This window comes from Schistocerca americana, chromosome 1 (assembly GCF_021461395.2).
Source record: "Schistocerca americana isolate TAMUIC-IGC-003095 chromosome 1, iqSchAmer2.1, whole genome shotgun sequence".
Lineage (NCBI taxonomy): Eukaryota > Metazoa > Arthropoda > Insecta > Orthoptera > Acrididae > Schistocerca > Schistocerca americana.
This window is the reverse complement of record NC_060119.1, coordinates 811,423,378-811,567,556: the sequence shown is the minus strand read 5'-3', so window position 1 is coordinate 811,567,556 and position 144,179 is coordinate 811,423,378. Positions and strand designations below refer to the sequence as shown.

Genomic DNA, 144,179 nt, shown 5'->3' with positions numbered 1-144,179 from the left:
CATGTCTGGAGAACATGCTGGCCACTCTAGTCGAGCGATGTCGTTATCCTAAAGGACGGCATTCACAAGACGTGCACGATGTGGGCGCGCTAACTGTCGTCCATGAAGACGAATGCCTCGCCGATATGCTGCGGATATGATTGCACTATCGGTCGGAGGATGGCATTCACGTATCATACAGCCGTTACGGCGCCTTCCACGACCACCAGCCGCGTACGTCGTTTCCACATAATGCCACCCCAAAACAGCAGAGAACCTCCACCTTGCTGCACTCGCTGGACAGTGTGTGTCTAAGGCAATCAGCCTGACTGGGTTGCCGCCAAACACGTCTTCGACGATTGCCTGGTTGAAGGCTTATGCGACACTCATCGGTGAAAAGAATGTGATGCGAATTCTGAGCGGTCCATTCGGCATGTTGGTGGGCCCATCTACATCGCGCTGCATGGTGTCGTGGTTTCAAAGATGGACCTCGCCATGGACGTCGGGAGTGAAGTTGCGCATCATGCAGTCTATTGCGCACAGTTCGAGTCGTAGCATGACTCCTGTGGTGCACGAAAAGCATTATTCAACACGGTGACGTTGTTGTCAGGGTTCCTCCGAGCCGTAGGTAGCGGTCATCCACTGCAGTAGTAGTTTGGGCGACCTGGGCGAGGCATGTTATCGGCGGTTCCTGTCTCTCTGTATCCTTTCCATGTCCGAACAACATCGCTTTGGTTCACTCCCAGACACCTGGACACTTCCCTTGTTGGGAGCCCGTCCTGCCACAAAGTAACAATGCGGACACGATCGAACGGCGGTATTGACTGTCTATGCGTGGTTGAACTACAGACAACACGAGCCGTGTACCCCCTTCCTGGTGGAATGACTGGAACTGATAAGCTGTCGGACCCCCTCCGTCTAATAGGCGCTGCTCATGCATGGTCGTTTACATCTTTGGACGGGTTTTGTGACATCTCTGAACAGTCAATGGGACTGTCTCTGTGATACAAAATGCACAGTCAACGTCTATCTTCAGGAGTTGTGGGAACCGGGTGCTGCAAAACTTTTTTTGATGTGTACATAAGAAGATATTTAATGAGCTAGAAAAACTGCACGTCCAACACATAAATTTGCTGCTCTCGAGGCGTTAAGTTCCATTTTCATCCTATTTCCCCCTACTGATATTTGTAGTGTCATTCCTACACTATGAGTTTACCGGTACACAATCTTGTCGATAGCCGTTTGAAACAGCCTTGCAACATCCTCCCAGCCTCCTTCCTGCACGCTGATTGACAGGGTATTTCAAATATATTATTACAAAGCTTGGGTTCAAATGGCTCTGAGCACTATGGGACTTAACTTCTGGGGTCATCAGTCCCCTAGAACTTAGAACTACGTAAACCTAACTAATCTAAGGACGTCACACACATCCATGCCGAAGCAGGATTCGAACCTGCGACCGTAGGAGTCTCGCGGTTCAGGACTGAAGAGCCTAGAACCGCTCGGTCAGAGAGGCCGACAAAGCTTTGGGACAGGCTCCTTACACCAAATCAAGAAAAATAGTTAATATAAACATATGTCCGAAAATCGTTCGTTTTCGAATTACTAATGGAAGGTGACGTTTAGCGGTTTTCCAGGTACGATGCAACAACTCCATTTATATCTGCACCCGTCTGACTCATTGTATCCTAGATGGCGTTTCGTTGTCAGGGAGACTTGTTTCCATGCGTCAGTCGTCTGTCTTCAACTTATTCATTGTGTACATTTAGTATGGGTAGCGAGTTAATTTACGTACTTCATTCGAACATGGCAGGATATTCACCTTGCGAGCAGCCTAGTCATCCAAATGGTTCAAATGGCTCTGAGCACTATGGGACTTAACTTCTGGGGTCATCAGTCCCCTAGAACTTAGAACTACGTACACCTAACTAACCTAAGGACATCACAAACACCCATGCCCGAGGCACGATTCGAACCTGCGACCGTAGCGGTCGCGCGGTTCCAGACTGTAGCGCCTAGAACCGCTCGGCCACCCCGGCCAGCTCTAGTCATCCAATCTTTGATGCTGTGTACAACCGCGTTGCCGAGACAGGATCTATAGAACCACAGACTGCTGACGTAGGAATACCACGTGTTGCTCGTACGCCTGACAAGGAAGAGCACTTTCTACGGGTTGTCGAATAAGAACCAGGTATCAGCGGAAACAAGTGGCCCTTGTCGAATAAGAACCAGGTACCAGCGGAAACAAGTGGCCCCGGCATGCGGCACATCTTCAAGTTCAGTATGGAGGGTACTTGACGAGCAATTGATGTCTCCGTGACATCTTCAGTGTGTGTAGGGCCTTACGCCTGCCGATCACCCACCGCAGGAGAACGCCGATGATTTGATGCCCAAATAATGTAACATGAAGTTCCACAACCAACACACATGGGCCGACCGCAGTCCTCGTGCCACAGTACAGGTTAGACAAAAGCATCAGTTTAAGATTAATGTGTGGGCTGGAATTGTAGGTGACTGGTGATAGGGTCCTACGTTCTCCCAGAACGTCTTACAGGATCTGTCTACAGGGACGTTGTTCACAACACCCTCCAAGATCTACAGATGTACTCTGCAAAGTAGAAAAATATGTGAGATTTAAAACTTTCCGGCGTACAGAATGTTGCCGGCCGGTGTGGCCGAGCGGTTCTAGGCGCTTCAGTCTGGAACCGCACGACCTCTACGGTCGCAGGTTCGAATACTGCCTCGGCCATGCATGTGTGTGATGTCCTTAGGTTAGTTAGGTTTAGGTAGTTCTAAGTTCTAGGGGACTCATGACCTCAGATGTTAAGTCCCATAGTGCTCAGAGCCATTTGAACCAAGCAGTACAGAATGTTCTATAAAATTTCGGGAGAACTGCCAGATGTCTGCAACTTCCTACCATCATATCTCGCAGCAGAGTATTCAGGTCATCTTCAGGTGAACACTGTCGAATATGGTCTGAGCTCATATATTATTTTAAGATCCCTACGACGCATTCAATTTGGCGTTGCGCTCTATTGCAGTTCTGTGTGCTGCACCGCGCACCCTTTGTGGTGAAAAGTAGTCTCATCGATATCTATTCGATCGTCTTCGCACGATAAAATCGCAGAATGATGCCGGCTCTGCATAGCACGAAGTTTTTCTATGAGAAGATTCCTTACAGAATTTAACTGGAAGCCGGCGTCTCGATTAGTAAGGTTTTCTGACGGTCGCATTTTCACTAATTCATTGATGATGGAGCTCCAAAATTTGATAGATGGGCCACAGTTTATGTTTCATTGTATTTCATCAAATGACTAGTGGAAATACAATGTTCGGCGATAGCGGGCTTTTTGGCTTGAAGGAGGTGAGTCTGCCGTTGATGTTCTACAGTGTGATCCTACAGAGTGCGCGTTGTTTTTGCCCTATACAAAATTTGTCGCACTTGCACGGAATCCTGTAAACAACTGCCTTACGCAACTCTAAACCTTCTTTGACAGATCCCAAAAGCGCCGAGATTTTGGAAGGAGGACGAAAGATTATTTTAACTTTGTATCTTCTTAATATTCTGCCTATTTTCACAATATATGGTAGATAAGCAGTCGTTCTGGAAGATCCCGTCATCTTTTTTATTCTTTCGTTTGTACGTTTGTAGCGCTTTCTGTACCTGCTGAGACGATTATCCGTAATTCAGGAACGCTGTCTGCAGCTGGGCACTTACGTTTGCAGACTATCGGCAGTGAGATGGGATGGGATCGGTAGACTAAGATCTTCAGAACGCCCATCGTTTGTGCCGGACGGTAGCAACTAATAGATAGCTACTAAACACAGGGCCCATGTAAGTGGGCTTTCGAAACAGCGACTGCCACATAGTCCATCACTCTTGCGTCGCACTAAGATGTCTAAGAACGGCAAGCAATCACCTTTCTCCATCTCCATAGTAAATTTCATATTTTCATGTGCGGAGCTGAGATGTTGAAGGAACTCTAGGAGCCTGAGGCCAAACTTTAAAAGTATCGTCGACATATGGCCAAAATATTGTTGGTTTTCAAAGAGCTAAGGCGAATGCTCGCTCCTCAAAGTCTTCCATAAAAAGATTGCCCACCGGGGAGACAAAGAACTCCCCATGGTGACACAGTCAATTTGCTAAAAAAGACTCATTGTTAAATAAAGAGAGTGTGCTGAAACAGCGCTGTAATATCGGCCCTAAACCTGTTGCCGGTGAGATGTAGTGAGCCCACCAGAGGCACATTTGTAAAAAGTGAAACCAATCGAAGCTGACCGACAAGTCGTTGCTTACTAGCTTAGATGACTGAAATCTGCTGATAAAAATCACTGCACTGGAATTTCTTATACGACGCGGATACTTGCCTACAATGGATTTGAGAAAAGACGCCAATTATTTTGCCAAATCATAGGTGGCTGCTCCAATACTACTCGCAGTCGGCCGTAAAGGTTCACTTTCTTTGTGTGCCTTGGGCAGTCCATACAGCCTAGGTGGAACTGAACTCTTGTAGCATGGGCACAGTAGCGTTATCTTTATCCGATCAGACTACTATCGCACTCTACAGGCCCTCAGAGCATTTTCAGCAGTATTCGCCTGAAGATGGCGAGAAGACTCTGCGCTGAAATATCGTGGCAGACATCCGGCAGTACTCCCGAAATTTTATGGGACAAGAAATACGTGGTATATGCTTGGTGTACCACCAGCACGTTTGACTCTTCTAGATGCACTCACTGGTATCTACCATGACAGACGGAAAGCTGAGGAAGACCAATTCCGTGGCCTGCACGTTCCCCCCCGACCGCAGTTCTTTTATTTAGTATCGCTGTGCGTACCTTCAACCACAGGTCTGTGGAGCAGACAACATGGATGCAAAAACTCTTCGTCGGCATGCCATGGAAGCGAATGAAACCATCCGGAACCGTCAGGAATGTGTGAGAGGGTGCAACAGTCCAAGATTCGACGAGTGCATGCGTTTTCAGAAGCAATGGAAGGACATTTCGAACATTTATTATGAGTTTATGTGTTGATGAGCTCCAATCACCTAAACTGTAAACTTTCATTAATATCTCGAAAACGAAGGATTTTAGACACATTTTTATAGGGACTTTTTTCTTGTTTTGGTGTAAAGAACCTGTCCCCAGCTGGATGTCATGGATACATCATATATGCTTATAAATTGGTGTTCATAAACGTAGAAATGTGTTCCTGACACCAAAACATTATCGTACAGTAAGTCAACGTGAACATGAGTCCGAAATCCTTCGTCAGGGAGCTACATGGGCTTACCGCTAATGTCACGTGTGACACACTCAATAAAGTACATTTAAAGATTTGCTAGAAGCGACCTCCTACTTCGATGCATGCCCTGATCCCGTTTCGAATTTGTCATGCAAAACGTAGAATCCATCCGTTACTGTGTATTAATTATTTTACAATAAGAGGTTTACTTTACGAAATCAAAAAACTACGCCATTGTAACTGCGAAAGGTTTCCGTTACCATAATCGTTTGACGGGAGGTGGGGCTCAGTCTTGATGGTATGGTGTGTTTTCGAAGAGTTTATATGGCAGACGCATATGTAACATTTTCAGGGTCGTTTGATGAGCAGGTAAGATACTAATTTCACCTCTGTATTGGGGTATGACTATGCGAGAATATACAACTGCGATTCCGCCGATTAAATTGCAATTAAGATGTATGTGGACGTTTATTTCACAAAACATTAATGCTAGACTTTACAGAACCTACAGTTGAGACAGGTAGCGGAACGATTCACGCCTTATGTAAGGACGTCGCTGAGTATCGTTACTCCATAGTTACGTGCCGCATGGGGTAGCCGTGCGGTCTACGGCGCCTTGCCACAGTTCACAAGGCTTCTTCCGTCGGAGGTTCGAGTCCTCCCTCGGACAAGGGTGCGTGTGTGTGTGTGTGTGTGTGTGTTGTCCTTAGCGTAAGTTAGTTTAAGTTAGATTAAGTAGTCTGTAAGCCTAGGCACCGATGACCTCAGCAGTTTGGTCCCATAGCAACTTCACACAAATTTCGATAGTTTTGTTTGTTTTACGCAAAGTACAGTGGCATCAGACACTGGATTTCTAAGTCAGACATTAAAGTGGCACAGTTTCTACAGTCCGTTTCCGGACCATAATCAGACGTGAATTTCGTAAAAAGTTCATGTTGTACATCTCCAGAAACCTGTAAATGACTTGTGACACACTTAATCAATGTATTTGGCGTCAATTAGTGTGTGGAACTTGCTAGCTGAATATATGTTGGATGGCGTTTAATCACCATCCGCATGTTCGCATTGTGTATGTTCTGCACTCTCAGCTTGTGTACGTACGTCAGATTCTCAAGAAGGACGGATAATCGTCTTCTGCTTCAAAATATGTGCTACTCGTCAGAAATGTATATGAAATGTTCAGCTTCCAAGTTGTGGTTTCAGGTCTGTGGTAGAAATGCGAACATCTTAATGTGATAATTCAATGGGTAGTACTACGATATTTTAGAACAACAACATGTGTACCATCGCTTTCAACCTATCAAGAGTTTGCCCACTCCATGGCTTGTTCACATCATTCCCATAAAATGACTGTCAGGGATGGTAAATGCTTGTGACAAAACAGTGACATCTTACGTGAGTAATAGTCTATTGCCTTCATGTCCACAATATTTCGACACGAAAAACAGCCATAGTGTCAAACACTGAACCACAGTGCTCCCTGTATTTAACATCCACCAGAATTCAGGAACTTTATGTTCCAGCACATAACTGACACTATAATCGAAGAGTAGTTAAGATATGTCCACCATAGATCGAGTCTCTCTCCATAGCGATGCATATCACAGAGCACAAGAAGTAAAAGTTCACCACACTCAAATGTTTTAAGTCACTTTACAGATACGCGTATTCATTGCTCCATATGCAGCTGGAACAGAGAAAGGTGCCAAATCACTCCTCCCTCTCTCCCTCTCCCTCTCCCAATGTGCGTATCGAGAAGATCAAGAAATGCAAATTCATTCTCCTGATGGTGGACCGTCCCCTTCTTATACACGACACTGCAACGCGAAAAACAGTCACCAGTGACAGATGCTAGACCACAGCACTCCTTGACTTTAACAGCGATCAGACGTTAAGAATGCTAAATTTGTGTTCCAACAAATACAGTACTTGACAAATTAATCGATGAACAGTTGAGATATGTTTTCCGTAGGTAGTCTCTCCATAGCGATCCACATTGCGGAGTACAGTTCGCACAGATTCACCACACTTCAACGCTTAAAGATATTTGATAGAGACACATATTGGTTCTCCCATTGATCCATATACAAGTGGAACAGCAAAAGCATTGAGTAGCAGTTATATAAGATAATATACACAAGTGTTGCCTGCAGGTTGTAAAGTACACATAGTTGTCTTTGTAAACTTCGAGGTTCGGCATTTCTGATGAGCTGTAAGGGTGTTTGTAAAGAAAAATGTACCATAAGAGTTGATATGGATGTGTGTTTCACTTTGGCTCAGTGGGTGTAGTACCATACTAACATTAGGCACCATGACGAATTCAGATTGGAATAGGTTCCCACTTATGTGTGGGGTCTCAACCAGTTGTACCGCAGTGACCTAACACTCTTTTGATGGATGGCAGAATAAATTTTAACTAACACCGACTTTCGCTGTAGACATGCATTGGTATGATGGAAATTTGATATTGATTTAAACAAAACCTTAAACTCCAACCCTCCTTCCTATAAACAGAATGTAATCTCATTTCTGAGCTGGCACTGCATTTTTGAGTGATTCCTCACAAAAACTATAAGTGAAGCCAGGATAAATTCTAATTCCTGTGGCACTGCAGTTGTCTACGCCCACCACTCATCCTCAGTGCAGGCTAACTAGCCATCAAATGAATCCACCACTTAAGGCTGATCATCATCACGAAGCGTCAGGTGGGATCTACCACCTCCAGACAGAAGAAACTCATATACCTTGATTGTAAGTATTAAACCAATCCTCTTTCTCCATGTTTGTTATGCATGTGTGTGTGTGTGTGTGTGTGTGTGTGTGTGTGTGTGTGTACGTGTGTTTTTCATGGTCTTCTTGATGTAGATGATGCAGTGCCTGATATATTTGAGGAGCTGCAGCAGAAGGAGATATCAAACCAGCATGCAGACATACTCCCTGGTGCAGTTCTTGGCATGTTAAAGTGGACATCAAATACTTTTGAGCAGCAGCAAAGCAGAAGTCAAGTCAGCATGCAGATAACCTCCATGATGCAGATCCCACAACACTGAAGTGGAAATGAAGCCAGCACAGAGAGCTGTTTCCGACTTTAAGTTTCCACTGTGTCCATCACCAGCACCACGAAGTCAGCTTTCTGATAAGCTCTCTGATATACCAGAGCAGGACATAGAATTGTTTCCAGATTCTGACTTGCCACTCTACTCAAAACCTGTACCACTCATATAACCTTGTCATTACAGAGTGCTGTTGTTCAACATTACTAATCAATTGACCACCAACGGATTGAAGGGTGACAATGTTGGTTTAGCGCCTGAGATAGGCTTCAAAGTTAGAATGGAAATAGAAAATAACACACATCTATACACACACTTAGCTCTTCATCCTTATTATACACTTCATTTTCTAATAGATGGTTCAAATGGCTCTGAGCACTATGGGACTCAACTGCTGAGGTCATTAGTCCCCTAGAACTTAGAACTAGTTAAACCTAACTAACCTATGGACATCACAAACATCCATGCCCGAGGCAGGATTCGAACCTGCGACCGTAGCGGTCTTGCGGTTCCAGACTGCAGCGCCTTTAACCGCACGGCCACTTCGGCCGGCTTCTAATAGATACTTGACAGCATCATTGAAGAGCAGTTTAACATACCTTCACCATAGACCTGTGATCCATATTCCATTGTACAGGCGACGCAAGTTCGTGACATTTGAACACTTTAAACATGCACAGTGTGCGGAATCTTGAGATGTTAACTTCATCATATCATCCCCAAACATATTGATGAAGAATGCATCGTTGCTGCTGAAGATATTGATGGGTCGAGTGGATGGTTTGTATTCTGCTGTCATGCTGTTCTTGATGTATTTCAGCTTGCTGCATAGTTCATCCCATTCCATATCACTGAACTGCAGTTTTGTACCCTGCCACACACTTTCTATTTCCACTATAACGCTGAAGTCTGTCTCAGGTGCTAAACCAACATTTGAACCCTTCAGTCCATTGCGAGTTAACTGATAAATAGCGTTGAACAACAGTACTCTATAGTGATTTAGCTGAAGTTGGATGAGTGCCACAGGTGTTGGATAGAGTGGAAGGTCAGAGTCTGAAAACAATACCATGTCCTGCTCCAACAGATCAGATGCTACATCAGAGAGCTTGTGTGCAAGGTGACTTCATGGTGCCGATAATGGATGTAGTGGAAACTTAAAGTTGGGAAATAGTTCTCCGTGCTTCTTGATTTCCAGTACAATCTGTTGGGATATGTATCATAGAGGTTGTCAGCAAACTTACTTGATTTATCCTTCTGCTGCTGCTCAAATATACTTGATTTCCACTCCAATGCGTCAGGAGCTGCATCAGGGAGCGTGTCTACATGCTGGATTGGTATCTTCTGTTGCTGTTCCTGCTCCTGAAATGTATCGGGCACTGTACCATCTACATCAGGAAGCTGTTGGACTGAGGGAGAAATAAAAGAAGACCATAAAAACACATACAGACATACACACACACACACACACGCACACACACACACACACACACACACACACACACACAGTGAATAATAACCATTGAAAGAGTAAATTGATTTAATTCTTATAATCAGGTGTGTGAGTCAGCTTTTTCCATCTGGAGGTGGTAGACCTATGATGATGCTTAATGATGACAATGATGATGACTGGCCTTTCACTATGCAGTGCAGATTACAATTCGTGGGTTCGCTTGATGGAAAGTAAGATTGTGCTGAGAATGAATGGTGGGGCTAGATGACCAGAACGCCTTGGGAACTGGAACGACTATTTTGTACTAGGTTCACATCCCTAAGTCAGCCATCTTGTATTCTGACGTCATTGAAGACGCCATAGATTCTAAACTTAGAACCATGGAGGTCAGTACTTGCAGGGTGATGACATAGGTAAAGCGTTATCCTTCTCAGTGGTTTACTGTGTTGGAATGTCAGATGTGCATAACATGCTAGAAATTCATAGCAGAGACTTCACTCTGGATGGGTAGTATGGCTGGACGGTACCCCAGGTGAGAATTGGACAGAAATTTTTTAAATTTATTTACATGTCAAGTTCTGTAGGACCAAATTGAGGAGCAAATCTCCAAGGTCATGGAACGTGTGAGTACATGAAATTACAACATAAAAGTAATAACAGATAAAAACAAATGTTTATGAACGCAAAAAAAGTCAGTCCATAAGTTTAATTAAACGCAAAAATACAACAAGAATCAGCTTAAGTTTTCAAGGAACTCCTTGACAGCATAGAAGGAGTGACCCATGAGGAAACTCTTCAGTTTAGATTTGAAAGCGCTTGGATTACAGCTAAGATTTTTGAATTCGAGTGGTAGCTTATTGAAAACGGATGTAGCAGTATAATACACACATTTCTGCACAAGAGCTAAGGAAGTCCGATCCAAATGCTGGTTTGATTTCTGCCGAGTATTAACTGAGTGAAAGCTGCTTATTCTTGGGAATAAGCTAATATTGTTAACAAGAAATGACAGTAATGAATATATATATTCAGAGGCCAATGTCAAAATACCCAGACTCGTGAAGAGGGGTCGACAAGAGGTTCGTGAACTTACACCACATACTGCCCGAACCAACCATTTCTGAGTCAAAAGTATCCTTTTAGAATGGAAAGAGTTACCCCAAAATATAACACAATACGACATAAGCGAATGAAAATAAGCAAAATAGACTAATTTTCGATACCGTTCGAATAGTAAAAATGACAGTATTAAGTCTTTAACAAGATCTTGAATGTGGGCTTTCCACAACAGCTTACTATCTATCTGAACACCTAGAAATTTGAATTGTCCAGTTTCACTAAACATAAGCCCATTCTGTGAAATTAAAACATCAGGTTTTGTTGAATTGTCTGTTAGAAACTGTAAAAACTGAGTCTGACTGTGATTTAGCGCTAATTTATTTTCTACAAGCCATGAACTTAGATCATGTACTGCACTATTTGAAACCGATCCAATCTTGCACACAACATCCTTTACTACCAAGCAACCAGCAATATTTTAGTTACCCGTAATACTAGATGGCCTATCATTTATATAAATAAGGAACAGGAGTGGCCCCAACACTGATCCCTGGGGCATCCCCCACTAGCCCATAACCCATATCACACCAATTGTGAATAATGACCTTTTGCTGTCTGTTGCTAAAGTAAGAGGAGAGGCGAACCATTTGTAGCTACTCCCCATATTCCATAATGGTCCAACTTCTGGAGCAATATTTTGTGATCAACGCAATCAAATACCTTAGTTAAATCAAAAAATATGCCAAGCGTTCGAAACCTTTTGTTTAACCTATCCAGTACCTCACAGAGAAAAGAGAATATAGCATTTTCAGTTGTTAAATGACTTCTAAAGCCGAACTGTACATTTGATAGCAAATTGTGTGATATAAAATGATGAATTATCCTTACATACACAGCCATTTCAATTACTTTTGCAAACACTGATGGCATAGAAATAAGTCTAAAATTATCTACATTATCCCTTTCTCCCATTTTATAAAGGGCTCTACTACTGAGTACTTTCATCGTTCAGGAAACTGACCATTCCCAAAGGAAAAATTACAAATATGGCTAAATACAGGGCTAACATGTGCAGCACAGTACTTCAATATTCTGATAGACACTAAATCATAGCCGTGAGAGTCCTTAGTCTTCAGTGATTTAATTATTGACTCAATCTCCTTGTTATCTGTATCACAGAGGAGTATTTCAGACATCAATCTCAGAAGGGCATTTGCCAAGAAAGTTATATGAGTCCCTGTTCAAACTAAACTTTTTTTAATTCACCAGCAATGCTCAGAAAATGATTGTTAGATATTGTACATATATCTGATTTATCAGTAACAGAAATATTTTCACTGCAAACTGACTTTATATAATCGACCATGTGCTATTGACCAGACACTTCCTTCACAACTGACCATACAGTTTTAATTTTATCCTGTGTATTAGCTATTCTATTTGCATATCACATACTCTTTGCCTTTCTAATAATATTTTTAAGCACCTTACAGTACTGTGTGTAACGGGGTACTGTAGCTTGATTGTGACTACTTCTAACATTTTGATATAATTCCCACTTTGTTCTACAAGATATCCTTATCCCACTAGTCAGCCACCCGGCCTGCCTATTACTGCTAGTACCCCATTTAGAACGTTCTAATGGAAAGGAACTCTCAAAGAGCATGAGAAATGTGTTAAGGAAAGCATTATATTTATCATCTATGTTATCGGCACTATAAACATCCTCCACTGTTGTTCCTTGACAAGGTTTAAAAACCTCTCTATTGCTGTTGGATTAACTTTTGTACACAGTTTGTTATTAAATATGATGTTTGAGTACTAAAGCGTTTTAGTGTTAAAATTTGTGCATCATGGTCTGAAAGAATGCCCAACTTGTAATGAAGAATGAAAAAAATATTGTCTATGGCCGTGCTATTGTTTCCCTGTACCCTAGTTGGAAAATACACAGCCTGCATCACATCATATCAATTTATGAGATCTACCAACATCCTTTTTCTTGCACCATGATATACAAAATTAATATTGAAGTCACCACATATAACTAATTTCTGGTACTTCCTACAAAGTGAATCAAGAAATGCTGTGAAGTCAGAGATACGGCATCTATAAGAAACAACAGTTATAAGTTTAGTTTTACTAAATTGAACTGCCCCGTCACAACATTCAAATATCTGTTCAGTACAGTGTCGTGATATGTCTATAGACTCAAATGGAATACTGTTTTTTATGTACATAGCCACTCCCCCACCCTGCAAGGAACTCCTTGAGAAACAGCCCGCTAATCTGTATCCTGGTAAAGGAAGCCTCTGAATTGTCAAATTATTTAAGTGGTGCTCTGATAAACCAATAACTTCAGAGTCAACATCTATAAGCAGTCCACTAACTTTATCTCTAATACCTCTTGTATTTTGATGAATTATGCTAATTCCTTCTCTACTTGGAAACATTAGTTCCTCTGAAGATAAGCTCTTAGTTAGAGGGGACCGAGTGAGGTGGCGCAGTGGTTAGACACTGGACTCGCATTTGGGAGCATGACGGTTCAATCCCGCGTCCGGCCATTCTGATTCAGGTTTTCCGTGATTTCCCTAAATCACTCCAGGCAAATGCCGGGGTGGTTCCTCTGACAGAGCACGGCCGACTTCCTTCCCCATCCTTCCCTAATCCGATGAGACCGATGACTGCGCTGTCTGGTCTCCTTCCCCAAACAACCCAGCCCCCTCTTAGTTAGAGGGACTTTCTTTAATCAGGTGGGGAGGCTTGCATACCTCAATGATACAGATAGCCATACCGTAGGTGCAACCACAACGCAGGGGTATCTGTTGAGAGGCCAGACAAATGTGTGGTTCCTGAAGAGGGGCAGCAGCTTTTTCAGTAGTTGCAGGGGCAACAGTCTGGATGATTGACTGATCTGGCCTTGTAACACTAACCAAAATGGCCTTGCTGTTCTGGTACTGTGAACGACTGGAAATAAGGGGAAACTAAAGCCGTTATTTTTCCCGAGGGCATGCAGCTTTACTGTATGATTAAATGATGATGACGTCCTCTTGGGTAAAATATTCCGGAGGTAAAATAGTCCCCCATTCGGATCTCCATGCGGGGACTGCTCAGGAGGACGTCGTTATCAGGAGAAAGAAAAGTGGCGTTCTACGGATTGGAGCGTGGAATGTCAGAGCCCTTAATCGGGCAGGTAGGTTAGAAAATTTAAAAAGGGAAATGGATAGGTTAAAGTTAGATATAGTGGGAATTAGTGAAGTTCGGTGGCAGGAGGAACAAGACTTTTGGTCAGGTGAATACAGGGTTATAAATACAAAATCAAATAGAGGTAATGCAGGAGAAGGTTTAATAATGAATAGGAAAATAGGAATGCGGGTAAGCTACTACAAACAGCATAGTGAACGCATTATTGTGGCCAAGATAGACACGAAGCCCACGCCTACTACAGTAGTACAAGTTTATATGCCAACTAGCTCTGCAGATGATGAAGAAATTGATGAAATGTATGATGAGGTAAAAGAAATTATTCAGGTAGTGAAGGGAGACGAAAATTTAATAGACATGGGTGACTGGAATTCGAGAGTAGGAAAAGGGAGAGAAGGAAACATAGTAGGTGAATATAGATTGGGGCTAAGAAATGAAAGAGGAAGCCGCCTGGCAGAATTTTGCACAGAGCATAACTTAATCATAGCTAACACTTGGTTCAAGAATCATGAAAGAAGGTTGTATACATGGAAGAACCCTGGAGATACTAAAAGGTATCAGATTGATTATATAATGGTAAGACAGAGATTTAGGAACCAGGTTTTAAATTATAAGACATTTCCAGGGGCAGATGTGGACTCTGACCACAATCTATTGGTTATGAACTGTAGATTAAAACTGAAGAAACTGCAAAAAGGTGAGAATTTAAGGAGATGGGACCAGGACAAACTGAAAGAACCAGAGGTTGTACAGAGTTTCAGGGAGAGCATAAGGGAACAATTGACAGGCACGGGGGAAAGAAATACAGTAGAAGAACAATGGGTAGCTTTGAGGGATGAAATAGTGAAAGCAGCAGAGGATCAAGTAGGTAAAAAGACGAGGGCTAGTAGAAACCCATGGGTAACAGAAGAAATATTGAATTTAATTGATGAAAGAAGAAACTATAAAAATGCAGTAAATGAAGCAGGCAAAAAGGAATACAATTGTCTCAAAAAAGATGTTGACAGGAAGTGCAAAATGGCTAAGCAGGGATGGCTAGAGGACAAATGTAAGGATGTAGAGGCTTATCTCTCTAGGGGTAAGATAGATACTGCCTACAGGAAAATTAAAGAGACCTTTGGAGAAAGGAGAACAACTTGCATGAATATCAAGAGCTCTCATGGAAACCCAGTTCTAAGCAAAGAAGGGAAAGCAGAAAGGTGGAAGGAATATACAGAGGGTCTATACAAGGGCGATGTACTTGAGGACAATATTATAGAAATGGAAGAGGATGTAGATGAAGTTGAAATGGGAGATATGATACTGCGTGAAGAGTTTGACACAGCACTGAAAGACCTGAGTTGAAACAAGGCCTCCGGAGTAGACGACATTCCATTAGAACTACTGCCAGCCTTGGGAGAGCCAGTCCTGACAAAACTCTACCATCCAGTGAGCAAGATGTATGAGACAGGCGAAATACCCTCAGACTTCAAGAAGAATATAATAATTCCAATCCCAAAGAAAGCAGGTGTTAACAGATGTGAAAATTACCGAACTATCAGTTTAATAAGTCACAGGTGCAAAATACTAAGGCGAATTCTTTACAGTCAAATGGAAAAACTGATAGAAGCCGACCTCGGGGAAGATCAGTTTGGATTCTGTAGACATGTCGGAACACGTGCGGCAATACTGACCCTACAGCTTATCTTAGAAGAAAGATTAAGGAAAGGCAAACCTACGTTTCTAGCATTTGTAAACTTAGAGAAAGCTTTTGACAATGTTGATTGGAATACTCTCTTTCAAATTCGGAAGGTGGCAGGGGTCAAATACAGGGAGCGAAAGGCTATTTACAATTTGTACAGAAACCAGATGGCAGCTATAGGAGTCGAGGGGTATGGAAGGGAAGCAGTGGTTGGGAAGGGAGTGAGACAGGGTTGTAGCCTCTCCCCGATGTTATTCAATCTGTATATTGAGCAAGCAATGAGGGAAACAAAAGAAAAGTTCAGAGCAGGTATTAAAATCCATGGAGAAGAAATAAGAACTTTGAGGTTCGCCGATGACATTGTAATTCTGTCAGAGACAGCAGAGGACTTGGAAGAGCAGTTGAACGGAATGGACAGTGTCTTGAAAGGAGGGTATAAGATGAACATCAACAAAAGCAAAACGAGGATAATGGAATGTAGTCGAAGTAAGTCAGGTGATGCTAAGGGAATTAGATTAGCAAATGAGACACTTAAAGTAGTAAAGGAGTTTTGCTATTTGGGGAGCAAAATAACTGATGATGGTCGAAGTAGAGAGGATATAAAATGTAGACTGGCAATGGCAAGGAAAGCGTTTCTGAAGAAGGAAAATTTGTTAACATCGCGTATAGATTTTAAATGTCAGGAAGTCGTTTCTGAAAGTATTTGTATGGAGTGTAGCCATGTATGGAAGTGAAACATGGATGATAAATAGTTTAGACAAGAAGAGAATAGAAGCTTTCGAAATGTGGTGCTACAGAAGAATGCTGAAGATTAGATGAGTAGATCATATAACTAATGAGGAGGTATTGAATAGAATTGGGGGGAAGAGGAGCTTGTGGCACAACTTGACTAGAAGAAGGGATCGGTTGGCAGGACATGTTCTGAGACATCGAGGGATCACCAATTTAGTATTGGAGGGCAGCGTGGAGGGTAAAAATCGTAGAGGGAGACCAAGAGATGAATACACTAAGCGGATTCAGAAGGATGTAGGCTGCAGTAGGTACTGATAGATGAAGAAGCTTGCACGGGATAGAGTAGCATGGAGAGCTGCATCAAACCAGTCTCAGGACTGAAGACCACAACACAACAACAACCTATCAGCTGACTTCAATCTAAAAAATCTGCTGCAAATCTTAGATGTCCTTTGTACGGGGTAAAGTATTCATAATTTATGTGAGGAATCAATTCTCATATTCTCTTTAAAGGAAGAAGGGTTAAAGTTCAATGTTTAGTTTACAGTGATAACAAAATTCCATTACACCAATGCATGTCTACAGCGAAAATAATGCGGGCGCACAACAGAGATTTTTCGCCGTACTGCGCATGACGTCAGCGTCGAGAAACTCCGCTCAGTTCGCGCGCGCATTCTTACGTGTTGAAGCAAGTAAGTTTTGTGTTGTTGCTGTTTGTTATCGTGTTGAATCGGGTTTATTCTTTCTGCGACACTTTAACAATGCCGAATTGTGCCGTGGCTGTGTGTGAAAACTATAATCAGAAGACTAAAGGGAGTAGTATTTCCTATCATAAGTTTCCGAAAGATCCTGAAACATGTGCTCGGTGGGTTCAGCTCTGTACAAGAAGTAATAGTATTATCATTAAAAATGCTACTATCTGTAGCGTACATTTTAAAGAAGACGATTATTTACGGGATCTCCAAACTGAATTAATGAAACTTCCGCCAAAGAAGATCTTAAAGCCGACTGCAGTTCCTTTATTGCACCTCATTAAAGCCACATCTGCAGCAGCTGCTGCTGCTTCGTCTTCTGTCCAAGAAAGAAATGACAGAAGGAAAGATCGTGAAGCACGTAAACGTGCACTTAACAGACTACCTTCACTGTCACCGAAGGAAAAAAAAGTGGATCAAAGCACAGAAACTGAAAACGCCGCATCGAGGATGAAATGAAGAGGCTTCATAAGGAATTATCGCTACAGACCGAAAAAAATAAGCGTTTGATAGCTGAAAACAACACGCTGAGAACGAGAAACAAATTACTGGCTCATGCATTAAGCAGACAGAGAAAGCTATGCCAAAGCCTTCAGTATCAACGAAGTACTAAAGTGACAACTAAAGTACACCAAGTTTAAAAAAAAAGTGTTTACGAACGCACAAATTGAATGTCTTCTGAAATCAAAGAAGAGCACCCATTGGACCCAGGAAGATATAAGCCAAGCCTTGCTTCTGCACTCTCTGTCCAGAAAAACTTATCTTAAGTCAAGCAGAGAAGCTGTGTGTGCTAAGCTTTGACGAAATGAATGTGGACAGTCACATATGCTACGACCAAGAAACTGACACCATATACGGATCACATAGCCAGGTACAGGTTGTTATGGCACGTGGTTTGTGTGGAACCTGGAAGCAGCCCGTATTTTATAACTTTGATACTACGATGAATCGGGATTTACTGATCAGTATCGTCAGAGAGACGCAGAAAGTGGGATTTGTCGTAGTTGGTATAGTGTCTGATTTGGGGGGTAAAAATGGGAAAGTGTGGAAGGAATTCCACATCAACTACACAAACACGCGCTTCACCAACCCAGATGATGAAATGAAACGTGTTTGGGTATTTGCTGGTGTACCACATATGGTGAAACTTCTCAGAAACCACCTTTTAGATGATGGTTTCTCATTAAGTCACGGAAGAACGATAACAAAGCGCGTAATCGAGCAGCTATTGTCGAAAGATAATGGAAAACTGAAACTGTGCCCTAAGCTTACTGCTCATCATCTGACCGCCGGCCGCGGTGATCTAGCGGTTCTGGCGCTGCAGTCCGGAACCGCGGGACAGCTACGGTCGCAGGTTCGAATCCTGCCTCGGGCATGGGTGTGTGTGATGTCCTTAGGTTAGTTAGGTTTAAGTAGTTCTAAGTTCTAGGGGACTTATGACCTAAGATGTTGAGTCTCATAGTGCTCAGAGCCATTTGAACCATCATCATCTGACAGTTTGTGGAAGAGATCGACAGCGCGTTCATCTTGCTTGCCAACTCTTTTCCAACACTGTATCAGAAGCAATTTCTTTTGTAATGCCTGAAGAAAAAGACATGGCAGAATTCTTCAAACTGGTGAACGACACTTTTGATGTTATGAATTCGAGGGTACCTGTCGACAAACGACCAATTTCAAGTGCTTTTGGATTGTGTAAGGAGATGCAGGAGGAAGTTCTTCGCAGATTCTACTCCGTCTGTGAAAAAATGAGAGTGGGAAATCATAAAACTTTACTTCCTTTCCAAAAGGGATTACTCACCTCGATTCGGTCACTGCTGGGTTGTTTTTCGGATTTAAAACATGGCTACGGTTTGAAGTATATATTGACCTCAAGGTTCAACCAAGACTGCCTTGAAAACTTATTTTCCCAGATAAGAGCAATTGGCAGATCCTATGATCATCCCTTACCAGTGGAATTTAAAAGCCGTTTGCGTATTTTAGTTATGAACAAAGGTATTGCTGACATTCAGTTACGCAGTTCTTGTCCAGTCTCAGCGGAAACTGATACAAATTATTTGACTTCCAACCTGTTCACAGGACTTGTGCCGGGCATTGAGGAAGTGTTGTCAATGATAGAAGGTGATCAACAAATGAGGGACATTACGCTACATGACTTAATTGTTCCACCTTTGATAGAAGATTCAGAGTGTTCTCTAGAAGGTCTCCGCTACATCGCTGGATATACAGGGTTATTACAAATGATTGAAGCGATTTGACAGCTCTACAATAACTTTATTATTTGAGATATTTTCACAATGCTTTGCACACACATACAAAAACTGAAAAAGTTTTTTAGGCATTCACAAATGTTCGATATGTGCCCCTTTAGTGATTCGGCAGACATCAAGCCGATAATCAAGTTCCTCCCACACTCGGCGCAGCATGTCCCCATCAATGAGTTCGAAAGCATCGTTGATGCAAGCTCGCAGTTCTGGCATGTTTCTTGGTAGAGGAGGTTTAAACACTGAATCTTTCAGATAACCCCACAGAAAGAAATCGCAAGGGGTTAAGTCGGGAGAGCATGGAGGCCATGACATGAATTGTTGATCATGATCTCCACCATGACCGATCCATCGGTTTTCCAATCTCCTGTTTAAGAAATGCTTCTGCTTTAGCCTTTTCCGTAAGATTTTCCAAACCGTCGGCTGTGGTACGTTTAGCTCCCTGCTTGCTTTATTCATCGACTTCTGCGGCTACGCGTGAAACTTGCCCGCACGCGTTCAACCGTTTCTTCGCTCACTGCAGGCCGACCCGTTGATTTCCCCTTACAGAGGCATCCAGAAGCTTTAAACTGCGCATGCCATCGCCGAATGGAGTTAGCAGTTGGTGGATCTTTGTTGAACTTCGTCCTGAAGTGTAGTTGCACTGTTATGACTGACTGATGAGAGTGCATTTCAAGCACGACATACGCTTTCTCGGCTCCTGTCGCCACTTTGTCTCACTGCGCTCTCGAGCGCTCTGGCGGCAGAAACCTGAATTGCGGCTTCAGCCGAACAAAACTTTATGAATTTTTCTACGTATCTGTAGTGTGTCGTGACCATATGTCAATGAATGGAGCTACAGTGAATTTATGAAATCGCTTCAATCATTTGTAATAGCCCTGTATTGCCTCCAGGTGCGTCTCCATTGACAAATCACTTGGTCATCCTAGTGGTGAGACACTCGAAGTGTCGAAAGACCATGCAAGTTCTGGGTGGATTGAGAAACTGTCTCGTGGTGGCTTAATCATCCTTTCAGATGAGTGGTTTGATGTTGTTAAGCAGTTAGAGGTCATTTTTTTTTTTTTTTTTTTTTTTTTTTTTTTTTTTTTTTTTTTTTTTTTTTTTTTTCCGTGGCAGCAGTCTGTGTAAAGACGGCAATGTGATCAGAAACCTGACGAGACTTTTAATTGGGAAGTTTCCAACTATTCCTCAAGAGGTCATCACAGTGTACGCTAAAACCAGAACCTTCATCCGGATAAGGCACTTCAACACATCTGCAAAGGCACAGAGGGCCAACAGCAGCAGCAGAAAGCAGCACACAGGTTGAGAGCTTCTGCAGTCCCATCCAGATGTGATTAAGGTATTTAAATTCTTCTTAAAATTTTTGAATGTGAGTTCATTTAACCGGGCTTCTGTACGATTATGTGTAGTAATGTCTCAACTAACTAGACGTACTGTTGCTGCTTAATACCTGAATGAAAAAGATGGAACACACTATTGTCGACTGTGATGCACAAAATGTGTTTAGTAAACTGAAAACTCTTGTAATTGTTGCGTTTCCAGTACTATTAAAAATTGTAAAATATATAAAAAGGGACTGAAGCATACCAGATTGTTGTTATCTAGCAAAAAATATTGAGTAATAGAATATAAATTGAGGGGGAGCCACAAATCTGTAGTTTTACTTTTGTCATTACCAGAGAGACAATATAAGAGTTTCACAGTCGAAGCAGGTATTAATATTCAGTCCCTGTATTGGTAAGCTTCGATCGAATCCATAATTCATTATATTGCCCTTCACTTTTCGTAAATTTAGTTTAAGCGCAATAGTGCCGTATGAGAACGTCTCGCGCTGCTGACGCTTCTCGACAGTGACGTCACACGGAAGCGCCCGATCGCTGCCGAACACATTGGCCCAACCTTCTATGTAGCAACATTGACCGCCTCCAAGGCAGGATCGTTACACGGCGCTACGCCTCAACGTCGCGTTTAATCTGCACTCTCACATTGTTTGTATACGTCTGATTCCCTAGAAGGATGAAAATAACGGTCTACTGGTTCGAAATGTGTGCCAATCGTCAGAAATGTGTATGGAAAGTTCAGCTTCCAAGCTATGATGGTTTCAGGTCTATGGCTGAAATGCGAATACCTCAATGTGATAACTCAATGGCCAGTACTACCATGTGTCAGAAATACATCTCGTCTGCAAGTTCGAAGTTGCAGTACAAATATAAAACGTATTGTGTGAAGTAACAACCAGTTGGTGTACAAAACCGAAGGTCTATGTTACTATTCGGGTACTCAGTTTTGGAAAACGTCTTGTGCTCTTTCCGGAGTCAGAATAACAACAGCGTGTATTCCATCCTTTTCAACCTTTCAAGAGCTTCTCCAATCCATCTTACACAGAATCGTGGCACGGTTTTGGATGTGAAAAGAGGTGGAAAGGTGAACCAACACCGCAAAATTCAGTGCTGTCGGTACAACATTCGTTTTAAAATCATAAGAATACACATGTAAAGGGGATTAATAGTTAATTAGCTGGAAACTTCATCGATTTCTATACGTTATTCATTGATTTCACTATTGTGTAACCCACAATCGAAGCTGTAATGTATATAGATCTGCTATTCAACATCCAATCCCATTTTTCAAGAACTGACAATAAAAATGCTAGAGCTTTCACTCGCCATCCCCTTTAGCCTCTGTCCTCACTCCCGAGGCATGACGATATTCCTTCCACCAGATGGATGTAGCGATTTGTGCTGCGTCGCTGGGCGATGCTGCAGTCATCTGTCGTCTGTTGGCGCTGCACTCTGTTGCGAAGGTTGTTCAGTTTTTTGTCTTGATATGTCATGTACAAGTGAGGCATTGACCAATATTCTCGTAGAACAGATCATACTAATCTTTCATACGTATTTCTCATATTTTGATGGGTACAATTCGACTTGTCAATAAGTATATGCGTGTTTCATTCAGAAATGCTGCTACACCCTAGTGTGCATAAATTTACGCGTTTCACAGCTGTACGATGTTTATGTTATTGCGAGTAAATAGCCACAATCCATTCCACACATAATTTGTTTTTGTGGTGGATTTTACAAGCTGTGCACAAGAACTTTTTTTGTGGGTTTCAGAGCCATCACACAAGTAACTACTGGAGGTAACCCTCTCTACCCATAGCTGTTACTGATGGACTCTTATGTCTTAGGCCTTAGGCGACACAACGACCTCGGTGGTTGACAGCTCTGCCCTGTCTCCTTGGTGTAAAGTGGTGGAACTCTCGATCGTGGAAAGAGAGCTCTCCATGAAAAGGTATTTGTTTAAATAAAGATGCAAGTGGTTCTACTATACTATAGCTTGGACTAACTGGAATAAGTTAGGACAGCGTGTCTGGAAGGTCTGTCCCTTCCAGTGCTTGTTTAAATAAATACAGCAGTGGAGAGATTTAGAGTTATGAGAAGCAGTGACCATACACCTCTGAGTGAATAGTAGCTTGAGAGGGAAAAACATGTCAAATATGTCAGTAGACAGGCCCTTACCCACACAAACATCCTTTGTCACAGACATCATATTGACAATATTCCAGAATTTGGATTTTGACATCTTATAACCTGTCCTGGTGTATCAAGTCTGGGCTAGTTTGTCGAAATTCCACGCCGTTATAGATAGCCCAACAGGTCTGAGCTAGATTCTGATGTCATACTAAGACTGCACCAGTATTCCAAGTTTTGGTTCATTATCTGGGTATTATTTTCACAACACAGGCCTGAATGTTAAAACATCCAGGTGGAAAATCTTTACTGCATAGATTTGCATTTTGATTTGGTTGATTACCACACTCTAATGAATGTTCAGACAGACATGGGCTATTTGTTTTTAAATATATATAATATATGACGGTTTGGATGTACCGTGCACTATTCAGTGTCCCCTCGACGATCACCAGTGGTGTACGGCCAGTGTAGGAGATCGCTCCCCACACCATGATGCCGGGTGTTGGCCCTGTGTGCCTCAGTCGTATGCAGTCCTGATTGTGGCGCTCACCTGCACGGCGCCAAACACGCATACGACCATCATTGGCACCAAGGCAGAAGCGACTCTCATCGCTGAAGACGACACGTCTCCATTCGTTCCTCCATTCACGCCTGTCGCGACACCACTGGAGGCGGGCTGCACGATGTTGGGGCGTGAGCGGAAGACGGCCTAACGGTGTGCGGGACCGTAGCCCAGCTTCATGGAGACGGTTGCGAATGGTCCTCGCCGATACCCCAGGAGCAACAGTGTCCCTAATTTGCTGGGAAGTGGCGGTGCGGTCCCCTACGGCACTGCGTAGGATCCTACGGTCTTGGCGTGCATCCGTGCGTCGCTGCGGTCCGGTCCCAGGTCGACGGGCACGTGCACCTTCCGCCGACCACTGGCGACAACATCGATGTACTGTGGAGACCTCACGCCCCACGAGTTGAGCAATTCGGCGGTACGTCCACCCGGCCTCCCGCATGCCCACTATACGCCCTCGCTCAAAGTCCGTCAACTGCACATACGGTTCACGTCCACGCTGTCGTGGCATGCTACCAGTGTTAGAGACTGCGATGGAGCTCCGCATGCCACGGCAAACTGGCTGACACTGACAGCGGCGGTGCACAAATGCTGCGCAGCTAGCGCCATTCGACGGCCAACACCGCGGTTCCTGGTGTGTCCGCTGTGCCGTGCGTGTGATCATTGCTTGTACAGCCCTCTCGCAGTGTCCGGAGCAAGTATGGTGGGTCTGACACACCAGTGTCAATGTGTTCTTTTTTCCATTTCCAGGAGTGTATAACAGAGAAAGAGTGTTAGCAAAAATTTCGAAAAATTTAAATTCTTATATGGTACTCTAATAAATGTTCTGACAGACGTAGAATATATACAATATAACTGTGAAACTATGTTATCAAAAATCTCGAAAACTTCTGACTGCTTTCAATTCTGACATTATGATCTAATAAACATTCAGACAGACATGGACTGTACTTTTTAAAGGACAATGTACAACTTTTCTTTTAAAACTGATTGCACGGAAGAAAATGCTCTGCTGTGAAAGTGAGTGGCATTCTTTTCTTTCTTGCAGGCAGTTTTCAGCATTTAAACCATTAGACAAATTGTTTCTCCCACATATGTATATGGTCTCTGATTACATATATATATATAACAAAAATTATATACACAACAATGTGCTGTTTTGTTTTCTTTCTTACAGTCTGTTTTTACAGAAAACACAAAAGTTGTATTTATGGCCTATCAGCTTCAGGTTAGAATACTACTACATAATCTGAATTTGAAACAAGAATAAACAAGACTCCGGATCAGAGGAGGATGGGGGAAAGAGGAGATAGACAGAGAAAGGTGGGAGGGACTGGACCTAGAGAGTAAAAATAATCGCATAAGGAAACGAAAATGTATAAGAGTAAAACATGAATGTGAGGTAACTTTGGATGCAAACTCGAAGAAGTACAGAATATACAATGTTCAAGTGCAAACAAAGTAGAAGGAGATAAACTTATAAATGTGGTTTCACTGGATTTTAGTTGTTGCTGTAAGTCTGTCTATGGTGGAAACATAAATAAGGACTCCTATTATAGTCATTCAGTACTATGTAGAAGAATGTCAATAAATAGCTATTTTCCTAATAGTTGACTGTTTTCACCGTAAATGAAAAATGTGACAGGATATAACAGGAAGAGGTTCAATTACTATCTGAAAACAGATGCTCTTAATAAGAACTTGAGAATTACTTCACGTTCGATGATGTGTAAGAACATTATGAGTTATTATACCATTTCAGTTGTGACTAAGAGAAAAATTTTATTTTAAATAATTTTAGACAAAAATTTGTTGAACAGAGAAGAAAATAAGAGTCACCGCGAGTTTTCCAACTGCACTGATGGGCTTCTTGAACCATTTGCACGTTTTTCTCTGCCTATTACTTTCTGTAAATTGCCAAATACGCTGTAACTGATTGACATTTAATTTAAAATAGAGTCTGAATTTTGTGTCATTTAGAAGATTGTATAAAATCTTCACCATCATAAGCTGCAAAAGTACTATTAATCTTCTTGTTCTTCCTGTTGAGGGATCACAATAACAATACCTTCTCATCTTCTTTTTCATATAGTAAAATATCTAAGTAGCGTCATTCCAATTGGACTGTTCTTCTCTCCATCCCATTGGCGACTGGTCGCTGTGACTGGGACAACATCTTGGGAAACAGAGGCGGCTGACCCTCTAACATAACAGTAGCGACGCTCCCTCTCGTTTTTGTTACCCACTGCGATAGCAACACGCCAAGAGGCCAGCAAGTGACATTTCTGAGTACGAAATCCTTTATATTGATTTGTGTCATAGTTTTTGCAACAGGGAGCGTATGTAGTGCCATAAAAATCGACAATAACTGAAAAAATAAAACTACATTCCTCATTCTTTAATTTATTACAGACCATAGCAGGTATGAAACGATAGATTGCAGGACAGTTCATTTACGATTTTCTTGTAGCGCACAGAAACTTATTGAAGAATGTCGTTTTCGTTTAATAACAAAAAATTCCCAACAAATACTAGAAGACCTGGCCTATAGCAGAAACACATCGTATATCTATCCAACAACATATATGAAATGTAATACCTACATTATTTAACGTACCAAATAAGCCACCACACCTGTAGCTGAAGGGAAACCGTACAGACGTCATAATAAAACGTCAAAAAGCAGTAAAATTGTTTCCCAGCAGAGAATAAACCAAATCCACAATTGTTAGTACAACTGAGCCACAAACGGCAACAATTTTCAATATATTTGCTTTGGAAACAAAATTAATTACATGTACAAAAATATTCGTGTATTTCAAAGACGAGTAAAGTGTAAAACTGAGCAAATCAACAGACTCCATATGCTACTTGCGCTATAAAAATATCTTATCACACTTTGTACTGTACCTACGTAAGAAATTGTGTTAGGTATTATTCTCTTTGTGTATGTCTGTTTATGATAAGAAGCATAAATACATCAGAAATATTCCTCTGCACTTTTCCAATTGCGAAAATATCACAGGAACCGAAAAATTTTGAGACGAACTGTTTCAGCACAGTTTTCGACTGGGAAGTAACGCAACTGCATACAACTGGTCTCTTGTTTATAATTACTTTTATTAATGTATATTTACAGTACACAACTGAGCTCTTCATGATTCACAATTGTCTCCTGGCAGTATGTGGCCCATCTTTTTCTTCATTCAGGGTCACTAGGAAATCTAACACAAGAAAACAATTTTTTCAATAGCTAGTTCAGTTCACAGTAGAGCAGCCACCCATACTTACGACGAATTCTTCAATACATGTAATTAGAAATCTCCACTCGCCTCATGACTCGTATGTAAACAAGTGTCAGTATCATATAGTTTGGGGAAAACATGGCGGACAGTTCAGCTCATATAATAGGAGCCTTATATTAGACAGTACAGCCAAGTTTTGGCCATGTCGCCACACAGTATACCTGAGCGACAAAAGACGGGCAGGCCAGCCACAGTTGCAGGTAGTAGCCGCACTGGCGTATCCAGCCGTGGCTGGCGTGGCAGCTCAACCCACACCACGCCAAGCAATATCCCAGAAACGAAGAATGAGAATGTGTCAGTGACTGAAAACTTAGAAATGCACAAGACATGAACACAACGCTTAAAAATAAATTTATAAACTTATCACAGAAAGCTTGCTAGTACCAAAATATTCCTCTTGATGGCAGATATCCGCTCTGCATACGTATCTTCTTAGGATGGGAAATGAAAATGTGAACTTTTCTGTCGTCATTGAGGACTTTAATTCAGGTATTGACTACTAGATGGTACGGGCATGCTGAAGAAAGTAAAGGCTGAACAAGAGAAGTACTGTACCTTCAACATAGCGGCGACCACCATTTTGGACCCAGGCTATAACAGGGCTATGGACAGAACAGTTAAATTCTCCTTCGTGAGGAAGTGAGTGTGACTATATGTGCATGTGGTATCGTAGTGTGACAGTGTGACAGTTGGAAAACCGCCATTTGGTCGAAAATTCCTTTGTTTTTTCTCAAAAGTTTTTCTTTTCAATGAACTGGGAAATAAATAGGAGATAGTTTGTGGACAAATGCGGACAGTACTTCTTTCACAATTCTGCTGACATTCTGTAGATATTTGGAAGGAAAAGACCAGAAATGAGTAAGATCCACCTGTTGGTAAAGACCTGAAAAAAGTTAATTAAACTAGTAAGTTTTTATTTTTAACAAACTTATATTTCATGGCATTTTAAGTGATATTTACAAGAACATGTGGAGAATCATTAAGGACTCATGTCGAAGAAATTGAAGAAAAACAATGCTTGGAACAGGATCAAATGTCTCAGTGAAACCAAAGAAATGAATTACGTCATTAGGTTTTCCTGGAACAGTCCAACATGAAAGACAATAAGTGAATTTGTTGGTTTTAAGCATCCTCTTTTCATCTGCTAATAGTTTTCGCTTCTTTGCCTCCAGGAACAATAAATTTGGCCTGTTCCAGGGCTTGCAGAAAATTTATGGACAGATCTAAATTTCCTTGAATCCTCATGTGTCCTTAAAGTATCAGCGTTTCAGTCAGTATTTTACATGATGTTATTAGATTTGCGTTTTCATTTAAAGTTTCACTGCTGTACCTCTGACACCTTGGACGATAGAATGCTTTTTTCGCTTTGTAAACAGAACTAAAACATCCTGTTTTCTGACTGAAACGTTTCTTTTCTCGAAAACTGCTACTCCTACAGCTGTGAAATTGTTACTGCCATTTGATTGTGGCATAGCAATCATACAAATACTATTGCAACATATGAAAAAAGTTCCTACTCATTTTGTGACCTCTCAAGCAAAATTTTCCCTGATTAATTCGGTGGTAGGATTGGTCAGATTCGTTTCCTGATTGGCAATATTTAGGAGAAAACAATCGTGGGGTCAGTATTAGCGCCATGGAGGTAAAAAAAGAAGGGAGTTGTCATTACATCACAAACTTGAAGCTAACGTCCGCCATCTTAAATAGTCCGAAATATTAGATTCACCAGATCTGTACCCCCGTGGTTCACAGTGGTGATACTTCAGCATGATGTCACTCTGATGTGCCCATGCCCAGTTTCGATCGTTTGGGATGTCTGTCAGTCATATCCCAAAATACCATATGGTGCTTTGATTGTGTCGAGACGCAGCTGTTTCATCAAAATGGAGTCGTTTACAGGTGTTGTAAATGAATTGATCATAATCTTTAGTTTAAAGGAATCACATTTCATTCATAAGGGGAGCTGTTGAAAGGAATATTTTCTTCTTTATATATCAATTATAGTTGTGCTATCTACTTTTATTCTTTCCTGTGTTTTTCATTGCCTTCCAAACTGCAAACATTCCCCCTCTTTAAAAAAATTCTGAGTAGAACAGCTGGAAACAGCGATGATCATGTTTGTGTGTGTGTGTGTGTGTGTGTGTGTGTGTGTGTGTGTGTGTGTGTGTGTGTGTGTTTGTGCGTGTATGAATGTGTGTATGTGCTTTGCTTCCTTTCTGAAAAAGTCTTTGGCTGAAAACAGATTAGAACACTCTCTCTGTCGTTCATGCCTGCTGCTCGCCATGTGAGTAGCAATCTGTTTGCCTTGCAGTACATTTATTCCCTCATGATGTTTGTTGTAAACAATCCACTGCACTTCAGCAAGAACAATGATATACATAATTACAATAACAAAAGAAAAAATGACATTCACTTTGCCACTTAAGGTCGTCTATAGCACAAAAGGGGATTCACAATTCTGAAACCAAAACTTATGATCACTTACCAGTGATATAAAATGCCTGACAAACAACAAAGTAAAATTTGAAACTAAGCTGAAAACGTTTCTCTCTGACAACTCCTCCTACTCCAAGAAGACTACCTATTATTGTAATGTTTAAATGGTGATAGGTAGGAATTATTAACATCTGTCTGTCTTTAATTACAAAGAAGATGGTAATATAAAATGACTCATTCTGCATCATTACGATTTATCATGCAAATAATACATCGAACATGAAACTAACTGCGTAACTAACTATTGGTACATCACAAAGTGTGGTATAGGTGTATATACTTTGAAAATATCAAAATAAAACTCAAAAGGTAAAATGAAGCAGATGATCAAAATAGACATGTATTTCAAGTGTGCTATTTGTGGTTATTCCTGAAAAAACTGATAGAGTTACTGACTAGAAATATTCTGTGAAAAGAAGCAAATAGGCTGTTGTCGGAAAGGTAGGGCTATATGTTACACAAGTAAGGCTATCATACTAAAAAATGACTTACATACATGTTCAAGCAAAATATCCTGTCTATGGGACCTATATATTTGAGACCATTCCCTTAATCACGTTTATAGTATTCCATATTTTAAAATAGGGGCCCCCATTTTTAATTACATATTCGTGTAGCACGTAAAGAAATATGAATATTTTAGTTGGACCACTTTTTTCGCTTTGTGATAGATGGCGCTGTAATAGTCGCAAATGCATAAGTATGTGGTATCATGCAACATTCCACCAGTGCGGACGGTATTTGCTTCGTGATACATTACCCGTGTTAAAATGGATCGTTTACCAATTGCGCAAAATGTCGATATCGTGTTGATGTATGGCTATTGTGAGCAAAATGCCCAATGGGCGTGTGCTACGTATCCTGCTCGGTATCTTGGACGACATCATCCAAGTGTTCGGACCGTTCGCCGGATAGTTACGTTATTTATGGAAACAGGAAGTGTTCAGGCATGTGTGAAACGTCAACCACAACCTGCAACAAATGATGGATGTCCGGCACATAGCTCGCTTGCGGTTGAAGCGGTATTGAATAGCATATTTCATGACAGGTGGATTGGTCGTCGTAGCACCATACCATGGCCCATACGCTCACCGGATCTGACGTCCCCGGACTTCTTTCTGTGGGGAAAGTTAAAGGATATTTGCTATCGTGATCCACCGACAACGCCTGACAACATGCGCCAGTGCGTTGTCAATGCATGTGCGAACATTACGGAAGGCAAACTACTCGCTGTTGAGAGGAATGTCGTTATACATATTGCCAAATGCATTGAGTTGACAGACATCATTTTGAGCATTTATTAATGTGGTATTTACAGGTAATCACCCTGTAACTGCATGCGTTCTCAGAAATGAAAAGTTCACAAAGATACATGTATCACATTGGAACAACCGAAATAAAATGTTCAAACGTACCTGTATCTTAATTTAAAAAACCTACCTGTTACCAACTGTTCATCTAAAATTGTGAGCCATATGTTTGTGACTATTACCGCGCCATCTATCACAAAGCGAAAAAGTGGTCTAACTAAAACATTCATATTTCTTTATGTACTACACGAATATGTAATAAAAATGGGGGTTCCTATTTTAGAAAAACGCAGTTGATATCCGTTCGACCTATGGCAGTGCCATCTAGTGGGCCAACCATAGCGCAATCTGGTTTCCCCTTTCAAGCTAGACAAGTTTCGTTGTTTGTAGTTCTTTCGTTTGACGCTTATTTCGTGAGATGTTTGGCCCAATCACGATCAATGGAGCACCCTGTATATATATATATATATATATATATATATATATATATATATATATATATATATATATGTAATCATGTAAACTGCTATTATTGGTGACATACTGAATGACGAATTATGGGTAAGATTCAAAGTGTGGAGATGTGTACACTACAGTGAGACTAACGTACTGATATCTAATAAAACAAGAACTCTATTCTGCATGGAGGTATTAGCTCTATGCAGTCTTGTTTCTTTGACTTTTCAACAACCATTCATTTTGTTGACAAGCACAAGATAACTTGCTTCTTTCCTCACTGCACACGTTTGTGGGCTAACGAAGAACACATCAGTAAGTTTTCTCCAAACATTAACGTTAAAAATGCTGTGCATATCAGGAGAAAGCTGAAAATGTAACGAACAAGAAGCGGTATCAGCAAACAAACATTGTTTTCGGAGTTCCTGTTCCACTTGCTGTCGATAAAAATACACTAAAAGTGGAATTAAATGGATTACGAATGCATCCGTTCCACATCACATCCTCCACTTCTTGGTTATTCAGAATATATCAACAAGAAACAAATTATATTAACAAGGCCAAATGTGTCGTATTACTAGAGCAAATACGCATTCAAGAACAGAATAACGTTCGAAATTGCCTTCCTGGCATTGTGTTATTCATGTAAACACTGTAATTTGCATTATTTAAAATAACTGTTGCATACACATGAGAGAAATAATGAACAAGAAGCAATCGTAAACAGTAGTCTGCAAATGTTTTGGGTTATTTAAGATGGCGACAGGCCCCACCCACTATGGCTTCAAATTAACATACAGTGGAACTCAATAGCACCATCTCCTTTCTTCTTTTACTTCCACGATTACGTGTGTGGTATTATCATAGTCTAATAAATACAGTCAAGATCATGGAGGTAAGAAAAGAAGTGATGTGGCATTACGTCGCAAACTTGAAGGAGGCGTCCGCCACCTATATTAGCACAAAAAATTAGGTTCACCACTTTCATACCCACATAATTCACCGTGGTGACAATTTCCTATGACCTCACTCTGAACGTGTCGTATTGCCAGGGCAAATACTCATTCAAGCACAGAAAAACGTTCGAACATACCTTCCTGACACTAAGTTATTTGTGTAGGCTCTATAATTTTAGTATTTAAAACATATGTTGCGAGCACACGACGGAAATAATAGACAAGAAGCACTCGTAGACAATAGTCTGCTAATGCTTTGTGCTATTTAAAATGGCAGTAGGCCAAGCCCACTCAGGCTTCAGAACAATATACAGCATAGGTCTGTAATGCGACCCCCTTCTTTTTTTTTAACTACGTGGTCACGACACGCCCTAGAGCAAAAGTTGTTACCGTTTGATAGCTGGAGCAACACTAGCGCTCCAAACGGTGAGAAAGCAGTCGGTCACTTCCATTGTAAGGATAATGTTTCTTTTTAATTAGCAGAATAGTGGTTATATTTTGCGTTCCATGCATTACTAAGTTGCCAAGGAACATGAATAATGGTGAAATACATCTAAAAATAGCCAAATCACACTGATTCAGTGATGTAAGCTACAAATAATTCATGAAGCAATACTTTCGAATATATCGATATCTGCAGCTTATTCTGCTGAAAGCAAGAGAATATAAACACCTTTCATGTATGAGAAGCACATCTTTCTGTTTATGTCTATTGTTATTATCATGGGCACTTTCCTTCACACTTAAAAATTATTAATGGAGTCCAATGATTAGCTCTTTCTTACACTTCACTCGACTTTCAAATACAAGAATATTTGTGTAAATGTAATTACTTTTGCTTCAAACGCGAATGTGTTGAAGACTCTTGCCATTTGTGTCTCACATTTAGCAAAACCGTGGGTTTCTCCTGTGTTTGGAAATTGGCGATTTATTATCATGTCTTTGTGGTTTTCCCTTAAGCTGTAGTTATGATGTCTTATTTTATATGTTTAATAATATAGCTATTACATTCCATAAAGATTTCCCGTGATCAACATTAACTGATTTGGCTGAAAGTGTAGCGAACAAAACTTTGCTTTGTTGGATAGATATACAGTATCTTTCTGTGAAAAGTCAGGTCTTCTGGAGTTTATTAGCAATTTTTTGTTATTAAAGGAAAGTGACATCATTAGGTAAACGTCTGTACATTAGAATATAGTAAAAAATAAACCGTCCTGCAATGCACCATTTCATATTTGTCAGGGTCTTTGGGAAACTAAACAATCAGAATTGTTGTGTAATTTTTTAGTTATTGTCGATTTTTATGGCACAACAAACACAAACTATTGTAAAAAGCTATGTTACAAATCAATATAAAAGTTTGTAATTGGACTCATCTGTTACCGTGTTCAATGTGTTGCTTGCTGGCTGCTTGAGGTGCTGTTGACGCTGGGAGTAACAAAAACGAGTTCCATTGTTGCATCTGTTATGTTTGGCTGTGGTGTCTAGTCAAAGTGCTGCAAATCGATGGTTACCATGGAATTGGGACAATTTTGCCCCCGAATTTACTGGGGAAAAGTAAGTTTGTTGGAGAGATAATCAAATTAGTAGGATTTTTTCCCATATTGTTCTATTATTGTTGTTTGATTGCTATGATGCAATGAGATCGCATTGAAAATTTAATAGCATTAGAACAAGCAATTTTAGAGGAAGAAAACAGTTATTCAGAAAAACAGAATTTTTTTAGCTCTGTTTACAAAAAGGAAAATAATTAAATCTCCAAAAGTATTCGAGACAGAGCAGTGAAATTTTAACTATAGACTCGTAATTCAGATCTATAATAACATCATGTAAAACACTGACTGAAATGCTGTTACTGAAGGACACGGGTGGATTCAACGAAATTTAGATGTCTTCCTAAACTTTCTGCAAGCATTGTATCGATACATTTGATGAACCACAACAGTAAATATTTTTTTTGCAGATCTATCCCAATATTTGATTCTTTAGTTAGAAGAAAAGAACGACTGTATTGTTTCAGACATTGTGACTGATTCTGGAGACGATACAGAAATTGAATCCATGTCACTTAACCTGAAAGAGCCTGAGGCAAGATTGAGATACAAGCTCCATTAAATGTTTCAGATGAATACACAGCTTCTGTGCAGATAAACAAGGGTACATTGCTCAAAAAAAGACAGACTGAAGCGGTGAAAACTTCCACAGGATTGGAAATAAAATACCTGGGGGCACCTACGAAGAAAGATAATGTAAATTTATTTATACTGAGCATAGGTATGACTACAAGAACACTCCACCACACTTTTAGTCGAGTTAAAAATGCATATGGAATTTAGGAATTAAGTGATGACAAAAAACTCAAAAATGAGAAGTTTAAGAGTGTGTCGGGACAGACTGATGTATTTCCTTTTAATATAAAATTAATGTGTTGTTTAATTTTTTACTACTTTTTGTAAGTTTCTTAAAAGCAGCTAGCCATTTTAATGAATACTACTTGTATTGAGTTTTCTCTCTCTCATTCTTCCTTGCCATAAACCTGACGATGGAGGAAGAGCAAATGGGGACTTACCACAATGAATCAGCAACATGCAGAAGTATTACCTGCGTAATATGCAAGGGTATTAATAAACAGCTAACATCCAAACAGTTTGCTGTCTTCACCTTAAAGCAGAAGTATGACAGTATGTAACTGGAAAAGGTTCAATTACTATCTGAGAACATTCGCTCTTAATAAGAAATATGGAGCTACATAACATTCCATGATATGTAAAAGACGTTATGAGTTGTTACATCATTACAACTGTTATAACGAGAAACAAATTTATTTTAATAATTTTAGCCAAGAATTTGTGGATTAGAGAAGGAAACTAGTGTCACTGCGAGTTTTTCGGCTCTCATAATAGGTTTCTTGAAAATGTTAAAAACTTTTTTTCTGTAAGTTGCAAAATATGCACAAACTATACTAAAGTAAAATCTGAATTTAGCTTCGTTATTTAAAAGATGCCTGTTAACCAAAATGTTATAACAGTCTTCACTTTCACATGGCGCAAAAATACTATTAATCTTCTTTTTCTGCCTCCTGTTGGGGAGTCACAATAACATTTCCTCTCATACTCTTCTTCTTGTAGTAACATATCTAAGTAGTTCAAAGTCAAATCTAATTCATCCATTATTTTCTCCATCCCACTTCAAACTGCCTGCAGGTGCTGTGGCTGAATCTGTTGCTGCGTCATGGGAAACAATGGCATCTGCAGTCGAAATTCGGCCACTTCGCCATTTACACGAACAAGCAGGCAACCCGTTTCGCTGTGGGAGCTCTGTTTCTGCTGCAAGTCACTGTGGAGCCATGGACAACACACCTTAAGACGGTGAGAACGGACAGTAAGAATAAGAAAAGAAGAATAGCTCATGCAGCAGCTGAAACTGAGACATCCACAACAAGAGACAAATTACACCAAATAAAGTTGACGGACAAAGAACAAATTCATGACCTATCAGAAGGGGGAAAAAGATATCGCTGACAATTCCAACGCTAGTTTAAACAAAGCCTAGTATTGCCCTCATGATATAAAAATATTAAAATTGATTTGTGCCTCATTTGACTGAAAGAAAAACACGGATCTCTTAATCATCTTGCTGTGTATTGTATTGCAGCACTTTCAGGCTTAAGAGGATTTGTGAAGTACTGAGAAGTCTGAATAGCATACTGGGACCCCTTTTTATAGAAAACGTTTTGTGTTTCCTTTGCATGTTATTAGACATCTCGCTCAGCTTGCTTCTGTTCTTGCACTCACTCTCTCTGTATCTTATACACAGTTTCATAAATTTTTAGTAACACAAGTCGATCTCCTAACTCCTCAGCAATTTGTCGAGCATAGGGATCACGCTCTTTGTAAGACCAACACATTTATTGAAAACAGACTTTTTATTGATATGTTTGCGCAGCAGTTGCATTTATAGAACTGAATGGCTTTATAAGAAGAAGAACTAATTTCTTGGATACAACTATCGTGATTCAGGGTTGCGTATTCAATACCGAGAAAGCTGTTCTCCAGTTCTCATGAAATAAGAAATAGTGCCTTCCTTCTCCAAGAAGATTTGTTCCTTTTATGCATATATTCTCACATTATTGACAAGTGGCAGCACTTCGTATTTCTAATGATCTGACTGTTACAGCTGTGTATCCTTTATAAGAGTTTTGCACCATATAAGTAATGGGGCAAACTGAATTTGAACCCTGAGTCAATTCTGTCTGGCTGTCGTCTAGAGACAGGCTACTGCTCCTAAACTGATTCAAAAAGGTACATGCTCCTACAAAGGTTCGATCGATGAAACAGAACAGAAAAGTGGTACTGTAGCTCCTTGAATCCAAAATCCGTCTCCAGTGATATCAGAGAGCTGAACGAAGATTCTAGGGCAGTCTGCTGCAACAACGTCACACGCAGCACGCTGAATTAGACTCTACAGCATAGAGCATTACAGTAACAAACTCTTCCAAATAGCAGAATAATACACAACAGGATATGCATTTCTATACCTGACTGTCATCAGCAGATTTTCCCAGCAGCTTTTGCCAGCCATGAAAAGAATGACATAAGTCAATCACACTGCCTTCATCTAGAAGGTAGTAGTGGAGCAAAGTCGCCTCTGATGCAATTTTGATATCAGATTAATAGTCTAATTATTTAAATTGATCATTTAAGCTCCCTTCCTTCCCCCCTTCCTCCTGGGGACTCATGCCAGCTATCTGCTGAGACGAGCAGTCTTTTATTCATGTGAACTGCCACACCTGCCCACTGTGAGTCTAGTAGCCACAGGAGATGTGTGTTAGTGACAACTTGCTCTATATTCATTGGCAATCTCCAGAACTGGTCGTAAACACCAAAATGCTTCCTGTGAAGTCGTTAAGCATTCTGTGTGTGTGTCATCCTAAGTATATGAACAATAGCAAAATACCTAACTGCAGACCTGCCCATCCCAAACATGTCAAAGCCTGCAGGCCTGTATTTTAACTGGGCCTGGCTATGTTGGCAGTTTGCTTTGTTGACGGGCAGCTCATAAAACCCTCTTAAGTTCCACCTGAGACACCGGCAAAGAGTGAAAGGTTTCCTGGAACACCAGCTCGTTTGAAATACGCTGACAAAGATGGAAGGGATTCCTGGAACACCTGCACACTCTGGAACTCGTGGGATTTAATTTATCCTATTGGAAAATGCTTCCTAAAATTTTCTTGTGAGTTCAGCTTGATGTGTGGAGACTGGCTGCTTTTTGTTTCACAATACTGCCACAGAGAGGCAGAAATGCGATCTGGAAACACCACACCAGGTCATGTGATCATGACATCTGGGATATAAGCCGAATCTGATAGCTCACTGGTCTCAGTTACAGTCAGTCAGTGAAGGACCTTGAAGCATCAACAGCAGCAGCCGAGATCGTCCAGCGCCTCCCAGCAGAATAGGAAGAAGTGGAAGGCTACCTCTGTTTAATAATATTACATGTCTGTCTGTAGTTGCTATTATTATTATCGCATGTAACAGTTCTTCTTCTTTATTCAGCAGCATAACCAGGACCTGCACCAGCAATGGCTCACAGCTTCCTGAGACCTGCAGCAGCATAACAGCCCAGACTGTTGGAACTTGCAGGAGCAACTGAGGACTCCAACACATGGGATTCTGCAGCAGAACTGGTCAACATGTCGGAGAAGGGCAAGGATCCGCTATTGTTTGTTCCATTCATCGATTTGTGTTATAAAGACACTCAACAGCAGAGCGTGGATATACCTGCCCATGACTCACAAGAAGTGCACTGGGGCCCCAGCCACAGGGCAGATGTCAGTACCAGACTCCCAACATACACACCATCCACTGAACTGCGGAACATTCCAGTGATACTGCAAGAACAAATTGTGGATGCAGTGGATGAGAAGATACCAGTTACTCCCATTGCACTATTGCTGTTCACTTCTACATATAATTTAACTGCTAGTAGGTCAAAGCATCTGAATATGGGCCAGAAGCAGACAGTGACTGCCAAGTGGTGATGGAGATTGAGAATATGTGGTTTACTCAGTCACAATGGCATGACATATGTCATGCAATGCCGTACATCAATGTCCAGGTGATTACAGAGTGTAACCCATCTCTTTCCCCTCCTCCCCAGCCTCCAAGCATTTACTGTGATGGTCTGATGCTATTCATCATACCCATGTACGATGATGTAGCACTCAGGGTAAAACCTGGAGACATATCCATTTATTTACAGCACTCTACTGTTACAAACTTATTTGAACTAGGGATGGTGCTATCTCTTGTGTCAGCAAGACTAGACCACTGGCTGCCTTGCACTCAAGCTATGTACAATGACTTAGTGAACTATCTTTGCATGTATAATATACATGTGAATGATTTAGAACTGTGCTTCAATTCACATCAGCTCCAACTGATATAGAGTCCACCAGCACTAAATTTACAGATGGAATACCCGAGTTCCGTGATGCTTCTATCAGTCTGAGGTAAATACAAGCAGAATTTAGTGCATATAGGAAACAGTTATTTGGGAAATACTGCACTGCTGCGAAAAAATTAACCAGTAGATTTTGCTGATGTACTGCATCCTATGTACCATTGATGAAGTGCAAATAAAAAAACAATATATTATCACAAATCTAGTATATTTCTTACTTCAAAAATCTCTCATTATAATGTACAGGTATGTAGCCATCGTGGTCAGTTGTCAATGTGACTGTGCTATAGTGGATACACATTTTATTACAAGTGTTTTTTTCCTATAAAAGTACATTATATGCCCATACCTGATGCAGTCGGTATTGCGGCAGGGTGGGTGAGGTATACTCATCACAAGGACTTTGTTGTAAGCGACTGTTCCTGTGATGGCATAGATTGGAAGAAGGAGAAGAATGGAATACCCTTTCCTGATAATATAGGATCAATAACTGTGGTGCCATACAACTGTGATAAGACAAATGTCCTCATGTCACTGCTAATAAACCCAGATGCACTCCTCTATGAGCATGTCTGTGTATTTAAAAAAATGCTGTTTTAGCCCAAACGCCAACTATTACAGGAGGTACTGCAAAGTGTTGCTGGTGTGACATACTGACATTCATATCGGTATGAAACGAGGGTTGGCTTGCCTTCAACTACCTAGTTTCAACTGCTTTTCAAGAGGAATCCCACCTCCAATATTCAAAGATCATCGTAATCAGGATGTTTTCAATTTTTTGTAGGATAGAGAAAGTCTGAAAATAAATATTCTTATATAAAATCTTGATTACTTTCTACACGTACACTTACAGACAGAAAACAAGCCTTTCTTTATTTTTGGTTGGTGTGGTGTTTAACCTCAACCTTAATTTTTATCTTATAATTTAAATCTACATTGTACTGGACAGATACAAAGAAGGTATGTTCTCGAATTCCAGTACATATCTAAGTTTTCCCCTGTTAACTACCTCTTATATGGCTTTAACAATAAGCTCTGTTCCTTCCAGTAATTCTTCTAGATGAGTGCACTCAGCGATTTTAATCTTGCCCCTCATTTCTTGCATAATACTATTGCCAGGTAGACCATCAGTGAGAGTGCACCGCTAGTTCCTGTTACTAATAAGGCGACTACACTGTCCGCTTGTTACATATTTTTACGAGCTTCAAACAGGAGCGACTTATTTTCAGTTATCTGTGTAGTTACTAGATTATTTTTGTAATTTCTTGCATGTTCGGGTGCTTACTAGGCACAACCATTTATTTCAATAACAGTGTAGTGTACAGTACTGCTGTTGCTATCGACCATTGTATCGACCCTCATATTGTACAGTCTTTTGTTTGTTTGGTTAGAACAACTCAGTTGTCAGTTAGACTGCCAGTGAAAGAGCACTTCACTTTCTCGTTGCTAATAAGGCGAGTACACTGTTCGTTTGTTGCATATTTTTACGAGCATAAAACAGGAGCGATTGCAGTAATGGGTAGGAACTGTGACTGTTGTGTACAGATGCAAGCTGAGTCGGCGACCCTTCTCTCACAGCTCCAGGCTGTGTTGGCTTCTGTCACACAGGTTGAAGCTGCTACCAAGGGGAGTCACTGTGGGGGATCGGACGCAGGGATTTTAGGGATGTCGAGCACATCCCACGTTTCCTCCAATCGGTCCACTGCTGTGATCGCCCCAGGTACTGCCTGCACTGAGGCTGACCCCTCACCTGTGGTTGAGTGGGAGATTATTCCAAAGTCTGGCAAGCAGCGAAAAACTTTCCGAGGGGATGATCGTAGGGCCTTCCTGGTTCGTTTGACAAACAGTTTTGAGGCTTTATCTGTGGCAGATGATGTCTCTGAGTCAGATACAATCGTCCACCCTGTTCCAGAGGAAGCTTCTCGGCCCCCTAGGTCTGGTCATTCACAGAGGGTGGGTTTGCTGGTCGTTGGAAGCTCAAAGGTTATGCGTGTAATGGGGCCCCTTAGAAACATGGCTGCCAAAGAGGGGAAGGAAGCCAGTGTGCCCTCCATATGCATTCCGGGGGGAGTCATTCCAGATGTGAAAAGGGTGCTTCCGGATGCCATGAAGAGTACAGGGTGCAGCAACTGCAGGTGGTGGCTCATGTCGGTACCAATGATGTGTGTCGCTTTGGATTGGGGCAGATTCTGTCTGGTTTTGGGCGGCTAGCGGAAATGGTAAAGACTGCCAGTCTTGCTTCTGAGATTAAGGTGGAGCTCACAATTGGCAGCATTGTTGATAGAACGACTGTGGTCCTTTGGTGCAGAGCCGAGTGGAGGGTCTGAATCAGAGGCTCTGGCAGTTCTGTGACCATGTAGGCTGCAGAATCCTTGACTTGCGCCATTGGGTGGTGGGTTTCCGGGTTCCACTTAATAGGTCAGGAGTCCACTATACAAAGGAGGCAGCTACATGGGTAGTGGGGGCTGTGTTGAACGGACTCGGCGGTTTTTTAGGTTAGAGGATCTCAGGGAACCACAGCAGGGGTGTCCATCTAAAAGTGGGCAGGTAAAACAAAAAATGTTCAAAATGTGTGTGAAATTTTACGGGACCTAACTGCTATGGTCATCAGTCCCTAAGCTTACACACTACATAACCTAAATTATCCTAAGGACAAACGCACACACCCATGCCTGAGGGAGGACTCGAACCTCTGCCGGGACCAGCTGCACAGTCCCTGACTGCAGCGCCTCAGACCACTCAACTAATCCCGCGTGGCTCAGGTAAAACACAGTAAGGTAGTTGTAGAAACGATTGGTATTGTAGTTGTAAATTGTCGTAGCTGTGTTGGGAAAGAACCAGAGCTCCAAGCCCTAATAGAAAGCACTGAAGCTCAAATAGTAGTAGGTACAGAGAGCTGGCTAAAGCCGGAAATAAGTTCAGGCGAAATTTTTTCAAACGATCTAAAAGTGTTCAGAAAGAATAGATTAAATACAGTTGGTGGTGGAGTATTTATTGCTGTCAGAAGTAGTTTGCCTTGTAGCGAAATTGAAGTAGAGAGTTCATGTGAAATAGTATGGGTAGAGGTCATACCTGATAATCGGACTAAGCTATTAATTGGATCGTTTTATCGACCCCCCCCCCCCCCCCGACTCAGAAGATATAGGTTGCTGAACAGTTCAAAGAAAACTTGAATCTCATTTCAAATAAGCACCCCGCTCATACAATTATAGTCGGTGGTGACTTCAATCTACCCTCGATATGCTGGAAAAATTATACGTTTAAAGCCGGTGGCAGGCATAAAACGTCATCCGAAACTGTTCTGAATGCATTCTCACAAAATAATTTTGAACAATTAGTTCATAAGCCCACTCGAAGCGTTAATGATTGCGAAAGCATACTTGACCTTTTAGCAACAAATAATCATGGACAAACTGTGAGTGTTGTGACGAATGCAAGGATTAGCGACCACAAGGCAGTTGCTGCTAGGATGAATACCATAACACCTACAACCATCAAAAAGAAACACAAAGTATATCTATTTTAAAAAAGCTGATAAAAATGCTCTTAACGCCTTTTTAAGAGACAGTCTTCACTCCTTCCGATCTGATCATGTAAGGGTAGAAAAGTTGTGGAATGTTTTCAAGGAGGTAGTATCGACAGCAATTGAGAGATAAATACCACATAAATTAATAAGTGATGTTACTGATCCCCCATGGTACACTTAACGGGTTAGATCGTTGTTGGAGAAGCAACGAAAAAAGCATGCCAAATTTAAAAGAGCGCTAAATCCCCAAGATTGGTAAAGTTTTACAGAAGATCGAAATATAGCGCACATTCAATGTGAGGTGCTTTTAATAATTTCCACAGCGAAATTCTGTCTCGACATCTGGCAGAAAACCCAAAGAGATTCTGGTCATACATAAAGCACGCCATTGGAAAGACGCAATCGAAACCTTCACTGCGCGATAACAACGGTGAAGTCACTGATGACAGTGCCACTAAAGAAAAGTTATTAAACACGGTTTTCCGGAACTCCTTCACCAAAGAAGATGAAGTAAATATTCCTGAATTTCAATCAAGAACAACTGCCAAGGTGAGAAACGTAGAAGTAGATATCCTCGGTGTAAGAAAGCAGCTTAAATCACTTAATAAAGGCAAGGCCTCCGGTCCAGATTGTATACCAGTCAGATTCCTCTCAGAGTGTGCTGATAAAATAGCTCCATATTTAGCAATTATATACAACCACTCGCTCACAGAAAAATCCGTACCTAAAGACTGGAAAATTGCTCAAGTTACACCAATACACAAAAAGGGAAGTAGGAGTAATCCGCTGAATTACAGGCCTATATCACTAATGTCGATTTGGAGCAGGGTTTTGGAACATATACTTTATTCGTACATTACGAAGTACTTCGAAGGAAACGATTTATTGACACACAGTCAGCACGGTTTCAGAAAATATCGTTCTTGTGAAACACAACTAGCTCTTTATGCTCATGAAGTAATGAGTGCTATCGACAGGGGATGTCAAATTGATTGCATATTTTTAGATTTCCAGAAGGCTTTCGACACAGTTCCTCACAAGCGTCTTCTAACCAAACTGTGTGCTTATGGAGTATCGCCTCAGTTGGGTGACTGGATTCGTGATTTCCTGTCAGAAAGGTCACACTTCGTACTAATGGACGGAAAGTCATCAAGTAAAACAGAAGTAATATCTGGCGTTCCCCAAGGAAGTGTTATAGGCCCTGTATTGTTCCTGATCTATATTAACGACATAGGAGACAATCTGAGTAGCCGTCTTAGATTGTTTGCAGATGATGTTGTCATTTACCGTCTTGTAAAGTCATCAGATGATCAAAACGAATTACAAAATGATTTAGATAAGATATCTGTATGGTGTGAAAAGTGGCAATTGACCCAGAATAAGGAAAAGCGTGAAGTTATTCACATGAATACTAAAAGAAATCAGTTAAATTTCGATTACACGATAAGGCACACAAATCTGAAGGCTGTAAATTCAGCTAAATACTTAGGGATTACAATTACAAATTACCTAAATTGTAACGATCACATAGATAATATTGTGGGTAGAGCAAACCAAAGACTGCGATTCATTGGCAGAACACTTAGAAGGTGCAACAGGTCTACTAAAGAGATTGCTTACACCACGATTGTTCACCCTATTCTCGAGTATTGCTGTGGGGTGTGGGGTCCACATCAGGTGGGACTGATGGATGACATCGAAAAAGTGCAAAGAAGGGCAGCTCGTTTTGTATTATCGCTAAATAGGGGAGATAGTGTCACAGACATGATATGTGGAATGGAGTGGCAACCATTAAAATAAAGGCGTTTTTCGTTGCTACGGGATCTTCTCATGAAATTTCAATCAACAGTTTTCTCCTCCGATTGCAAAAACATTCTGTTGCTACCCACCTACATAGGGAGAAATCGTCATCACCATAAAATAAGAGAAATCAAGGCTCACACAGAAAAATTTAAGTGCTCGTTTTCCCCCGTGCTGTTCGAGAGTAGAACGGTAGAGAGACAGCTTGAAGTTGGTTCATTGAACCCTCTGCCAGGCACTTTAATGTGAATAGCAGAGTAATCACGTGGATGTACATGTTACAACACTCCATATCTTCCAGGGTATATGCTACCAACTCTTCTGCCACACTTTCTTGTGGAAGGGGGTGGATGGGGGTTTAATTTAATTAATTTGATATGAATTTTATATCAAAATTGTGCCATAACTCTCTCTGTCCCACTACTGAAGTGCTTCAATTAACATATCAAGTCATTGTAACAAACCGGATAAAAAAAGAAACTGCTGTAACTACAAGAGGGAGATGACATCCTATTCTTCTGACTCCTCATCAAACTTGAAGAGATATTGAAGTCCAAGTATCCTACAGCACCTCTGTAATGGTGTGTCCAGGAAGTTAATCATGATCATAATCAACCAGTGAGTCTTCTCCAGAAACTCAGTAAATCATTTCTCACAAGTCGTCCTCACCAATGTCTGCTTCCTTTGAGGAAGTCAAAATGAGTCTCAATCTGTATCCAACCTGCCATTACAACCCTGATTTATTTTCTTTTGTGACACTTTTAAAGCCAACCGATTTTCGTTTGCAAAAACCTGTAATTTGTCAAAATTGTAAAGCTAATCAAATTAATGAAAAATCTGACATAAGATACATAATGTTTACAGAAATTCATAATTATGCTTTGTGCAAATTATAATTAAAAATTCTAAAAACGTTATAAAACTTTCTGTACAGATGTTTGATAAAATTTATAATGATTTGACTGTTGCAGAGGCAATGACATGTGAGCAACTATAAATGATATTAGTTTCTATTCTGTCATGGCACATTTTACAGCTGAGAAGACTAAATTAGAGTCATATCTTGTCGAGTGCTTCTAATTAGAAGAAAGAGACATTGCAGAAAATATTTCAAACTGGGTAAAGGCTGTTATCAAATCGTTCAAATGGCTCTGAGCACTATGGGACTTAACATCTGAGGTCATCAGCCCCTAGAACTTACAACTACTTAAACCTAACTAACCTAAGGACATCACACACATCCATGCCCGAGGCACGATTCGAACCTGCGACCGACCATAGCAGTCGTGCGGTTCCAGGCTGAAGCACCTAGAACCGCTTGGCCACCGCAGCCAGCAAAGGCTGTTATCACCAAGTATAATATCAAGTTTAAAAGCTCTTCCGCAATAAATGGACAACGAATGTAATGTGAATTCAGCTGGTGTGATTTTGAACCCTCCATGTCTCTCATGATTTGCACGTTCTTTAAATCTCATTGAGCAACAACCAGTACAAAAGTCAATAAAGAAATATGTTGATGAGGTCAAAAGAGCAGTTGTGATTTTCAAGATGAAGTCGATTTACCTTAATTTACTGAAATGCAAGAAAAATTAAAACAACACTGGCCAGGTGCGAGTAGGGCTCGCACTCTACGAGTTCCATACAAACTTAACTATGTATATAGACAGTTTACCCATCCTTGGAATCGAGAACCTCGACGATTTATGCCTGTTCTCAGAATTGATGCTGGCAAGATATTGGTCCTGGGAAACCCAAAATTTTCTGGAATGTTTTAACTTTCAGTTTGAAATTGGATAACAAATAATAAAATAAATATTTTTCGTGTGATATAAATACCAATTAGCAATTTTCTGATTTTTTGCTTTATTTCTATGTGAAACATTGCTTCTTGCCTAATTTCGTGCTGCTAGGTTAGTGGGAGGTACCCTACAGGTTTTAATGAGTGAGTTTGCAAATATAAAAACATGTGACATAAATCCCTATATCTTTTGATCACAATGACTTAGAAGCTATACTTTTTTACACTACAAAGGGATCATATACCTTAGAGTGTGATATAAATTTCAACTTGATATGTATAGAAGTTCTTGAGAAAAAGGGGTGTTAGCAGATGAACAGCAGAAAATCAGACAACAGATGACAAAAAGTATTTTTTTCGTTTGCTATGATTATAAATTAAGAATTTTCAATTTTTTCCTTTACTTGTACTTTGAAACGTAACTTCTCGCCAAATTTCGTGACTCTAGGCCAACAGGCAGTACCCTATAGGTTTTGATGAATGAGATTGCAGGTATAGAAATATGTGACATAAATTTTCCTTTCTTTCGACTGTGTTGACTTAGAAGCTTACATTTATTACATTGTCAAGGGACTGTGCACTTTAGTGTGTGACATGAATTTCAATTTGCTGTGTCTACACGTTAGTCAGAAAAAGAAGTCTTAACAGACTGACGAAAAGATAACAAATCACAAAAAATATATATTTTAGTGTGATACGGTTACAAAGTAACAGTATTATGAAAAGGATAGCTGCTACTCACAATATACCAGAGATGCTGAGTCGCAGCGGTACCCTGTAGGTTTTGATGAGTGAGATTGCAGGTATAAAAATATATGACAAAACGGTCTTTCTTTTCACTGTGTTGGCTTAGAAGATTACATTTATTACATTGCCAAGGGACTGTGCACTTTAGTATGTGACATGAATTTCAATTTGCTCTGTCTACAAGTTACTGAGAAACACGAATCTTAACAGACTAACAAAAAGATAATAAATCGCAAAAAATATCTTTTTAGTGTGATATAGTTACAAAGTAACAGTATTATGAAAAAGATAGCTGCTACTCACCATATACCAGAGATGCTAAGTCGCAGGTAAGCATAACAACAAGCCTGTCAGAAAGTGAGCTTTTGGCTAACAAGGCCTTCGTTGGAAGTAGACAACATACACAGACACACACTCACAGAAACACAACTCACACATTCATGATCACAGTCTCTGGGTGCCTAGACCAGACTAACTAATCCTTACACCTCTCAATGTCCAATGCCACTCTGAGAAATCATCCACTGTGTGATCGTATCTTCTACATGTAGTATGTGTTGCAGACAGAAATTTATCATACGGTGCACTGTGAGCCTTTAAATTATAAATTTTACAACATGTTGGAACCAGGTACTCTTGCTGACTATTATCCTTAAATTGAGATGAATTAGTTGGCTATCTAGGCCTGTAGTAAGTAGGATCGATGGAGTAAATGTCATTTGCACTTGATTCCCTGATTATTGTATTTTAACATCTATGTATGAGATTGTTCCTGTACTGGTCACACTCCTGTTGCCTTACGAGACGGCCACCGATCCATAGGCAAACATAACTGAAGCCAGCCAGCCAGCCACCAGTACCAGCCGCCACTGATGGGTAGTTAGAAGCCTAGAAACACCGTTCTGGCCAGGGCATAAACTGCTGTGAACACCTGCATCACTTGGGTCAGACAGACTACCAAACTGGTGGACCACTATCAGCATTCAATAGGACATCACGACATACAAGACCGCGCCTTCCACTATAGGCAGTCTTCAAGTCCTATTCTGGTCATGGCAACAAATACAATTCCTCTGAAAACAAGTAACAATGTTTCTTTTCACTAAGTACCCTGTGTTACTGTTGAGGACATTCGTGTGCCAGACCAGAAGTGGTTACGAAATTGTCATCCTCCAATTCTTATTGGTGCTGGGTGGAAATCTCTTCTGTTTGTCTGGATGAAAGCCAAGAAAGCTGTCTGGCGTAGACAGACACAATAAAACAGGATTAAATATTACTTAATTTATTTCTCTGAATACATCTTGTCACCGGATATTTGATGGTGGCTGGTAGCTCAGCAATCCAGCGAGGAATCTTCTGAACTCAGTGGCTGGCTCAGGCTGCCGTATATCGCAACATCCACCCTGTGCTCAGGCCATTTATTTCCAGAAGGCAGGTTGCCACCCATGCTGTGGAAGGAGCGCCTTGGCGGAGGCTCTGCTCAGAGATGGCGATGACTATGGCACTTGTGTATTATGTCCCACACGCTGTTCTGGGGGAACTCTGTCCCTCTCAGGTCACTGTCCATGTTGTCCCATTAGATGAACCATGATGTTGAATGCCATGAGGTCGTGATGAATGCTGATCGCAATCCACCAGTTTGGTAGTCTGTCTGACCCAAGCAATTCTGGAGGTTAGAGCAGTTTATGCTCTGGCCAGAACAGTGTTGCTAGGCCTGTGGACTACCTGTCAGAGGTGGCTGGAAGTGGAGGCTGGCTTCTGTCATCTGTGGCTACGGACTGGTGGCCATCATGTAAGGCGGTAGGTGTGTTACTGGTACAGGAACAATCTCATACACCAGATGTTATAACACAATCAGGGAATCAAGTACGGACTACATGAACGCCATCGATCCTATAGAAACTTTCCAGTGATTGAAGAAATGTTAAATTGATAACACAACAGTGTCAGGACTGGAATAAAGATTGTTTCTGATGCAAATCCTAACAGGCAGATGAAATGAGGTTGCTGTGTAAGTACAGAAATAGCGGTAACTCTCCGAAAATACAAATGTTAGGACTCAAATCCGGAACTTCCTAAGATCTTTTCTTCGAGTGAACCGTCTGTCCACCACTTTTACATAGGGTAATCGGTCTGTTACCCAAATTGTTTGAATAACACAGTCCAGATCCCTATGTATTTATTTAGACGATTGTTTTCTATCAGTATATGCCACCTCCAGAACTAAAAACTCGTAGCAGCAACTATTGCTCGCCATCAACGAATTTGATTCAACTTCAGGATTCGAACTAGAAACTCCCAAATTCAAATACATGTATTTGGAGGGTGGAGGAGGGGGGATGATGGAGCCAATTGTACACCATTTTGAAATAAAACAAGTGAGCTGCTCAGGGCCAGTGGAATGGAAACGACCATTAGCGAAAGTGAGTGAAGTAACCTATAACGTTCTGTCACAAGTGAAAACAGGTTTATATACCTTTAAGCAGCTTGTATTAAAACCAGCCAAAACTTACTACTCATTATCAGCCAGTGCCGTTATTTAACACTGTTGGCATTGGATATAATCTAAAAAACTATTTTTTAGAAACATTACAACACTATGAACAATCCAAAAGTATCGAAATTTAGGCTACAAAAAATCTGCGACGTTAGAAAGAATAACAACAAAACAGTGTATCATACAATCTGACTTCACTTAAGCTACTATGTGATGAAGACAGACGTCTACATGTCAATGAATAGAACTAAATGAGCTTCTAATTCAGATTTCTTCTGCTGAGTGCACACTTTCGAAACAGTGATTTCTTCGACTCTCAGTGAATGGGCGGCGTAATTGGTTAAGGATGCATGTGGTGCAAAGAAAAATGATTGTACATTACTTACAGCCTGTGTCTAAAATTCGTCTTTTGGAGAGTATAGCTAGAAATTGTTTTGAAATATTGAAGGTAGGGTGCATTTCGATGTTCAGACTATTGATATTTCACTGCAGCCAGAATCGCGAACAGAAGCTCACTATGAGCACCATTCTTGGTGTCTGTCTTGTACATAAGTGAACAATACAGTCTGGAGATGAGGATCACTTTCATAGCATCTTACAAGTGGGCCGCTGCTACTCGTCATAAACCAATTGTGTCCAAATTTATGGTACTGTATGCAGGACTTCGCAGGAAATGAAAGTGACAGAAGTGGGAGCTCCAGATGGCCATGCATTTAGAAAAAATCTGGGATTTGGCGTGGGCCAGGCAGGGTGTGAGCCATTTATCATACTTTGTGTTAACATTGTTTTTACACAATAGTTGGTGCTGTGGTAAAAGTACAGGATGATAAACCTAGGGTCGTGGGGTCGAATCCCTAGTTGGAAACTTTTTTTTATTTTCAATTTTTATGGTAATTACACCGCAAAAAAATGATGAACAATATACTGCATTTATTAATACTTTCATAAAAGGCACAAAAAGGAAACAAAAAGAAAAATTTGGAACTGCAAATAATTTTCCAGGATGGGATTGTAAGGCTTGCACAAGAACTCCATTTATACTAATTACAAAACTATAAAATTATTGTGTCTGCCTGTTTGAAAACTCTAATCTGGAAATCTACTAGACGAATTTTCATGTGGTTTTCACAGGTAACTTGAGCATAGCTTGGGACAACATTCAGGTTTTGTTTAACCAAAATTGGAACACGGGAAAGAAAGATATCCCAATTTAAAGTTTTATATACAGTCGCCTTCCAAGCTTAGTAGTTTCGATGTTGGATCATCAAGGCGTAGTACACCATGGAACCAATGGTTATGACATAGTTTTTTTGTGACTCAGTGATAGATGTATTTGCGGTAGTTTATGTCAGTGACAGAATCAAGCACTGCAGTCTCATCTTTAACAATACAAACTAATAGTGAATTTGCTTGGCTATGCTATATGGATTAAATGATACTGCTTTCTGCATTAAAAACTTAACAATGTTTCATTCTTTCAATAGGTTTCATTTACATTCCTTGCTAGGAACAACGAATTTATTAAGTTTTCTTTGTGACTTGGGTGTCTATTCATTGCATTTTGATTTACTTTTGTTTATGAATAAACATGCATAGAAAACAGTTGAGGCTTCCTGTAATTCACCAGAGTGGCTGTAAGACTGAGGACTGTGTGGTCTCAAGAATCCAATGAAGACCCTGAGGTGAGACATGCTGCAGCTCTACGTCAGACTTTAACTCACTCTTTGAAAACTCCTTCTAAATGGATGGATCGATTGAGAGTGTTATGCAATATCTCTCTCCTCACAAACCTGTACTTGCTGAAGCTTGAAGTTACTTCTCTCCAATGTAACATCACAGAAGCAGAAATTTTTGAGGGAAGTGGCACAGATTAGCAAGTTTTTATACCCCAAATACCACTTATTCCTAACAATTTACTATTTCACTTCACAAGGTGGCTTTCTAAATAAAAAATAAATTTAATTCATTTGAAGTCTCAGGCAGAGCTATAAATAAATACTAGCGCAGTACTGGGTTTCTCTGTAACTTATATATAAAACTAGCTACTTTTATTATTTTACCATTGATGAGTTACACATGCTAGCATTGTTCCTACCAGCCGATGGACCGATTTTGCCTGCACCAGGATCCAATTCTTCGTAAGCAGTTGCCAAGTGTTGTTTGTGTCAAATTGAAACTACAATTTAATTACAGTCCATTCTTGGAAAGTTATTTGCAATGCCCTCATGCACACTATAAGTATGATTCTTTGTTGGAAATTTATTTGGCGTCCCCATTTTTTGTATGTTATTTCCAAACCATTTATGAAAATATTAATAAAAAAGAAGCTTGCACAGGATAGAGTAGCATGTAGAGCTGCATCAAACCAGTCTCAGGACTGGAGACCACAATAACAACAATAAATTAAATATACTGCCATTAATTAGGTTTATTTGTAGTACAAGAACGTAAAAATTAATAAAAAATATTCTGCATAAGGACTCAACTCCAAGATCGTCGGATTACCACTCTGTACTCTTCCTGCTGTGCCAACTGCTGCCTGGAAAATACATCACAATAAATCGCTCTTGCCTCGCTCGAACCGCTCTAAAGAAACCTCTTTTTTCCAAATGCTTGGCCTTCTGGAGCTCCCACTACTGTCACTTTCATTTCTGGCCAAGTCCATCAGATACAATAAATTTAGACGAAATCGATGATGATGATTTTGATTTTCCTACTCGGGTGGTAAAGGATAGCAGCTCACTGATAGATAACTTCTTTATAGACCAGGATAAGTTTAACCAGATAAATGCTCAGCCTGTTGAGAATGGTCTTTCTGATCATGGTGCACAGCTGGTTACAATATATGACATAGCTCCATTCAGCAATACTAAACAGTCCTCCAAAGTAGTACGTTCAGTCAACGATTTAACAATTGCAAATTTCAGGGAAAGCCTACAGCAGTTAGACTGGGATGAGGTGTACCGTGAACCTGATGCCAATTTAAAATATAATTTATTTCATGACATTTTTGTAAATGCATTTGAAAACTGCTTTCCCAAGAAAATAGTTAAATATACTCGTAAGAAACCTTGTAACAAACCATGGCTTACTAAGGGTATAAAAATATCTTGTAACCGGAAAAGGGAAATGTATCTGACAGCAAGAAAGAGTAGTGACCCAGAAACTATCAAAAATTATAAAAACTACTGTGTTATATTAAGAAAAGTTATTAAAAAATCCAGGAGTATGTGTATCATGTCTGAAATCAGCAACTCTGATAATAAAATTAAAAAATTTGGAATATTATTAAAAGAGAAACAGGTCAACCAAGAGCAGAGGAAGACAGTATTACCATCAAATTGAATGAAAACTTTACGAACAAAAAGTCAGAAGTTGAAAATATTTTTAATAATCATTTTCTAAATGTTGTGGATATAGTAGGATCCAGATGTTCATTAGAAGATGCTAGGCTGTTAATGGAAGAGGCCATACCTATGCCATTTGATACAATTGAAATCTCACCCACTTCTCCCTCTGAAATTAGGAAAATAATAAACTTGCTTAAAAGCAAAAACTCACATGGAATTGATGGCATTTCCAGCAAAATACTAAAAGCTTGTTCTCAACAGATAAGTAAGATTCTCTGCCACCTGTGTAATAGCTCTCTGGAACAGGGCATTTTCCCTGATAGATTGAAATATGCTATTGTTATACCTTTGCATAAAAAGGGGGATAGATCTAATGTCAACAATTACCGTCCAATCTCCCTTCTAACAGCTTTATCCAAAATTTTTGAGAAAGTAATGTATTCAAGAGTAGCTTCACATATCTGTAAAAATGAAATACTAACAAAATGTCAGTTTGGTTTCCAGAAAGGTTTTTCAACAGAAAATGCCATATATGCTTTCACCAGTCAAATTTTGAATGATCTGAATAACCGAACACCTCCCATTGGGATTTTTTGTGATCTCTCAAAGGCTTTTGATTGTGTAAATCATGAAATTCTGCTAGACAAGCTCAAGTATTGTGGCATGAGTGGGACAGTGCACAAATGGTTTAATTCGTACCTAACTGGAAGAGTGCAGAAAGTTGAAATAAGTAGTTCTCGTAAGATGCAAAGATCAGCACATTCCTCAAACTGGGGAACAATCAAGAATGGGGTTCCACAAGGGTCAGTCTTGGGTCCTTTGTTGTTCTTATTATATATTAATGACTTGCCATTCTATATTCATGAAGAGGCAAAGTTAGTTCTCTTTGCTGATGATACAAGTATAATAATCACACCTGAGAAACAAGAATTAACTGATGAAATTGTCAATACTGTCTTTCAGAAAATTACTAAGTGGTTCCTTGTAAACGGACTCTCACTGAATTTTGATAAGACACAGTACATACAGTTTCGTACAGTGAATGGTATGACGCCATTAATAAATATAGACCTTAATCAGAAGCATATAGCTAAGGTAGAATATTCCAAATTTTTAGGTATGTCCATTGACGAGAGACTAAATTGGAAGAAACACATTGATGATCTGCTGAAACGTTTGAGTTCAGCTACTTATGCAATAAGGGTCATTGCAAATTTTGGTGATAAACATCTTAGTAAATTAGCTTACTACGCATATTTTCACTCATTGCTTTCATATGGCATCATATTTTGGGGTAATTCATCACTGAGGAATAAAGTATTCATTGCACAGAAGCGTGTAATCAGAATAATAGCTGGAGTCCACCCAAGATCATCCTGCAGACATTTATTTAAGGATCTAGGGATATTCACAGTAGCTTCTCAGTATATATACTCTCTTATGAAATTTGTTATTAACAACCAAACCCAATTCAAAAGTAATAGCAGTGTGCATAACTACAATACTAGGAGAAAGGACGATCTTCACTATTCAAGATTAAATCTAACTTTGGCACAGAAAGGGGTGAATTATACTGGCACTAAAGTCTTTGGTCACTCACCAAATAGTATCAAAAGTCTGACAGATAACCAACAAGTATTTAAGAAGAAATTAAAAGAATTTCTGAATGACAACTCCTTCTACTCCATAGAGGAATTTTTAGATATAAGTTAAGAAAAAAAATATTAAAAAAATAAAAAAAATAAAAAAATAAAAATAAAAAAACACAAAAAAGTAGTTATATTAACTTAAGTATGTTGTTAAATTAACCTAATTATGTCATGTATTGGAAAATTCGACTCGTTCCACATCATTACGAAATATCGTATTCATGATCCATGGTACTAGTATTAATCTAATCTAATCTGAGAAGGCACGGCCAGTGTGAATGTGTGTACTGAAGAACCCATTGTAGCTAGATGCATGGCTTCTGTTCGTAGCTGCTTTGGGTGTTTCTCTCCTTATTGCTGTCATGAAAGCAGAACAGGAAGAGTTACAGCTTATGTGTTCTTGTGCATAGTGTGATTAATTGAAACACGATTCCTGTTGGAACCGTTAACAGGAAGTCATAGGATATTCCTGGAATCATTACTGAGATCTAATCCCTGAAAGGTTTTGGGTAGTCTTCAGCGATAAGTACGAGGTCTTCCTTCTAGCGTTTGATAGTTACACTTCAGTCACAATTCTGAAGCACTATTTTCCTTTTAAACATAACTTTTACCATTCATCTGCATCTACATCTACATGGAAACTCTACAAATCACATTTAAATGCCTGGCAGAGGGTTCACGAACCACCTCCACAATTATTTATTATTCCAAATTGTATGGCGAGTGGAAAGGATGAACATCTATATCTTTCCGTACGAGATCTGATTTCCCTTATTTTATCGCGGTGATCGTTTCTGTAGGTCGGTATCAACAAAATATTTTCGCATTTGGAGAAGAAAGGTGGTAATTGGAAATTCGTGAGAAGATTCCTTCACAACGAAAAACGCCTTTCTCTTAATGATGTCCAGCCCAAATTCTGTATCATTTCAGTGATGCTCTCTCCTATATTTCGCCATAATACAAAACGTGCTGCCCTTCTTTGAACTTTTTTCGATGTACTCCATCAGCCCTATCTGGTAAGGATCCCACATTCGTATTAGTCTTTGTTCTGTAAAGACGACATATCGTGTTAGTATCATGTACATCATTAATATTTCAATAAAAGTCAAACAAACATATTTTATAAAGACAAAATTCTCTCACATTTCCAATCATGCCAAGTGGTTTAAAATCTATGAGCTTTCAACTAGCACTCCTCGGCAGTTACCAAGTGGAGACTGGTGTATGATTGCTGCTGCCATCATAATAGAGCCACACTGCCTTATGTGACACCACTGGTGCTTACTCCAGCGTAACATATGGAAATGTTTGCATTATGCACCTACCGCACCCACTTCAACCTTCCAATGGCCAGATTCAAAGCTGTTCTTAGCTGCAGGCCATCATCTTTATTGAGGATATTGTGTACAAATTTTTATCTTCATCAGTACTTTTATGATGCTATCCCAGAAACAATTAGTCTCTGTTGCAATAGTGTCCTGTTTTCAGAGCATGTTCTGCTACCGCTGATTCCTCAAGGTACTGTGTTCCACACTGCACTGTTCAGTAATATGCACAGTCTGTTTCGCATAAAACTATCCACACACACAAGGTATTTTATATACTTCTGGCATTCTGAAGCCTACATTGTCTTTCACAGTCCTCATAGGATGTCCTTTTTTTGTTTACATGTCTTTGGAAAGATGGCTTGCAAAATGTGACAGTTGTTGTAGCTGTATTCCTTAAACTTTTTCCCTAAGTGGCTTAGTTCCCTCAGCAGGTTTCCACATCTGAGTCAGAGTATGCTTAATGAACCAAGGTCCCAAAAACAGAACTGTTCTGTGACAGTTGGTGGCAGCTGGTAGCATACAGCTATTGGTCTGTGTGGTTTGGTTTATGGTAAACACTGTGGCTGAGAAACCCACTTCGTTTACAGCAGACCAGGATGGGAAGGAACAGTAAGGCACTGTCTGTCTCTACTTCTATTGTGAACTTGATGTTGTTTTGGATGTTATTCATACGGTTCAGGAATTTTACGAGCTTTTCATATCCAGGAGACAAGATGTGATGATAAAAACAACTAGGCTTTGGAGGGGTTGTTTCCAGGGTGATTTCCTCAAAGTACTAAATAAACTCGCTGGCTATAACTACAGCCAATGGGCTTCCCATCACAATTACATCCATTTGAGTGAAATATTTTCCATCATATAAGAAATACGATATCCTCTGTGTGTGCTGAAATAAATCTACAAGACTATTGTCAAATAACTGGAAGAGCAGATCTATAGCATCTTTTGTAGGAACGTGCATGACATATGATACCACATCAAAGCTGACCATGATACCTCCTTCTCCAAGACTCATTTCCTTAGTTTGGCTTACGAAGACGGTTGTATTCTTGATATGATGCACATACTGACCAATGTGCTGAGTGAGGTGGCTGACTAGAGGTTCGCTAGTCTCTAAGTTGGCAGTCCAATAGTCCTTGCGATGGGATGGAGGGGTGTGTCCATCTTATGAACTTTTGGAAGGCCCTGCAATGTAGATGGTCAATGTGCCTGATGGAGGAGATTTATTATGACTTTCTCTTCCAGTGAGGAGCACTTGAAAATCTTCCTCATTGCTCTGGTGTTGATTCCCTTGACAATTTCTATACTTCTCTTCCTCCAGCATCAATAGAATCTTAGAATCGTAGTAGGCTCATTGAGTAATTACAGCTGCACTGACCTTGTCAGCTTGCAGAATGTACTGAGAGGATCATTGCATAGCTTGTGAAGACCATTACATTCAGCTCTTGTCATGTTCAAGGTTGATGGGTTGAGTTTTGACAGAATTCAGCTTGTTTCTGATGAATTTCATCTACATTTTCATTGAGAATCTTGAAAACAGCTTGTTCCACACCACTTATTACGTGAATGAAAGGGAAACTTCGTGGCGACGATGCAAAGTTAAGTCCTTCTTAAGAGCCTACCTGGCACGTGTGTAATGTTTCTCATAATCATGTTCAAAAAATGGCTCTGAGCACTATGGGACTTAGCATCTGAGATCATCAGTCCCCTAGAACTTACAACTACTTAAACCTAACTAACCTAAGGACTCACACACATCCATGCCCGTGGCAGGATTCGAACCTGCCACTGTAGCGGTCACGCGGTTCCAGACAGAAGTGCCTAGAACTGCTTGGCCACTCCGGCCAGCCATAATCATGTTGATGGTGCGTTCTATTGTTTTACCTCCTGCCCCACATGTTGTTGCTTTGAAATTAGACTGATTTACCCTTTATTCCTTTACATTATTTTCCTCTGTTATGGCATCTGTTGTTCTACTGTAGCTTCATCAAGCAAGTCCCAGTCCAAGGCTGAGAGCCAATCCAGTAGTCACAGGTGAATGGGACGACACTTAGCTGATGGCCATTTATATCTAATTGCTTTCTGGTGTGACTTATTCTCTCTCAGAGTAGGGTGAAGGTGGCATGACGAAATATACTTCTGACCACAGCAGTGTTGATATGGTGGTTCATGACGGCAAAATTCAGATTCATCTTCTCTCCACAGTAGCATAATAAGAAGGTTGGAGAGCTTAATAAATTAACACTTTCGAGATGTGGCATCCCCAGGTGATTACTGCTGCACCATGTTTCCTCCCCATAGAGGTACGTAGTACAGGGTCCAGCAAAAATACCTCCTATATTTCAGAAGGCAGTTACAAACAAACAAAGAAAGATACAGAGAAAATACTTTTATTTGTGAACAGGAACTACTATGCCATTTTACATTAGTTGGTTTTAAAATTTATGTTTGGTAAATAGAGTCCTCCGTTGTTGACACATTGATGAAGTCCTTCCCACAAGTTCTCCATAATCCTTTGTGTCATTTCTGGTAGAAGACCTCTATCATGTGACAGTAGCAATTTGAACCAACCATTACATTTATGCCATCTACTTCAAACAAATATGGACTCCACACTCCAAATTTAGCAACGACACACGAAACTGTCACATGATGGCTGGAAAGTGGTTGTTGGTGAAGCTCCTGAAGATTTTCTGCTACCAGACGGCGGAAATTTTGTTTATTTATAGCATCGGACAATCGAAAAGTGGGTCTTAACAGAAGAAATCAAAACAGCGACAAAGGGGGATGTTCTGAATAACACTTAGAGCTCTGCGAGTTTCAAAATCTCTTTAAGTTCATTCTTGCGTAGCCATCATTTTGTGTGTGTGCATGTGAAGAACTCTCTGCAGAATTCATCTTACACTCCTGTCACACAATCTCAGGGCAGCTGCATGTTGAAATGCTGAACGCTTTGCGATTGCTGGAAAGATACTCTCGCATGGGCCACATTTTCTGGCTTTGTCACAGTCCAAGGTCAGCCAGTAGGTATTCCTTTCAGTGCAGAACCTGACATTCTAAAGTTAGGTACCCAAACTCGGATACATTTTGCGATTACCTCACCCCATAGGAAAAATCATTATCAAAATCTGAACTGTTAAGTCACCCAAAATTCTAACTGGAAAACAAACTATTTGTTATACTTCTCAGTTGGTCATAATCTCATTTTATTTATGAATGGAAAAACCAAATGTTTACGAGAAACTGCTCTGAAAATAGCCTGAGTCAACAAAATTGTGAACATAGCCTCCAAAACTTTAAAAACATCTGACAGAATTTAGAAAAGGTGACAAAATCTCGTGAACCACATACAACTCTGTTAATAATTACATGAAAACAGGGGGATTCACCATATATCTATCTACTTTTTGTGTGTAACCAGTATCTCTGAATACTACAACTCATAGCAATACCGTATCAAAGCTTTTAATACAGTGTGAACATTCCCCACGTGTTTTGACAAGTGAAATATGATTCGCGCTCACGGCAGGAAATGCATCAGTGGTGAAATAGTAGCTTTTATGTCTTTGGTCGGATCTCAGGCTGTTATGGCGGTCACCGTAATTTACGCGCGCAGCACTATTTCGCGAAAAGTCACTATCACTTTGCTGTACACATAACAATACATAAAATCATCTAAAATAATGCGGTTGCAATAATTTTTACATGCCAAGGGGAAATAGTTCTGATGAGAGGAAGAAGTTTATATTTAGCAGTGTTTCAACAATGACTACCATGTAACTATTAGTTCACTAATGATACTTTTATTTTCGATGGTAGAAAGCAAAAATAAACAAGCGAAGAACTGATTTGAATAGAGTCCATAATTCTACTACTTTTAATAGAGAAAGAAAGTTTTTAGACCAGGGTACAGCGAAATATCTTAACTTTCCGTTGCATACGAAGCGTTGCGCGGGGCACCACGACGTCGGCGGGTTATGATGTTGTGAGCAGGATACAGGCAGTTCCACTTGCTAATCTTCTCCGGCGAAACGCGAACAAAGTTTCTGCACAGCTGTATCAGTAACCCAGTGGCGATTAACAAACCTCAAGACACTGGTATGCGACCGTTGTTGACATGTGCCGGCCGAAGTGGCCGCGCGGTTCTGGCGCTGCAGTCTGGAACCGCGAGACCGCTACGGTCGCAGGTTCGAATCTTTCCTCGGGCATGAATGTGTGTGATGTCCTTAGGTTAGTTAGGTTTAACTAGTTCTAAGTTCTAGGGGACTAATGACCTCAGCAGTTGAGTCCCATAGTGCTCAGAGCCATTTGAACCATTTGTTGACATGTTCCTCCTTGCAAAGCACATTACATACACAGTGTCCGTTTGCACTTTGTGCACTGTCCGTGACGCTTTCATTTCATAGTTACACTGTTTGTCACATTCCTATAGCCGCAGCCACAAATACACAGTTCATGGAATTGTTTTTTTACGTGATGCACACCGTAAACAATATCCACTCTGTTCTCGCAATTCAAACTTCTGTAATGTCATTGAAAGTCTCCAGTTTCACGGCTTGATAGAACGCGAAAGACGACGGCTCCACCATCCAAATATCAATGCCAACAAAGTTCATTCGCAACAAAGCCTTGTTAGCCGCACTTTCGTAGTTCAGTTTATATGCTCCTAAAGTTCGCTGTCGATAGCATTACGTACCGCAGCGGTAAAGCGAATTGACATTCTCATAGGTCGGTATCACTGTCCATACAATTTCGGGTGCTTTTCATAAAAACATAGTACCATTTTCCCGCGCACGCTTCACAGACGCATTGTCCACCGTACCTTCTATTACTCATCCTCCGTTCGACTATCGATTTCGCTATCGCTGTTACCTGTCTACAGATGTTATATCGTTCGTAAACTACATAGATCTTTATAAATGTTCTTGACTGCATTTTTCAAAATTAATAATATACAAATAAAGAAGTTTACAAACTTTTCCACAGTTACAAAGCAAGAAACATGTTTATGCATTGGCAAACGAAATAATCACAATTACATCCTTACATTTAAAAACCGCAGTAGTATGTTATATCATCATAATTACATACACCAGTAGGAACAAAAGAAAAAATAGAAAACGAAAGTAAATCATGGCAAAAAATTTTATAAGCGTACTTAGCAATGCCTTCACAATATCCTGTCAGGAACAGGTTCATGTTAGCCAAGCTTAATCCTAATGCGAAATGCTTGCTGAGTAGTAGTTACAGAACCACCATATAAACATACTCCTCCACAACAAACATGCAATGGTCACCCACCCAAGCCATTGCACATACTGAAAATGGCACATACACTGCTATCGATCGATACCCCCTCCACATCAGACTGCCCACCAAAACATATACAGCTGCCTTACCAAACATGGGAGATCTTTTTGCTAGACTCTTTACATGATTGTTGGTTTCATGTCGATATATACTTATAAAAGTCTTTTGGACCTCCACTCGTTTCAAGTGGATTAAAATCCACGAGCTTTCAGTTGAGTGCTCCTCAGCCATTATCAGGTGGAGACTGTCATATTAGTGATGGAGCCATCCTTATAGAGCCATGCTGCCTTATGTGACATCACTGGTGCTCGCTCCAGCACTATACATGGTAATGTTTTCGTTAAGCACCTGCTACACCCATTTCAAATTTCCAGTGGCTGGATCCAAAGCTGTGCTTAGCTGTAGTCCATTGTATTTATTGAGAGTACAGTAAATAAATTTGTATCTCCATCATGTCTTTCATGATGCTATACCAGAAAGAATAATAACAGATACTTCATCCTCCCAAATGGAGGTCCACCACCGAGTGACACAATCTATGCCTGACACCTAGAAGGAATGTCCAGTGAAGACAATCACAGCAGTGCCACATTTGGTGTACTCTATCAGTTCAATGTCCTGATGAGCCCTCAAGATCTGGAACACTTTAACGAAAAGGGCGTGTACTATGGCTGAAAGGAAAAAAACTGTCACAGTGGGAGTGAGCCCCAGCACAATACTTATGGTGTCAACATCAGGAGCTGTAGCCAGGGGTTTTGGAGATTTCTGCTTGGCCATAAGGCAAATCCTGGAGCTGTCCCCCAAATGCCCTCTGCAAGATTCCTAAATGGAAGGCAGGTCCTCCTATTCCATTTGCCCCCAACGCATAATAAACAGAATGCCAACAGTACAGACACAGAACAATGGCCACAAAGAATCTGAGACCTCTCCCTCAGCCTGCCAAATCCCCTCAGGGAAGGGAATTAAAAGCTACCAAAAACGATTACAATACAGTGTCCACTTTTTAGAGCATGTTCCACTATCACTAACTTCTCAGAATATCGTAGGTGAAAACATCTCTTGTGTTATACATGGCGCTGGTCAATTGTATGCACAGTCTGTTCAGCATGAAACTGTCCACACCTGCAAGGTATTTTCTATAATTCTGGTGTTCTGAAACCTAAATTGTTTTTTGCACACCTCATAATAACTGTATTATTATTATTGTTATTATTTCTTTCCTTTCTCAGATGTTATGTCTGGTTAAAAATGGTAAGTGATGCAGACCTTGATCAAGTGTGACTTCATTTTAACTGTACAGTAAATGTTACATTGCATTTAGGAACTTTCGGGTAATTGAACATGTATCAATAATTACAGATTTCTGTAGTTGTATATATACGTTTGGATGTAGCTGTATTGCGTTGATGTACTGGTGGATTTTGTGTGGTATGACTCCTGTAGTTGATAGTATAATTGGTATAATGTCAACTTTATCCTGATGCCACATGTCCTTGACTTCTTCAGCCAGCTGGATGTATTTTTCAATTTTTTCGCCTGTTTTCTTCTGTATATTTGCTGTATTGTGTATGGATATTTCGATTAGTTGTGTTAATTTCTTCTTTTATTGGTGAGTGTGATGTCAGGTTTGTTATGTGGTGTTGTTTTATCTGTTATAATGGTTCTGTTCCAGTATAATTTGTATTCATCATTCTCCAGTACATTTGTGGTGCATACTTATATATATATATATATATATATGTATATATGTATATATTATAATTACTATTATTATTATTATTGCTGGAGACCTGAATGTCGAATCGTTTATGTGCCTCTTTAGGAGGCGGCTAACCTTTCCTACTACTGAGCCTCAAAATGGCAAAAAAGCTTGCGTCTTTGTGTGCTCCATGGGGGCCTTGTGTTTGCATGTCTTTGGGAAGATGGCTTGCACAATTTGACAGCCATTTTAGCTGTATTACTGGAACAGTTTCCATAAGTAGATCAGTTCCTTTGGAAGGTTTTTCAGCATCTGGGTCGGCTTACACTCATTGAGCCAAGGTCCTCAAAACAGAAATGTTCTGTGACAGGTGATGACAGATGGTAGGAGTCGATAGGGGTTTGATTTATGGTAAACACTGCGGCTGAGCATGCATTTGCTTTACAGCAAACCAGGACATCAAGGAACAGCAGGGCACCATCCGTCTCTAGCTCCACCATGAGCTTGATGTTGTCATGGATGTTGTTCATATGGTTCAAGAATTTTACAAGTTTTTCATGTCTATCAGACCAGACAACGAATGGTTCGTTCATGTAATGATAAAAGCAACTAGGTTTTGCAGGAGCCATGTCCATAGTGATATCCTCAAACTACTCCATAAACATATTGACTATAACTGATGCTAATGTGCTTCCCATCACAATGCCGTCTTTCTCCTCCGAATACGAAAATACACTCCTGGAAATTGAAATAAGAACACCGTGAATTCATTGTCCCAGGAAGGGGAAACTTTATTGACACATTCCTGGGGTCAGATACATCACATGATCACACTGACAGAACCACAGGCACATAGACACAGGTAACAGAGCATGCACAATGTCGGCACTAGTACGGTGTATATCCACCTTTCGCAGCAATGCAGGCTGCTATTCTCCCATGGAGACGATCGTAGAGATGCTGGATGTAATCCTGTGGAACGGCTTGCCATGCCATTTCCACCTGGCGCCTCAGTTGGACCAGCGTTCGTGCTGGACGTGCAGACCGCGTGAGACGACGCTTCATCCAGTCCCAAACATGCTCAATGGGGGACAGATCCGGAGATCTTGCTGGCCAGGGTAGTTGACTTACACCTTCTAGAGCACGTTGGGTGGCACGGGATACATGCGGACGTGCATTGTCCTGTTGGAACAGCAAGTTCCCTTGCCGGTCTAGGAATGGTAGAACGATGGGTTCGATGACGCTTTGGATGTACCGTGCACTATTCAGTGTCCCCTCGACGATCACCAGTGGTGTACGGCCAGTGTAGGAGATCGCTCCCCACACCATGATGCCGGGTGTTGGCCCTGTGTGCCTCGGTCGTATGCAGTCCTGATTGTGGCGCTCACCTGCACGGCGCCAAACACGCATACGACCATCATTGGCACCAAGGCAGAAGCGACTCTCATCGCTGAAGACGACACGTCTCCATTCGTCCCTCCATTCACGCCTGTCGCGACACCACTGGAGGCGAGCTGCACGATGTTGGGGCGTGAGCGGAAGACGGCCTAACGGTGTGTGGGACCGTAGCACAGCTTCATGGAGAAGGTTGCGAATGGTCCTCGCCGATACCCCAAGAGCAACAGTGTCCCTAATTTGCTGGGAAGTGGCGGTGCGGTCCCCTACGGCACTGCGTAGGATCCTACGGTCTTGGCGTGCATCCGTACGTCGCTGCGGTCCGGTCCCAGGTCGACAGGCACGTGCACCTTCCGCCGACCACTGGCGACAACATCGATGTACTGTGGAGACCTCACGCCCCACGTGTTGAGCAATTCGGCGGTACGTCCACCCGGCCTCCCGCATGCCCACTATACGCCCTCGCTCAAAGTCCGTCAACTGCACATACGGTTCACGTCCACGCTGTCGCGGCATGCTACCAGTGTTAAAGACTGCGATGGAGCTCCGTATGCCACGGCAAACTGGCTGACACTGACGGCGGCGGTGCACAAATGCTGCGCAGCTAGCGCCATTCGACGGCCAACACCGCGGTTCCTGGTGTGTCCGCTGTGCCGTGCGTGTGATCATTGCTTGTACAGCCCTCTCGCAGTGTCCGGAGTAAGTATGGTGGGTCTGACACACCGGTGTCAATGTGTTCTTTTTTCCATTTCCAGGAGTGTATTTTGTTGACACTCACCTACATCATAATAAAATAAGAGAAATCAAAGCTCGAACAGAAAGTTTTATGTGTTCCTGTTTCCCACGCACCATTCTAGAGTGCAATGGTAGAGAAGTAGTATGAAAATGGTATGATGAACCCTCTGCCAGGCACTTACAGGGTGTTTCAAAAATGACCGGTATATTTGAAATGGCAATAAAAACTAAACGAGCAGCGATAGAAATACACCGTTTGTTGCAATATGCTTGGGACAACAGTACATTTTCAGGCGGACAAACTTTCGAAATTACAGTAGTTACAATTTTCAACAACAGATGGCGCTGCAAGCGATGTGAAAGATATAGAAGACAACGCAGTCTGTGGGTGCGCCATTCTGTATGTCGTCTTTCTGCTGTAAGCGTGTGCTGTTCACAACGTTCAAGTGTGCTGTGGACAACATGGTTTCTTCCTTAGAACAGAGGATTTTTCTGGTGTTGGAATTCCACCGCCTAGAACACAGTGTTGTTGCAACAAGACGAAGTTTTCAACGGAGGTTTAATGTAACCAAAGGACCGAAAAGCGATACAATAAAGGATCTGTTTGAAAAATGTCAACGGACTGGGAACATGACGGATGAACGTGCTGGAAAGGTAGGGCGACAGCGTACGGCAACCACAGAGGGCAACGCGCAGCTAGTGCAGCCAGTGATCCAACAGCGGCCTCAGGTTTCCGTTCGCCATGTTGCAGCTGCGGTCCAAATGACGCCAACGTCCACGTATCATCTCATGCGCCAGAGTTTACACCTCTATCCATACAAAATTCAAACGCGGCAACCCCTCAGCGCCGCTACCATTGCTGCACGAGAGACATTCGCTAACGATATAGTGCACAGGATTGATGACGGCGATATGCATGTGGGCAGCATTTGGTTTACTGACGAAGCTTATTTTTACCTGGACGGCTTCGTCAATAAAGAGAGCTGGTGCATATAGGGAACCGAAAAGCCCCATGTTGCAGTCCCATCGTCCCTGCATCCTCAAAAAGTACTGGTCTGGGCCGCTATTTCTTCCAAAGGAATCATTGGCCCATTTTTCAGATCCGAAACGATTACTGCATCTCGCTATCTGGACATTCTTCGTGAATTTGTGGCGGTACAAACTGCCTTAGACGACACTGCGAACACCTCGTGGTTTATGCAAGATGGTGCCCGGCCACATCGCACGGCCGACGTCTTTAATTTCCTGAATGAATATTTCGATGATCGTGTGATTGCTTTGGGCTATCCGAAACATACAGGAGGCGGCGTGGATTGGCCTCCCTATTCGCCAGACATGAACCCCGGTGACTTCTTTCTGTGGGGACACGTGAAAGACCAGGTGTACCGCCAGAATCCAGAAACAATTGAACAGCTGAAGCAGTACATCTCATCTGCATGTGAAGCCATTCCGCCAGACACGTTGTCAAAGGTTTCGGGTAATTTCATTCAGAGACTACGCCATATTATTGCTACGCATGGTGGATATGTGGAAAATATCGTACTATAGAGTTCCCCAGACCGCAGCGCCATCTGTTGTTGACAATTGTAACTACTGTAATTTCGAAAGTTTGTCTGCCTGAAAATGTACTGTTGTCCCAAGCATATTGCAACAAACGGTATTTCTATCGTTGCTCGTTTAGTTTGTATTGCCGTTTCAAATATACCGGTCATTTTTGAAACACCCTGTAAGCGTGAATTGCTGAGCAACCATGTAGATGCAGACGTAGATGTAGTTAAAATACTGTCCACCATACAAAAATACGATGATGTCACAGTATGCACAAATAAATCCGTAACAGTGTCATCAAACAATTAGGAGAGTATATCTATAGAATCATTAATGGGAATGCTCGTGAATAATGACTTCACATGAAAGCTAAATATCATATTTCCTTCTCCAAGGCTCATACCTTTAATGTGGCTGGTGAACTGAGTCCTATTCTTGATACGTTGCATGCAGTATTCGCAAGTACAAGTCAGTGAAACCCGCGCACATTGCTTGCAAGCTTAACATTTCCTAATGACAATTAGTTCTGTAATATGATAATCAATAGGTTATCCTTGTGGTTATCTGAGACCACTATTTCCTACATGCTTTCCTATTTTACCAAAGGGAGACAGCAGTAATGGTACTATTATGTATGTAGGCCATTACCCAAGGTTAGTGTGCATACCAGAAAGATGATAACTAATAATTTGTATTTTCATGCAGGAGACATGCAATTGCAGACGTCATAGCACAGTGATGATGCAGGATGATTCAGAATTCGTATTACACGCTTCTAGGGGTTGTAGAGGGGACTTAGTAGATGACATTTTGACAAGAAACCATGTCCATAAATGTACCCTTTGGATGTAAAATCGATTTGAGGATCGGATCACATTCAAATCTCCCTCTTCACTGGTACACACACTAGCTGAGAAGAGAGCGCCATAGTTAGTCCCTGTTGGTGACATCACATAACACTTTCGATATAATAACCGTTGTCAGACTACAACACTGGCTACGAGAAATTGGTATGTTGGAAACTAGGGTTGGTTGTGGTGCTCCACGGATGATCTGCACTCTAAACTTGGTAGATGACATCCTTGTAACATAGAAAGGAACCCAAGAACAAGTACTCGTAATATTACCTATACCTTATGCTTAGGGTTATTATACGTCCTCATTTATGCAGACATCTCAGCATTTTCGACTTTTGATGTTTCTGCAAATGTCCGCATGTTTTAGTTTTGTGAAAGAAGAACTGTTAATTTTTGTTTTCATCTTGTATCATGAACAATTCATATACTTTTTATTTCGGTTATTGAATTACATCATTTGCTGTTTGCTTAAAGTCCGTCGGTCAGTTAGACTTTTGAACTGCAAAAGCTTTTTTAAATATTTGTATCAACAAAAGGAACTTTTAAACATGATTCAGTCAAATGACAAATACACATGAGACATGGGCTCTATTAAGTAATGTAGGTCTGTCTGATGTGTGATATATTATTTTCTTTTGTTTGCTTCATGCATAATATAGCCATTTGGCGACATAAAATTGAAATAATACTGTTTGATTTAGCAGTTATAAAGGGGTTAGGTCGGATCACGACAGGAACATGGCTGTCACTGCTTTACGGCAATCGTGCTTTCATACGGATACGAGGTACGACGATCATACTTTTTTAAGTAAAAAAAAAAAAGAAAAAGAAAAAGAAAGAAAGAAAGAAAGAAAGAAAAACTCCTACAGCACACAGATCAGAGATCATTATCTCCGGACTCCGCCATGAGCGTACCGAGAAAAGGAAGAATTGAAAGTAATCCGATTTTGCTACCAATGGGTGCATTTCCGAACAGGGATTCCTTATCAGAATTTTTATCTACTAAGCCCCTTCTACAACTCTTAGAAGGCTATAATAGGAATTTTGAATCACAGTCTATAAAACAACACGCAAGGGGAGTGCACTGCCCGAAAACGCATATTTATTGTTGTTTCGTTAGAATGCAAACACTTATTTTGTGAACAGTTAAATAACGAAAGAGGTAATTATATATATCTGACATCTAACAAATGTTAACACCTGAAGTTGTATTATAACTCCCAAAAAATTCCACCTGTCAAATACCATAGCCGGCGCCAGTGGCTTCGGATCGATTCAACACAGGTTTCCACCCCACACCCCAAGTGGGTAAGGGCGTTGTGTGTAGTAGCGAGGGTGTGTTATGGAGGATATGTTTTTCATGGAAAATGAAATATAGTATGCAAATTGGTGAAATAAATAAATAAATAAAGTGACAAATATATTTATGCATAATGCGTGCCATCAAGTTGCGAAGTTATTCTTAAGAACTGTATGCAAGCAAAAATGGAAACGGAAATAAAAGCGAAAATTGTTGCTTCTGACAAACAATGTTTTAGTGAAAATGCCATTCACGAGCAGATACTGCACATTAAGGTACATTGAATGGGATGCATGTGCATATAAGCATGTGATTTACTGCCAGAGTTTCACTGAAACGTATTGATGTTATTTATATAAAAGTTTAATAATGTCCACCTTCACAAGAGCATGCAGCCCCTTTAATACAATTTCCACGTTTGGTTCAGTTTCTTAAATGAAATTAGTATTACGTAACTGGTATATTATCACATTAAATGAAATCAGTATTACGTATCTGGTATATTATGACATTTATATAGACTTCCGCATTGTCTTACGGCTGCCACTTTATCTTTCACAGGAGAATATTCTTTTGCATTTGTTTTGTACAAAAGTTCTAGTTTAGTTGACGAAAAACACTTCGACTGTTGTAGTTTTTCTGCACATCATGTTGTGTAGTTTAACATTGCTTGCGATGCATAAGAAATGCAGCATGGAGCAAGTTGTTGCGTTGAACCGTAAAACAGTAAATGCAGCAGAATCTAATATCAAGTGTGAATAGCCTATCATGCATAGGTGATAACATAAATATATCATAAATAAATTAGACTTAGTTCTCCAGTGAATAGTCCTTGCATTATAATTAGAATCAGAATTTTTATTGATCATAACATACAAAGTCAAATCACAGATGTACTGGGGACTCGTCAACATTACGTTTACATTTCAATTAAACTTGTATATACAGTATTACAAAAACAGTATATCAACATTCCAGTTTACATGTGTTACAAAGTAATATATAACAACTGCGTTTACATAGTGAACATATTTTTACAATCATTTATTTGACACAAAACGTAACACAAGCTTAATTTACAGGTGACGTTTCCTTGCTCAGACTTCCACATCATCATTCATAAATATCCTCAACCTATAACTTCATTGCTTTGTTCAAACTTATGTAGAGAGACAATAGCAGTACATCTTTTCAGTGTTTTGCTTTTTCTTGACTTCACTGTTAATGTGTCATTATTATCAACTGTACCATACGAATATCTTTTTCCAGTTTTCCATAACAAGATCTGTCTGCATCATTTTTCCAGTAACAACATTTTTAAATATGATTCTGCAGTCTCAAATTCTTGATGTGTTTCTTTTTCTCCCTTTGCCCCATTTCAGTTGTTTAATTCATCCACTACACATAAGAAGAATCGCACACTACTTGCAATCCCCACTAACATAGTGTGTGGCATAGGCCTAATGTTGATCACATTTCTAAACTTTTGTAGTGAGTGGAATGAAAACAAGATTGGTGGATATATATCATTCACTACTAATTTAGGGAGAATCGCGAGCTTGTAAAACTTACACAAATTCATGATATTCCAAACAAAACTGGACATTTCTGTTTTTCTTTATGGAGTACTATCTTGATGGAAGAATTCACCATCACCACCGAAGACAGTGTTGGATGAATCCTGTTGAGAAACTGAACCTTCAGGGATATGGAACAATGTAAGGTAGAGCCACTTGTAACAGAAAAGATATGAAGCTGTCTGGATTACTAAGGAACTTTTAGCCATGGTGCTTGGTGTGCAACTGTTTTTAGACCTGCGGACAAGTAGTTAACTATGGAATTGTACTAGTGCTCTGTCAGAAAGTGTCATATACAAGGTCTGCCACAAAAGCAAACTATAGATGAGGCATTTAAAAAATGGAGTTTGTCTTTTGCCTATAACAACACCATATATATTTCAATTTACATGATTGTTTATAGCAATTTTTTTAGCTAGTCCTTGAAGCAATCCATGAGGTCTTCTGCCAGTACTGAACTGTAATAGAGGCTTTTGTGGGGAAGTCTGTCATTACTTACATATTGGGCAAGTTAAATTCATCTGATACTGCAACTAATGAGGTGGCTTTTGTACTGTTCACCCATATTCTTATAAAAACTGTAGCATTGGTTACATATTACTCCTAGATGAGTTTCACAATTGACCATAGCTTCTACTGGTAATAGAGTTATTTCTTCATACCTCAGCCTAAAGCATCGAAGTTTCACAAGCATAATGCAGTTTAGAGAAAACTATTACCTGGTACACCATCTGCTTGGTAGTAAACACTTTTTTGAATCATGGTGCCCCACAGATTACATGAATTTCAAGAAGATATCTCATTACACCTCTCAGCTGTATTAAAAACTTTATGGTTTGGCTGATTTCAAGCCTAGCCCATCACAATGGAAACTGGAAGAGGATAAAAGAACAGTTAATCAGTTTGATAACTTTGTCAAATAAACTTGTCAAAAAATCATAAGAAACAACAAAATATGGTTGCAGGACTTTCAAACATGTTATTGATCCAGTATGGATTTTCATTTCATAACTGATCTGGCAGGATTCAGTCATTCATAAATTGAAAGCATTGCACAATATGACATATATTTTTACATTTCCACTATAATAAGAGACAATGTAACAGGGTAAACATGACCATTAGGTTGTTTCGTATACCATATTCAAATAATGGAAAATATAGGATGGAATGTAATGATATTATGAAAAGGAAAGTTGCTACTCACCACATAGCAGAAATGCTGGGCTGCAGATAGGCACAACAAAAAGATTGTCACAAGTGTGGCTTCAGCGGTTTCCCATGGTTTGCCTAAATATCTTAAGGTTAATGTCGGGACAATTCTGTAATGACCTCATCAATGATGAGCCATTTGAACCAAAATCATCTTTCCTGCCTGCTCCAGATGTGTGTCAAAGATTGTATTTTCGTAGTCTGGGAAGAGAGAAAGAATGGGGAATTGGTTCCAGGATATGTTGTGTAAGCTTTGTCATTTTCTGAGTATACAAAGTGAGGCCAAATTGCCATATGCCATATGGATACTAGAAGCTGTTGAGAAGTTACTCAGTTCTTCAGAAAGATCATCTCTATTCAGCTTTCAGTATTTTTTTGTTCAATCGGCTTTGTCAAAGTTTACATTAGAATCAAATCAGTTATCAGTTACACATACATTTAAGAACTAAAAGGATTTCTTTGTCACTGAGGAAAAATGTATAATGATTTGTTCTTAGGAATTCAATTGAATAGAATTCATTTTATTTGAGCCAAGTTTGTAATATGAACTTATATTTATTTAGCAGTACTGTATGAACTGAGTATGGTAACTTATTGAAAATGTTTATGCATAAGTACTTATAGTTATTATGGATTATAGCAACTCTTGAGAAAAGTAAATCCAACAAGTGATTGTTTGTAGTATTGTGTAAATGCATGCCACATCTTATGTTGAATTTTCCCAGATTTTCAATAGCATACATTAAGCTGTTATATACGTACAGGCTAAAGTGCTATGATTATTCTGAGACTGTTCAGATGTGCGAGCTGGAGTTGGATTGTCATCTGTATCAGCTGTGATCACTGGGAGTGAAAATAAATATATGTCCCTTAAGACAAGCCACAGAGTTGAAATTAAAATGTGATGGGATAAAACATTTGCTTCATATGATTAGAATGACCAAAATGTGTATGGTTGAATGGGTAATATACTGTAGATGAAACATTTGATTCCACAGTTCATCAGATTCTGACCCCTTCCGGTTGTTACATGTGTACAACATTTCAACTGCAAGTAACCTGACCTAGCTGGGAGAATTAGCATAAGGTTTGTAAATAACCATTGTCCACAGGAAAACATAACAAGGTTCAATGAAAATTTAACAAGAAAAGTAACTGAAAACAACAAGATTCTTAAAAAGAAAAAGATAAAATTGCAACACATGCAACAGCATGCTTTTCAATATGTTCCAGACTTTGCACATAAAAACATGGCTTTCCAGGGCCCATACTTCAGGCTCTGTTGGTGATACAAAGGCAGGCCCTCGTACTATAAACCATTTGTAGTCCCAACAGAAGGATCATCATAGTATCACCATCGTACAGTAGGGGTTTAAGTATGAATATTACACACTACTTTCAGTTTAGGCAAATGCAGCAAATTGGTTGCTCCTTTTTTTTTTACGTGATCTATGGTGCAGCTTGTGGAGGTGCCATTAGTTCATGTGCAGTTCCTTAGAAAACCTGAAAAAAAATTTTTTTTGTAGCAAAACCAAGTTGTGGTGTCCAAGACGGCTTTGCAGAGCAAATGGCTGAAATTTTTACAATAATCTCCTAAGACCCGCCATAAACAACCTGGAAAATTGTCTTGATATCTTTATCTGTTTCTGAGATATAGATGTTTGATGTTATCTTATGCTTACATGTAAAATCTGTAGTTTATAAAGTGATGCAGCAAAAAGGAATTTGCTACAAAATGTGTCTGTTATCATCATGTTGGTATGGGAACTGCATGTTGTAGCACTAAAGTATGCACAAAAACCTTTTTGCACATAAAATCTGGTCTGAGGTGTAAAATTAGTTTTGTGTTATTTCAAATTCATGGAAGTAAACTATCAAAATTTTACTCACCAATACATTTCTTTTCATATGAGTGACTACCCTGTTGCAGCAGGGAAAAGAAGGGAACCAGTGGAATGATGCTCCTCTCGGAGCACAAAAAATTTGAGTATTTTCCTGTTTATTTAAAAGACTGACTGAAAAGTGGGGTTTCGGCTGCCTCATTCAACCTTCTTCAGCACCTTTAAAAATATTGGAATGCAAAAATTTGCACTTTTTGATGCTGAAAGAGAAGAAGGCAGTGGCAGTCACAAAGAAACAGAAAAGTAACAAATGCTGCTTGTGTTATAGAAATAAATAAGGAAACAAAAGGCAGTGTGGCAGAAAGAAAGGGGCACAGCGGCAGTGGAACATAGTTGGCAGTGAGAGAACAGTGTTAGGTAAAGAGTGAAGAAGACAGTGCCAGTGGGAGAGGAATAGAGAGGAGGACACATTGGATGTGTTTGAGAACCAGTGATAATGAGAGACAGAGTCTATGACAGTGACAACGAGGGAGAGATAGTGACAGTAAGAAGAGACAGCAGCAGTGGGATAGAATGAAAGAGATGGTAGCAGAAACAGAGAGCAATGGGGAGACAGTGACAGTGAGAGAAGACAGAAGCAGTAGGACACAATGAAGGACACTGGCTATGAGACAGGCGACAGTGACAGTTTGGTAGACACAAAGGGATAATGACAATGAGTTGGGCTGAAAGAATGAATCAAAATGGGCAAATGAGAGTGGTTGGGTGTGAATGACTTACAGCAATGGACTAGTGGATGTGAGTGAGTTACGGTTAGGTGAGCTTGTGAGAGTTAGAGGTGACTTGCATATTGAAAGGAGTGCGGATATGTTCACATGCCAAAATTTTTGGGAAAATTTTTAAAGGTGCTGTGGAAGGTAAAATGAGGCATCTGGTACCCCACTCTTCAGGCAGTTTTTTTTAATAAACAGGAACATACTTGCATTTTTTGCGCTCAGATAGGAGCATTTATCCATTGTTAAAAAAAAAAATTAAAAAAAAACCAAGAGAAATACTGGGTAGACAACACATTTCAACAATTAAGATGGCAGATGGACAGAAACTAACAACAAAGAGAAAAGTCTTCAAGCATTCAAACATTTCTTTACATGTTTTTATAATCAGATGGTTCAAAAATTAATGACATTCCGGAAGTAATGCCAGGTAAGGTATGAAAAAGCATTTGAGACATAAAGCAAGGAAAAGGTACTTTGAGAGGATGATATATCTACAGCTACATTCTGCAAACCACCATGAAGCGCATGGCAGAGGGCACTTCCTATTATACCGCATACTAGGGATTATTACTGTTCCACCCGTGCATGGAGCACAGGAAGAACATTTGCTTACATACATCTGTGCTTGCTGTAATTAATCTAATCTTGTCTTCAGAGTCACTACATGAGCAGTACATAGGGAGCTGTAGTTTATTCCCAAATTCTTCACTTAATACAGATTCTAGAAACTTTTTAATTAGGCCTTTGTGGATAGTTGGCATCTATCTTCAAGCATCTGCCAGTTGAGATTTTTCAGTATCTCTGTGACTCTCTTAAGGATCAAACAAAACAAACTGCCCTTTATATACATTCTGTATCCCCAGTAGAGGTGTTTAGTATGGGTCCCACACACTAGAGCACTATTCAAAGATGGGTCACTTAAGTGTTTTAGAAAGGAACACCTATGAAAACTGATTATATTTTCCTAGTATCCTACAATCAAACATAGTCTGCCACTTGCTCTACCTATGACTGAATCCATGTGATGATTCCGTTTTGTATCCTTAAAGGGATTTGAATTAGTTGACGAATTCCAGTTAGGGTTCATTTTTTCAGACAGTGTTTCATTACCAATTACTGCATCATCTGCAAAAGGTCTGAGCTTACTATTAATATTGTGTGCTAGATCATTAATATACAGCATGACTAGCAAGGGTTTCAACACACTTCCTGGGGAGATGCTTGAATTTATTTCTACACATCTAGAAGACTGTCCATCCAAGGTAACATGCTATATCTTCCCTTTCAAGAATTCCTCGATCCATTCACAAATTCCATTTGATGCATCTATCATTGTAATTTCCTTAATAAGCAGTAGGGTAGTACCTGCATGTACTTGAATGCTGTGATCTCTATAGCTTTCTGTATGTCAAATGAGAAAAATGCAGGTTGAGTCCATACCCTGTTTTTGGAATCCACACTAGCTGACATGAAGGAGGTAATTCTGTTTTAGATATCTCATTATGTTTGAGCTCAGAACATGTTCTAAGATTGTACAACAGACTAATGTCAAAGGTACTCAGAAGTAGTTTTGTGAATTATCTCTGCTACTCTCATAGATGAGAGTGATTTATGCTTTCTTCCACCTGTTGGGCTAATTGTTTTGTTCAAGTGATCTACAGTATATTATTGTTAAAACAGGCTAACTCAGCTGCAATTGCTTGTAGAATATGATAAAGATTCCATTGGGCCCTTGAGCCTTGTTCAATTTCTTGATGATATCAACTATTTATCAGTCTCATTAACACTAACATCCACACTGCCTGACCAAAAAAAGAAGCACCCAGAAGGGGAGTAGGAAACAAAATGAAACTTTGTGGGTTGTGAGGGTATGTTATGTTGTTTCAGTGATTTATAATATCAAATCAAATTTTTAAAGAACTTTGCAGTTTGAGCCACACATTAGTATGACAGTGCAACCCTCTGGCCTTGGTGCATACACTATTTCAACAGCAAAGGATCTCATAAAGCCGTTGTATCCTCTCCTGAAGTAACGTGGCCCACAGCTGTCATTAAGTGGTGCATGAGATTCGGGATGCTGACACTGGGATAGAGTCAACATCCGAGCTGGTCCCACTCATGTTCTATTGGGGACAGATCTGGGGATCTTGCTGGCCACGGGAGTGAATCAACATCAGAATGACAATTCATAGAGACATGTGCCACATCCAGTCCTGGATTGAAGTCTTTTTAGTAGGGAGGACACAGCATGTTTCCTTTGGTGGAGAGTCGTCATCAGATGTAGAAGTAATTTCGGGTGTGCCCCAGGGAAGTGTGTTGGGACCCTTGCTGTTCATGTTGTATATTAATGACCTTGCAGACAATATTAATAGTAAAACCAGGCTTTTGCAGGTGATGCACTTACCTATAATGAAGTACTGTCTGAAAGAAGCAGTTTAATACTCAGTCAGATCTTGGTAAGATTTCATCATGGTGCAAAGATTGGCAACTTGCTCTAAATGTTGCACTCCACAAAAAAAAAAAAAAAAAAAAAAAAAAAAAAAAAAAAAAAAAAATAGTATCCCTTGATTATAATATCAGTGAGTTACTGTTGGAATTGGCCAACTCATACACATACCTGGGTGTAACACTTCGTAGGGATATGACAAGAAATGACCACATAGGTTCAGTTGTGGGTAAAGCAGGTGGTAGACTTCGGTTTACTGGTAGAATACTGTGGAAGTGGACCCTGTCTACAAAGGAGAACAAATCACTCGTGCGACTGGTTCTAGAATACTGTTCAAGTGTATGGGACCCATACCAGATAACACACATAGGAGCATTGAACGTAGACAGAGAAGGGCAGCACAAATGGGCACATATTTGTTTAATCTTTGAGAGAGTGTCACAGAGATACTGAAGGAACTGAACTGGAGACTCCTGAAGATAGATGTAGACTGTCCTGAGAAAGACCATTAACAGACATTCAAGAACCAGCTTTAAATGATTACTCTAGGAATATATTACAATCCCCTATGTATCACTCACATAGGAAATGTGAGCCTAAAATTAGAATCATTACTGCATGCACAGAGGCATTCAAGCAGCCATCCTTCCTGTGCCTCATACATGAATGGAATAGGAAGAAACCCTAGTAACTCATACAATGGGAAGTATCCTCTGCCACGCACCTCACAGTAATTTGCAGAGTAAAGATGTAGATTTAGATATGGTCAAGCATTGTCATGTTGAAAAGCGGCGCCACGACACTGTCACATGAGAGGAAACACATGAGGATGCAGGATTTGCATAATGTACTGTTGACTCAGTCACTACCAGCCATGACCTGAAGTCATGCCAGGAGTGACACTGCTGTGAAACATTAGAAGAATGAGACCCCTTCCCAGGTCAGCACCATACTCACTGACAATGGTCACTTGGGGTAGTGCAGAATCACAATTCATCACTGAACACAGTGTGATTCTGTTTGTCAGTAGTCCATGCTTTCTGGTGATAGGAACCACTCCAAACACAACCATTTGTGTTGTGGTGTTAACAGCAGCCTATGCGTGGGCTGGTAGTTCCTTAGTCCAGCTGCTGTTACCCTCCATCCAATAGTGTGGAATGATAAATAATGTTGCTGAGCATCTATTACTTTTTCTCAGATTGCAGGCACAGATGTGGAAAGTTATGGAGTGCTTGGTGCACTGATTCTCCCTTATGGGGTCAGACATAGTCGACCAGAACCTTGAAAAATGAGTATACCTCGCTTTCCCATGCAGTCAAACATGGTGTCACTGTCACATCTGAATGCCCCACAAATCTGGATATTGCACAATTCAACCAGCAGACCAAATGGAGACTGACTATGAGGTGCCTTCCAAATTCTACCAAGTGCTGATCATCGTGTCTCACGTGAATACACTGCATCTCCGTCTCCATCACAGTGACCACCCAGCATATAACACTGTTCATGGCCCTTATATACTCTACCAGACCTGGTAAGAACACTAATGAAGTTTGGTCACAATTCTACCTGTCACAGAGAATTATAACACTAATCATTTACATACCCGCCATTGTTGGTACATGCACAAAGTTACATTGATGTCAGATCATGTCTTCTTGGAGCTTCAGCTATTTTGTCAGGCTGCGTGTATTACTAATCTGTGGTGCGTTATGCATATTTAACTGGGTCAGTACTTCTGTATCTTCCTTTGTAAAGGAACATTTGAAAATGGAGTTCAACATTTTTGATTTTGATTTAATACCCTCAATTTCAGTTCCTGTCCCCTCCATCTGGATGCAGGCTTTAGTGCCACTGACAGCCTTCATTTATAACCAAAATTTCTTTGGATTTTGTAGGTGTTTCTTGACAAGATTCTCTGACTGTAGTCATTGAAGGCTTCACGTATTGCCTTCTTGACAGCCAAACACGTTTCCTTTAGCATTACCCTATCTACAGCCCTAGGCTTTGTGCAGTAGTCACTGTTTATTTAGATGTTTCTTTACAGAGACCTATGTACCATGGAAGGCCCGTCCCATCATGAACTGTGCTGCTAAGTACATATGTCTCCAGTGCTTGGTCAGCTACTCTTTAGTGACAGTTCCTGTACATACTCCTCCCAGAGCTAATCATTTCAAGTTCCTCCTTGAGATATGACTTTAACTTCAAACTGAACTTACTAATTCTCTTTTAAGTTCTGGTTCTGTTATGTTGCAAGTATTCTCAGTTTCCTTTAAAAAGAGAACTGAAGCAATTAACACCCAACAAAGAGATATATGTTATGACAGGAGAAAACTTTGGATAACATTTCCTGATTTTCTGGAGCTACTTGGAACTTAACGTTTTTCAAGGCTATTATTAATAACAAACTCATGGAACAAAATTGAAAATAGTGGAAGCTAATGATAAAAAGCAGACAGTATACACCCCTGCTGAAATGGAAAACTTGAGTTTAACAAAATATACAGAGTGATTGTATTTAAAGTTAAACTTTCAAACTGCTGTAGAAATAACACAACTGGTCAGAATGACATCAAATTGCAACGGAATATTATCGGTGAAGGTGGAAAACTTGTGGCAGAACAAAAATAAATAGTTCCAAAATGTAGCAATAGATGTCGCTGTAAGCATCATAATTTAATAGTGGTCGGCTACAAATGACAAATGAATCGGACAGCAATGCCTAAGGTGTACGTTTGACGTTAAACAAACTGTACTACTCAGTGTGCATGGATGTACAGGTGTGATACTGTTAGTCATGTAAGCCCATCCACCACGGCAAGGTCATATCACATGGGATGGTAAAAATTGTTTTTTTATTGTCCTGAGGCCAAAAACATATAAAAGCATCAATCGCAACGATTTCTAATTGTCCTGAGGCCAAAAACTGCATAAAAAGCATCAATTAAAAAAAAATCGGATTATTAATTTCCAAGTGACTGGCACAAAATATGTTCAGTATGCTGTCAACTATTTTCTGCAACAAGTTCCACAAATGGTTGAAGTGTTTCCAGGGTCACATTCAGAACGTGTTGCCCAATGCATGTCTTCGAAGCAGCCCAAAGTCACGGATTAAGATCAGGTGATTGGGATGGCCAGGCTGTAGGGAAATGGCAGCCGTTAATTCTAGAATTACCAATGACAGTACATGTAACAGGACTGGAAGCACTTGTCTCTTTTAAAAAATAGGGCCCTGTGATAAATGATGGCATAAACCCACACCACACAGTGACCTTTTCAGGATGAAGTGGTACTGGTTGATTTGCATGTAGATTTTCCATTGCCCAATTTCAACAATTCTGTGTATTGACATATCCTGTTGATGGAGGTGGGCTTTGTCTGTCCACAAATCTTCCATGGCCAATGATTGTCCACCTCCCTGTGAGCAAATAATTCTAAAGCAATGGTCTCTCTTTGGGGCAGGTCAACAGGAAGCAACTTGTGCACATGGGTAGTTTTGAATGGATAGCAAAGAAGGATGTTTCGTAGGATTTTACACACCGTGCTCACAGATATGTCCAATATTTGGGCAGTTCTCCGTGCACTACATGTTTACACACCACCATGTGTCTCCTCCTGCATTGCTGTGGCCATTGCTTCCACTGATGTTGAATCTGTTCATTTCCCCCCTCTACCAGGTTGCACACCAAAAGAACCCGTCTTTTCGAATCATTTTCTCCACAGCCACAGCAGTCATCGGACCAATGCCTTTTTTCAAATCCTTCAGCGTCTGGAACTTCTGCAGAGTGATGTGTGCACAGTCATCACTCTTGTAATACAGCTTTACAAGCAGAGTGTGATCCCACATTGAGACAGTCATGGCGAATGTCGCAGACACGAAAGGAGGAAAATCCATGTTTATATCAACTTCAATGGGTCGTGCACATGACAGGTGTTTTCATTTATGTATTCTGACACATACAGAACCTTCTATTGATGAATTTTCACACTATTTTTTTCTTCTGCCATATGTTTTCCCCCTTCTCCGATAATATTCCGTTACAATTTGATGTCATTCTGACTATTGGTGTTATTTCTACAGCGTTTTGAAAGTTTATCTTTAATTATAATCACCCTGTATATCCCATAAACTGTAACTCATTCGACTTATGACAAAATATATTATACACAACACCTGAAACTCTGAAAATCCTCAAATTATACATGTATCCATGTAAACATATAATGAAATTTGTGATGAACAAGATTTTTTCATGGCTAAACTAGGGCCATAATTGTATAAAGCACAATGCTTTAATGAGAATGGTTAAAGCTGGAAAAGTGTAATACAAAACGAATCTGTAAAATTATGAATGAAATGTCTGTGGTGGAAGACAGTTCTCAAATACTGAATTGAAGTTCTGCTTCATCAGAAACGAGACAGATGTCTGTCAACCTACTCTCCATACTGTATAAGATAATCAATGAAAACACACAACACTGTTATAATACACAATTTTGGTAAACATTTTTGGAATACAGTGATCAATTGTTATATTTAGATTAAAGTTCAGTCTTGATCACGTTATGTCTGTTTTAATGGGTAACCGGTTTCGGTTTTTTTTTCTATAAAACCATCATCAGACCCATTGGCTCCCTTGGGTTGGTAGGTGGAGCTCTGCACAGCAGCAAGGAGAGCTCCACCTACCAACCCAAGGGAGCCAATGGGTCTGATGATGGTTTTATAGAAAAAAACCGAAACCGGTTACCCATTAAAACAGACATAACGTGATCAAGACTGAACTTTAATCTAAACTGTTATAATAGTCTACAATATTCATAATTTTATTTTACAAACTGGTTTTCAGCTTTTACGCCATCCTCGGGTACAAAGATAAATGTATGTGGCAGTGGAATTTTTGTAAGATCAAAGATTTTGAACTAGTGCATCTATGAAGTATCTCACAAGTTTTTGAAACATGGCAGTTGTTAATGTTTAATTTATGACTAAAATGGGAGAAATTCAGTTGACTTAGCGATAAAGTTAAATATGCCCAATTCCACCATAGTGCCAGGCTATGTTGTCAGCAGCTTATTCACTAAAACAGCATGAGTCAAAAAGGACTTTACAACTTTGGAATGATATAAAAATTTATTTCGATAACTTACAAGAGTCAGTAGACATGTCATTTTGTAGCAAACAACCCCAAGTTTCATATAAAAGTGTCAAGTGTGATTTTGGTTTGATGTGACTACCATTTGTGATACAGCAAGCATCCCACTGGTAATCAGTTTCGTTCCACACTTGTTGCAGCACATTGGGTGTAACCTGTGCAACGGCACTCTAGATTCGATGTTTCATGCATATTCAATACATAACACTAGTGACAGTTTCCTCCACAAAGAAGAAAGGGCCTTACATTACTTAGTGGCGGAATGGGGTACTGATGCACTACGTGAATCAAACTTGAGAATGATTGCTACAAAATGATACATGTACTGACTCTGTAAGTTATCTCAATAAATTTCTATAACATGAACCATGGACCTTGCCGTTGGTGGGGAGGCTTGCATGCCTCAACGATACAGATAGCCGTACCGTAGGTGCAACCACAACGGAGGGTATCTGTTGAGAGGCCAGACAAACGTGTGGTTCCTGAAGAGGGGCAGCAGCCTTTTCAGTAGTTGCAGGGCAACAGTCTGGATGATTGACTGATCTGGCCTTGTAACACTAACCAAAACGGCCTTGCTGTTGTGGTACTGTGAACAGCTGAAAGCAAGGGGAAACTACAGCCGTAATTTTTCCCGAGGGCATGCAGCTTTACTGTATGGTTAAATGATGATGGCGTCCACTTGGGTAAAATATTCCAAAGGTAAAATACTCCCCCATTCGGATCTCCAGGCGGGGACTACTCAAGAGGACGTCGTTATCAGGAGAAAGAAAACTGGCATTCCTCGGATCGGAGCGTGGAATGTCAGATCCATTAATCCGGCAGGTAGGTTAGAAAATTTAAAAAGGGAAATGGATAGGTTAAAGTTAGATATAGTGGGAATTAGTGAAGTTCGGTGGCAGGAGGAACAAGACTTCTGGTCAAGTGGATACAGGGTTATAAATACAAAATCAAATAGGGGTAATGCAGGAGTAGGTTTAATAATGAATAAAAAAATAGGAGTGCGGGTAAGCTACTACAAACAGCATAGTGAATGTATTATAGTGGCCAAGATAGACACGAAGCCCATGCCTACTACAGTAGTACAAGTTTATATGCCAACTAGTTCTGCAGATGACGAAGAAATTGAAGAAATGTATGATGAGATAAAAGAAATTATTCAGGTAGTGAAGGGAGACGAAAATTTAATAGTCATGGGTGACTGGAATTCGACAGTAGGAAAAGGGAGAGAATGAAACATAGTAGGTGAATATGGATTGGGGCTAAGAAATGAAAGAGGAAGCTGTCTGTTAGAATTTTGCACAGAGCGTAACTTAATCATAGCTAACACTTGGTTCAAGAATCATAAAAGAACTTTGTATACATGGAAGAATCCTGGAGCTACTAAAAGGTATCAGATAGATTATATAATGGTAAGACAGAGATTTAGGAACCAGGTTTTAAATTGTAAGACATTTCCAGGGGCAGATGTGGACTCTGACCACAATCTATTGGTTATGAACTGTAGATTAAAACTGAAGAAACTGCAAAACGGTGGGAATTTAAGGAGGTGGGACCTGGATAAACTGACTAAACCAGAGGTTGTACAGAGTTTCAGGGAGAGGATAAGGGAACAATTGACAGGAATGGGGGAAAGAAATACAGTAGAAGAAGAGTGGGTAGCTCTGAGGGATGAAGTAGTGAAGGCAGCAGAGGATCAAGTAGGTAAAAAGACGAGGGCTAGTAGAAATCCTTGGGTAACAGAAGAAATATTGAATTTAATTGATGAAAGGAGAAAATATAAAAATGCAGTATATGAAGCAGGCAAAAAGGAATACAAACGTCTCAAAAATGAGATCGACAGGAAGTGCAAAATGGCTAAGAAGGCATGGCTAGAGGACAAATGTAAGGATGTAGAGGCTTATGTCACTAGGGGTAAGATAGATACTGCCTACAGGAAAATTAAAGAGACCTTTGGAGAAAAGAGAGCCGCTTGTATGAATATCAAGAGCTCAGATGGAAACCCATTTCTAAGCAAAGAGGGGAAAGCAGAAAGGTGGAAGGAGTATATAGAGGGTCTATACAAGGGCGATGTACTTGAGGACAATATTATGGAAATGGAAGAGGATGTAGATGAAGATGAAATGGGAGATACGATACTGTGTGAAGAGTTTGATAGAGCACTGAAAGACCTGAGTCGAAACAAGGCCCCGGGAGTAGACATCATTCCATTAGAACTACTGATGGCCTTGGGAGAGCCAGTCCTGACAAAACTCTACCATCTGGTGAGCAAGATGTACGAGACAGGCGAAATACCCTCAGACTTCAAGAAGAATATAATAATTCCAATCCCAAAGAAAGCAGGTGTTGAGAGATGTGAAAATTACTGAACTATCAGTTTAATAAGTCACAGCTGCAAAATACTAACACGAATTATTTACAGACGAATGGAAAAACTGGTAGTAGCTGACCTCGGGGAAGATCAGTTTGGATTCCGTAGAAATGTTGGAACACGTGAGGCAATACTGACCTTACGACTTATCTTAGAAGAAAGATTAAGGAAAGGCAAACCTACGTTTCTAGCATTTGTGCACTTAGAGAAAGCTTTTGACAATGTTGACTGGAATACTCTCTTTCAAATTCTAAAGGTGGCAGGGGTAAAATACAGGGATCGAAAGGCTATTTACAATTTGTACAGAAACCAGATGGCAGTTATAAGAGTCGAGGGACATGAAAGGGAAGCAGTGGTTGGGAAGGGAGTGAGACAGGGTTGTAGCCTCTCCCCAATGTTATTCAATCTGTATATTGAGCAAGCAGTAAAGGAAAAAAAGAAAAATTTGGAGTAGGTATTAAAATCCAGGGAGAAGAAATAAAAACTTTGAGGTTCGCCGATGACATTGTAATTCTGTCAGAGACAGCAAAGGACTTGGAAGAGCAGTTGAACGGAATGGACAGTGTCTTGAAAGGAGGATATAAGATGAACATTAACAAAAGCAAAACGAGGATAATGGAATGTAGTTGAATTAAGTCGGGTGATGCTGAGGGAATTAGATTAGGAAATGAGGCCCTTAAAGTAGTTAAGGAGTTTTGCTATTTGAGGAGCAAAATAACTGATGATGGTCGAAGTAGAGAGGATATAAAATGTAGCCTGGCAATGGCAAGGAAAGCGTTTCTGAAGAAGAGAAATTTGTTAACATCGAGTATAGATTTAAATGTCAGGAAGTCGTTCCTGAAAGCATTTGTATGGAGTGTAGCCATGTATGGAAGTGAAACATGGACAATAAATAGTTTGGGCAAGAAGAGAATAGTAGCTTTCAAAATGTGGTGCTGCAGAAGAATGTTGAAGATTAGGTGGGTAGATCACGTAACTAATGAGGAGGTATTGAATAGGATTGGGGAGAAGAGAAGTTTGTGGCACAACTTGACTAGAAGAAGGGATCGGTTGGTAGGACATGTCCTGAGGCATCAAGGGATCACAAATTTAGCATTGGAGGGCAGCGGGGAAGGTAAAAATCGTAGAGGGAGACCAAGAGATGAATACATTAAGCAGAATCAGAAGGATGTAGGTTGCAGTAGGTACTGGGAGATGAAGGAGCTTGCACAGGATAGATTAGCATGGAGAGCTGCATCAAACCAGTCTCAGGACTGAAGACCACAACAACAACAACATTTAAAAGTTGTAAAGTCATTTTTGACTCACCATGTTTACATGTACAGTAGTGCCTAAACATTCTCACGAACTTCCTAGACAACCAGGAGTCAACCCAGCTGTCACAGATGACATAAGGTTGACTAGACACACTTGCCTAACCCAAAATTATTTCCATCTCGATTATAAGATAAACAAACAGTTTGAAGGTTTCGCTATGTGTGTGGCTCCTCACCCCCCCCCCCCTCCCATTCCTCCCCCCCCCCCCCCTCCTCAGTACAGTCCTTGCACAATTCTCACGGAGACATTTGAAAGAAAAGGGTGGGAGGCAAAGGGAAGGGAGGGGAGGGGGGAGCGTTGAGAGAGAGAGAGAGAGAGAGAGAGAGAGAGAGAGAGAGAGAAAGAGAGAGAGAGAGAGAGAGAGAATATAACCCACTCTCTTCCAAGGCTGGGTATTGGTTAAGGAGTGCCGATGATGTGTTGTTCTTATGGACAGATACTACCAAGAAACTTTAAACATTCCTCAAGCAGCTCAATTCTAAGCAAAATAGTACCAAATTCACAATGGAGTTTGAGAGTAACTCTATAAATTATTTTGACTTAATCATAGAGATCAGTGATCTCATTCATACTTTCAAGATTTATAGGAAGCCTACCACCACAGGCATTATAATACCTGCCAGTTCTCAACACCCAGTGATCAGTACACATGCTGCTTTTCATTCACTGATACATCACATAGTATCTGTCCCCATGAGTGATGAAAACTTGCAAACTGAATTAAATATAATCAAACAAACAGTATTAAATGCTGCCCCCTGCCTTGGTGGACTCCATAATTCACAAAAACAGAGACAGTAGAACTCCTCTCTTCTGTACTCTGTGCTTGACTCACCACCACAAGACCTGGATAAATGGTGCATGATTCCATATCTAGGAAAAGTCTCTCTGAATGTAGCCAGAAGGCTTAAATCCAAGAAGTTTAAAACATCATTTTATCTGCATAACACTACTGGACTGTTTTTGACCAAAGTTAATGACAGCACTTAGCTTAGGAGAAGAGTGGAATATACAAAATCACTTGTAATTGTGGCAAATTTCACAAAGGTCAGTCTAGTAGGGCAATATGCGCTTGCTTGAAGAAACACCATATAAGTTGGAAACTTAGAAATGGAGACTCTACTTTCACAGACCACCTGCTTAAAGAAGGCTGAAGTTACAAGGTGCGACATGAAGTCTTATATGACATCAATAAAAGGAGGAAGATGAACCATCTTGAAATAATGCAAATTAATAAACATATGGCCATTTGCACTCCAAGTTTAGTACTGAGTGACCAGAGACAGTTGCCTTACTCTCCACTTCTGAAAGCAGATACTACTCATATTCCCATCCAGGCCATGTTGTGGATTATCCCTCCTACTCATATGTCCCAATTTCCAGTCACCACAGTTTCATTTACCCCATTAATAATTTTACTTAATCTCACTAGTTACATCTTGCTTGTTTGTAATATTGGGCCTGTTAAGGATAAGATTATCCTGTTCAGCCATTCCCTTGGAGTATGTCATCAATGTTTATTGTCCTGAGAACAATTTTGTAGTTTCTTATATAATTCATTATTTAATGGGTCACATTTTGTCTTGGTTAAATAGTTTTACATCACATTTTCACATAAACATTTCTTGTTTTAGTCATAAATCAAACATTGATTCTTTGGAAACCAGATGAGATACTTTGTAGAAGTGCTTATTTAAAATCTATGATCCTACAAAACTTTTACAGCCACGTATACACACATCAAAAAAAGTTTTGCATCACCTCAGTTCTGAGAGTTCCGGAACCTCTACAGAAAATTGGAATAGAGATCAACATAAACATCATTCCTGCCCTTTTTATTGCTCATGAAAGCCACACATTGCATGTTGTGCCACCACACAGCGAGGCCTTCAGAGTTGTACATACCTGTACCTCTAATACCCAGTAGCATGTCCTCTTGCATTGATGCATGCCTGTATTCGTCATGGCATACTATCCACAAGTTCATCAAGGCATTGTTGGTCCAGATTTTCCCACTCTTCAACGGCGATTTGGCATAGATCCCTCAAAGTGGTTGGTGGGTCATGTTGTCCATAAACAGCCCTTTTCAAACTATCCCAGGCATGTTCGATAGAGTTCATGTCCGGAGAACATGCTGGCCACTCTAGTCGAGCGATGCTGTTATCTTGAAGGAAGTCATTCACAAGAGGTGCACAATGGCGTCGCAAATTGTTGTCCATGAAGATGAATGCCTCGCCAATATGCTGCCGATATGGTTGCACTATCGGCCAAAGGATGACATTCACGTATCGTATAGCCGTTACAGCAACTTCCATGACCACCAGCTGTGTATGTCGGTCCCACATAAAGCCACCCCAAAACAGCAGTTAACCTCCATCTTGCTGCACTCACTGGACAGTGTGTCTAAGGCGTTCAGCCTGACTGGGTTGCCTCCAAACATGTCTCTGATGATTGATTGATGGCACATGCAACACTGTGTGTGGTTCAGAGTGGAGTTATTTACTCGGATGCAAAGATTTTCAGCAAGCTCTCATATGACATACAGCAAGAAATTGGGAATTCCTACCAGTCCGAAACAAAATTAAAAACATAACTCACTAGAAACTCTTTCGACAAAGTATATGAGTTCAAAAACTGAAAAGTTTTGTTAGCTACACGACAAGACCAGTGATCATCAGCATACCAAGTAGTAATGAACTGTAAACAAGAGTCAGTGTTCACAGATGAAGTAATTATTTTCTTTGAAAAATGGTAGTGTAATTAAGTAAAGATTAATAAGTAATTGGATAGATAAAAACCTACTCACCAAGTAGCAGCAGGAGAACACACAAATAACAGTTACTACAGTTTGCAAGTTTTTGGGACCAATGACTCCTCCTTCTGGCAGAAGGGTCGAAGGAGAAGGAGGCGGCATGAACGAAAATGGGTAGGGTTCAGAAAAGTCGCCCAGAACCCCAGGTCAGGGAGACTTACCGGATGCAATGAGAATGAAAGACTGATTTGATGGGGACTGCACCAGACAAGGTTTGAAAACCAGAGAGCTTAAACATGGAAGACAGGGTAATAGGCAAGACAGAGATTACTGCTAAAACATTGTGAATGAGTTAATAAGAGTGAAAAGCTAAGTGCATTGTATGTGAGAGAGATGGAAGAAGGACAGCGAAAAATAGGCAGGTCAGAAAATGAAAGATGCAGAAAAAAACCTGCTGATCCCACCTAAAAAACAACTAAGGAGTAAACCTCTTATCACTCAGTATTATCCTGGTCTTGAATGTATTAATCAGCTATTTCAACAAAGCTATGAATTATTAAAATCATGCCCTGAAATGAGGTCCACTCTGTCTGAGATTTTGCCTACCACACTTAGAATAGCTTTTCATTGCCCTCCCAATCTCCACAATATTCGTGTCAGACTGCTCATACACCAGCTGGTATGTAAGCACTGTGCAGCCTGTTACAGTGACATGACTACCATCAAGTTATCAGCTAGGATGACTGGGCATAGGCAGAGGGTGTATACTAGCAACACACAATAGCCTGTTGCAGGGCAAACTCAACAACATGAGAGTTGTGACCTCAGTGCATTTCACATGTGCCATCTGGATTTTTCCCCCAGACACCAGTTTCTCAGAACTCCACAGCTTGGAACTATCACAACAACATGTCCTTGGCTCTCGGAACACACCTGGCTTTAATTTATGTTAATTTCTTCAGTCTTGCCATTTCTTCATGGTGCCTATTCCTTTCTCCACTCCTTACAGTTTTCTACATCTTTTATTTTCTTACCTATCCATTTTTTGCCGTCTGCCTCCCATTCTCTATTACATATAATGCACTTAGCTTTTCGCTCTTATTAACTTGTGCATAGTGTTTTAGCAGTAATCTCTGTCTTGCATGTTACTCATTCTTCCACCTTCAAGCTGTCAGGTTTTCAAATCTCGTCTGGTGCAGTCCTCAAAAATCAATCTTTCTTTCTCATCTCGTCTGGTAAGTCTTCCCTGACCTGGGGATCTGGGTGACTTTTCTGAAAGCTACCTCTTTTCCTAAATGTTACCAGTCCTTTTCCTTCACCCCTCTTACTTCTCATTCAATCCTTCTGCCAGAAGAAGGAGCCACTGGCTCCAAATGCTTGCAAACTGTAATACCTTTTATATGTGTGTTGTTCTGCTGGCACTTGGTGAGTAGATTTTTTTTTTATCCACCCAGTTACTCATATTTTCAAAAATTGATTATTTTTGTTGATATAAGTAAATATTAAGGCATAAATCAGACAAAAGCAATAGTTTTAGCATAACTGAGGAAGTAACACCTTTTTCACAACAGCAGCTTTTTTTTTTAATGTACTGGATTAAATTTAGCTGGCATAAGCATTAATAGAACTAAGCAATATAATGATAATTTACAGTTAATACAGTATGCAGATTAAGTTTCTACAGTTTGCTTGTCTTTTGTATAACTTGCCTCATTCCACATCCCTTGAGGTTCTCCTTCTTGGTTTGGATATGTGGAACATGATGAATGAATTAATTACTTACTAGTATGGACAGTTTTCTTTCTCTCTTTCCTCCACCTCCAATGTAGTGCTATATTACGGATCTTTATTCATAAGGATAACAGCGACTGTTCTGTTGCATCTAATTTTTTCATGTTTCTTTAACGCTTTTGATCAGGTGCAGCAGTTCAATGAATGACAGCAGCAGTGTTAAAGACAGAGTGCTGCATCTGTCACTATTCAGCAATTGAAAGAGATATGTGTGCTACACACTGATGACATTATCATGCCTTTTACTTTTGCCCGTGTGACAACCATGCACAAAATGTGCAACATTACTGATCCTATTAAATAAAAAAAAATCAGTTGTGAGGTCAAAACGTATGGCTGACAGAGGTCACCATGGGTTACCTGGGATTGTTGCAGTGTCCCGTGTGTCAAACAGGCCACAGTGTAGCTGATAACACTCAGTTTGCATGTGAGCACTATCAATATCTGAGGACCCATATTGCATTATATGCTTATAACATCTTGCAGGTCATACGGATTGATAAACGGATCCCAAAACATTGCAATTGGGCATTTGAAGCATAAGGAAAGATGGCTTGAATTGGTGAGTTGCATCATATTTTGGTACATGCTACAGGCACAGTTTGAGTATATCAAAGCAGGTAGAAAACAGCTCTTGCCATCTAAAGGGCACATTTTTAGCTGTGCTGGTGTTAATCCATGGAATGAAATAAGACTCCTGGAATACCATCTATTGTTGCTCACAGATAAAAGAGTCAGAGACTTCGTGGTAGATCATATATATCAGTCCCTTCACATGCAGCTCTCTGTACATTCAAGACAACAATGTAGCACCTATTTCCCCAAACTGTATCACAGCAGTTTGATGAACACTCTAGAGGACAGAGATACTTGTCTCATCATGAAGCAGCATGACATTAGTCACACTGAAAATGTGGACTGTGTGAGATGGCACAGAGTGTAAGATACTACACTTAAATTTGAGAGGAGACAGATTGAAATGCCTGTCCAGCCATCCAGCTTCAGGGTTTTCATGTTTTCCCTAAACCACTCACACTAATGCTAAGATGGTACTTCAAAATGAATATGGCCAATTTTTCTCCTCATCCTTGTACAACCTGAGCTTGATCACAGTAAAAATGGGTCATTATGCCCTAATCTTCCTTGAGAACAGCTGGAATGCTGAAACTTGCTGGCAGATTAAAACTGTGTCCCAGACCGAGACTTGAACTCGGGACCTTTGCCTTTCATGGGCAAGTGCTCTGCAGGAGAGCTTCTGTGAAGTCTGGAAGGTAGGAGATGAGGTACTGGCAGAATTAAGCCTGTGAGGATGGGGTCGTGAGTTGTGCTTGGGTAGCTCAGGTGGCAGAGCACTTGCCCATGAAAGGCAAAGGTCCCGAGTTCGAATCTCAGTCCGGCACACAGTTTTAATCTGCCAGGAAGTTTCATATCAGCGCACACTCCGCTGCAGAGTGAAATTCTTAATCTGGAATGCTGCTGAGAGCAGTAATGTATCAGAATGGCTTCCCAATGCTTGCACTGTTTCTGGAGCCCATGTCACAATGAGAGATGGAGCATGCTACAGGCTGCTAAGAATATATCTGATTAAGTTACACATTAGTGTTAGTCATAATTCTGACTTACCTATTTAGTTTTAGCTGAATTCAACTTGTATTTTATGTGATTAATTATACTCTTATGATCACTAAATCACATAAGAATGTAACAGTATTTCTTTGGGAACTGTGTCACTGAGCTGCATGATGGATATATGACACAGACAACCTTTTACTGGAACAGATCATCTTCCAGAGAACTGTTTCATAATCCAGTTTAGTATGTTATTTTGGATAGCGCTAGTAAGACGACTACATATTTGTGTACATGTTCAATAAAGCGCTACTGTTGTGACATCCTAAACTCGATCAGTTCTCTGCAAAGGCCAGACAACAAGGAGAATACTGAGTTAATAATAATAAGACATTAGACCATTCTTACATAGACCACCAAATAACCCACAAGTCGAAACAACAATAACAACTATCAACACAATCATGCACAACAAAATAAATGAAAATACAAATATGGAAGAGTTACAACTACTGGTTTATATAGGAGCACTCACTACACTAAATATACAAACTAGGCAGAGATCAGAACCAACCAACACACAGAAGAAACCCACAAAAACAGCATGGCAACACAGGCTACAGATCAGAATAGAAAAACTTAGAAAAGACATCGGACAGCTAACATCATTTATAAGAAATGAAATATCAGACAAAAAACGAAAAAGGTTAGGTAAAATCTCACAACAAGAAGCGATAGAGCAATTAGATGAAAAGAAGCAAAAATTACAAGCACTGGCCAAACGACTTAGAAGATACAAAAAAAGTGAAAATAGAAGGAAACAAAACCAAACATTCAACACAAACCAAAAGAGATTTTACCAGACAATAGATAACACACACATTAAAATAGACAATCCACCAAACATAACAGACATGGAACACTTCTGGAGCAACATATGGTCAAACCCGGTACAACATAACAGACATGCACGGTGGATACAAGCAGAAACAGACACATACAAGATGATACCACAAATGCCTGAAGTGGTAATTTTGCAACATGAAGTCACCCGAGCAATTAATTCTACGCACAATTGGAAAGCCCCCGGAAAAGATAAAATAGCAAATTTCTGGCTAAAGAAGTTCACCTCAACACATTCACATCTAACTAAATTATTTAACAGTTACATTGCAGACCCATACACATCCCCTGATACACTTACACATGGAATAACCTATCTAAAACCTAAAGATCAAGCAGACACAGCAAACCCAGCTAAATATCGCCCCATAACATGCCTACCAACAATATACAAAATATTAACTTCAGTCATTACACAGAAATTAATGACACATACAACACAGAACAAATTTATAAATGAAGAACAAAAAGGCTGTTGCAAAGGAGCACGAGGATGTAAAGAGCAACTGATAATAGAAGCAGAAGTGACGTATCAAGCTAAAACTAAACAAAGGTCACTACACTAGCATACATTGATTACCAAAAAGCTTTTGATAGTGTACCCCATTCATGGTTTCTACAAATATTGAAAATATACAAAGTAGATCCTAAATTGCTACAGTTCCTAAACATAGTAATGAAAAATTGGAAAACCACACTTAATATCCAAACAAATTCAAATAATATCACATCACAGCCAATACAGATTGAGCGTGGAATATACCAAGGGGACTCATTAAGTCCTTTCTGGTTCTGCCTTGCTCTGAACCCACTATCCAACATGCTAAACAATACAAATTATGGATACAATATTACTGGAACATACCAACACAAAATCACACATTTGCTATAAATGGATGATCTAAAACTACTGGCAGCAACAAATCAACAACTCAACCAATTACTAAAGATAACAGGAGTATTCAGCCATGATATAAATATGGCTTTTGGAACAGACAAATGTAAGAAAAATAGCATAGTCAAGGGAAAACACACTAAACAGGAAGATTACATATTGGATAACCACAGCGACTGCATAGAAGCGATGGAAAAAACAGATGCCTATAAATATCTAGGATACAGACAAAAAATAGGTATAGATAATACAAATATTAAAGAAGAACTAAAAGAAAAATATGGACAAAGACTAACAAAAATACTGAAAACAGAATTGACAGCAAGAAACAAGACAAAAGCTATAAATACTTATGCTATACCAATATTGACCCACTCATTTGGAATAGTGAAATGGAGTAACACAGACCTAGAAGCACTCAGTACACTTACACGATCACAATGCCACAAATATAGAATACATCACATACATTCAGCAACAGAAAGATTCACATTAAGCAGAAAGGAAGGAGGAAGGGAATTTATCGACATAAAAAACCTACATTATGGACAGGTAGACAATTTAAGAAAATTCTTTCTAGAACGAGCAGAAACTAGCAAAATACACAAAGCAATCACTCATATAAATACATCGGCTACACCACTGCAATTTCATAACCACTTCTACAACCCTTTAGATCACATAACATCAACAGATACGAAGAAAGTAAATTGGAAGAAGAAAACACTACATGGCAAGCACCCGTATCATCTAACACAGCCACACATCGATCAAGACGCGTCCAACACATGGCTAACAAAAGGCAATATATAAGTGAGACGGAAGGATTCATGATTGCAATACAGGATCAAATAATAAACACCAGATATTATAGCAAGCATATTATTAAAGATCCCAATACCACAACAGATAAATGCAGACTTTGCAAACAACAAATAGAAACAGTAGATCACATAACAAGTGGATGTACAATACTAGCAAATACAGAATACCCCAGAAGACATGACAATGAAGCAAAAATAATACATCAACAACTTGGCATACAACATAAACTAATAAAACAACATGTTCCCACATACAAGTATGCACCACAAAATGTACTGGAGAAGATGAATACAAATTATACTGGAACAGAACCATTATAACAGATAAAACAACACCACATAACAAACCTGACATCATACTCACCAATAAAAAGAAGAAATCAACACAACTAATCGAAATATCCATACCCAATACAACAAATATACAGAAGAAAGCAGGAGAAAAAATTGAAAAATACATCCAACTGGCTGAGGAAGTCAAGGACATGTGGCATCAGGATAAAGTTGACATACCAATTATACTATCAACTACAGGAGTCATACCACACAATATCCACCAGTACATCAACCCAATACAGCTACATCCAAACTTATATATACAATTACAGAAATCTGTAATTATTGATACATGTTCAATTACCCGAAAGTTCCTAAATGCAATGTAACATATACCGTACAGTTAAAAGGAAGTCACACTTGATCAAGGTCCGCGTCACTTTCCATTTTTAACCAGACCTAAGGTCTGAGAAAGTAAAGAAGATAATAATAATAATTTCACTGTTTGACATGTCACGTTCTCTGCAATTAAAGACAAGCATTATTTATATGCAAAGAAATTTTATTTACATACTTCTTTCCCTCTGTCACCAGACATTGTAAGCCAAGTTTGTAGTAATTTGATAAATATTTTATATTAATAGCTCTTAATCATGTATATATCAATATGAACTTCCCACTGTTGTTTTCCTGTTGTCATATTATATGTCACTGAATGTTAATAAAAATTATGTAATTTTCATACAGGACAAGGAAAATGGTATCGTGCTGTGTGCTCCTTCTGCTGAAAGTGACTTGTGCCAAGAAAACAGAAATAATGCAAAACATGTGACTAATTTTCACCAGAATAATGTTGAAAGATGTGACAGTAATAATAAAATTGTTGGCAGTGAAGAGACATGCAAGATTGAAATGTCGCCACCATCAGAAATCTGCAGCATTCCTATCCCACTTTCAGAAACAGTTAAATTACATCCTTCTGACAAGACAAGTACAACAACTGAAAGTCTTAGTCAGAGTGAACAAAGTTTAGATTTTGATGCTGTGCGGGATACTACAGGGGCTCATAAACTGAAATCTAGAAAGCATGTCAATATCTGCACAGAGAGCGAGGACCAAGAGGAAGATGGAATCAATAATTTTGAGACTATGGCCCTTCGAGGTTCTGAGACATCAGAATCTGTAGCGGATCATTCAGCAGTGAGCAACAGCACTGATGGATGCCTTACAGTTACTGGAACCATTAAACGTGGCAAGAAGGCAGGTCAGTGCGTGGATATTAGACTGAATATGTCTCGTGAAGAGCTTGAGCATCTTGAAGCAAATATAACTGCAAAAAAATCCAGTTCCAGTTCAGCTTCAACTTGGTTATCATGTGGTATTAAGAGTGGTCCCCATATAATGGTAATAACTGCCCTTATTTTACCTATTGTAAGTCTTGTGTCGGGTGCGTATTCATTTTACATTGGGACAATTACTTGGTACAACATTTTTACATATTATACTGAAGAAAAGCCTACATTCTGTAGGGTACTTGTCTCTCCCATTCTCATTTTATTGTATCCTTTTCTTATAGTTATTTTTACTCTTGGTCTTGGCATTTATGCAGGTTTTGTTCAGCTGTCATGGTTTTATGACAGCTGGTATAAGGAAATAACAGATCTAGAGAAAGGGTTTTATGGCTGGTTGTGTGCTGTACTGAGGCACGAGGAATGCTCTCCATATGAAGTTGTAATCTTAACAGACATTCAGGGAACAGGCAGAGTGGAACCTATTGAAAGATCATCATCTGGAGATCTATCAGGTTAATGACAGACTTTATAATCTTCAATATGTTTGACTGTATATAAAAATTTATCTGGTTTAAATTACATCATGTGAGCTGGATATGAAAAGGCATGCATGTGATAAATGACTACCTTGTACAAAATGTGTATGTAATACTTCAAAATAGTTTCAGACTGGGGCAAAGGACCTTTTAAAGTAACCAGAAATTATGACTGAACACTGCCAGAAACTAATATTTGTGGAACATAATTAATTGTACAAAATGTCAAAACAGTAGGAAAGCAAGCCTGACCCATCTGGTATTCAATAATGAGCTTCATGTATTAATGTAAAAATAAGAGTCTGTATATGGATCTTTCATGTTTATATGATTGCAAGAGAAGTTTTATGTAGTTTTCTAAATCCTCATTTAGAAAATTACATATTAAGGCTGCTGTGCCTCAACTCCAAAAGTCTGCTGTGTCCCAACTCCAAATAATAATAATATTTTAGTGAAAATTAGGTAATTTCTTTCACTGTGCTACACAAAATCCATTTTGCATTTCGCTAGAAGAAGAAAATGTCTTGTTTTTTATGCTGTAGTCACACAAAGAAAGTAGTTAAAACATATTATTACGATACATTTCTGTAATATTTCTGAAAACTTCCTCTTTGAACACATATCATGTTTTTCTTTCTTAAATTTTCATGATCTTTATTGTAATTCTCATAAGCAAACACATATCACAGGATATTGTTTATGGGATAGCATTTGTTTTTTATTTTACCGTTCTTTTATGAGACTGCTTGTGTCCTGTGTAATAACTGGTGCTCAGTGACAAATTTATATTCTCTTGACATAATACTTTCGAGAATATGACTCAATTGTGTGTGTTACGGTGAGTTCAGCAGAATATTAAATTGTTTGTAAATAGAATATTAAATTGTTTGTAAATTGTGTGTAATTGACACTTCAAATATGTAATGGGATTGTAATACACATTTTCACATACAGATATGCGTATGCCATGAGTACTACCAGTTGTGATGTTACGTATGCAGTACTTTTTAAAAAAAGGAGGCTTGGGAGGTGAGCATGCATTTCATAGAATGTAACCATTAAGCTTTGGATGGAGCACCATGGTTTAAATAACTTTCTAGAGCTGTTAGATGATGTGTTTTTCTTATGCTGAATGTGATGCATTTTGGACATGAGCTCCAGCATTTTTACAAACTTGATGTAAATAATTAAGACTTGGTACTGGGTTGATATTTTTACCACTAAATAAAAATACAAGTGAAACATCTTCAGAACAAGATTGCGTGAAATGTTAAGTAAGAATGAGACTGAATAATTTCATAATACAGTTTATTAAAAATACTCATATTTGTAACAAAATGCTGATTTCTATACTTTCTCTTTTTCATGTCTGAATGTTTTATAACTCATATAGTAGCAGATATGGCACCATATTTTATATATCAGTTCTTTATATAATAAGTGGAATGATGTTTTGTAAATAAACATTTTGATAGATGTTTTTACTGTCAAATTGATAAGTGTTGCCAAAAAATTGTAATACTTCAAATCAAATTTTGTACTTTATTGATAAGTCCAAGGCTTAGTCATTTATTAAAGCATAATTAATAACCAGTTGGCATTTTACTTACATGAACTGAACTGTACTGACAACAATAAAATGTATGATAGTTACAACAGAAATAAGTCTGTCATTTCACATCTGATTTCATTCGATATTACATAGCTTTTGCCTTCTTGACTACATCTATAAGGTGGTGACAAGAAAAAAAAACTCTTCTGATCTTTGGGTACTTGTCATCTTGACCTTTAATGTATATACCAAAATAACTTGCAGCAGTTCAGTTTAAAACTGATGAAAAAAATCAAACTTTCCACTAATATAAATGTAAAACAGCTTTAAAGTGAATAGCGAAGAGACTAAAATACTACAGCAGTACGTGTGGCTGACTGATCACTAAATTAGAACAAGATGAGCCAGCCAGTCTGAAACCTCCAACCTAAAGTCTTAGGCTGGATTCCAGACAATATAACTTTGTGCAATCCTAAAAGAAGCTGTTGTATCTTCTTTGGATTACATAGTAGTTTAGTTGATGAGAACTGGCACAGTACAGATTCAAGTGAGTCCTGTGTAACCTCCTTCAGAGCTAAGATGTTCTGATGTGAGGTAAGTTAAGCATATGCCAGTCTGATATAGTATCTAATTAAGCAGGTCATTGATAGCGTAACTGCAAAAGAAGGGTCCAATCATAGAGCACTGTAAAAAACCACTACAAATTCCTGTTAAATAAGAGTGTTTATTTTTGACTGCAACAAACTGTAAGTAATTACTGATAATGCAGATCTATGCAACTGGGCTGGTCACTGATAGCAATAATGTTGAAGAAAGGCATAAGGACAGAGCCTTGGGGAAAACCACTACCGTATTTACTCGAATCTAAGCCGCACCTGAAAAATGAGACTCAAAATCAAGGGAAAAAAAAATTCCCGAATCCCAGCCGCACCTGAAATTTGAGACTCGAAATTCAAGGGGAGAGAAAAGTTTTAGGCCGCACCTCCAAATCGAAACAAAGTTGGTCCATTGTAATATGAGACACAATTTAGGTCGAATGAATGAAGATACAGCTACAGTACTTTGGTTCGAGTCGTAAGCTTAGCCAGGTAGCCTTTACCAGGTAACCATTGCTATGCGTCACGTGCTCCGTCCGTATTTATAGAAGTACCCAAGTTTTTCGCATACTACCTCTGGTTTGAATTGATTGCTTATTTTTCTTTGATCTGATAAGTGTCGTACTCTTTGTTATAAATGTTTACGTCACTTTAAGCTGAAAATGCATTACTGTACTGTGTCATGCATTGTTTGTCGCATTCTGATAATGAGTGTTTACGACCTGTCGCCGCTCGCGGCATGGCTTGCTTTTGCGCACGCTACCGCCGATTACAATTTAAAAAAAAAAAAAAAAGAGAGAGAGAAAGGAATCGTCTCCTTAGCGAAACAATGGCAAGAGACTGCTACTTGTTGTTACTTACACTGCTGCTTTCTTTGATAATGATCAACAAGAACCAAATAATAGACAGCGTATGATAGAAGATGTTCTGAACGAGAGTTTAGCGAAAATTTTTCTCCGTTTGAAAATCTTTGCAGACGCCTCTTTAGTAGCCTACATTACATTCTGCACTGAAATTAGAGTCATCTTAGATTTAAAAATCTAGTCAGTTGCTGTGCTTCATTTCTAACTGTATCATTATTAGGCATAAGAATAATACGAATATAAACATGACATGATATGCATATTCTTCCGCGTTTGCTGTTGTCTCACTCTAGTTTCGTCGTTTATTTGGCAGACAGGATCTAAATGAATAAGCAGCAAACACGAAAGAATACATGGCAAAACGTTTATATTCGTATTATTCTTAAGGTGAAGAGAATACTGCATGAGATTTACAATTCACAAAAGTTCCTATAAGGAACCATCTCTTCTCATAGGTAGGAAAAAATTAAGAACGTAGACATCCCAAACAGTCTTGCCAGTCGGATTTTCGTAGTACATTGAAATGCTGCTACATTCGAAGGTGGACAATACGGAATTTGTATTTACTTCGTTGGATAATGTGTGAAAATGCAGTGGTCGAAACTCGAGGCGGAGGAAAAAGCTCGTCGTCCACCTTTTTTTTAAATTTATTTACTGACGCAGAGGGTTTGGGGCCAGTATTTATCTTTGTGCCTGCAAAGCATGCCTGTGTAGCGCTACATATATTGGACGGCAGAAGTTAGTTGTGGCGGCACCTACCAAAATTTTTTTCAGAACTTCCGCTTACTTTGCACTCGATTCTAAGCCGCTGGCGGTTTTTTGGATTACAAAAACCGGATAAAAAGTGCGGCTTAGATTCGAGTAAATACGGTACTCATTTCTATTGCAGAAGAGTGTTTCTTTTTAACTGAGATAAACTAAGTAATTACTGCTAATGCAGAACTACATTACATAATAAATTGCCAACCGTGCAATTAGGATGTCAAAGGGAACGTATTAACATGCCTTCTATAGTTCACATAACATACACTGAAGAGCCAAAGAAACGGCTACACCTGCCTAATATCGTGTAGGGCTCCTGCGAGCGTGCAGAAGTGCCGCAACACAACATGGTGTGGACTCGACTAGTCTCTGAAGTAGTGATGGAAGGAATTGACACCATGAATCATGCAGAGCTGTCCATAAATCTGTGAGAGTATGAACAGCACGTTGCAAGGCTTCCCAGATATGCTCAGTAATAATAAGTGTTTGAACTCGGAAGAGTGTTCCTGGAGCCAGTCTGTACCAATTCTGGATGTGTGTAGTGTCACACTGTCCTTCTGGAATTGCCCAAGTCAGCCGGAATGTACAATGGACATGCACGGATGCAGGTGATCAGACAGGATGCTTATGTACGTGCCACCTGTTAGAGTCGTATCTGGACGTATCAGGGGTCCCATATCACTTCAACTGCACATGCCCCACACCATTACAGAGCATCTGTCAGCTTGAACAGTCCGCTTCTGACATGCAGGGTCCATGGATTCATGAGGTTGTCTCCATACCCGTAAACGTCCATCCGCTCGATACAGTTTGAAATGAGACTTGTCGAACCACGTAACATGATTCCAGTCATCAACAGTCCAAGGTCAGTGTTGATTGGCCCAGGCAAGGTGTAAAGCATTGTGTTGTGCACTCGTGAGGGAACACGAGTGGGCCTTCGGCTCCGAAGCCCACATCGATGAAGTTTCATTGAATGGTTCCCATGCAGACTCTTGTTAATGGGTTGGGTTGTTTGAGGGAAGAGACCAAACTAGGAGGTCATTGGTCTCACCTTGTTAATGGCCCACTTCCAAAATCTGCACCAGTTTGCAGAAGGATTGCTCTTCTGTTATGTTGAACAATTCACTTCAGTCGTCATTGGTCCCATTCTTGCAGGATCTTTTTCTGGCTGCAGTGATGTCGGAGATTTGATGTTATACCAGATTCCTGATCTTCTAGGTACATTCGTAAAATGGTGGTACAGGAATATCCCCACTTCATCACTATCTTGGAGATGCTGTGTCCCATCACTCGTGCACTGACTGTAACACCATGTTCAAATTCACCTAAATCCTGATAACCTGCCATTATAGCAGCAGTAACCAATCATATATAGGCATTGCTGACCACAGTACCATATTCTGCCTGTTTACATATCTCTCTATTTGAATATGCACACCTGTACCAGTTTCTTTGGCACTTCAGTGTATGTGATACCATATTCTTATTTTCAAAGGCTGCTAATGTCTGATCAAAGTGCCTGTCTAATTTCTTTTCTTTGGGGTGGCCTACGTTATCTTAGCAACTCTTGAGCTAATGAAATGCACTAAAGGATACAATTTCATGTCTAATACAATTCTTCTAGTGTTTCACCAGTAAAACCCTCACACTCTTATTATTTAAAAAAAATCAATCACCCATTTATAAAACAGCTTCAGAGTCTGATTAGTATGCAAATGAGTTAATGTTTTAAATATTTTCCATCAAGCACGTAAGGAGAAGAACTTCAGAGAATGTTTGAAGTTATGTTTAACATTTGTTGGAAGTTGTTAAGTGGTCTCATTCTCAAGTATTGGATGAATATAGTCAGGTAATTTGCACAGCATGATTAATGCTGCCTCAAGACAAACGATACAAACAGTGTATAACAGTAGTACTTGTCTTACTGTATTAAACATTTAACATAGATTACACTAGTGAGTAGATTATTCCAGCATTTTAAATTCAGTCAATAATTATACAAAATACTGAAAATCAAATTTCTATTGCCCCTGGAAGCCATTAGACAGGCAACCTGCAACGGGGACTGCACCATGAACTGGGTTAGCCCTTTACTAATACATGTGGGTTAATGAGTATTTGTGTTAAACACACAAAATTCTATAGAATATCCAGAATGTCCTCCAGATATAAAAAAGGAAGAGATGTTTCATCTTTTTTTGGTTATCAAGCTGAACCATGCGCAACCTGTCCTCTTACCCCTCCCCCCTCACACACATGCAGACATACTGAGTGCATGCATTTTTTTTACTTGGTTGGTATTAGGCACATGCAAAGTGCCTTGGAGAGAGTAGTAGTATTACCAGTTGAAGGAATGAAGTGCAGAAGGAGCGAAAGATTAAATTTTCATGTAATCAAAGTTGAAATCTCAGTTGCTTATGTAGCATGACAGAATACAAAAATTAATGAGCCAACACTTAGGATAGACAATTGGTCCTCTTGCTATCTGCTGTTGAGTTTCAGTGTTATTCTTAAAAGTATAGAGAAAAAGAAATTATATGATGATAAAAAATGTGGATCTATACTGAAATGAGGAAGCGAAGTTCCCATTATATTTAAATTTGCTTTTTTGTCCTGTTCTGAGGTACAGGCACTGCGACTGTTCATATTAGGATGTTCACAGAAGTAGACAGTTGGTGACTGTGCATATGTAAAAAGGTGTATATTGATACTGGTCACTAAGCTGGTGAAAACAATTAATCTAGAGTTACGTATGGAAGTTTCGTGATGGTTGGGCCTGCAGTGAAATACATGTCTTGAAAGGACATTGTAAGTAAGGTTCCAGTATCACTGCTTAAAACATTTATTGATTATTATGATAGTTGTTTTGGAAGATTTCCACTTTCAAGTACATCTACATTGTCCTGATGTATATATAACACCTGGTGTGACTGTATCTGGCAACAGTACCGTTTATATTTCACATGAAATTCTAAACCTTCAATTTCACATGGATTTTGTTCTATTTTATACTGTGTGCCACATTATTTTTGTGCTAGGCACAAAAACTGTACAGAATATCCAGAATGTTCTCCAGATATAAAGAAGGAAGAGGTGTTTCATCTTTTTGGTTATCAAGCTGAACAAGACAATGAACGCATGCATATTTTTTTTCCCCCTTGGTTATTATTAGGTACACGAAGATGGCCTTGGAGAGACTGTTACCATGTAAATATAAATTATCTATGGCGTGAACTGTCAAACCATAACACACTGTTACTATGTAAAAATAAAACATATTTGGTGTGAACTGCCAAAAATTACAGGAAATATCTACAATATTATATCAAAATAGTACACCACACTGTATGAAACAGTACAAAATCAATGTGAAATCATTATTTTAGAATTTCACGTGATTTAAACACATTCATCCACTCAGTACAATTTGAAATGAGACTTGTCTAACCAGGCAACATGGTTCCAGTCATCAACAGTCCAATGTTGGTGTTGACAAGCCCAGGCGAGGTGTAAAACTTTGTGTTGTGCCATCACGAAGGGTACACAAGTGAACTTTCAGCTCTGAAGCCCATATCGATGATGTTTTGTTGAACGGCTCACACGCTGACACTTGTTGATAGTCCACCTTTGAAATCTGCAGCAATTTGTGGAACGGATGCACTTCTGCCATGTTGAATGATTCAATTGAGTTGTCGTTGGTCCTGTTCTTGCAGGATCCATTTCTAGCTGCAGAGATTCCTAATATTCACGGTACACTGGTGAAATTGTCATACGGAAAAATCTCCACTTCATCGCTTCCTTGGATATGCTCTGTCCCATCGCTGGTGCACTGACTAAAACACCACATTCAAACTCACTTAAATCTTGATGATCTGCCATTGTAGCAGCAGTAACCGATCTAGCAACTGGCCAGACACTTATTGTCTTATATAGGCATTGCCGACTGCAGCACTGAATTCTGCCTGTTTACATCTCTCTGTATTTGAATATGCATGCCTATACCAATTTCTTTGGCACTTCAGTGTATTTATCAGGAGAACATAGATGTACTTGAAAATGGAAATCTTCCTAAACAGCTGTCATAATAATCAACAAAGGTTTTAGCAGTGTTACTCGAACCTTACTTACATGTGAAAGTCTTTCATTTTTATTGTACAAGTGCCAAGATTTACCTTAAAAAGCTCAGTCGAAAGTACTGACTACCTGCTGTTGTGGCAGGCATTGCACCTAAAGCAAGGAAAAAAGTGTTGGTTCTAGAGAAGCGTGCAATAAGAATACAGTGTAAAGTTGACTATCAAACAGCTTGCAGAAGCTTCTTCATGGACATAGGATTCTTACACTCACAGGGCAGAACATGTAATCCCTAATGGCATTTGTGGTTAATAACAAGAGTAAATTTAGGATGAATTAGGCAATTCAAAACCACAAATAATGTTTGTATACTCGATTAATCCTTCTCCAGGATTGAGAATGGAGTTTTTTTATTCTGTTGCAAAAGTCTACAAGAAGTTACCAGTGGATATCAGGCAGCAAATTGAACACCCCAAATATTTAAAAAACAAAGTAAAAGAAAATCTCATTCCCACTCTTTCTACAATTTATCAGAATACAGTACTTGGACATGTGTATGTAAATTATGCTAAACTCTGACATTTGTGCTCGTGTAAACTTACACAATTGCTTTGTTTGAAGTATTAGAAAATAACAGCAGCTGAGTAGTACAGCAGGAGAAGAAATGGCTTTTTTTGAAGCAGTAGTTTTTTTCCCCTAACATACATCACCATCATCATTAGTCAGTTTACTCATTGCCAAGTGTGATAACCTCATTCTTCATTCACTTAACAAGTAACTGAATCTTCAACTAGACACCCCCACGACAGCTATTTTCAATGCTTCTTAATATCATGTGAGGAGGACGGCTTGTAACCTCCTTTGCTTCATCCAACCAACTACTTGCTGCTCTTTGTCATTGTCTCCTGACTTCAATTTTGCCTTACACATGATCTTTTAAAATTATCCCCTTCACTTCTCAAAATGTGTGCAAGAATTGGAAGTATCTTTGACTGACAGAGGAAGATAAACTTCTTGTGATACTAAGTTCTTCTGTAATGAGAGCATTGTGTTACCAAAAAAGAAATGGCCATAAACTTTCTGCTGGGAAATAGCACAAAAAAACATTCAATTTAGGGGAGTCTAATTGAAACTGCACCATCTCATTGGAATTTACTAACACCCCCTCCCTTCCCAGATTTTCATATTGTGTGTGTTTGCATTTCAACTTAGGAGAAATATTAATTCAGCATTGAAGATGATGCAATGCAGAAAATTGTCACGCAGCAACATTTCAATTGCAACACTGGCACATAAACTGTAGTCTGCAGACGTTATAGCTTGTAACAGGTAGGCAAACAACACTGGCCGAGTTACTCTTTTATTTGATGTCTTATTTATAATTGTGATCTGAATGCAATAAATGCTGCAAAGCCTTAAAACTGTGACATTCGTTTTGAAACACCCAGTATTTCCCTTTATACCAGATAGAAGGGCTACTTCTCATTCCATTCCAGTTTGGAGAGCAGGAAGAATGGTTACTTAAACAACTTTGTGCCAGGTCTACTTAATCTAATCCTATATTCACGATCCCTCTCGGATAGTATTTATGGTATAATCCTACGGTCATCATTTAAAACTCTCTCTTGAAACTTCGTAAGTAATTTCAGGATAGTCTGCACCTATCTTAAAGTATCTGACAGTTCAGCACCTCAGTGATACTCTCCTGTGGGTCAGATAAACCTTCACATATTTGTGCTACATTTAGTAGCTAGCCCTTTTTAGTCCTATATGATATGGGTCCCATACACTTGGGAAATATTCTGCAATGAGTCACATTATTGTTTTGTAAGCAGTTTCATTTGCAGAATAGTATTTTACCAATGAACCAAAGTCTGTACTTGCTTTTACCTGTGACCAAGCCTACGTGATTGTTCCAATTCATATCCCTACAAATTGTTACACCCACGTACCTGCGTGAGTTGACAGACGCCAGTTGTGTCTCACTGAAGCTGTAGTCATAGGATACTATGCATTTTGTGAACTGCACAATTTTACATTCGTGAACTCTTAAAGTAAGATGCCAGTCTTGCACAGCTTTGAAATCATATCACAATTCAACTGAATATTGCTGCAGTTTTTATTTTATTTTATTTTTTTTCCAGACAGAATCATCTGCAAAATGTCTGAAGTTGCTACTAATACTGTCTGCAAGGTCATTAATATACTAGATGAACAGCATGGGTACCAAAACACTTCCCTGGGGCACACCTGACTTCTACACTTGCCGACAATTCTTCATCCAAGATAACAAGCTCTACCTTCCTTATAAAAAAATCCTCAGTGCAGTCAAAAATTTTGCTTGACAAGCCATACAAACCTGCTCTTGATAATATGAGTAGGTGTGGTATTGAGTCAAATGCTTTCCAGAACTCAAAAAATACCGCATATACTTGACTTACTTCATTCTAGGCTGCCAGGTTGTCATGTGAGAAAAGCATGAGTTGGGTTTTACACAGTTGATGTTTTCAGAATCTGTGCTTGTCTTGAAAGAGGTCATTCTGTTTGAGGTACCTCATTGTTTGAAATCAGAATATATTCCAAGATTCTTTAACAAAGGTATGTCAAGGATGCTGGATGGTTGTTTTTGAACTACTTCTGCTATCCTTGTACATGGGTGCGATCTATGCTTTCTTCCAAGTATTGGGTGTGGTTTTTGTTCGGTGGACCTACAGTATATTGTGGTTAAAAGAGAAGCTAACACTGTTGCAAATTTGGTATAGAATCTCACTGGGATTTCATCGGACCTTGGTTCTTTGTTTTTAGTGATGTCAGTTGCTTCTCAAGACCACTGAAACTAATATCAGTATCACTGATCTCTACACTGCTGCAATAATTAAACTGGGGAAATACTCCTGAATTTTCCTCTGACAATTGAAATGAGATGTTTTAGTTGAGTGTTTATTTGTGTTGCTGTGCTCTATCAATTACGAAATTATTGACTTAAAACATGCTCATGCCAGATGATTGGGTATGGCACTTATGGCTACATATAGGCAGTCACTTTCACTCAGTATCATGTGTACAAAGAGAAGGAAATTTAAAATGTAAGAAGACTGGCACAAGTGCCATGGAATGCCCACTGCTGCAGTGACATGCAGACTATAGATGTTGATGTATGGAGTTGAGTGTTGAAGGTACATGGGCATATAGTATACTACATATATTTTTTTCTTTTACCTCTGGAGGTAGCAAGACTGTAGCAAGTGACAATTCAGTCTCTGCTTGACTTGCTAACTTTCAACATGAGAGAAGTTATGTGCTTTAAGCAAAAAATATGTTCTATGGTTCACTCGACTTGGGGCAGAAGTACAATACTTTGTCTATAAACTGAGAAAGTGTTAAACATACTGACAGGGTCGTGAATCATGCTTGGATAGCTCAGTCAGTAGAAATTTGCCTATGACAGGCGGAGGTCCAAAGTGTGAGTCAGCCTGGCACATGGTTTTAATCTGCCAGAAAGTTTCAGAATGACAGAAGATACAAATTTTCTAGTATTTTAAATATGATGGTCACATAGATCAGATAATTACCCAAAACTTCTAACAATTTTTGTACAAAAGCTGTTTGGGTCAAATAATTACCTGTCTCAGTACAAGCGATTATTGTTTTTCAACAAAAACATTGTGAAACAATGCAAGTTATTTTCAATGCTCAGTTTAACTGATTATGATTGGAATTCATTCCTGATGTTCATAGTCTGTTAACCCTAAACTTTTTAAAAACGAGCGCACTTTCAGAGATTATCTTTAGCAGTTCTAACTTGATGTTTCTATTTTTTTGCGAGTTTATCAGAGATTTATGTAGTGTCCATATTGCTACACGTAGCTATGTGAATGATATTAATACATTTATGACAAAATCCATTTCAAGACATCTTATTTAGGATTGCGTCCATATTTTTTCATTCATTTAGAAATGCCTAAAACACACTTTTGTGTGCTAGAAACAACATTACATAATTTTTTTAAAATTCCCTTAGACATGTAGACACTACTTAGTTTCTAAACAGACAAGTTACTATTTAATGACAGGCCCAGAGATGGATTGTTTGTAATGTGAAATGGTAATATATGAATGGGCTGATGCTAATGTAAGACACATCTACAGTGCCATAACCAATAAAATCAAGGAATAGACCACAGGTGATTGACGATTAGTTGGAAACTGATGGAATCTAAAGCAAAAGGTGATGAATAAAATATGTTGTAGCACTACACATGTGCTGTCACAATTGATATATTTGCTGCTTTGGAAAAGAGATTATGTTTATGGTATTTTTACTGCAGGTTTTGAATGACAGCCTGCTATTTTCTACTGTCACCAAAGGTAGCTTTCAGAGAAAGAAAGAAACTTCGACAAATTCTGACAATGCTAATTCAGCTACCTACACCCATTTTACTTGTTATACAGCAGATCAATACTCCTGATGAAATACTGTTGTGTAAACAACATGTGACACTATTCATTTTAAAATTAAGTGCATCATCTACTTTCATTTTGATGTTGTACTGGTTCATGTTTTCCTTTTCAGTTAATTACTGGCACAATTTTGCTGTCTTTGTCTTCTATACTCACCAGAACAATTTATGGATTTCATTCTTGAGTTAATAACTATTGTCACTCACTTATTCACCTGCCCAAAGCATAGCTGATAACCAGACCTTGCAGCAAATATCTAGTTTGATCTTGTCTACTGAGAGCACTAGTACAAGGTTAATACAGAAAAAAGTCTGCCTACTTTTGAACTATCACTTGAAATGTAATTTCCTTATTACGTGAGGCTTGTCATATTTTATTTATAATAATTTTCACAACCTGGTGTCTTTCAGTGTTAAAATAATGACTACCTCCAGGGTCTAACAGTATTGCAGCCTACCGAGACAGGGCCTGGGCTCAATTCTCAGTGACCATGTCATACTTTTCTGTGGCAGAGACATCTGGTATAGTGATCACTCAGCCTCTTGGAACAAACATTAAGCTGTTTCAAGAAACAGAATGTGACACTGCTTACATGGTATTACAATGAAAGGCTTGCACCACAATGGGAGCAATTCAACTTCTACTTTTTTTTTGCAGGAGCAGGCCCAATCTCTTACACAGAAGACCATGTTGTGTCTGTGTGCCAGGAAAAATCCTGACTCTTATTTTTCAATAAACATGCCAAGTGTTTGTATCCAAATTATGTACTTTATTTTAAATGTTATTGTTAAACCCAGCAGAGGTCAAATGCAGAAACTTCTAACCAATGATAACAAGCCAGTAAAGAGAAATGGCGATACTAACTATGTAATGAACAAATGAACTACATAAGCTGAAATGCACGAGAGCAGTAGCAGTGCCACCAGTGTGAATAAAAGTATCTGTGATGCATTATTTATCTTGTGAAACAAACACTTTTTTATTTCCATGCTAATAAAAGTATGTGTAGAGTTCAATAAAACATGAAACTGCAGCTGTTCCTGACTGTTCAATAAAAAGTATGCAAGTGCTTTGATTGTCTCATTAAGGAAGGATCATTGATAGAGAACACATTTAAAAAATAAAAATGAAGAAATTATTTTAAGTTTAGGCCAATTAATCTGTATAATGAATTGTCGCTATCAAGTGTGTGACACAATGCTGCAGACTATCCCCATGTTATTCAGTTTTGTACACAGAGCAAGCAGTAAAGGAACCCAAGGAGAAATTTGGAAAAGGAATTAAAATTTCAGGATGAAAAAAATAAAAGCTTTTAATTTTCCTGCGAGAATTATATCCCATTTTTTAAAGTCTTGGAAAGGCAGTTGAAAGGAATTGATAGTTTCCTGAAAAGATGTTGTAAGATGGACAAGAAGATAGATAAAACATGGGTAACAAACAGGAGTCACATCAGGTGATACCAAGGAACTAATTCACTATAAGTAGTGGCTGAGTTTTTCTATTTCAGCAGCAAAATAACTAACAGTAAAAAAATAAAGAAGATATAAAATGCAGGCCAATAGCAAGAAAATATTTCAGAAAAGGAGAAATATGTTAATATCTACCACAAATTTGCCTTTTATGATACTTTTTGTCTGCAACATTGCATCGAATGGAAAATGGACAATAAACAGTACAGACAAGAAGAGAATAGAAGCTTTAGCAATGCTTTGCTACAAAAGTGTGCTTGAGATTAGATGAGCAGATCGGATAACTAATAAAGAAGTACTGAATCGAGTTGGGGAGAATGGAATTTAACTTGACTGATAGGACCCACCCTGAGCCATCAAGGAATAGTTAATTTGAGGCTGGAGAGATTTGTAGAGAGATAACAATTTAGACAGAGACCATGGCTTAAGTTCAAGTGGATAAGGTTGGACAGAACTGCACAGGATAGACAAGCACGGAGAGCTGTATCAAATCGGACTTTGCATTGTTGATATCAGCAGCAGCAGCTTTGTGGGAAATAAATGTGGATACATTGTTCCAATGTGTGGATTTAGTGTTTGCAACTGTCAAGACTTAAATGCTGCACAAGTCACCAACAGATAGATAGATGGTGAATTGGTCATGATGATCCCATGTGTTTAGACTTCAGAGCACTCAGACCTGAACAGGGACTACTGTGAGCATACTTCTGCAAAGGTTTAGCATCACTCACATATCTTGCCAAGCTCTTTGGTCTGTGGCAACCTATTTTATCTTTACAGTGGTGAAAGAACATTGGGAGCTGTAGACCGATGGAAATCAGGCACTGAGATCAGGACACAATGAATGTCCATTTCCTTTTGCCACCACACCTTATTACGGGACTTTGTCTATCTAGACAGCAATGTGGACCTCAGAAGTCCATCTGCGTCTATTACTTTCTATTTAGTACCAAAGAAAGTCAGAAATTTAGGAACAAAAGATAGGTTAGTGGAGATGGAAGTGGACTTACTTAAGAACAAATAGAGCAGAAACAAAATATTTAAAATCAAGCCAAACATTTTACTACAGAGAAATCAAACATGAAGGTTATACAGGTGCTGGCTTTACTTTACAAAGAAAATTAAACCATAGCAATCACAACACTGCTCATTCTTTAAGGTAATTTCAATCTGACCAAATGTTCTAAAACTTGCATTTAAAACATGAATAATAAAGGAGGAAAGCAAAAATACACTGAAGGGGGGAATTGCAACACCAAGGGGCTGTGCGATGTAAATAAAAGCTGGCAAGCGTGTTTCCACATCTGAAAGATGATTTCCATTCAAATTATGCTCCAGTCATATAAGAATGGAACTAGTAGCACCACTATGAGGATGCAAACCAGGTTTGCTTTAAATAAACACTGTAATTGTTGTGAATTTTAGTTACCTTTGAGATTGGACGTTGTGAGTTGATGATGGTCCAGAATGCCTTCAAGGCAACATAGATGTCATTATCAACACCTCACTGAGGTCGTGTAATAGGGCTATGAGAAGCTTGATGTTCCTTCTGCGACATTGCAGAAAGACTTGGCAGGAATGTAGCCACTGTACATGATTCCTGGCAACAATGGTCACGAGAAAGTATGGTCGCAAGAAGACCGGGCTCTGGACGATAACGTGGCACTACCGATAGGGAAGACCACTGTGTCCAGCATAAGGCTCTGTCACATCACAATCTGTCACATCAGTAGCAATCTGATTAGTAATTGGCACCGTAGCGATACAACAAACTGTTATAAATTGGTTACTTCAAGGACAGCTCAGAGTCTGATGCTCTGTAGGGTGCATTCCACTGACCTCAAACCATCGCCATTCGTGACTTCAGTGGTGTCAAGTGAGAGCTCACTGGAGGGCATGGTGGAGGCCTGTTGTGTTTTCTGATGAAAGATGGATCTACCTGGTATCAATGATGGCCATGTTAGGAAGAGGCCAGCTGAGGACCTGCAATCAACCTGTCTGTATGCTAGACACTGGACCTACACCTGGAGTTATGGTCTGGGGTGCAATTTTGTATGACAACAGGAGTACTCTTGTGGGTATCCCACTCAACCTGACTGCAAATATGTATGTCAATCCAGTGATTCAACCTGTTGTGCTGCCATTCAGGAACAGCATTCGAGGGGATGTTTTTCAACATGATAACCCTCTCCCATATACCGCTGCTGTAACCCAACATGGTCTACAGTGTGTCGACAAGGCTTGGCCTCCTCAGTCACCAAATCTGTCTCCAATCAAGCACATACAGGACATCATCTGACGACAACCACAGCATCATCCACAAAGACATTAACCGTCCCTGTATTGACCAACCAAGCACAATGGGCATGGAACTCCAGCCCACAAAGTGACATCCAGCACCTGTACAAAACAAAGCATGCATATTTGTATTCTGCAATCTGGTGGTTACACCAGTTATTAACATACCAGTGTTTCACATTTACCATGGCTTATCTCATACTTACATCAACCTGTGATCTCGCAATGCTAATCATTTAAATATGTTACTTAGATAAATGTATTCCCCAAAATTTCATTACTGTACATTAATTATTTTTTTGTGTTGTGATTTTTTTCCAACAGTGCAATTATACTGGGATATGAGGCTGTCTGATCACTCATATAAAATATAGATGAGCCAATTACCCTAATAACACAGAAACTTCTCACTAAAATGTTAGGGAACAAATTGGATATTTCACACAACCTTAAAAATCACACCACATTCCTCTCATTGTCAGTTAAAATAGATGGCAAATATGTAGTAAACCAACTATTGCCCACTAGTTTAAACATAAAACACAATCAACCAAAATGTGACACATTGGGATCTGAATAGCACAAGCATTACACATGGGAAAGTCATCTCACTGAAGCAGGGAGCCATGCATCATAGGGCTGTGTCTACACGAAGATGAGTGAGAAAAACCTCATCTCATATGGAAGGAGGTAAGCCATGGCTGATTCTTTGACTTTACTAGGTGCAGTTTATTGTCTGTCACTTTAAGCCACCCATCTTCCAATCCACGGATTGTTAATAGCACATAGGGGTGTGTGTGTGTGTGTGTGTGTGTGTGAGTGAGTGAGTGAGTGAGTGAGTGAGAGAGAGAGAGAGAGAGAGAGAGAGAGAGAGAGATGCTTATTTATGTTGTAAGACATCGCAGTGTAAAAACAGATGCAGGTGTGCAGCCTCTCCTGTACCACATCAAAGAATCTAAAATTACTCTGGACCTTGCGATAACCAAGGTGGCAGTCAGTTCCAATTCTGGATTTGAATTTCTGCTTGCCCTACAGCATGTGACACCAGCTGAGCCTTCACGTGGACCCCAGATGGCTTTGTTGCTCATGCAAAATTTGAGGAAAGGTGTTCCATAGCTGAACAAGAAACAGTATGGTATACTAGTGAACTTGAAAAAGCGAGGAACTTATATGTTCTGTGCACCATGAGGACTTGACACAATAGAGTCAGTGGCATTTTCCCAGCCTCAGCACAGAGACTGGGTATGAAGCTGGCCAGCCTGGTACCCTCATGGTGGATAGCATCAACAGTCTTCAGGTAAGAAGGTCTCACTGATATGTACATCCACAGTCTGCTTTCCAGTCCTTGCCTTCAAGTTATTTAGGTGTTGTAACATGGTAACACCTCATCCCCCCCCCCCCCCCCCCCAATCACACACACACACGTGTGCGCGCCTGCTGAAAATTTAAAACCTGTCTTTGCAGACCACTTCTCAAACCTCTAAGTTGTAACAAGTCATTATAGCAGGGTTAGAAGAGGAACATAAAACTGAAAAATCGTCCGCAAGTAAGCAGCATTATGTTGGATTCCATGTGTTATATTACTTATGGCTGTAGCAAAGAAGGTAACACTTCTCTTAATTAAAAAACTGTTTGACAGCACAACACCATGCTCATGCCTAAAAAGGTGTTTACCAGCCCTGATGCAATCATTGCACAGGTTTTTACATTGGTATATTTAAATATTGGCATGAAAGGCCACTGCCAAACTGTGGCCAAGAGCATAGTAGACCACCCTGTGGCACAGCAAACAGCTGAACATAATCACACTCGATTTCAATGGTTGCTTCACTGCTCAAGCCATCTGGATCCTTCCCTCCACCACCAGCTTTTCTGAACTGCGCTGATGGGTGTTATTCTTACAACACATTCTATGCTTCCCATAATTATCACAGCCTCAACCTACAATAACATACTGCCCCACACCCTCCATCCAACAGTTTCCACCCCTTCCATCCTGTAATCTCCTCCCCATTCTCATCTCCAACCCTGTTTATTTGCAGCCCTTGCCAATGCATCCACCCATCTCCCCCCCCCCCCCCCCCCCCACCAAATTCCTGATGCTGCGCCTGTTGGCAATCTAGTCCGTGCACACTTCACCAGACTGCGTTCATCTCTCTCCCCACCTGTACACCACTATCCCTCTCCCTTCAAATGGCTGCATGCAACCTACGTGATGTTGCATTCTGGCCCGAAATGCTGGAGTCAGCAGTCTTGTATGCATGAGGTGTGCTTGTTTAATGTGTGATGTGTTTTTTGTACTGACGAAGGCTTTGGCCAAAAGCTTTATGTGAGTGTCTTCCATATTCTTTCCTACACAGATAGTTGACACTTTTTTCAGTGCTGGGGCACTTTGGGCCCTTCCCTTATTCGAAGAGAGGTATCAGTGTTACTTGTCCACCAGTTGGGAAGTTGTCCTGTCCACCATAACAAATTGAAACATTCCTCGACGACTTCCTTTGACTACATTTGCAAGTTTCGAGCATGCTACATTGGGTTTGGTTGCAATGGTGCAGTATCACGACCCTCAGGCAGTGCCGAGCCCTCCTCCCACATGGAGGAAGGGCAGATGTAATACTCAAAGTTGTTCGAATCTTATTTCCAATTCAACCCTTATCCATGGTCAAATGACAATACTTTTTGTAAATATAAACAACATGTATTCCAACCGAGTCACTCAATTCCAAACAACAATGCTCTTACATTGCGGTGAAATGTCTTTAGAATGATGTCACATGGCAACAAATCACGCATGATGATAATGGGGAGGACCATTAATGTGAAAGTAAAACAAAATTAAATAATGTTTCTTCAGTAAGACGCTTTGGGTATGACAGAGGTTACATGTAGGAGAAATTTTCCAACAAAAGCAATTGTTAGTCATGGACACACTCGTTGACAAGAAAATAAATGGAAAATGAAGTTGATTAGGAACAAATAACTATAATTTGTCACACAATACAGAAATCATGCAAAATGTACCACTCTTAAACCATAGCAGAAATTAAAGTGATGAAAAATTGGAATTATGCTACTTACAATACATAAAAACTTAGAAATAAACTCAGACCGACAGAGTATTGGAATTTATGTAACTACAGGCAGATACACTAGACAGCATTAAGGAACAAGTTCAGCATCTCAGAAAGTGAAGATTATACTGAGATGAAGAGGACAACTTCTTAACAAAGACACTTACAACAAATGAGAAGAAAACTTCAAAAAGGCAGCTCATAAACAGAAAGAGTTGCAAGTGAAACAATATTGGTACACAATAGAAAACATGAATTAAACAAAACTGTTCAGAAATGTTTCCAAGAGGATGGAAGCAGGGACAACATACAATGAAAATTTAATGAGACACACAATGGAAAATAAGAACAGCATGTAGAAAACATGAGAAATTTATAACAAGCCATTTGATGCATGATGAAAGTTTCTAGGATGGAGGTACAAGAATGATACAGAAGTGTGCAGAAAATAGACTAAGATCAATGTGTCTTTTGACCAGACAGAGGAACATCTGATCAGATATCTGTGATAAGACAAATGATGGAAAAGTTCTATGAATATGGTATAGATCTGTGTTTCCTATTCATCGACTTCAAACAGGCCTTTGACAGCAAGAACTATACTGAGTATTGAAAGAAGTTGGTATATGCGCTAAACTCATAAGACTAATCAGAATGACAATGACACAGACAAGAGCAAAATTAAAGACCTTTCTTTAGTAGAACAAGTGAAAGCTTTGACTTTAACAAAGGCATGAAGCAAGGTGATAGTCTCTCCACTGTGCTATTTACAATATAGCCCTGCATAGTGAGTAAATAAAGTCAACAAAAGAGGCACCACATTTATGAGAACTATCCGGATATGTGCATAGGCTGATGACATTGCTACAATAGGAAGAAATATCAATGCATTCCAAGAAATATGCTGGGCAGTTGATGCAGAATCATTAATAACTGGCCTTATAGTAAATGAAAACACAACGAAATATATGGTAATGTCACAATGTGAGGCCAGAATAACCCCTAAAGACCTAAAAATCAATGGGAACTGCTTCAAAGGAGTGTCCTCTTTTAATTACTTGGGAGCCCTAATATCAAATGATAACAGTATTAGAAGGGCTATAAGCGAAAGAATATATGCAGGAAACAGAGCTTACTCTGCAAATATGCAACTTTTCAGAAATAGCCTAACTACAACAAAAACAAAACTACTAATATATAAGTCCCTAGTCCGCCCAGTTATCACATACAGGTTAGAGGCATGGACGTTGACAGAACATGATCAAAACGCAAAGAGAGGAAGAAGACTGTAGAATACATTGCAATGCCAAATTACAAGTATTAATACATTAATCCAAGTTAGGGACAAAATCTGTGAAATCACAGCAGAGTGGAGGGGACAGCAGAAGATAGAATTCCAAAGAAAATAATGAATGTACTATACATTCACCTAGGTGAAAATGGAGACCATGAAGAAGATGGATTGACGATGACAATATAATAGTGGCTCTCTCCAGTATGGAAGTCCAGGGGTGGAAAAGTTTGGCAAACAACCGAGAAATGCAGAGGAAAATTGTTGAAGAAGCCAAGGCTCAACAAGGGCTATAGCAGTACCAAAGAAGAAGATACAAGAACTTAGAAAAATATTTACAAAACATCTACACTATAATGCAATTTCCCAATATTGGAAAACAATGTATCTATTACAAAAACGGAAATAACAAAAAAGTAGATCTATTGGATTAATCGCAGTGTTACATACCATTCTGCCTACTCACAATCAAATGATAACTTTTCAACCTAAGCTTCACCTCTGCAATAAACAGGATATTCTCTAGAACCATGACAAACCACATGGGATTTTATTCAAGCAAAGGAAAAAGCTGCCTGCAGAAATGGATATTGCACGACAAACCATTTACAACTTATAAATGAAATTATAGAACAGAGTAATGAGGACGTATACTATCAGTTTGTTTTTGTCCACAAGCAACGGATTTTGAGAAGATTTATCACTCATTTTCAACACGATATGTACTGATATATTTGAGAAAAAACTGTAGACCTATTGAACTCTAGCTGATGAGCCAGAACATTATGAACACCTACTTAATGTTGTGCTACTCTACCTCTGGAGTGCAATACAAGAGTGATTCTGTGTGACATGGATTCAACAAGTCCTTGGTAGGTTTCCAGAGCTATGTGGCACCAAAATTTTATGCACACTTCATGCAATTCCCAAAAAATAATGGTTTGTGGATGTGGAACTGGTGCCTAATAGCATCCCAGATGAGTTCTATTGGGTTCAAATTGACGGAATTTGGTGCCCAAGTCATCAATATGAGTTCATCATCATCCTCCGTAAACTGCTGTGCCATGGTCTAACATCGATGATCTCATTCCCAGTGCAATCAGAACCAGTAATATTGGTGAGTCAGCATGGGAACAGGTACGAACTGGCTGTTGCAGTGCCATGTGCTCGATAATGTGTGATGAATAGTGTGCTCTGAAACACATATGCCTGCTCTAGCATTGTACTCTGTTATCAGACAAGCACCCATTGTGCTTTACAGCAAGGATATAAGAGAGGGGGGGGGGGGGGGGGGGGGGGGAAGCATCTGACCTGCACATTCTGTGATAAGGAGTGGATGTCCAACACCTTATCGCCTACTCATAGTTTCACCAGCCATCAACCATGTCCTTTATTGCTCAAGACAACAGTACAGAAGCAGCCTACCAGGTTTGCCGTTTCTGAGACTCTCATTACCTGTCACTTACTTCAGTGCATTTCCCCATTTGCAACCCATATTGTAATTAGAATGATTCTGTAGTCATCTCTGCTCCACTTACATGTTTTCCGTATCATGTCTAGTGCCCAGAAGGTGGCTTTCATCTCATGGTGGTCAGTGATCATGGAGATGAGACACTTGTGGAAAGTAAAGTTGTGAGGAGGTGGCCATGAGCTGTACTTTGACAGCTCAGCCAGCATATCACTTGCCTGCGAAAGGCAAAGGTCCAAGTTTTGAATCCTAGTCTAGCATGCAGTTTTAGTCAGCCAGGAAGTTTCAGCAATCCCAATGTTTCATCCCATCAGAGTATATTAGTATACTGACAAACACATACATAATGCTACAGTCTGCATTAGGCATCATCAGGATAGTGAGAATTTCAGAATTTAAAGAGGTACGAAAAAGGGGAAAAAAGGTAATGTCATTGTTCTGTTTGCCTCTAGTGCACACAAACTTATGCAGAGAATGAAAGAGCTTGTGTAAATGGCCTTAAAAATAATTATAACATGTTTAAAGAAATGTGTAATCAACACTATAAAGAAAGTCACAAAACCAGTTGATGAGCTTTTGTAAGAAAATTATAATGTTTAAAAAAACTAGATATGTAGGTCTATATCCAGAGGGTCAGTGAATAAGATGGTGTTTGGGACATGCAACCAGGTGAATGGATGGTAGATGCGCCAAAGCTGTTTTTTACTGGATTCCACAAAGTAAGGAAAGACTGAGGCAATGACTTCACAGAATGTGGACAGATGGCATTAGAAAATATTGATAAGCAACAGAGATTTGGGTGTATTCGAGGTAATTTTAAGATGACTATTTCCACCAGTGGATATCAAGCAGGTAGTAATGAACTTGAACCAAGAAGCATTACAGAGTTCCAATAGTAGTGCTAAAAATAACTGTATCAATAAAAAAGTCAAATCAGTTTCAGCTGAGCAAGTGTGGGAGTTCATGTTGCAGAACTCGACAATGGCCATCTACTCACTCGAATTTTGACTCGCACCATAACAAAGTAGGCTAGATCATGTTGCACATAATGTTTATTAAACATTAACACTCATTCTCTCCTTTTTATAATATTTTGAAGTGATTGTTATAAGATTATTTTTAAAAATGTGAGCATCTCAAATATTTTACCTCAAAGTTGTCAATCTAACAATGAAAGAAGTGTCATCCCCCCCACACATACACACATGCACCCACCCTCACAAACTGCAATAAAATACAGCAACATAGATGAACACACTAATTAGATTGAAGAAAGAGGCTTCATGTTAACAGTGCCTCCTGAGAAAACTTAAGTTAATCACTTCATGGAATACACGACAAATGCTTAGTCTCATGAAGAAAACAACGAACTGTGTTAAATATAAGATCTATTAAATATCTGTGCAAATAGGACTATTAGTGCCAATGTTCTGTACTAGTGGACACCAACTAAGCTGCAGGGCATAGACACCAGCTATTACAAACAGGAGCAAGTAAGCACATTTTGTCCTACTGAATGTGAATATTAAATACTTCACAAATATAAATAAAACTGGAACAGTGGCCACTGCACACAAGGAAAAACAAAACTACTTGCTACACGATGATTCATTTGGCCATCCTACTCTACCATAGTTGCTGAGAGATGTGAAGAAAATCAAGATTCATTAAACTTATCAATTAACACACTTGTAGTGTAGACAATTCACCCTGTCAATAAATTTTCAGGGATTACTTTCACCTGTTCTGAAGTTCTATGGTAGAAATTAACAGAAAGAATTAACACATTAGTCATAGTCTTAGATTGATGACAACGAGGATCTCAGTTGCACCACATCATCAAACATTTATTATTTATACTATATACATTTCGCACTGCAACTTTCGATTGCAATGCATAGAAACAACGTCTGCACTACTTCGATCACATGCTACAATGAAGAGTGACATCATTTCTCTGGTTCTTCAGTTTTTTGCTTCATTTCAAGCTCCTTGTCAAGTCTTTCTTTGGCTCTAACAACTTTCGACTGTATATAAAACGATCCACCCTTGCTCTTGTCGTTCACCCTAAATAGATGCTCGTATTGTTTTTTGATTTCTTCTGGATCCAGCTTGTCGACGTTCAATATTTGCTGAGCCTCCTCCAACGTGATTCCACTTTTCGCATTGGCTGCAGCACGACTGGTACCTTGTTGACCGCCGCCTCCTCTTCGTGCTGCTTCTTGACTAGCTGCGAATTCCTGTCGTAACGCCCTGGCGAAAGCTCTTCCTATTACTTGTGTTCCGAGTATCACAATTTGAGCGATGTATTTTGCCATCACTCTTCCACACTGCTACGAACTTACGCTATTTCCCTTTTCTGAGTACTTGCACATTGCTCACTGTTACTGAAATTTTGTCAGAGATAACGTGTATTCATGTGTAATGATACTCGAAAACAAAACACTTGCGCTTCTTCACAGACAGGCGTCTAAGGCTAGCGAAATGAGGGATGCTCAACTACCGGACCTACCGATAGATGGCTGTACCAGCTGATTACTGTCGTCTATATTGCCCGCCATATTTGAATTTGCCAAGAAGTTTCTCTCGTCTGTACGGTGTATAAGGAATTAAGGATTATCGAAATGGTGATTTCTTGTTCCGCTTTCAATTGTACAAAGCGATGGAGTAAGGAATGTGACTTACCATTTAACAGGTAATAGGACTACCGATACAATACGACAACAATACGGACTTAGTGCGTTTGCTAATTCGATGTTTTTGAACAGGTTTCCTCTGAAGCACCCAGAGCTGCTGAAGAAGTGGATTACTTCCGTGAAGCGGAAAGATTTTAAACCTACGTCTTGCAGTTTTCTTTGCGGAAACCTTTTCCGACAAGATGATTACGTAGTGAGCCCTGGAACGTGGAAGAAACGTCTCAGACCCGAAACAGTGCCATCGGTTTTTGACTTTCCGACACATTTGATGCCACCAAATAAACAGCCACGACGACATGTTAGGATTTTGAGTGACAACGATGCTTCTCCATTTGAGGTAGCTAATTAATTTCCTTGCTATGTGTGTGGTTTTGACTTTTGTGAATTTATTTCGTACGGACACAAATGGGCTACATAGGTCTAAGCAATGTTGTAATACAGTTCCATATTTTTGTTTTTAGTGTTCTGTCCTGGAATCCGTGCTTCATTTGCCCTCTGCAGAAGCTACTGATTGCGTGGAGAACGTTGTCAATGAGAATTCTTCCGTGGAAAGCATGTCCCATTTATCCAATGGAGAAGCTGCGAATTGTGTCGAAAACGTTAGTATAAGGATGTTTTCACACCCCCAAAGTTTTCTTATAATATTTTTCATCAAGCCTTGAGTTATTTCAATCACATATAACGAAATTATTTCTTTATTTCAGAGTGCAGTTGGTTCTCAAGTAGGGTGAAGGCTCTAGTTTTGGCCACTAGCCCACTTATGGCCACCTTGATGTCAAAGGTTAATTTTTAAGCTTCTCTGGAATATCGGCCAGTTCTACTATAGATTATTATAAACTTTGTGAAAGGCTCTATTCATTTGTCTACATAATCATTCTTTTGTCTGTTTCTGTTTGGAGACACCATTTCTTTAAATGATCAGTGTTGCAGAAGCTGGGCTTTGCAGAAGTTTTCTTTAAGCAACACATGATCTGTTTTTTTGTATTTTACATGTTTAAATAAAACATCAGAAGAAACTTAATCTGTTCAGAGGTAAGATAAGAGATTATATTTTAATTTCTTTTAAGTTTTATATCGCTCAGCCTAAAAACATGTTATCAAAAGTATGTGGCCATTAACAGATCCATATTTGGCCCTGGTTCCGTGTTATGGCCATGCATGTGGCCGTAAGTGGAGACATATACACTAAGCTAGGCTAATTTTATATAAATAGGCTTATTAAAATATTTTTGGTATTTTTATATCAATATATACCTCATTGTTAGTACTGTCTTGGCATATCATACCAATTTACCAATGCTTATAAGATACAAAATATGCAGTAGACATTATTCAAATGTGCAACATTCTTTAACTCTATCTTTGAGCATTATTTATAGGAAAAATGAGTCAACCAAAGAATAAGAAGTTTCAGTACTCTCCCAGCAAAGTTAAAGATGCTCTAAAGGCTATTGATGAGGGAATGAAGGTTGCTACTGCAAGCAAGTTGTACAAAGTTCCAAGGACAACATTAAGAAACAAAATTTCTGGTGTATCTCCAAAAGAATCTACAGGGCACTGTGGTCCACATTCTGTCTTAGGAGAACAAATTGAAAAAAAATTGGTGGACTGGGTTTTGGACTGTTCTAGCATGGGATTTCCAGTTACTAAAGAAAATCTCTGTGCATCTGTTCAAAAACTTATTGAGAGTGCAGATATGGAAAGTTGTAAGGCTACATTTACTAATAATCGACCTGGAAAAAAGTGGTATAATGGATTTAAGAGACACAAGATTCTGTCACAAAACATGCAGAATATATCAATCGGGCTAGAGGTTCTGTTACAGAAGAGAAAATAAGAAACTGGTTGTACGAAGTATCCATCACTTTAAATGATATTGATGTGTTAAATGACCCAAATAGAATTTTTAATATGGATGAAACTTCTTTTTTTCTGGCTCCTAAAGGGGAATTAATCATAGGTCCTCGTGGCCATCATGTTTATGTAACTCTGACAAAGATAACGTTACTACATTGTTTGCAGTGAATGCTGCTGGAAAATTTGCTCCTCCCTTAATGCTGTTCAAATATGCAAGGATTCCAGCATCATTGGTGAAAGCAGCTCCTCTAAACTGGGGCATTGGAAAAACAGAAAATGGGTGGATGACAGGTGAAAGTTTTTTTGAGTATATAACAAATGTTTGATCCGATCTTGAAAGAAGCTGAAATTCCCCGGCCTGTAGTAATATTTTTAGATGGGCACTGCTCTCATTTGACACTTCATTTGAGCAGATATTGTAGGGAAAATAAGATCATTCTAGTTGCTCTCCATCCCAATTCTACACACATCTTGCAACCATTAGGTGTAGCTGTCTTTGGACCTATGAAAAAAATGTGGAAGAAGATTGTTCAAAAATGGCATTTTGAAAATAATGGCACTGAAATTTCAAAATCTGATGTACCTTCTGTTCTGTCACAAATTATTACAGAACCTAAAATGGTGGCAAATATTTGTGCTGGTTTCAGGGCAACTGGTCTGTTTCCATTTAATGTGAACAATGTAGATTACAGCAAGATAGTTGTTCATAGTATACCAGCCTCAGCCACAGTTCGGACAAATGAGGAACTTCAGAGACATTTCTCATATATAGAAAAGCAAATTGATCCTGTCCTTCTAGATGAGTTCAGAGCAACCAAGAGAAGGAATCATGAGTGGGAAGGAAATCAAGAAGCATTATTACTTTTCAAGTTCTGGAGAAAAATAGCTGATGAGGTTGAAATGCATGGTGCTAGTGGTAACACTGATGACATTCTGACAGATAGCTTAGCGCCTCCCTCCGAAGATAATCAAACAGAGGATCTTTCACAAAACACAGACAGACTTAATCCTTCATCCATTCAAAATGTTGATAATATTGACATATCTTCAACATGCAGCAGCATTTTACAAAATTCAGGCAGATATATCAACAACCCCCAATAGTATTTCACATAATTCAGGTACTCCAACATCCAACCATAGTCCATCTTCAGTGCGTATCCAAGTGACGCCACCAAAATCATTAGCAACAGTTTTTGAAAGTGTCATCACTTGACCAGAACCCAAACAATGAGGCACAAAGAGAAAGAATGAACATACACCCACTGTTGTGACTAATGACAAGTGGGTGGAATATCATGAACTGAAGGAAAAAGAAAAGCAGGAGAAGGAGCAGGAAAAAAGGAAGAGAAAAGCTATGGAGTAGTTAAAGTCCAAAGAGCAGCACTTGGCATTATCTCATGTAAAAAAGGGCAAAACAGAAAACAGACAAGAGTTAAGTGATAGGCCAACAAGTTCTTCCGAGGAAGAAGAATGGACGGACAGTGGAAGCAGTTTAGATGACTACATAGAAGGAGATGAAGATGAAATACCAGAAAATGTGAAACTATCTTCGAGTGAGAATTTGAAAGTAGAGGACTTTATTTTGGTAAAATTTAGTTTAACAGGAAATAGAAGATCAAGACCTGCAATTTTTAAGTATGTATCTGTAATTTTGAAAGTGCTTTCTGACTCTGAATATGAAATTCAGTGCCTAAAAAGTTCTAATGTTCAGAAAACTTGTTTCGAATACATTGCAAATGATGTTTCGACTATAACGGGTGAAGGTATTATAGGGAAACTGCCAGATCCAGTCTTGATGGAAGGAGGACATTCATTAAAAACAAAGTTCCCTGGTTCCATTGATACTCATGAAAAATAAACTTGTCTGGAAGTTGATTTAAGTAATTACTGGGACAATACTTTGCCTAATGATTTTTTTTTTCCTGTTCATTCAGTTTCTGTACCTTTTACCTATTTGATGTATGTTTGTTGTCTTATATACTTGTATAAAGCACAAATTACTTTCTGGCACATGATTGACAATTATTGTAGCCATTGTTTTATTATAATATGAAGTGGCCATAAGTGGGGAAACAACTGGCTATAAGTAGGGTTAACATGGCCAAAACTGGGGAAATGCGCCATTTATTTTTCAATATTTTTTTCTGCTTTTGTTATACAACTTAGAATATTTGTTTTTACATGGTTGTAATGTGTAGACTTTGAAGCAATAGATACAATTTTTTGAAGTAATTTGTATACTTTCTTCCTATACTAAAAATGTGATGTATCTCGAATTGCTCTTAATGTGGCCATAACTGGGGCCTCGACCCTAATTGATTGTGGTATACAGTCGAAAGTAGAAATGGAAGACAAGGTGACCGAAACTTGCAATTTTTTTTCAGACATTGTGCACAAATTAAAACGTAAACTGAAGTGTGTCCGTGAAAAACTTCGAAGAAGAGAGAAGAAAGTGTTTTCCATGGATGACATCATAAGTTCATCGAAGGAGAAGGGACATCTTCCTGAGAAGTTACATAACTTCCTCAATCATCAGAAAGGAACACAAGTGGAATTAGTGTGCAATTTAGTGGACAACTCTCTCTCGTCAAAGGGTAATAGATACACAACAAATGTGAAAATGTTTGCGATGACTGTGTACTTTTATTCACCAGCAGCATATGAATACCTGCAAAAATTAATGCCTCTGACCCATAAATCATTGATTTCCAAATGGGTGGCAAGTGTCGACTGTGAACTTCTTAAAAGATGTTTTTAAATACGTTGATTCGAACCCAATTGTAAGGGACCAGTTCAGCGATTCTTGTCTAATTGGAGACAGTGTGGCAATTAGGAAGCAAATAGTTTGGGACCAAGGAACTAAGCAATACACAGGTTTTTTAGAGTTTGGTGGGGAAGTGCCTCAGTCAAAAGAAGTAATAGAGGCATCTGAGGCTCTGGTTTTCATGCTTGTCCCTATTAAAGGCAAATTTATATGCCCATTGCATATTTCTTTATCGAAGGTCTACAGGCAAATAATCGGCCACACTGATAAAATCAGAGAGGCTGTATAGTTCTGGCATTAGGGTTTGGTGTGTTACATGTGATGGCTGCAAGGTAAATATAAGCACTTTACGTACACTTGGCTGTACTTTAAATTTTTCCAAAGGTGATTTTAAAAGCTACAATGTTTATTGTATCTTGGACATGTCATATGATTAAGTTTGCCAGAAATGCTCTAGCAGAAGTATCTGCTATTGAGTCTCCAACTGGCATTATTAGATGGCATTTCGTTGAGCAATTGAACAAGGTACAACAAGAAGAAGGTATGACATTTGCCAACAAACTATCAGGACAACATATAAGTTATGTAAATAGAAAAATGAGTGTTTCATTAGCTCCACAGACTTTTGAGTTCTTGTGTGGCAGATAGTATAGAGTTTTTGAGGAGGGTTGGTGATCCAAATATTAAAGGAAGTGAAGCAACAGTAGAATTTTTGTATAATATGGATAGGATTTTTGATATTCTGAACTCCAGAAATCCTTTAGGTAAAGGGTATAAGAGCCCCCAGAGACTTGACAACAAATCTTATTGGCTAGGTATTTAAAAAAAAATTAAAAAATAAATAAAATAAAAAAAAAATGGCTCTGAGCACTATGGGACTTAACATCTGTGGTCATCAGTTCCCTAGAACTTAGGACTACTTAAACCTAACTAACCTAAGGACATCACACAACACCCAGTCAACACGTTGCTATTTTCAGGCACACTGAAAATTATATCAAAAGCTTAAAAATCATTGGTGTTCCATTGCTGCTGCATGCAAGAAATACTTTTGCTTTTGGGATAATTTTCAATGTGCAATCAGTAAGGCACATAGCTCTGACAAGTATGCTTCGTGTTGAATCTCCTTTGAAGTATTTGCTAACATATAAACTGTCACAAGACCACACAGACCTTTTTTTCCCCTGCATTCGGTCCAGATGTGGTTGGAACAACAATCCAAATGCATACCAGTTCAAATGTGCCATGATTTAAAGTTGCTCTTGGGTAACAGTGTCACTGCAATGAATGGGAATTGCTCAAATTTTAATGTGTGTTGTTTGCCACCCGTTTATGATTTTTATGCAAGAAAGCATGTAGTAGAAAGTGATGAAAGTGCTGCAGAAAATGAAGTAGAGGAGTGGTGTGCACTTCTGATAAGATTAAGTTCTCATTTCACAAGTAAAACATACTCTATTATATTGCAGGGTATATGTCATTGCGCCTTTCAAGGCAGATCACATGCAAAGACTGTTTTCACATACTGAAGCCACCAGTAGTTAAATCTGCATTAGAATGTGATTCTCTCTATGCTTTTCCCAATATGGCCAATAAAACTGCATTTGTAAATTTTGTTAACTGGGGAAAACTGGTTAAAACAAATGACTGCATGTACTCTGTTGCAGAATACTCAGAAACTGTTTCAGATTTTTGTGATTGCTGGGGATATGCGGCAGAAATACATACAGGCCAAGATTTTGCATTATGTTAAAAATAAATTTGTAGATTACCCATTTCCTGCTCTTGGTCATGATTACCATTATGAAATTAGGATTGAGGACTTACATCAGACTCAACTTGTTTGTAAGATTGCATCCCTATACTCCTGCATATGCTTAAAAACATGTGGAAAAAAAAAGCTGCTGAGAAAATTTTAAACAACAAATCAAGTATAAGGCAGAAGTTAAATAAACTCATATTGTTTAATCATGTATAGTGCTCAAATTGGAAAAATTATGTAATGGGACATTCCATGCAGATGGGTGTGACATTTTGACAGATTTTTTAGAACTATTTTGTCCATAGATTTTTTGTTGTTAATGGTGAACTTCAAAAGATGAATCACATTGAAGTAAAATTAAGTCTTTACGTCCTGTGTAGATATTGTAACAAAATTATAATTGTTTATTATATAAGCTTATTTTAAGATGTTTGGTGTTACAAAATAGGCACTTGCATTAAAAATGGGTGATTTGTGTGAAATTAATGAAAAAAAATGTTCTGAGACTTATTTGACAGATGGCTTTCAGTGTGAGAAAATTATTTGCCTCAATAACTATGTTAACTTGAATTTTTCACTTTAAGAAAACAGTTTAATCACAGAATGGTTGTTATCTAATGGGGTATGCAGTGGCCCTATGTTTCAAACAGTAATGTTTGTGGATACTCTGCAACATAAGAGCAATAAAATTGTTACTCTGTTAATTCTTGTTTTAATACTTCCTATAATGAACACAATGTTCCAGTTGATCATAAGCATTCTTATTACTTTATAACCATTCTAGAATAAGGGGGCCTGAGTCAGGCAAAACCTAATTTTCTGAATTTTGTCTTTATTTTGCTAGGATGTCTTTCTATTATATTTTCCTGTGTTGAGGGGGGGGGGGGGGGGAGGAGGAGGAAGAGAATGCAAATAATCATATAGAATTATCTTTCTAGCACTACAAAGTACAGAATACAGTGATTACAGGTACAAGTGGAAATCTAGGAAATTTCAGTATTCATGTTACATGCCTAATTTTCATCAACATTCACCTTAATTATATGGTTACACTTTTTGCTGTACTACATGTTAAAAAGATTTTGTTTGGTCATAGTAATAAAAGCATTTCATTTTGTTAGTTCGTATGTCCCATACGGAACTGAAATTATCAAGTTATGATGACAAAGGAAGGAAATAACATTAAGGAATCTTATTTCACAGAAATTATGTAACAATGGTTACACTTTTTGCTAGTTAACTTTAACATAAACCATTTAGTTTTCCATTAAGAGTGAAAGCAGTTGCACGAGTCACATAAAGAACAAAGGGGTCTAGTGTAGCAGGGGATACAACCCGTCGGCTTTGGACAATGACGTCACAAGTCGCCAGAGAGCAGTTTACCATTTTCGCTTTTGCTGTTATGTTTGTTTCGTTTTTTTTACTGGTTGCTTAATTAAGTGGATCTGTTTATTCTATCTCGTGAGATTTTTTTTTTAAAAAAGCCAAAAAACACTACTGAAGGGAGCTACAACACTAAGATGAATCGCTTCTCGTTTGGCGACTTGTGACGTCATTGTCCAAAGCCGACAGGGTTGTATCCCCTGCTACACTAGTCTCGAACAAAGTTTCCCATAGGGAACTAAAGTATTTAATGTTTGAGTTATTGCAGACCCAAAGTATTGTGATCTTCATATTTCTATTTAAAAATGTTTGTAACTCAAATTCACAGACCTTTTGGAATCTGTACATGTGTGTAGCAAGGTACTTTTCATGTGCCATGTGGAACCTTTAATTTTCTGGTTTAAATATAATTTGTTTCATGAATTACCTTTAATACCAGCACTGTCTGAATGCATTATTTACCATTTAGAAGAAGAAATATTAGTGTACAGAATAACAAACCTCATGAAAAATGCGAGAGATTGTTCTGTACAGAACTTGGAATGGCTCTTTATCAATAGCAGGTAAAAAAGAAGGCTTCTATTAAATGTTCAAAGAAACCTCTTAATTCACCATAGAGGTGATACAGTAATAAAACAATTTACTTTTTTCAGAATTTCTGCTAAGTATTAAAAGTGTGAAGACCTATTCAATTAGTATTTGCTTTACCAATAACCTGTAGTACAAGCACACGTATAAGCAGATAATTATGGGAGTCAAGAGTTATGTTAAAATTAAAGATAGTGACTTATTACTTGCTCACAAAGCATTGTAGTTGCTATACAGTTTATGCTGTATGTGGTGTACCCAATGTGATTCCTGGAGGACATAATATTCTGTTATCCTATGGGAGTGCACTGGTACCACACCTATTGAAAGTATGTTTTGCTGTGGAATAGTTGTATCAGATGTCTGTACCAGAAAACAAATCTCCACTGTGACACCCTCATGTTCTTGGTATGCTATTAACTATTATTACAGGAATACTCTTCACATGGAGGAGGAAACAGTGAGATTTTCTTATTCATCATTTCCAACATTGTACACAACTTTCTTGCACTTTTATGTTATCACATTTTTCCCTTGATAATCAAAAAGAGAGAGGGGGAAAAAAAATTTAAGCGAGCTTTCATAAAAACTGAAAACTCTACTTGTGTCATTTGTTATTTTCAAAATGTTACTCTCTTTCCAAATACTGTTCTATTTCTTCAAACCAATTTTCGAATTTCTCAGGTTATTACATATTATTTACTGTACATTGTCCACCAATACTTCTGTTGTTACCAGATAGTTTGTAATGTGGCACTACCTTTGTGCCACTGGTATTGGCTAGTGTAATTCAATAAACTCGCGCGTGCAAACTCCGTTATTGGGAAGTAAACAAACCTGTGTAAACTCGCATATGCAAATCCCAGTGAAAACAGTGGCGCAAAACGATTCGTGCGGTAAATCTGTAAGCAAATATAAGTGGAAAACTGTGACGTATAAGAAAAAAGATAAATGTGAAAGAAATCCAGCAAAACAGATCGACAAAAGTGATTTCTTTGTTATCGGCGATTCCATGTTAAAAAATGTAGTGGTTCCGAACTGTAAAGTCGATGTTCGCCCTGGAATACGACCACAGCAGATTGTGAAACATTTCAACAACATTAGGAACACGGAAAAATCCAACCAAAACAACAATGATTCCAACACAAATTTTAAAGGCGTGATAATTCACGTAGGGACAAACTCTATTAGAAGCAGCAGACAAGAAGAAATCATAAATGATATTCGTAATGTAATTCGGTCAGCCAAAGGTTTGTTTACAAGCTCCAGAATTGTTATCAACGGAATTCTACAAAGAAGATCGGTGAGTAATGCGTATACAAACAAAATAAACACCGGCATTAGGGAACAGTGCGACGAACTTGGTGTTGTGTTTGTTGACCCAAATAAATTTCTCGACGACAAATGTCTGGGTAGGGATGGCCTACACCTAAACAGACTAGGTGCAATGACTTTCAGTAAAATGCTCCTGGATTTATGTAAAATTATAAAAAATAAGGGAAACTACTACGGTCTGCAGGGGGTGACTATCCAAGAATAACATATGCAAACAAAAAACGTGAGTGTAATCGTAATAAGGAAGCAGTTGAACCAAAACAGAACGACATTAAAACGAAAAAAAGTGGGAATGCAAATAGCGGTGGAAAAAATTACTTAACAGTTGTTCACCAAAATATATGTTCCCTAGCAAATAAGACCCAACAGCTAGAAGTGGAGCTGGAGTCTACAGAGTGCTCAGTTGTTTGTCTCACTGAGGATTGGTGCAATGAGGCTGAAATTAATCAGTTAGTCTTGCAGTCTTATAATTTAGCGTGTGCATACTGTAGGACTTCTATGAAGTGTGGAGGGTGTTGTATTTATGTAAAACAAAATTATCAGTATAAGACCAGAAGCGATTTATGTGTAATCAGTGAAGAGCAACATTTTGAACTGGCAGCAGTTGAAATCAGGGACCAATACAGGTGTAGGAATTTGATTATCTTATGTATATACAGATCTCCTAGTGGAGACTTCAATATCTTTTTCTCCAAACTTAATCATGTTCTTGACAAGATATCCACTCCAAAGAACCACATTCTCATATGTGGAGACCTAAATGTGGATAAACTGAATCCTGATTCTACATGGGACTCATTACAAAGTCTTGCTCAAAGTTTCAATTTAGTTCCAATGGTTAACAGTGCAACCAGAATAACAAAATACTCAAAGACAGCTGTTGATCAGGTATTAACAGATTTAGGCAAAGAAAACTGTGAGGTGGTGGTAGCAGAGCTAGGATTATCTGATCACTCAGCTCAAATCATTAATATAAAAGTGGCTCCAGAAGAAACAAAGAAAATGCATATTTACAGACGATTTTTTTCTAAAAAAAATAGACATGAGTTTGCCAAACAGATAGCAGGACAAACATGGGACTCAGTATACTCAGAGGTAGATGCAAATGAAAAATTCAAAAATTTCATGACATTGTTTAAATTAAATTTTGAAGAAACATTTCCTAAAGTATTATGTCCATTACCAACAGCAGGAAAAAGCAAGTGGGTCACAAAAGGAATCAAAAAATCATCTGAAACACTAAAGTACCTGAGCTCCATCAAACACAGCCAAACTAATCCTGCTTTCTCACTCTTTTATAAAAGATATAGGAAAACATATAGGAAAATATTGTTTGCAGCAAAGAGAGCTCATAACTCCAAAATAGTGCACTCTGCTGAAAACAAAAATAAGGCGGTATGGAAGATTGTGAAGCAGGAAACTGGTACCAGGAAAATGAATCTGTCAAACTTGAAAATCAAAGAGGAAGGGACTTTAATAAAAGACCCAATATATTTGGCAAACTATATAAATGATTATTTTAGTAGCATAGGAATAAAATTACACGAAAATTTTCTGACAGCCCCTCAGGTCAAAAAGCCAAATAATGGTGTATCACACTCAATGGTGTTATTCCCTACAACACAGGAAGACGTCTATAAAGCAGTCAGCAAACTGAAAAACAAAAACTCAGCTGGTCTGGATGAAGTCCCCATTTTTATAATTAAGGACTGTATCAAGAGCCTACTTCCACTTTTAGTTGATATTATAAATCAATCTTTCAAGCAGGGCTACTTTCCAGACTATTTAAAATATGCGAAATTACTACCTCTCTTCAAAAAAGGTGATGCAGGAATAATTGAAAATTATAGGCCAATTTCTCTACTATCATGCTTTGCAAAAATATTAGAAACTATTATGAAAGATAGGCTAATCAATTATTTAAATAAATACAACTTACTGTCTGTTGACCAATTTGGATTTCGATCAGGGAAAAGCACAGAATCAGCAACAGCACACCTCACAAAACACGTTCTAGAAGCATTAGATAAAGGGAACTACACAACAGGTATATTTCTTGATCTAACTAAAGCGTTTGATACAGTAGACCACAACATATTGTTAAATAAGTTAGATGAACTTGGAATTAGGGGACTTGTGAAAAAGTGGTTCCAGTCATATCTAAAAAATAGAAGACAGATAACTGAAATCTCACATATTTCAAGTTGCTCAAACTATATTGTAAAGTATACTTCAGACCCAAATTATGTAAATATAGGTGTCCCACAGGGTAGTGTCCTTGGCCCAGTACTATTCCTCATTTACATAAATGACTTCCCACAGAGCATCAAGCATGGACAAACAATATTGTTTGCAGATGACTCAAATGTTCTAATCAGTGACAAATCACCAGATGCACTAAAAGAAAAAGCCGAACAAACACTAAACAGTGTACGTGAGTGGGCATCCAATAATAAACTAACACTAAATCTTAAAAAAACAAATGCTGTTAACTTCTATGTCTGCAAAAAACCACACTTTAACAACTTTAAGTTAAACAATGAAACTATAGAATGTGTAGACTACACAAAATTTCTTGGTATGCATGTTGACAGTCAGTTAAAGTGGGAAGAACATATTAAAATACTTAGTAACAGAATCGCTACAGCATGCTATGCTCTGAGAATTCTGACTGCAGTTTGTGATACTACATGTGTCAGATCTGTATATTTTTCTTATATCCACTCTGTTATTACCTATGGAATAATATTTTGGGGAGTCAACAGTAAAAATATTCAAATAGTTTTCAAATTACAAAAAAGAGCAATTCGTATAATAACCAAGAGTGGCAGTAGGGCTCACTGCCTTGAACATTTCCAAAAGCTGGAAATCCTAACTGTCCCCTGTGAATACATTTTTCAAAGTGTTATGTATGTAAAAAAAAATATTGACTGCTATATGAAAAATTCATTAGTACACAGATATGAAACTAGAAACCAATTCAATCTGCATCTAGAGAGGAAAAATAAAGTTATAACTCAGCAGAGCTTGTTGTACAATGCTGTTAAATTATATAATAAATTACCCCAAAAAATAAGAGATATTGACACAATCGGACAGTTCAAAACAAAACTAAAATTTTTTTATTAAATAAAAGTTATTACACAGTAACGGACTATCTAAATTAAAACATGTAGTGTAATTAAAGTAGCCTGCATTGTAATACATGAGGAAATAATTATGATATGTAATCAAAAATTGTACAGTACTATAAGAAAATTACAAATTACACAAGGATATAAAACTAATTTAAGATACCTCAAAAATGTGTGTAAATCCTAATTTTATGTGTATAATTGTAGGTATATTGTATTGTATATGATTTTGCTGACGAAATCCACACAATGTAAATTGTTACATGGATTAATAAAGTAATCAATCAATCAAACTTTTGCAGATAAGAAAATCGACTGGACTAGAATGGGCAGTATAGGACAAATTCAGACAATATGGAACTTTTTACACTAAATTTGCAATATAATGTCAACCTTGTCCCACACAGATTGTAGCAGCCATTGGGGTGCTTGTCTGGCCAGCTTTCACTTTCGGGTTTGTTTTTTGCTTGGGCCGTATACTGACAACCAGTCATTCCAGTGATTGACACCATGTCAAAGACTGCAACCAAGATCCACAGAAATAGAATTCTATGGATGTAATTCAAAGTGTAATTAATTTTGCTCACTGACATGTTTTGAATTCAATTCTAAAATGGTTTGGGTGTCAGACTGGAAAATTACAGTTTTAAGACACCCCAACCTTAAAATTAACAGCTGTGATCAAGGTTATTTTCAACAAGTTCCTTCACTTACTACATCATCATGGATCAGTCCAATATAATATTATTACTAGACTTAACTTCCAAATGATACAAGTCATGCATTTAAGAGGAGCCTTAACGTTGGGCTTTGTGTTTGTCTCATTTAAATGTATTTCTTGTCTCATATCAAAGACTGAAGCACTGTTGAAAACTAGTGCTTGTACATCACTCAGTTTAAATACACCGTGTCATGTACAGGCGTTAATAAAATCATGGCATTTGAATTACTGATCAAAGAGAGAGCCAAATTGGTAAGTGCATGTTGCAATTACAGTGTCAGCATATATGCAGATCGGTAATGCATCACTTCAGGTAAAGAAAAAGTAACGATTTTTTCCTTTTATACGTAAGTGATAATTTTATAGTTCAGTTGTAATTTCTGTTGTCAGTAAAGATACCCCTAAGCAAACTATGTCAACTTTTTTTCAAGAGACGTCTTCACTGTTGTCCACACTTGATTTTCCGAATTATACCAGTAGTTAAAAGCCTCGGCAAGTAAGGTAATTTGTTGACCTCCATTGAATCTTAAATAGTATTTTAAAACGGGCAAATAAGTAAAGCACTCATAAAATAGTAAACAATTTATAGGTCAGATTGTCAAACTTTCAAAACACACTCGAATTTAGGAATTTCATAGCAGAACTGTCACTGTTTTTTCTCGCTAGATTAGAAACACTTCATTATGTTGATGTGTAGATATCTAGAACATGCAATATAAAATACTTATGAGGGCGCAGAACGAAAAACATTTTCATCCGTGTTTTGACACTTCGTTTTTTGCCAAATTCAGATATGGCGGACGCCGGACACTTATTGATATAATCTCTTGCCGGCACGCGCTAGAGCCATCTATCGGTAGGTACGGTAGTTGAGCATCCCTCATTTCGCTAGCTTTAGACGCCTGTTCTTCACAGTCACAAAGTATCTGAATTTAGTCAACCAGTGAGCTTCTCAAGGCAGAGATCATAAGGTAAAGACAGTGACGAACATGGAGGTAAAAATAAGAGGAGTTGTCATGACGTCACAAACTTGAAGCCGATCCAAGAGAAGGTCCGCCATGTTAGCTACCCCAAAACATTCGCTTCTGGTGGTTTGATTCCGTGTAGTCGTGAAGTGTTTTGATAAAAAATGCCGGCTTGCGTCGCTCACGGGTGTACTAATCGTTCTGATTGTAGTCTAAAGTTTAAACAAATCACATTTCATTCGTAAGTGGACTTATTTAAGTGCTATTTTCTTATATATACTTGAAATTCTGATGCACTGTAAAGTTCTACAGTATGGTTTTATTTCTGTGATTTAACTTTAGATTTCCTATCAATCCAAGGCGAAGAGCTTGGTTTTCACTTTGTGGTTATTCTGAAGTAACTGAAAAGTCCTGGCAAGAAATATCCTGGAAATGAGGACTAATGTTTTAAAATGCAATAATTTAATGTAAAACTAATGTAACTACATGTAGTTAATTAAATCTTCAGTAAAATGTGTGGAACACCTGTTACAGTGGTTAAAATATAAGTACTTAAATGGTTACATATTTGTTAAAGCAAAGTTCCCTATCGAAGTCCAGGCTTAGATCATTACATTAATCACTGTGTTGTCGTGTTACCCTGTAAATTTCTGTTCTTTGCCACACTGAATGTCATTTGGTAGGTACAATTTAAAAAGAAAGCAGATGTGGAAATTGCAATGGGCCTGACAATCTTAAATTCAGTTCTGTTCCTTCGTAATTTAACGTATTTTTCACTTTGTTGACATGACAGCTGGCTTGTTTATATCATCCCTGCATACATCTATGGGACACCAAAGGAAATAAGGTAAGTTTCTTGTAAACGTGAACATTTAAAATTTGCATTTGACTTGAAAATGCAACGAATACAAATCGGTGCCTCTAAACTATCAATCATTGTTTTTGGAGTTCTGGCTTTATCAATTATCGACACAAACACAATGAAAGTGAATAGAAATGGATTACAAAAGCACGGTTTTCATAGCACATACGTCTCTTCTCGGTTATTCTAAGTGTATAAACAAAAAGGAATTACAGTACTGAGGCAAGAAGCGTAACATTTTTACGTATTACTGTATCAAATACGCATTTAAGACCAGAAAAACGTTTGAAGTTGCGTCCCTTATGCTGTGTTGTTCACTAAAACCGAGCAACATTTACTATATAAAACAAATATCACGTGCACACGACATAAATAACGAACAAGAAGCAATTGTAAACACTCGTCTGCTAATGTTTTGGGGGATCCAAGATGGCGGCAGGCCTCGCCCACTGGCTTCAAAACAACGTACAGCGCAAGTCTGTAGAGCCATCTGCCCTTATTCTACCTCCATGGTGACGAAGCTCTCTGATACGCAAGTTGTTACCATAGACCATTAAGGTCCATGGTTGTTACCGTCTGACAGCTGGAGCGAAACTAGAGCTCCAAGCGGTAAGAAAGCAGACAGTCTAATGTGTCGTAACGATAATGTTTCCTTTAATTATTTTTTACTTAACTAACAGTTGTTATATTTTTGGGGTATAGTGAAGCAGGGGATAAAACCTTTCGGCTTTGACCAATGACGTCATACGCTACTCATCTTCACTTTCAGCCATAGATAAAAAAACAGTTCTGTCTTCCGGATAAGCGCTAGCATTGTACATTAAAATAATTGAACCTGATTTTAAAAGAGATCGCTACATATTGCTCAAAATATTCTTCGTGTGCATTTATTTAAATAATTGGTTGTTTGTAATTCATTCTGTACTTAATTTCATTCTTAGTGATATTGAGGTAATTTGGACTATTAGTTTCTTATTTTAGGACAATTTTTAGCAACTCATTTTCGTTTGTAGGTATGGATTTATCTGTTCCGATGAACCTGGATGATTTGAGAGAGGCTATGGGTGTAGACATGTTGGCCACGATTTGTTTTTTACAAATGTGTAGTCTCGTTGCCGGTTATGTTCGATGTCGTGAGTGCGGCGAACATATACGCCTCACAAGTTTATCTCGTCGCCGTACTCACGACTTACTCGTATGGCGCTGCAGCAAAGATCGGTCGTGGCGGTCCATTAGATGAGGGACGTGGTTCGAAAAATCTAAGCTCGTCTTGAGAGACATTATGAAAATCACGTACTGTCGGTGTTTGAGATATCCTGTGTGGCTATGTGTCAATGAATGTCGTGTGAGTAAGCATACAGTTGTGGATTGGTACCAGTACATGAAATATAGAGGGCCGTTGGGGTGGCCGTGTGTTATGGTCGAAATGGACGAGTCGCATTTTGGCAAAAGGAAGTACAACAGGGGGGAACCTCTGGTGGGGTTATGGGTTTGGAGGGCTGTAGTTTCAGGTCAAGAGTGTGACGATGTAGTGTTTAAAGTAGTACCCAATCTTATGAAGGAAGTTTTAGTCAGCTTAATTGAAGATCACGTTGCAGAGGGTTCCATTGTAATTTCAGATGTTTTTTCTTCATATAGGGATTTAGGGGAAACGGATTATCAGCATTTGGTGGTTAATCACAATATTGAGTTCAGATCATTGTCCACAGTGGCTTGCACAAAGATTTTTTTTTCTTTTACTGCATTTGACTATTTTGACGTATTTCATTGCTGTATTTCGCCATTACATATGTTTTCGTGTACTCCTGTATGTAATAAAAATTTCGCAGCTGTCGTTCTTCTTTCGTTTCCCAACACTAGTATCATCAGGACTTTGCAGAATCTGTACTAGCAAAATTGGAGGCGAAACAGCCAACACAACCAAAAGTTGTATCCTGTTCTTCAGTTGACTTTTACACTGACACTACCTATTCGAAAAGAACGCCATATGTAACATTGATGATTTTTACCTATACATGTGAAATGGAGAGAACAATACAAATGTTGTGTATAGCTATATAGCTCAACTAAACAGTAGGATTATTGTCATTGCTGTGATCAAAACTATAACTTTCAGTTGATACCATTAGCACTGAAGGTGAAAAAAAAAACTCTACCCCATAGTGAAATACAGGATACAAATTGTATGTGTGTCATCTTATTGCCTCTTCGCATAGTTCAACTGAGGTACAGGTTGCAAATGTAACGTACATCCATTTCCATGTTTTCGTTAGTAGTGTACTTACATATAGGTCAACGGAAGTATGGGGTACAAATATTATGTATGTAGATGCTTCTACCATCGGTAGTACTACTATCTATGTAAGAACAGACTATTAGTGGTAGCGGCAGCGAAAGAAACAACACATGTAAAATTTGTATCCCGTGCTTCAGTTGACCTATATAGTTCAACTGAACAACAGGATATTAATGCTAATGAAAAGTAAGAAATTGATGTACGCTAAACTTGTATCCTGTACTGCAGTTAAACAATACAGTTCGAATGAGGTTAGAGATACAACCTACATGTATGTGACGTGAGATATTCTATGCTACCAATATTTCCATCCATTTTTCCCCTTCATTTTCCACAGAAATAATACAATACAAACACGCGATATCCTTAACGTGAAAATATTACTTGCTTTGATATACGTATGTTAACCATATTTTTTGTCTTTCATATTCCTTTGTTTCTGAATACTGTTCAGCTGTCACATCTGTGTAATAAATGATCTCTGGCAAATTCAGACGTCATTCATCAAAGCTGACAGGTTGTATCCTGTCCTTCATTAGACCCTATATTTGTGTTCCATGCGTTAGTACGTTACCAAGAAGGTTCATGAAACAAATGTAAAAGCAGCAGCATTACGCTGATTCAATGTCATAAGCTGCAACTCATTCATGAAGAAATATTTTCGAATATATCTGTATTTGCAGCTTATTCTGCGGAAAGCAAGAGAATATAAACACATTTCATAACGAGAAACATGTATTTCTGTTGCTGTTATCATAGACACTTTTTTGAAACTTAAGTTTTTATGGATTCCAATGAGTCGCCTCTTCTTACACTTTGACTGACTTTCTAATACACGTATATTTTTGTAAATGTAATTACTTTTGTTTCAAAAGGGAAGAGTATTTCCGTTTGTGCTCAGATTTAACAACAATTGTGTAATCGTTTTCTCCTGTGTTGGGAAACAGTTTATAGCTTCTGACGATGTATTATCTCATCTGCATGGTTTTCCCTTAAGCTACAGCTATGGTGGCTTATTTGATATGTTAAATAATGTATGTATTACGTTCCATATAGGTTTCCTACATCCCACAATCACTGATTTTACTGAACATGTAATGAACACCTCTTTCTATAAAAGGTCAAGTCTTTTGATGCTTACTAGCAATTTTTTGTTATTAAAGGAAAATGACATTATTTAGTAAATGTGTGTATACTACAAGAGAATCGCAAATAAACTGTCCTGTAATGCACCGTTTTGTATTTATCAGGGCTCTTAAGAAACTAAATAATCACAAATGTCGCATAATTTTTTGTAGTTATTGTCGACTTTTGTGGAACTACATACACTCCTTAATTTGTAAAAACTATGTTCAATATAAACGTTAGTATTCGCGTTTATCCGATATCGTATGAGAAATGTCGCTTGCTGGCCACTTGGGGCGGTGCTCTTAGTGGGGGGTGGGGGGGAGGGAGGGGAGTTTAGAACCTATTGTGAAGTCAACGACTTTTGGCCCGTCAACAATAAACGATCTATCTTTGCACATCACGTCTGTGCAGGCAGGTCATAGCGTATTGATAGGAGTTTTGCATAGATAAGAGATCTGTACAAACTAGGAAGTTGGATATTTAAACAAAATTCCTCAAATATGTGGGCGCAGATCACAACTGCATAGGAAATTGTAGTGTGTGAACGGTAGATCGCTCAAATCTGGCATGCAAAACATGTTTGAATCTTCGTGTCTCTGCATACACAGCGATATCTAAAATACTTGACGTCAGTACTCTTCAGCACTTTAGTTCATTTCTAAGTTTATTGAGATATATAGAAGACACACATGTTTGCAAGAAGTTCAGTCCAAGGATTATAGCAATCATGATAAGAAGGCGCCTAGTTAAAATTATCTAATAGAGGGAACAAGAGCTTTTCACCCTACAGTAATCAGGGAAACTATAATAAGAAAAATCATTGTTACACATTAACAAAAATTAATAGTTCTATCTGCTTTATGCTTAGAAATTGCTCTCATTTCATTGATGTGCATAAAGGACTGCCAGCATACATTCATTAAATAGTTAGTTTCTTGTTACAATGGCCATTTTGCATGATAAATAGAAATGATGTGGAACAAATCACTTTAAATTGACATCGAAAATGAATTTGCAAATATGGCTACATGTTGAACATTCCTTAAAAATTTTTACATGGTATCCTATAATTTTTTACATTCTATGCCATAATTTTTTGAGGAAATGAAAATAAAATATACAAAGTAATTTTTCCACAGAAGAAAGCATTCAAAAGATTGTTTTAAGTTTATAAAGAACATCTTACAACAGTGGAAATCCATTGTGCAGGGGGCATGGGACATTGGCTGATGACATAAATAAAGTAAATGAACCACCACAACTGTATCATCAAAGAAATTTATTTCAAATGAGCAGTTTCAGCGTAACATGAGCGCCATTTTCAGGTCCACTACAAACCAAACAACTACTTTCATTTCTTGGACCACGTGTCATACAGCACGAAAAACACTAGTAACAATGGACTGCTTATGCCAAGAGCGTATATTCTACAACATGTTGTCACCATGTCAGTAAAATTAAATAATAACACTTTTCCACTAGAAGAGTAAAGAGCCAAGGACCCAAGCTCCATATTAAATATACCACTGCCTTTTATTTTACTGTAAATTTTTAACTCCATACACTCTGGTGTTTAGATATAAAGTTTTAGATGTTGTGTCAGAAGTTTGAAAATCTCTCTGTGATGAGTACTGTTGTTGCAGTGAGGAAGGAAAGTGTCAACAGTGTACATTGGCTTCCGTTCAAGAAAATCAGCACCTTCTATATGTGAAAAGGTGGAATGAATAGTACTTTTAAATTCACTTATAGTGTTTGACAGGATACCTGTTGTTTCACATGATACAACTTCTTAATTATCTTCTGTTGTAATACTGGGGCTTGTGAAATTTGCTGAATTTCCACAGGAGATTGTGCTATAACTAATAACCAACTCAAAGTAGAAGTGGTAGACTATCTTTCTGGTGTCAAAGTTTGTGGCACCTGACCAAAATATGTATTTCAAAGCCTAAACTATTTGGCTTACTTGCTAAGTCATCAATGTGTAACTTTTAGTTAAACTTTTATCGAGATTTAGGCTTAAGAACTTGACATGATTTACTTGTGTAATGTCCTGATTATTGTGAGTAATTTTCTAATGATTAAGTTTCAAATTGCATCATTTTTGGCTTTAGTTAAATTCGATGGAACCAAGATACAAGTTTTTCTGAAGCATTTTTGATTCTTCCTAGAATTCTTTCAGGCATTTTCGTTTTCAATTGGAACTGATGTATCATCAGCGAAGAAAGCTGAATGGATAATATAACTATTCTTTGTTTCCTATCTGTTAAGTAGGAGTTGAACCATTGTGAAGCCATATCCCTAATTCCATGATTTGTGTAGAAGTAAGGAGCAGCTCACTGACTTGTGCATTTGTCATATTACAGAATATTTCTATGGCCTTTTGCCCTTACATAGCGCAGAGTATATATTTTGAGTAAATATGAAAATATTACCTATAACTTTTCATAATTAATATGTTACATAACCTTAATCCTTCAAAGAAACTTAATTACTGATTCAACATTCCAAGTGGTGGCAATGTGTAAAAAAACACTCAGTTAAATCAGGAGAATGATGTGTTATTTTGATACTTGTATACACGATGTAACTCCAGCAGGAACGATTCTTTATTCCGCCAACTATGTATGCAACCTCATCACATATCAATTAAGGACACCATACCTAATTTCAGTGCAACTATGAAAAACGTAGAACAATGGCTAGATGAAAATAGGTTCGTTATGTCACAAGAAAAATCGGTTATCTTATAGATTACTGCACACTTTTTAGGCATGCTAGTTGTTGGTAAACTGAACTGGACATTCCACATCAATGCTTTAACTGCTTTGTGCACTCAGACACTTAACATCATTACATTACATTAGTTGTATTCCATGTACTACTTTCCAAAGGATGCTGAGAGGTAAGTGAAAATACTTATTTCAGGATAGTTAGACATTTCAGGCAGATGAGATAGTCTTTAACATTTTCATTCATTCATAGTGTCTTACTGAAGACACTATGAGTCAATGAGATAGACAAAATTTTAACCGATGCTTCATGATGTTATTACCATACAAATGTTTGAATATGTCTAGAATTCAAATAAGCATATCAATCAATAACTTTCTGAATCACTTTTCAGTACTTGGTTTCAGTTTCATTTTTGTGCACGCTGAGTAGGGTTATGCGTAGTTCCTTTTGGAAGTGAATTAGTATGGCGATGTATAAACTGCCAAGAAATTTGTAATATTATTAGGTGATAAGAAAGTTCATGAAAGCAATGAAATCTTTTAGGTTTCTTTAGACTACCTGCATACAAACGAAATGATACTTATTAATAAATATGGGAAGTGTAAAAATGTTTTGTGGTCCAATAAGCTTGTAGTATGCTTTTTTCATTTAGTAATGTTTTAGTGTCACTTCCTGTGACCAACGAATGGCATAGTAATACAAGAAGGGGCTGTCTTATTAAGATGGATACACAGTATCCATACAAGAATAATAAAATTTGTGCTATCCATTGTGAGGCATGCAAGTTTATGAGTGCAAATAAGAAAGAGATAAAAATGCAGATAAGAAAAAGGCCCTAGTCCCTTTTTTCTGCAAAGGTTTAACAATAGCATATTTCGATCTTTCAGGAAAAATGCCCTGTTTCAGAGAGCTATTACATATGTGGCTGAGAATCCTACTTATGTGTTGGGAACAAGCTTTTAGTACTTTGTTGGAGATGCCATCAATTCCATGCGAGCTTTAGCTTTTGAGTGAGTTTATTATTTCCCTAACTTCAGATGGAGAGGCGGGTAGACTTTCAATTTCATCAAATTGCGTAAGTATTGCTTCTTCCATACATACCTTAACATTTTCTGACGAACATCTGGGTTCTATTTCCTCCATAACATTTAAAAATGTTTATTAAAACTATTTTCAACCTCTAACTTTTTGTTAATAAACTTTTTATTCAGTCTTCCAATGTTCTTGGTTGCCCTGTTTCCCATTCAAAAACATTTCAAATTGTTTTAATTTTGCTATCATAGTTGCTAATCCTAGATATAATACACGTACATCTGGCATTTTTAATAACATTCCTTACCATAGTACAGTAGTTTTTTATAATTTCTGACTGTTTCTAGGTCATTACTCTTTCTTGCTCATAGATACGTTTTTTACATGGTTTCTCACAATTATATTTCACTGTTATCTTAGGGAAACAGCTTTAAAAACTACTCACAATCATGTCATGAAATAAGTTATAATTTAAATTAACATCAAGTTCCCAGTATACCTCATTGCTGTCTAACTGCTGCAAGCTTTCCCTAAAATGGGAAACCATTAAATCTAAATTGAACACACGACATTGGAGGACTGATTTGTATTGTGGTATGGAGCTCTGTCATATACAATAATTACTGTGCAACACGATGAGGAAGGCCATTCTTAACAGGATAAACGCTTATTTGATTAAATTTAGCTTGGTCCATGAAAATATTATCTATCAGTGTGCCACTTTCCTGCATTGCCCAAGTAGGAAAATCAATAACTGATGTCAAATTGAAAGAATTGAGTAATACTTCAAGGTCAGTCCTCCTACCAGAGTATTTCAGAAAATCTATATTGAAATCCTTACAAATAGTAGTTTGCTTCCCTATGTCTGACAGATAGCACAACAAACAATCCAATTTTTTCAGAAATAGTTGAAAATTTCCCAGCAGAGACCCATACACAGGTACAACTATAAAATTACCATTATTTAATTTAAGTTCACAGACAAATATTCTGATGTTGCTCTACACAGAACTTTTTAGTTTCTAAATTTTTCACACTATATTAACGTAAGTATATGATGACAACACCTTCTCTTCCCATATTGTCCCTGCTTATGTGTGCTGAAAACTTTTATCCACTTACATTTAACTTTCCCATGTCTGTGACTATATGATGTTCAAACAGGAGTAGTACAGCTATTCATTCTCTGTTTCTTAATTGGCCAAACAAATAAAAAGTTCATCTACTTATACTTTTTAATCCCTTGATATGCTGATGCAAAATACAACCATTATTTTTCTCTATACTTTCAGAAGAATCTTGTGACATTTTAACATCTTTAATACCTGCCTGTCTGCACTTGTCATTATGCTTGATTCCTTTCCATGTAGGATCACTGGACACTGATCTTAGACCAGTTCCATGTGCAAAAAGATATTTTTGACATCAATTTGCTACACACACCCACACACCCACCCACATGTGCGTACACACACACACACACACACACACACACACACACACACACACACACACACACACACACAC

The 144,179-nt window shown here is 38.9% G+C and overlaps 2 protein-coding genes across 3 annotated transcripts; one reads left to right on the top strand and one right to left on the bottom strand.

Annotated features, from left to right (window-relative positions):
* The first annotated feature begins 67,951 nt into the window (after positions 1-67,951).
* On the top strand, positions 67,952-97,144 carry LOC124612845. 2 transcript variants are annotated; one of them, XM_047141283.1, is made up of 2 exons: positions 67,952-68,241; positions 94,414-97,144. In XM_047141283.1, exons 1-2 carry the CDS (start codon positions 68,140-68,142, stop codon positions 95,473-95,475), a joined length of 1,164 nt encoding a protein of 387 aa, XP_046997239.1. In that variant the 5' UTR covers positions 67,952-68,139; the 3' UTR covers positions 95,476-97,144. The 2 variants fall into 2 exon arrangements, with proteins under 2 accessions (XP_046997239.1, XP_046997233.1); XM_047141277.1 differs by lacking the exon at positions 67,952-68,241 and adding an exon at positions 77,034-77,266.
* A 22,201-nt stretch (positions 97,145-119,345) lies between these two features.
* Positions 119,346-119,714, bottom strand: LOC124594332 (mitochondrial import inner membrane translocase subunit tim16-B-like). The gene has a single exon (XM_047132702.1). It carries the CDS (start codon positions 119,712-119,714, stop codon positions 119,346-119,348), a length of 369 nt encoding a protein of 122 aa, XP_046988658.1.
* Between the last annotated feature and the right edge of the window lie 24,465 nt (positions 119,715-144,179).

What these genes read in the sequence shown, in the direction of transcription:
- LOC124612845 (XM_047141277.1), top strand. Translation starts at nt 77,162, where the DNA reads ATGCCCCACAAATCTGGATATTGCACAATTCAACCAGCAGACCAAATG. An exon ending in TGCTGATCATCGTGTCTCAC is followed by an intron (nt 77,267 to 94,413) that starts GTGAATACACTG and finishes ATTTTCATACAG; the next exon opens with GACAAGGAAAATGGTATCGT.
- LOC124594332 (XM_047132702.1), bottom strand. Translation starts at nt 119,714, where the DNA reads ATGGCAAAATACATCGCTCAAATTGTGATACTCGGAACACAAGTAATA.